Here is a 140,640-nt window from a genome sequence, read left to right as displayed (position 1 = left end):
ACCACAGCTGGCGTAATGAGACGACAATCTGCCGACCGTTTGCTTTTATACCGCACACGCGTTAGGTGGCGCAGAGTTATGCCTGGGTAGGTTGAACCATTTTTCCCAGCCTGCCAAGTTCGATCACACACCCCCTTCCGCGCTGACACCACGTGGTCGCTACACCCCGGATGAGCGCGGGGCATCGCCAAAAACTCGCGCAAGACAATTTGAATTGTTTCAAATCAATTTGAGCTCACGCATGCAGATTGCAGACTATGGTGGTGTATACCCGCTCGCCCCGACCACCCCTTCCCGGGTAGAGGGCACACGCCCGTGTGATCGCAATCTTTCGTGGCGGGAATGGGGTGGTGCTGCGGCATCCAAACCAAGCCCGAGCGTCATCCGTTGTGCTTCATTTGCCACATGATCGGTAAAGTCGGGCGGTAAAGTCGTTGCACATGTCGCGGGAGGTTGATTTGATGGGAGACGAGTGAGGAAACGATAAAATTGTGCTTGAACCCTGTAACTACTCAGGTACGAAGCTGCTACTGCTTCTTAACTCAATACAAATTCTTTTTCTTAAAAAATAGCTTTTCTCAAACATCAGCAATTTCTTGCAGGCAAAGGAACTGGAGAAATTGCGTTTATGGCCCATGGAAAGCTTTCTGAGCAATTTCGATTCTGGCGTTAAGACCTGACCCTTAGATGGTCCTCTGGCCGTTGTCGTTCGTATGATGACGATACACACACTATCCCGTCCTCATCCTGCCCTGTGTTGTCCCCCGACTAACAAGCTCTAGATTTGCCGCCAATAGAATACAGTTGCTAGTAGTGGTGGAAGCACTGAATCGGTCCTACCCGATTCCGATTTCGTGTTCGGAATCAATTCCGGAGCCGATACCGATGATGGAATCGAATCCGACCCTGGAGTCAATTTCGGAGTTGTCTTCGCAGTCAGTTCCAGAGTTGACTTCGGAGGCAGTTCCAGAGTTGACTTCGGAGTCAGTTTCGGAGTCAGTTTCGGAGTTGACTCCGGAACCGATTTCGAAGTTGACTCCGGAGATGATTCCAGAGTTGACCCTGGAATCGATTCCGGGATCGCCGATTCCGGTGCTGGAATCCATTCCGATTCCCGAGTCAATTCCGGAGCCGATTTAGAAGTTGACTCCGGAATTGGTTCGGATCGGATTCGGAATCAGATCCAGAAATAGAATCGGCTCCGAAATCAAAACCGACCTGGGATTCGCAATATGCACTGGTAACAGAATCAGTATTGACTCCAGTAATGGAAATAGCTGCGGAGGGAGAATCAGTTCTTGCATTGAAATAAATTTCAGAAGCGACATTAGTCCGAGAATCTCCATCAGAATGGATCGTTTACAAGTATTTTTTTTATTCTTTACGGCTAACAATACGTAACATCATTGGATCCAAACGCAAATTCTTATGGAGATACCGAAACCGACTTCGATTTCGAAGCCGATTCTGATTTTGGAGCCAATTTCAATTCCGGAGACGATTTCGATTCCGGAACCAATTCCAGAACCGATTCCAATTTCAGAGACGATTCCGATTCCGGAACCGATTCCGTAGCCGTTTTCGATTCTGGAACTAATTCTGGAGCCGATTCAGGAACCGATTACGACTCCGTAGCTGATTCCGATTCCAAAGTCCAATCCAATTCCCCCCGATTCCGGAAATAAATTCCGGATCTACTATCCGGAATCGATTCCGACGAAAACTTCATTTTTCCCATCACTAGAGTAGCTACCGATATTCAATATCGCACACTTTTTACGCCTCATTGGTTCGCAGCTCGCCGACTTCGCATTATGTTTGTGCGCCCTCCCTGCTGCTCTCAACGGATCGGTTCTACGTCACATGAGCCGGGAGTGCGTGGCTCCCCTGCAGCGGCTATTCATTTCCCATTCCGGAGCTCATAAATTCTTTCGAATGGATTTAATCTCCATCTCGTGTGCCAACTGCTCGGCGGGTAGGGGGATAACTTTAGGTAAGGGGTGGTAATCTTGGCTTGTGCTGTGGACCCTTCCAATCCATGGGCGGAGGCGACGCACAACAGTCGAAAACGATTCCGTTTCGCGGCTTTGCTGATCGGCGAGAATTGCCGTTCGATCGCCGATATTCCCTCACACTTTCTCGAGTAGCATTACCAAAGGGGAAAAATAAAACCATTTTTTGATTGCTGTTTCTTGAGTATCTCATTTCAGAGTGCGTATCTCATTTTCCTCACTTTTTCGCTACATGCGCGTATCATAGTGGGTGGGTGATTTTGTTTGATTGTTTGTTTTATTCAAAACGTGTCCTCCTGCACGAGGCGTTTAGTTAGCTTCAGCTCCGGCAGCACCTTCCGGCGGCGCAGCAGCTGCTTCCCGCCCATGTACCGTCGTAGCACCTCCGGCACGGTGATGGTGTAGTCTTCGTTTTGAAAGTTTTCCAGCAGTGCAATCAGCATGCGGGGTATCGCACACGCCGTCCCGTTGACCGTGTGGGCGAACGTTTCCTCCTGTCCGGTCCGAACCCGAATGCCGAGCCGCCGGGCCTGGTAGTCCGTGCAGTCGCTGCAGCTCGATATCTCACCGTACATGGCGCGGCCCGGCATCCACGCCTCGATGTCGTACTTCCGGTAGGCCGGTGCGCCCAGCTCGCACGGTGGCATGTCGAGCAGGAGAAAGTGCAGCCCGAGCTGGTCGAACAGCTGCACCTCGATGGCCCGGAACTCCTCCAGCACGGTCGCCGACTGGCCGGGCTGGCAGACGGCAAACATTTCCACCTTCGTGAACTGATGCACCCGATAGATGCCCTTCTCCTCCTGCAGGGCGGACGTTTCCGCCCGATAGCAGCGGCTGACGGCCATCAGCTTCTGCGGCAGCCGGTCCGCTGGTAGGACGCGACCGGCCAGATACCCCGCCAGCGCCATCTCCGACGTGCCGGACAGGCACAGCGGCTCCCGCCCGTCCCGCCCGTGCAGCTTGTACACCTGGTTCCGCTCGCCGTGCACGCTCATGCCGCAGCTCTCGATGATGCGCCCCGGCAGCACGTCCGGCACGGTGACGAGCTGGAAGTTGCGCTGTCGCAAACTGTCCACCGCGTAGCAGATCAGCGCATGCTCCAGCTCCGCCAGCTCGTCCGTGAGGTAGTACGACCGGTGGCCGGTAAAGTTGCCCAAGTTTTCCATCCGATACAAGTTCATCCGTTTGCAGATGTCGCCAAACTGGAAGTACTTGCGGTCGGTCCGCTTGGCATGCTCGTTGTAGCGCTCGATGATGCGCGGCTCCGTCCTGTACCCGACCACGGCCGGATGGGTGCGGTTGGGCAGTTTGGCCAGTTCTGCATCCAGCTGCGCCTGCAGCGTGCCCCGTTCACTTTCAGACTGTGGGGCGGCGCACAGCTGCTCGTTGATACGCTGGACCAGCTGTATGTCGCCGATGCCCTTTCGGTGCTGTATGTTCGCTTCGATCGCCTGTCGGTTGGCCGGGTTCAGTAGATAGTCCGTGTCGAAGCAGGCCGGCGGCAGGTTGAAGTGTCGCTGGGACATGTGCCGGATGATGCAACTGCCCGGCCGTACCGTGGCCACACACTTTGGTAGAAACATGTTCGGCCCAACCGTAATACTTTTGTCGTAACTTGCTATCGCATTATGCAAGCCGGCCACTCCAACACGGTTTGCACATTAATTATCGCACCAAAACACACGAACAGGCCGCCGCAAGCCGTTTATTGTGACGTTTTTTGTTGACAACGAGAAACGTCATATCAGTGTGGCCAGATTCGTTTGGCGGATTTCGGTAGGAACACCTAAATTGTATCGGTAGTTTTTGATAGTTTTTGAAATTTTTAACTCTGTTAAAATGACGTGTTGATCACGGAGAGGGGGGGAGGGAGGATGCTAATCTGCAAAACGAAAATTCCATATCACGAGAAGATAATTTTTTTTTAATATAGATGGTTTTCCTACCAGCATTAACCATCTTGTGTACGACCAAAAAGCTCTACGTAAGGTAATGGTCAGAACTTCGCCGCATGCGATTTTGCCGCATACGGCAAGAAAAGAGTTTTCTCAATTTTCTAGCTTTTCAAGGTATTATAATGATATTTTGTTGTTTCTTTATAAAGATAATCATTCATTGATATGATTTTAGGCATTTGACATCTGAAATAAAATCGCATGCGGCGATGCGGCAAAATCAAATGATTTTGATTTTGCCGCATCGCCGCATGCGGCAGATTCGCAAGTGCTGTCATTAACGTCAAATCCCATACAAAAGCTTGCGGCAAAATCGCATGCGGCGAAGTTCCCCAAATAGCCAGAATTGCTTAAGCAGCTTTGGCACGCTAAAGATCGCTGCTCTAATTCGCCTTTTGCAGTAGATAAACAGCATCAAAGTTCTATGTGGGTCTTTCAAACAGCGCCTAAGCAGCTTCCTTATGCCACGATGCCAGGGATTATTTTTCTTTGTGTTTTATTTTCAAGCAAGCGTCATCGATGAAATAAACAACAAAATTTGTTTGGTTTAAATACATATGTATATTTTTAAATCTTTTGTATTGATAAATTACACAATTTTTTACACAATTTACTGATAATTCACAATCGCTTCACTCAATATTCATTCTTCAAGTAACGAATCTAACTTGTGCAGCAGCAATGAGATTATTGCCGGCGTCCGTCTTTGACACTTTGACAAGAGCCACCTTGAACCGATGTCATGCATTAAAAAGCTATAAAGTTCCACCAAGTTCAGTACCCTTTCTTAACAAGCCTTCAAGTTCCATTATGAACCCTACACATAGTGCTAATCAGCCGCAAAGTTCCAAAGAGTACCATGTGCCTGTTAAAACCCAAATAGCCAGAATTGCTTAATCAGCTCATTTTGGCACGCTAAAGATCGCTGCTTGAATTCGCCTTTTGCAGTAGATAAACAGCATCAAAGTTCTATGTGGGTCTTTCAAACAGCGCCTAAGCAGCTTCCTTATGCCACGGTGCCAGGGATTATTTTTCTTTGTGTTTTATTTTCAAGCAAGCGTCATCGATGAAATAAACAACCAGATTTTTTTCGTTTAAACACATGTGTATATTTTTAATTTCTTTGTATTGATGAATTACACACAAATTTACACAATTTACTGATAATTCACAATCACTTCACTCAATATTCATTCTTCAATTAACGAATCTAACTTGTGCAGCAGCAATGAGATGATTGCCGGCGTCAGTCTTTGACACTTTGACAAGAGCCACCTAGTACCGATGACATGCATTAAAAAGCTATAAAGTTCCACCAAGTTCAGTACCCTTTCTTAACAAGCCTTCAAGTTCCATCATGAACCCTACACATAGTGCTAATCAGCCGCAAAGTTTCAAAGAGTGCCATGTGCCTGTTAAAAAGCTCCATAGTTCCGCAAAGTACCGTCTATCTCTTAATCAGCCACAAAGTACGACATCGGAACGATTTTTCGTTAAACAGCCCCAAATCAGCTATAAAGTACGAGCTGGCTATTTGGGAAAGCTCCATAGTTCCGCAAAGTACCGTCTATCTCTTAATCAGCCACAAAGTACGACATCGGAACGATTTTTCGTTAAACAGCCCTAAATCAGCTATAAAGTACGAGCTGGCTATTTGGGTCTGACCGCTGCCTAACCGTACAACCGCCTACCCGTGTAGGCCATACATTTTGTATGGAACACAGTAGAACGTCGATTATCCGGAGGCGAATTAACCGGCGGGTGGGTTAACCGTGCGCATAAATGTGACAGCTGTTCAAGCGTACAGCGAACATTTGCAGCGATAGCCAAGTGGGCAACCAGTTTTTTTTTACAGCTCTGTAGTGCCAGTGGTGTTTTCGAAATTCATTTTTGTTCATGAACAGTTGTTAAACCTATAGTTATTGATTCATATAATATTCTACTAACATTTCATCTATTGATTCAAAGTAAATTAATCATAAAACTAGTGATTTTTTTCATTTTTATATGAAATTGACATTTCTTGGACCATTATCGGTGCAAATCGATTAACCGGCAACCGTCCGGTCCCAAGCTACCCGGATAATCGACGTTCTACTGTAATAATTTTTTTCGTGGTTGAAATCGTATATCTTTTAGATTAATTGTTAGATTTGAATGAGCTTTGTCTTATTGGTTCATAATAAAGAATTTTAAAAATCCTACCCAAATAGCCAGCTCGTACTTTATAGCTGATTTGGGGCTGTTTTACGAAAAATCGGGCCGATGTCGTACTTTGTGGCTGATTAAGAGATGGAACAGTACTTGGTGGAACCATAAAGCTTTTTAACTAGCACCCGGTACTCTTTGGAACTTTGCGGCTGATTAGCACTATGTGTAGGGTTCATGATAGAACTTTAAGGCTTGTTAAGAAAGGGTACTGAAGTTGGTGGAACTTTATAGCTTTTTAATGCATGACATCGGTACAAGGTGGGTCTTGTCAAAGTGTCAAAGACAGACGCCGTCAATCATCTCATTGCTGCTGTACAAGTAAGATAAGTTAATTGAAGAAGGAATATTGAGTGAAGTGATTGTGATTTTTTAGTAAACTATGTAAAATTATGTGAAATTAAAGAGCTTTTGGAGTTTTAAAATAAACATGCACATAACAAAACACAAACCGTGTTGTTTATTTCATTGATGACGCCTTGCTTGAAAATAAAACACAAAGAAAAATAATCCCTGGCACCGTAGCATAATGAAGCTGCTTAGGCGCTGTTTGAAAGACCCACATAGAACTTTGATGCTGTTTATCTACTGCAAAAGGCGAATTAGAGCAGCGATCTTTAGCGTGCCAAAATGAGCTGCTTAAGCAATTCTGGCTATTTGGGCTATCAAGATTTTTTTTTCAATCAAAGATGTGTTTTAACTCCAACACCCCAACCGGCCTTGTCGCATATTTTGAGTGGATGCTTATGTATTTTTCTTTTCTTCTAAATGTTGTATTGCAGTTTTATTGCTTGATTTGTCACTATATATGGAAAATAACACTGAAATCATCTTGTTTAAAATGATACCAACCACTACAAGCAAACGAAATAAAATCCGCTGGCTGAAAGTTATCACACATATTCATACTTTTGTTATAGTGCTAATGCCGAATAGTGATAGGCGTTTTCGAGCGCACCAACAGCTCCGGAGCCGGCGGCGAATCAACGGCTCCGAACCAACGGCTCTGGATTAATGTTTCAATAGAGATGGCATTATATAATAGCGTAAAAAAACTAATCTATCTTCTCGCAAGTGTAGAAACTAACACCCGATATGATTGTGTGAATGTTGAACAATGTTCAAAACTTATCGATTTTATCGAAACTTATCGATTTAGTTTTTTTTCGATAAATTCATTTCAACATTATTTACTCAGCTATTTACGGATCTTCCCGATTGTAACTTTATTGAAAAGGATTTTTTGGTGCAATCTGTTAAAACTGGCTCCAGAGCCGTGGGTGCAGAGTTGTTGATGCGGAGCCAGTTTCGGAGCCACTGGAGCGGAGTCAGCTTTGGAGCCGTGGGTGAGGAGCTGGCTTCGAAATTGTTTGATGCCGGTTAGAGCCGGTTAAAAAAACATAATAAGCATATATTATAGATCGTCAACATATATTTTTATCTTCTTCTTTGGCTCAACAACCGTTATCGGTCAAGGCCTGCCTGTACCACTTGTGGGCTTTGGCTTTCAGTGACTAATTGATTTGCCCCCATAGAAGGATAGTCAATCCTACGTATGGCGGCACGGTCTATTTGGGGATCGAACCCATGACGGGCATGTTGTTAAGTCGTACGAGTTGACGATTGTACTACGAGACCATCTATATTTTTATAAAACATGCAAAACAACCAAAAAAATTATGTTACTTTTCAAAGAAACGTAAGTAAAACTTAGAAAAAGTCAAAGGCATCAACTCAAAACTTGCGGCCTCCTTTGGGGTGTTGGAGTTACAACATATTTTTGATTGAAAAAATAGGATAGGATAGGATTTTTAAAACTCTAATTTTACTAAAATATTTAATAAACCATTATTTTGAGCCTATAAGACAGTTTTCATTCAAATTTAAGTAATTAATTCAAGTAAGTACAGTGGGGGGCGTTTTTCAGTATTGTATGACTTTAGACCGTCAGATACATCGAGAGATAGTAAGTATCGCATTATTAAACCGTTTTGCAACAGCTTACAATGTGAATGCTCTTTTTAGGCCGTCCACAAGGACAGAGGAGGCGTGGTAGGCCCAAATTGAGGTGGCAAGATGGCGTGGAGGCGTCCGCCATTAAGGCCGGGATAACGGACTGGCAGACGAAGGCGCGAGACCGTGAGCGGTTTCGGACACTCCTGAGGCAGGCCAAGACCGCAAAGCGGTTGTAGCGCCGGATAAGTAAGTAAGTAAGTACAGTGGAGTACCGTTTATACGGGTACCTTTTATCCGGCCATCTCTTTATCCGTGCTGTGGACATGGACATAAAAAGATAATCAATAATCCATAGCAAATTTCAAATATACTCTTTGAAAAAACCTGTAGTTAATAGGCATTTTTAAAATTTTAAGTTGATACGGCTTCTTAATCCAAAGATATTTTGGAATAAAGATGCAAAACTTACTCGTGTAGGCGGTCGTACACATGACGGTTAAACGGCTTTGAAGGCATTCCGAAGCCATTTACCCAAATAGCCTGATTATTTCCTAATCAGCCACAAAGTATGACATCTGCACGATTTTTCGTTAAACAGCCGCAAATTAGCTATAAGGTATGAGTTGGCTATTTGGGTCAATTTATTATTATTATTATTATTTAGTTATTTATGTTATCGGGCAATAGGCCTAAATAACCGATACAAATTCTTAGTTAGTAAACAACTTAAACATAATTAACACTAGCCCTTTACAACTGACGAAGGTGAGAAACAGGGATATGAAAATCTGCAGATGATTCAAGTCTATTGTAGCTGACACACATTTTAATTAAAAGGTCGTTAGCGCCAAATGAAGAAGATCGAAATGGGATCCTGATTAAAGACCTGCTTCTAAGATCCCTAGTAGGTGCAGAAAAACTGATCAGATTTAAAATTTCAGGTGCTTCAATAAGCCCATTTAATAATGTATGCATGAAAATACATTGAGCATTCTTTCTCCTGTGTTTTAAAGTTTTGAGACCAAATAACCCAAATAGCCAGCTCGTACTTTATAGCTGATTTGAGGCTGTTTAACGAAAAATCGTTCCGATGTCGTAGTTTGTGACTGATTAAGAGATAGACGGTACTTTGCGGAACTATGGAGCTTTTTAACAGGCACATGGTACTCTTTGAAACTTTGCGGCTGATTAGCACTATGTGTAGGGTTCATAATGGAACTTGAAGGCTTGTTAAGAAAGGGTACTGAACTTGGTGGAACTTTATAGCTGTTTAATGCATGTCATCGGTACAAGGTGGCTCTTGTCAAAGTGTCAAAGACTGACGCCGGCAATCATCTCATTGCTGCTGCACAAGCTAGCTATTGGTTAATTGAAGAATGAATATTGAGTGAAGTGATTGTGAATTATCAGTAAATTGTGTAAAATTTTGTGTAATTCATCAATACAAAGGATTTAAAAATATACACAAGTGTTTAAACGAAAAAAATCTTGTTGTTTATTTCATCGATGACGCTTGCTTGAAAATAAAACACAAAGAAAAATAATCCCTGGCACCGTGGAATAAGGAAGCTGCTTAGGCGCTGTTTGAAAGATCCACATAGAACTTTGATGCTGTTTATCTACTGCAAAAGGCGATCAAGCAGCGATCTTTAGCGTGCCAAAATGAGTTGCTTAAGCAATTCTGGCTATTTGGGAACTGACACCTGACATGGTACGGGGGGCGTGGCATTTGGTTTGACCAAGGAAGACGATAAAACATAGCGCGCCTTTTTCTCCTTTTTCTGAACTTTTTCTATTATGTCTATATAGGTTACTTGGTTTGGACACCAAACAACGCAAGCAAATTCTAGTATAGGACGGACTAGGGCACAGTATAACGATTTAAGACAGAAAGGATCTTTAAAGTTGGAAGAAGCACGTAGAATAAAACCTAACATATTTAATGCTTTTGAGACGATTGTGTGGAAATGGCACGATAATATAAGTTTACTGTCCAACATTATTCTTAAATCACGAACTACAGATGTCCGCGGCACACTGTCTTGCCCTATTTTGTAATTAAAAGTTATTGGGATCCTTTTATTAGAGAAAGTAATGCAGTTACATTTTTGTACATTCACAAACATTTCGTTATCATGGCACCACGTCAAAAAACGGTTTATGGAATCTTGAAGTATTTCGCAGTGATTTGAATTTTCAACAGCAAGGAACATCTTAAGATCGTCTGCATATAGTAAAACATGGACGTTGGGAACAGCAAACACAATATCGTTAATAAATATAATAAATAATAATGGCCCTAATATGCTTCCTTGTGGAACACCAGAAAAGTTACAGAAAGGGTCAGAAAAAGTTTTTCCAATTTTTACATTAATGCAACGGTTCATTAGGTAGCTTTCTAACCATGCTAAAAAATTTGAGTGTACATCATATTTTAATAATTTAGCAAGCACCTTTGTCCTTGTCAAATGCAGCGCTGAAGTCGGTATAAATGACATCAACCTGGAGGCTCTTGTCAATATTGGAGTAGCAAAATTGAAGCAAATGAAGCAGGTTAGTTTCAATCGAACGTTTAGGCATGAAGCCGTGTTGCATAACAGATATAACAGGCAGGAAAGCGTAGGACATGTGGCGGAACATAACTTTTTCAAACAGCTTACTACAAGCACATAACATAGAGATTCCGCGATAATTACATATATCAGATTTGTCTCCTTTTTTAAAGACAGGAAACATGTAAGAAGATTTCCATATTTGCGGGAAGCATTTCGACTGTAAGGATTTGTTGAAAAGTTGAGTCAGAATAGGCAAAAGAGCAGCCTTACATTGAATAAGAATTGCACTGGGAATGTTGTCCGGCCCAGAGGCATACGAAAGCTTCAATTGCGATATGGCAGCATCGACTTCATCTTCACTGATAGTAGATGTGGATAAGTCAACTCCGTCGTTGATTGCGGAAAGTGCTGAAGATAGGTTGAGAGGTTTCGAAGAATTGCAGGTGTACACGGAAGCAAAATGTTCTGCAAAACCTTTGCAGAGGTCATCTTCACCCGAAATGATGTTTCCCTTGAAGTTCATTACAGCTGGAAGACGGTCGCAGGATTTCTTATTTCGTATGAATTTCCAGAATGCTAGTGGATCCTTTTTGAATCTGAATTCGATCTTTCTAACGTAGTGAGCATACGCAAAACGGTTTAACTGTTTGTAAATCCGAGCAGCGCGAGCAAAGTTTGCTTGGTTGGTGCTGTTTCGAAGACTGCGCAGTTTTTGTTGGGCATTAGATCTCCGGCGTTTGGCGACGCGTAGTGCATTACTAGCTCACGGTGGTTTCGATGGAGGATTAAAGCAGGGAACAAACTGATCGAATAATCCATTTAGATGATTTGTGAAGCTTAATACGCTATCGTTGATATCGTGGTTAGACTTTAAAAATTCCCAATTGGTTTGAGTTAGCGCTATTGTTAATTCATCAAATTTCGTACGTCTAAAGTTCAAATCTCTCCGTTCTGGGGACTCAGAAGACGACAAATTCTGTTGCGGAACCATGAAGCTGGTAAGTAGAGCAGGGTGATCATCCGCAAAAATTAAATCAAGTATAGTATTGTTACAGTTGGTGATTGAATTAACTTGCTGAAGGCCGGCCAAATTAATTTCATCGAGGAGAATTTGGCAGGTAGGATGTATTCGGGGGTTGCTGAAGTCAAACGAAGGAAAATCGTTCCGAGTAATCCATTTAAGATAGGGTTGATTGAAATCTCCGAGAATAATCAAATGATCGTCTTTATATTTTTCCCTAGTTTCATGTAGCGTAGTACAGAAAGTATTTATAACATCGGGGTTGGCAGCTTGGTCAGGAGGGAGGTAGACTGAGCCGATGACTAGGGAAACATCCAAAACTTTTACACGCACCCAAAGACACTCAATTGATGATGTATTAGTAGTGCACAGCGAAGCCGCATATTTGATATTCGTGGCAATGAGAACTCCTCCACCAATACATTTATCACTATTTATGGCAGAGCGATCCAATCGGAAGGTATTGTAGCGGTGGCTGTCAAACAATAGAGAAGATGGGTAACTATCGATGAGCCAGGTTTCGGTGAGAACGATCACATCCCACTCGGAAATAGCTGTACTGGTAAAGCATTCGGTATTTTTTGTGCGTAAACCTCTAGCATTTTGATAGAAAATATAGAAAGGATCCTTTAGTGATACATCGTGTCGGCGCGGACACGTTATTGTTTGTGTAAAAAAGGTGATCCGGAAGAGTTGCCAGCAATATTTATTTGAGGTTCTGTTGTTGATGCAGCGTTTGTTTGTATAACCGCGGTAGAGATCGAGTAAGAAGTAGACGGCTGTGGTGATGTGATAGTGTTGGTGAGATTCATGTCCTGGTGAGTAGTGTTTGTTTTCGCAGGTTCCCGAACAGCTGATTGAGGATAAAGCGGTGCAGGTAAGGTGAATCCCGAATTTTTTTTTTCTTTTGGCTCAACAACCGATGTCGGTCAAGGCCTGCCTGTACCCACTTGTGGGCTTGGCTTTCAGTGACTAATTAATTCCCCCCATAGCAGGATAGTCAGTCCTACGTATGGCGGCGCGGTCTATTTGGGGATTGAACCCATGACGGGCATGTTGTTAAGTCGTACGAGTTGACGACTGTACTACGAAACCGGCTCATATCCCGAATATGAATCCCGAATATGGTGTGGATATTTTGAGAGCGCGTGGGCGAAAGTTAAACTCTCTGTAAACAAAACCACACGGCCAAGTCGTGGGAGAGAGCGCGATCTCTTTTAGTTCAGAAGGGACACCAACTTTAAATGATATGTATGTGAGAGCGTTTGGATCGCGGCCGTTGGGCAAAATACGTTTCACGGAACAGTTAGTGCAATTCAATCTCCCATGAATAAATGTTTTCAGGTTTTCTTCGGTAACTTTTGGTGCAACTCTCGTAATAAAAATCCATGTTTTTGGTTCTGGTGCTGGTATAAACTGTATAGCGCTGTTCATGGTTAAGTCGTTAGAAGTGCCAATGTGAAGAGCTGGGTGAGAGAATTCAATGATCGACGTTTCGGTACGCTCTGATGGGTGTGTGCGTGAAATAGTGTCTAGTTTAACGGATTCAGGCGTGGATGACTCTATATAGTCAGGATCAGTGTGGTATGCGTTAACGGATAATAAACTTGTAGTGGGGATACCAGTTTGCTTTGGTGCACTTGTAGCTGTATTTGTAGGTTTAGTGGATGGTAATTTGGATGAAGGCAAGTGAGTGAACCTTTTATCTAGCTCATGAAACAGTTCATTTCTCAACTCATTTTTCAGATCGCTCATCAAACCAGAAATAAAAGAAACGAAGTCGGTTCTAGATTCACGACACTTTTCACACATCCAGCAAAGCCCACGATTACGGGCCATCTCTTTGACACAAGCTGCAGCAATTTTAATGCATTCTGGATGAAACGCAGCCTTGCATTTCGAATAAGTCAAATTTCCACAGCAGAGAACCGGATCCTTGGTAATGGTAGAAGAGCAGATGGCACAATCCATTGCGATGAGAGAGAGCGTGTTCTACGCAATGCGTGAGGTGTAGTAGTGAGAGCGGTCTCGGGACAACGACACCATCAAGAGATGGCGAACAGCAACCGAACGCACGAACGCACAGCAAATTAGCAGCTTTTACAGAATTAAATTCACTTGAATGCAGGAACAGCAAGCTCACTAACAGCAGCAACAATCCGTTTCAACGGTGACTCTTCAATTCACGATCCACGCACGCAAAAACAACCAGTCCAAAGTGCAAAGCAAGAGCGGCACAAGAACACGTCTAAACTCCTCGATGAGTGGAGAATCTCTTGCCTTTCATTGGAGCTATTGCAATGAGTTTGATATAATAACACTTTTCAACGCGTTTGTATTTAGGAAATGAATAATAATGTCCATTTTTAACAAAGTGAATAGGAGAATATATCCCATTAATCCTATTAAGATGAAGAAAAAGTATAGTATGTCTAATTTAATCGCATCTGACGAAACATAGACACGGGCCTAAGTTGATAAAGTTAAAATTCTTGTTCTAGTCGCTAGGGATTTGTAATATCTTCATATGAAGTTTAATGCATAAATTGTTTGGGGAAATGGTTTTATGATTTGTCGGTCAGATTATGAAAAAATCTGAGGAAAATCTTTTTGGTAGGTAAAATGAAATATCGGCAGTTTTAGGGTCTGTGAATCATAAGGCGAAAGGCCATGAGAGTAACAAAATGCTGACAAATTTTTCAAAACGAGAGCTTTTGTCACTTTTGTGAGCTTTTGTCAAAATTTTATAACCTGGAGCAGCCAGGAAATAAAGTTGACAAAAATTGACAAAAGTTGACAAAAGTTACAAAATTTGACGTTCGCGAAAAAGCGTAAACAAACACCTATTTAGAGCAGTTGTGACCCATTGCTATGATAATAATGCTAAAATGCATGATTATAATTGATTTATGTACCTATTTCGTGCTTCTTAAACAAAATATCGATCATATTCAGATGTTGGAGCTTTTTGTCGTTCTTGTGTATGTTTTAGGTGCGGCCACGAGAACAGCTCATTTTTGCAGTTGACAAGCAATGTTGACAAAGTTGATAAATTTTTCAACATTTTGTCACGTCCGTGGCCACGCGCTAATAGGCATTTCAAAAATCGGATGTAATACAGATTAATCGATATTTCTGGTCACTCTGCGTCACATCTCGAGCGGCGCTAGTTTCTCATTTGACCAGCAGATGGCGCAAATGTGAAACATTTCACTTCAGAATTCGTAAAATTTCAGCTAATCCCGGTGCAAGATTTCAACTTTGATTGCAAAAATACCATGGCAACCGTTGCACCGGCGAACGTTGATGAATTGTTTTACCCTTTTCCATGGTAACACTTGTTTAGCTCGGTTGTTCGACCCGAAACTGCATTCGTAGTCTGTTTGCATACATATCGTTGTGTTTTCGCAGCAAATAATGCTGCTCATCTTGCATGAGTTGCAAGGAATTTGTTAGCTGCACGCCGGAGACCAACTGCATTCAAACTGGCCGGGAAGGGTGTGGCCCAGCTGAAGTCCTCCTCGTCGAACGAGGCGAAGAGTGACACCTACTCGAAGCACAACTTCGAACCGGACGACGAGGAGGTGTCGATGATATTCGGGTTCGAGGAAAACGATGCCCGCCAGAAGCTGCATAGCTTTCCGAAATGTTCGCGCTTGGTAATCAGGTAGGGGGATGATGGGTTGTGGGGTCGACGTGTCGGGAAGGCATCTTTAAATCGCTCACTCATATTCCTGCTCAGCCCCGATCTGCAGGCCGAGCTGGGGATGGAGATCGGTACCGCCGTCAGCGTGGAGCACCCGTGGAAGGAGATCAAGAAGGAGATGCTGGAGGACCAGCTGCCGGGGAAGACGAAGGTGCAGCGTCAGCTGAAGGACAAGCTGAAGGACATGGAACCGGGCCGGATGATACTGGTGGGCTACCTGCCCGACCAGAGCACCGAGGAGGAGGACCTGTTCGCCGTCTTCACCGACCACAAGGAGACGCGCGAAGCCCGCGAGCTGATCCGCCGGCTGGAGCTGGTGGAGCGGCTCTCGGCGGCGGCCGCCATGCGCAAGAAGGCCCGCCGCTGGCAGACGCGCGGCAGCGAGCAGGACGTGGAAAACTTCATCCCGCTCAAGCGCACGAACGTGGTGAACGTGGAGTCGCAGAGCATCTTTCCGGCGCAGCGCGCCAGCTCGTACCGGTTTCAGCTGCGCCTGGTGGCGGACGCCCGCGACGGCTACGTGGAGCTGGTCCCGAAGACCGCCTTCCACAACATTGTGCGCAAATCGATCGACTTCGGGGTGCAGCTGCGGCCGGAGAAGGTGCACAAGTTCCAGCAGACCGATCCCACCTTTCCGACCAACGCCTGGTCGCAGTATCTGTACGAGATTGGGAGCGAACCGCAGCTGGCGTCGGTGGGCACCGGCGCACCGGCGAGCGCTTCCGCCACCAGCCCGCCGGCCGCCGTGTGCCCCAGCAGCCACGTCGAGCAGCTGCTGCAGACGCTGGAGTTTAACCAGATCGACATGTACCGGAACGACTATCCCATCATCTCGCGCCACCGGTCCATCGCCAAGTACGAGACGCCCGCGGTCGAGGAAACGATGTGCTTCATGGACCGGTCGACCTGCGCCAACCGGCACGTGTCCGCGATCGAGTGGCATCCGCAGCTGGCGGGCACGTTCGTCGCCGCCTACGTCCATCACATCCCGAGCGTGCAGATGGCGGTGCCGGGAGCGGCCAGTTCGCCCGTGCTGGAGGGAGTCGTCGGCAAGCGCACCGTACCGACGGGTGCGACGGTCGGACCGGCGGGCCGCGAGGACGCCGTCAACCGGCTCGTCTTCGAGAAGTGTCCCGTGCTGGGGTGGAGCTTCGAGGAATCGCTCGTGCCGCGGCTGTGGTTCGATTCGCCCCGCGAAGTGACGGCACTGTCTTTCTGTCCGTACGACGGCCGCCTGCTGGTGGGCGGCCTGTCCAGCGGCCAGCTCGCGATCTGGGAGCTGACGGACGCCCAGCTGGAACACATCGGGCCGCGAACGAGTGGCCGCGAGCCCGCGAGACACCACGGACAGCATCCAACGCCGGAGCAGTACCGCAGCGAGATCAAGTCGCTGCTCGGCAACGCCAACAGCACCAGCCGCCTGCTGGCCCGCGGCCCGGCGGCCAGCCCGAGCGGCCCGGCGGGCATCGTGCACGGCGCGGAAGCGCCGGAAACGCCGTGGCACGTGCGCCCGGCCGTCATCAGTGCCCTCGAGCGGTCGGCACGCAAACCGATCACCGTGATCCGCTGGCTGCCACAGAACTACCACTGCGCCCCGACCGGGCAGCTGCGCGCCAACGGTGCCGAGGACGGTGCGGGGCGATTCCTGCTGACGGGCGCCCTGGACGGTACCGTGTCGCTGTGGAATCTGGACCTGCCCGTCCCGGCGGCACTGTCGGCACACGCGCACGACAAGGAGAAGGGCGTCGGCGAGGCGGAGAGTGTTGGCGCTGTGCCCGCCGGCCTCACCGGCACAGCCATCAACAGCACCGCCCCCGCCACCGCCACCATCGCCGGTGAGCCAACGACGCGTGGGCTGGCTCGGCTCAACCACGTGTTCCATCCGACCTATCGGGTGCGGTGCGAGCTGCCACTGGTGGCGCTCGCGCTCGACGAGCAGCCGATATCGCTCCGGGCGGGTGGCGGGGTCGGCGGCTTCCAGCTGCCACCGGTCATCTGCCACCAGGCGTTCATTGCCGGCACCCTGCTCGGTGGGCTGTTCTGGGGCAAGTGGGACGGGTACGAGTTCGATCAGGGTGCGATCGTGAACGAGGAGCCGGTGCGCGACCAGGACACCTTCGCCGCGGTACACGACGGGCCGCTGGTGGCAATCGTGCGCAACCCGTTCGTGCCGGACGTGCTGCTGACCGCGGGCGGTACCGTGCTCGCCCTCTGGACGGCCGATTGCCGCCAGTCGCCCATCTTCTGGCGCCCGAAACCGGCGCCCGTGACTGCCTGCGTCTGGAGTCTCGACCGGCCGTCCGTGTTCTATGTCGGGCTGGCGAACGGCGATCTGGAGATTTGGGATCTGCAAAGTACGACCATTGGCCATTTTTGTTGTTGTTTTTGCTCTTGCTTTATTCGCGCTTTTCGGAGGCTTAACTGACTGGACTGTCTGCAGGTCGCTTGCTCATGAGGTGCTTCAAGATCCGTTGTTATTTGATTCTCCATTTTCCAGCAACCATGCATGATTGCAGGACATTCTCACGATTCTTCAGCCCAGGAATTGATGGCTTGGATGAGGAGGAGTCTTTCGTAAAGATTCATTCCAATCAATCTTGAGTGCTGAGTGATTCAGATCTCGAATCAAATCCCCAATGATTTAAGAATCTCTAAAGAGTGCATCATTTAAAACTAATCATTGAATATCTAAAGCATTATCATAAAGATCTCTGATGAAACGGGAACCAAGAACCACAGCAAAAAACAACATTTATAAGGACTATTTGCTAAACACAAGCAACATTGATAGGGATACGATGGTTGGGACATGTTATGAGGATACTGGACTCATGTCCCACCAAGAACTCATGGGTGCTACAGCGATCTTTAATTAAGCACGAGTTGCAGTGGTAGCAAAGCGAGGTCGATGGCTGGATCAGGCGAAGCCAGACCTGCTAGGGATCGGGTGTCTACATGGATGGGAGGCTACAGCCAGAGACAGAGCATCCATAAGAATTATAGTTTACCAAGCAATGTCACGACGACGTACTCATTTGTGAGCAGACAGGTTTGAAAATCTATTCACATTAGGTGCACATTCATTACTTGAAAGCGAAGAAAGGGTAAATCTTTAGAAACTTACTTACTTACTTATCTGGCGCTACAAATTCGGGAAATCCTTAGAAAGCAATGTTTAAATCATCAGATATTCATGCATCCTTCGAGATCTGTGAATATTTAGAGCTATATGAATCTGAAAGTTTGATATTCTGATTTAAAGATGGATTTTGGACATGCTTTTAGATTAATTTTTAATTCTAGTTAAGACCAAATGGACCCTAATGAGACGTTACTGCATCATGGTGCACGCATTAGCTCGCGACTGTAGACAGATAAGTCTGAATAGCCTGGCTTTAATTTTAGACCTCTAATCTTATTTAAATTGAGTTATTGAAACCCCGTATGCTCAGTCAGCGATGTAGAATAGACAGCTTCAACGCCTTTGTTTTCATACGCTCTACGCAATTGTCAAACCATCTCCCGAATGTTCCAGTTGATGCCATTGCTTCCCACCTCTTTCCTTTAATTTCTTCTCTTCCACTCTCCGCAGTACACACGTCCACCGCCTGCGTCACACTCAACCTCGGCGCGAACGTGCTGTCGATCGTCACGCAGCAGCAGCATCGCCGCATCCCACAGCGCCACCTGGCGGTGGCCGATGGCAGCTGCAATGTGCGGCTGCTCAGCATCCCGGCCGCGTTCGCCGAACCGCGACCGGGCGAGCGGAAGCGCTTCCGGCAGCTGATACGGGCGGAGCTGGCCCGCAAGCACGACCAGGACGCGTGGGTCCAGCGGTACTACGAGCAGAACCGGGAGCAGATCGAGGCGAAGCTGCAGGCCGAACGGGAGGCCCGCGAGCTTGCCGAGCGGCTCGAGGTGGAGAAGCAGGAGCACGACGACTTCCTGCGCCGGCAGGCCATCGAGGAGGCGAAGAAGAAGGCGATACGGGACGCGGAAAAGCGGGTGGACCTGAGCCGCCGGCTGGAGGGCCGCTGGCGGTCGCGCTACTACCGGGCCCTCATCCGCACCATGATGGCCCGGCGGCACCTCAGCCCGGAGCTGCTCGCCAAGCAGATGCACCCGGAGCGGGAGCGCCGCCGGTACGACGTGCGCAAGCGGGCAACGATCGGCGAGAGTGTGGCCGCTGCCCCGGAAGATTATCGGCGCGTGCAGCAGTCGCTCGAGAGGGGCGGTAAAACGCACCCGCCGGGAGCGGCACTGACGCTGGCCGAGGAGGGTGCCCAGTTGCGGGAAACGGTCCGGGCCCGGTTTCGCGAGGAGCTGAGCGACTACCCGCGCGTCAGCTGGGAGGCGCAGGAGGTGCTGCGCAACTTCTGGCTGCCGGCCGAGCTGGACAGCGTGGTGAGCATTGTGGCGAAGGGACGGGCCCGCCGCGAGCTGGTGCTGTCGGACGACCGCGGCAACCTGGAGCATCTGGCGGCGTACCTGGCGAAGCAGACGGCCCGCGGCTCGGCAGCCGGCTGCGGGGACGGGCCGGCCAACGGGGACGAGACGGCGAGCACCGTTACGAATGGCAGCCCGGAGGGCCGTCGGACGGTCGGGTTGCAGCGCGCCCGCTCGGTCACGTTTATGGACGACGTGCCCAAGCCCAGCCCGGACTTGCCGGGCTAGGCACAAGGGTGCTGGCGTGCAACGGTACTCGAACCGGCCAGAGTCCCGTTAAGAGCGATTGCTTTTCGGGGCGGGGAGGCGTCCGTGACATTACAAACCGAAAGGCAGCCGAAGTTCGAACTATTGTTCTGGTTTTTCGGTCTAGCGGTACTTGTCGCGCCATACCAGGTGACGTCAGCGACCAATCTCGAACACAATGTTGAGCAGAAGTTGCAGTCTAAAGGTTTCACGGACCAGGAGGTGATGCAGCGATGCCGAAGAGCTGATGGAATTCCAACGCCGGACGGACTGGGAAATACATTCTAGCCAATTTCTAGTTAATGCAAAACGAATACAAACATAGTTACCAATCCCCGAAGTCCTATGTCTTTCTGATGTTCTTGATGGGTCTAAACAGCATGGTAGAAGATCTTCTGGAAGATTTATCACCCTCCTGCAGCTAATGGCGTGAGGGGGCAATTTGATGATTAAAATGACAAGTATTTATCTACTCCACCCACCAACCGCTAACTCTTGCAAAAAAAAAAAAACAACAACCCCCAAACCACAATGCAAACGATGTGCGATGGTTTGGGATGGTATCCAACGCACACACAACGAAATTCCTCAATAATTTACACAATCTCAATGGACACGATCTTACGCGTACGCTTGTTTGCTTAGACACCGAAGCCTAGGCATGGAAACCACATTGGAGCGGTGTTGACAAATTGTGTGCACTTACAATACAGACGCAGACGCGTGGGGTGCTGTTTGCACTGTCAGTGTCTGTGCAATGTCTCCCTCGTGTGGGGTAGGTGGTTTTTAGGTTTGTTAGTTTTTTTTTGTCGATCGGGAAAGAATCGAATATGCGTTCGAAGATCCATTAGCTTCAATGGAGAAATGTTTGGTTTTTGTTATTGTTTTTCTTGCTGTTATTGCTTAGATGCCGATGGCGTCTTGCCTCATTCCACATGCACATGTCGGTAGCGAAACAAATACATGAAGTAGGCGCACACAGTTACGCCAGCGCAAGGCGCAGGCTTGGCGTCGATCGCAATCGATCAGTTGAAGCATCATGTAGCGTTATGTTACGAAGTGTGATGTTTCTGGGGGGTTTTGAAGCGCGAAAATGTCCACGCGAACGTGTGGCCCATTTTCCCACGAAACCTACGCGGACAAGGACATCACTTTCAATGACCCGGCTGGTACGAGCATTCCGTGGGGTTACGCTTGATCGGGAAGTTTTCCAACGCACGTGACCCCAAAGCAGCATTGACGGGCAAGCCGGAATTGAACGTACTTTCGCAACCGAACAGTTTCGACAGCGATAGGATATCCGTATACTGTTGAACAACGTTATTGCCTTCATTTGGAGCTACCTTGACTCGATGATCACGATAACGGTTTCCTATGCCATTCCATTTCCAACCACCAAGAAGGTCTAGGTCAGCAGACATGCAGTTTCATATTTTCATTAGAAGCATCAAGAGTGCATCTAGATATCCAAACAAGCTCTTCCTCTAATGTTTGAGTTCCTCTATGTCGTCAGGAATGGATATGATGTATCGCTAGTGGCAAGGTTATTAATCACGAATTGGGTACATGCTCGTCTAGTCATCATGGCAGGTATGTCAGTCCAATCACTTCAGTCTCGTCACACGCTCCATCAACAGGATGTGTGGGGTACATTGAGTCGGGTTTGCCACATAGTCCCTTTCGCTCGTTGTATCCGAACGAGCCGAGTGGTGCCCCATTTTCCCATTTACCGTCTCGTTAAGGGTGTGCATGTGTGTGTGTATGACAAGAAGCCGCCCTTCGGGTGGTGGCAGCGATTAGGCACCTCCATAACACGGCGATGCATTTCAATGTTTCTTGGCGGTTGCGTGTAACTTTTTTGCAGACTCCAGCAACACTTCGGTGACGTGTCGTTGCTGTGATGCATTCACATCCGGAAGGTGTGCGCGTCGAATCCAACCAGTGAGGTCTCCCTTTGCTTCCTCCCCACAAGACCCCAAGTCCTTCTCCAGTCTTCAACTACCAAAAAACCGGCTGAACGCGCTTGGAATATGACATGACCGGAGTGCCTACCAGAGCAAGAACAAGTCCGCTGCGGAAAAGAGAAATACAACGAGAAGAAGGGAAAGAGAGAGGGAGAGAGAGCGAGAGAGAGAGAGAGGGAGAGAAAGAGAGAGAGAGAGAGAGAGAGAGCGAAAAGCAGCCACGAAACTACGAGCAAACGAAATGGAAGAACGGCAAACCGCAAACCGAAAAAAAACACCGAACCCAAGTCACGGTGGAGTGAACGGACTGGCCGAATGCCGTTCGCGCAGCCAAGCTCTCCCCGCCATTCGCCGGGCTGTACCGACAGCACGACGGCACAACACAGGCGGTACATCCCCCGCCGGCGTTCGACGTTTGGCGTTCGGAGGGATTCATCAAAAGTAAGAGTATTATCACCTGCGCTGGATAGTCCATTCAAATCTACTGAAGTGCTCGGAAGTGCCTGAACCTTCTGCTAAGCGAGCGCACAGAGTACCGATTTGCTACACGGCTCCCCTCGAAAGTGTGTGTTTGTGTTAGCGCGTGCATTTTGGGCCGTGCGTGAACGAAGTCCCACAGTGTGATACCACGTAGGACACAGACGGACAAGTGTTACCATCAACAATCAAATCGCCGTTCAACCCTAGCCGGAATCGGAGTCAACATGCGCTACATCTTGGTCGTTTTTGCGGCAACCGTCGCGTGCATCTGTAAGTACCTAGGTTCCAGTTTTGAAGATTTCTTCCCTTTCGAAACTTAGTGTCCGTTTTCGGAATGTTCCGGAAAGATTGTAATATTTTTGGTCTCTGAAGCTAAATTAACCTAAGACATGTGGGACAATTCAAAATTTCAGCCCATTTTGTATGTGCGTTATGTTTTATTGATATTAGGTTCCCTGAAGACCTAGAATCCTTGAATCCTCCACGATGCTTTCCAGGGTTCCTTCCTGGTTACATGTCGCTGTAAAATACTCCCTTTTTATATCCGCATCCAATATCTTAAAGTTATGTGTCAACAAATAGGAGACAACCTGCCCTGCAATTATGAAACCAAATCCAGGCTTGTCAAAAATAAATAATTGAGATTGTTCCCGATTCGTTTTATGCTGCCAAATTGTGCAACGTAATTGTGACCCTCCGTTCCAGTAGTTTTCAGCCATCGGTACGTGACGCGATTCTGTTGTTTTTTTTTGTTGCTTCTCTCGCTTATGTCATCAAAGTATCGGCTGTGAGCAGGGAGGAACAGGAAGCTATTATTTGCCACCGTGTGCGACAAATGAGCGAAACGTAACTTTTACTTTCGTAACGCTGTGCTCGCGCCCAACCCGCGAGGTGCAAAACTATTAGCCTTACAACAACAGCATGGTGGAAGCGTGATAAATAAAGACGGTAAAAAGCGGCAATACCGGCAATATTCGACTGCACGGGGAAAAGTTACCCGCATATGTGTTCACTACACGCACACACACACATTGACGAGGCTGGGGAATGTTAAGCAAGACCTGAAAATTGCAGCCAAATGGAAACTTTCGAGATATGTGCACTCCAAAGATCCTACCGCCCGCGGGGTAAACCCGATCGGGCCGTAATTACGTAACGCTCTATTATATTTGCTCTGATTTTGGATGCCGTTGTTGTTGTGGTTGCTACCGTCTTTTTCCCATTTCTTACAGATCCGGTTTGTCTTGCAAGGAAGGAAAGCGCGTGAAAGATCCAAGCCCAACCCGGTTATATCAAGCATCTGGCTGCACTGTACGCCGAGGTTGGAGATAGGAGTTCACGCTAGTCCTCTTTCGTACGAAGTTTTCCGTGAAAGCTTTTCAATGTTACTCCTTTCTTGTTGGAGGAGCTTACGGCCTGGGAAGATCGTTTATGTACGGCGATTATCACAACGATCTAAACTACTTTCGCAACCCTGAAAGACCTTGGTGAAAAGACACTTTTAAGGCTTTTGCCCTGCCATAATGCTTGTTGTCCTTATTCCGTCCTAGCCTCCCTTTACCGGCCCTGTACATTGTCTGCCACTCGCCATTTATCGTTCAATTGTTTGTGCTCAGCCACCACAGCAAAAGGGGTTCCCGTTTCGTTGCAGCGGCAGAATTGCCTGCCGTTTGACCCTGAACGACCGAAGCCAGGCGAAGACACGGACAGGCGGTACTCCATCTCCAGAGGCTTTTCAACCTGATGATAAACGACGATACCCCCTGCTCGCAGTGAGGCAACGGCAATCAAGAAACAGAACACCGAAGAAGACGGGCAAATCAATCGTCTTTGACTTCACAATGGCGCCGCAGTGTGTGCATCGGGTTCTTTGCGTCTCGGTCTCTGCATACAGCGCCGACAATGATATAGCCCATCCACCCAACGCCAATATTGATTGAGTGCGATGCAATTGTGCGCTTGCGAAACGGTCAGCAAACACCTTCTCTTACGAGGTGGCTTATTCCATTGAGCTGGAACGGGGTGCAGTGGTGAAGCCTCCATCCTGAGGTTCAATGCTCCATTACGCAGGTTCGCGAACCTATCGCCGTAATTGACACACCAGGTTGTGCTGCCGGGTAGTATGCGAATAGAAATAATTGCTTTTGCTGTTGTTTTGGGTTGTTGTGACTTTCATCGGCACATTTCAATTACGATTAGACTGTCAATTTTATTGTGATTAGCAAATTCCACCCCTGATCTGCAAATGGTGCAAGATTTGCCTCCCTGGAGATTAGCGTGATAATACCGAAATAATGAATCTTCCATTTCCACAATTTCCAACAGATGCACAAAGCTTCAAGTGTCCACCAAAGGACGGTCAATACGAGGACCCAGTCCAGTGCGACAAGTTCTACGAGTGTGTCGATGGACGTGCCACCGAGCGACTCTGCCCGGATGGGCTCGTCTTCGATCCTACTATTCGTAAGATTAACAAGTGCGATCAGCCCTTCAACGTAGACTGCGGTAACCGTGAAGAGCTGCGTAAGTAAATCCGTTACTTCCAAAATGAAACCTTCAAGAAAAGAGCAAACATCCAATTGTCATCTCCCTATACCCTCCAATAGAACCACCACGCGGCAACAACCTGTGCCCACGACGCAACGGATTCTTCGCTCATCCGGATCCGGCCGTCTGCAACGTGTTCTACAACTGCATTGAGGGTGAAGCTAACGAAATCACCTGCACCGCTGGGCTGCACTTCGACGAGTACACGGGCACGTGCGTCTGGCCGAATGATGCCGGCCGTCAGGGTTGCAATCCCGGAGCAAACAGTAAGATATTCGTCACCGGATTCCACCACAATTGTCTGCCTAACGCGTAACGTTGGTCATTACAGAGAAACTGAAGGATGGATTCACCTGCCCGAAGGATCAGAAGACGGACGAGGCCGGACAGGTTGTGGCGCACCCGAAGTACGCCCACCCGACCGACTGCCAGCGGTTTTACGTCTGCCTGAACGGTGTGGAGCCGCGTGATCTCGGCTGCCAGGTCGGAGAGGTGTACAACGAGGAGACAGAGCGATGTGACGCACCCGAAAACGTTCCCGGCTGGTAAGTTTCTACTGCTGCAGATTCGTCTTTGAAGATTCGTGTTAGGCTTTTTGGTCACTCCAAATCTAACTGCTAACATCTTGGTTTATTTGTTTGTTTGTTGTTTTTTTTTTTTTGCTAGCGAGGACTGGTACAAGGAGAGTGACGAGAAGAAGAACTGAGCTGCCGTCATTAAATCCCTCACCCCGAGTTCCCTCGTTCCAGTTGTCCCTCCTATTCCCCTCGTAATTCCCACTTTGTAGTTTGTCGTCCAGTAAGATGAGGAACGCCAAGAATTTGCAGACTGATGACACCTTCTCGGAAATATCCGACATTCACCATACCAGAATACAGTAAAGAACGATACATAAGTTATCAGGAAAAAAGAAAGAAAAAAGAAGAAGAAGTAAACAACAACAAAATGGCGACGGTCGCAGATCGTGCGCGTTGCGATATGTCGTTTGTTTCTGAACAACAACAACGGAAAAAAGAAAGCAAAAAGAAGTGCTCTTGTACTAGCGCACGCCAATGAAAAGACTCATTACGTTTGTACTTTTGTTTTAAAATATGTTAACGAACCCCTCGAAGCTGTACAACCCTCCCTTGTACGATTTTGTTCTCAATTTGTTTTGAGCAATAATAAATGAAAAAATAAAATAAAAAACAAAAACAAATGACAGAAAACCTTAACAGTGCGCAAATGTGCATACGTTGCCGATTTAACGTGTTTTTCACCTAGATAAGCCGTTTTGATGTATGCCAAAGGTGAGTGATATTTAAGTAAGTAGAACAGGGGAGAGGACGCACTAGACAGCGCCACGACGGTCGAGCCGCCTTCTCTCGGTGCATCCGCGCGGAACGTGCGCATACTAATTGCCCAACGATCGAGGCCTAAGAGTGAAAGGAGGATGTATGTATGTGTGTGAATGTATATGTGTGTGTGTGCAGCAAATAAGGGCAAATCTAGAACGCAGGCCCTTTCTGAATCTACCCTCTCTTGCTATCTCACTATCAGCTCGCTTTTGAAAGAGCTTTTGGAGCGCGGTTCCCTTCCCTTTTTGACATTTCAGACATTTCCACGACGCGTCGGTTTGAGAAAGGGGGAAGGGAGCGCTCCCGCGCGCGTTTGTGTGTGTGTGTGTGTGTGTGTTGGGGCGCGGCTCAAACATCCTTGAACGCGTGGTTCTCGCCATCAAAGCAGGGGGTAGAGAACTGGAATGGTGAAACTGGATCACCACACCAGCGGCCTGTGTGAAAATTGTTCCAAACATTCACCGGTGAGGCTGTGACCAAACCGGTTCCCCGCTCACTCCGGCCGATTGGTCTAGGGGTAGTTGGCAGAGACGGTAGAAGGTGGCAGCAGCAGCCGCAGCTCTATGGAGGGCGTCGCCCATGAAGAACCGGCGGTTGATCCTGCTGCCGCTGATAACTGGAGCAGAGCCGAAAATTAAAAACGCCAACCCGCAGCTTGCCGCACGACTGTTGCTCGCTAAACTCGTTTTGAACTCCATTTCTTCACTTATAGTTGCTGCAGATGAATATCATTATAAATGTTTTCTTCTCCTTGGAGAGTCAACCAACGAATAAAGAAGAAGAAATAATGGCAGATTCAAGGGGAAAACAGAGTTTTTAATTTTTATTTGTATTCCAGCAGTTCTCCTTCTTATTTATTTCGGTAGCGTAACAGCATACGTGGTTTTATGCCAGCCTTAAACAAGATCTACTGCTTATTAACGCCACGTAACCGAATAGTTAAAGTCCTTGCTATGGGGGAGTTGGGAATCAATCTCGTCCGGGCACTTGTAGGAGATCCGGCTTCACCCGGGAGCTCATGTAGGAGATCCGGGAACTCATATCTCTATACCCTGTATATAAATACAGATACAAATTTCATAAGCTAGTTTTTACGAGCACTCCGATAAATTATAACGAGAGCTTTTCGTACGTTTCTCGTTCGTCGAATCAGCACTCAGCTTTTGGAGAAACAGTAAAGTTGCGTTGGCTATCAATCCTCAACCAATTATGCTAGTACTCGATAATGCAGTTACCCTTGAAAGGAAAAGCGACCGAAGCGAAAAACAATGAAACGAGCGAAAACTGATGATGGACCCCCCGGCCAGCAAACCGGTCCAAACGCGTCCAAAGGCGGCTGCTGAAGATGGAATCTTCGCATTGCCGGAGCCTCACGACCCCAGCCCAGCCGCACAAGGCTAACGAAATCGAAAGTGAACCAATGCGCTTTGCTGGTTTGCTACTTCGCTCCCTTCGCTACGGCTTCTTCTGCTGCCCTTCGGGCTCCAAAAACCCGTCCAAAGAGGAGGATGTTGTTTTGTTGACGTTGTGCGCAAAAACGAGAGCAACCGTGCGTGTTGTGGAGATGGCATAGAACTGGATCCCAGGGTGGAATTGGAAGAGCAGGAGGTGGAGCATATTGAATAACGCGCACCCGCGTGTGTGTCTGTGGGTTTGGGGAGATGCGAAAGGGAGCGGAGTAGCGGCAAAGATTTGACCTACAAACCGGAGCTGGGCGGGTGATTATGAAATTATGGGTAACCTGATCCCGGGCCACAAGAAAGCGAGAGTTGGCGTGGCGTTTGGAATTATGTATGCTTCGCTCTGTTCGTGCTGGTTGGCAAGAAGATGTCATTTGATATCCTTGCTTGTGGGTGGTAGGATCTGTTTATGAAGGTGAAGGTGTCCTCGCATATTTGAAGCGCCAATCGAGAAGTAAAAGATGTCTGGTGTACACTGATCACTATTCTTGTACTAACCAAACGCTCCACTCTCGTCGCATACGTCATCCGTGTATGGTCACGCTTTTACTATTACCCACCCAAGCTAACCGTTTGCTAGCTAGGGCAGCAAACATTTTGCGGAAACGTTACCAAGGCTAACCAGCGACCAACCAAGCTCCAGCGACTACACCGTACTGCAAGACCTGCCATTTCCCAGTGTCTGAGGCACGCGGTGCGCACTAATGTCCTAACAACTATCGGCGTCTTCTATTGTCGCTCTCGTTCATTTCGAGAGCCTGGCAGTCGGTAAATAACCAGGAAGCACGGTGGTGCTGGTTTGTGACCCCTGCCCCTGTCGGTTGGCCTTCTGTCTCGGTCTAGTCGTCAAGCGTCAGTGACAGATAGTGAGCGAGGGCCAAACCCAACAACAACATCAACAACGACAAAAAAGAAAGGAGGAAAAGGAAAACACAATAGCGTGACGACGGCAAAAGGTGGCTGCAGCGTCACACGGGCGCTACTTACGACCGGGCTCACGGAATTGCCCTGCTAACGCAGCCCGCGGGGAGGGAGGTCGACGGCGTCACACCGAAGCAGGAAGCATTGCCGTGTTTGACGTGTTTTGCCATCGGGCGACACCCCCATTTCGGTTAGCCAATGACCCGCCGGGCTGCTGGCGTGGCGTACGAAAGCACGGCGAAATTGTCATGCCGTGCACGGCGGGCATTCGCATTGCCCACGCATGTCGGGCGGGGCGTACATTACAATTACCTGCTTCATCTAGGGAGCCCGTTAGTCAGCCTAAATTACACCGCACTCCCAAATACCTCCGAGGCTCTCGTCCCAGGTCTTGGCCTTTGCCTGTTAGCCGGCCTGTTGCAGTTTGGAGTTGGCAACTTCTCCGTTGCCCGGCAGCCGTCCAGTGCGGGTCCTCCGACCGCCTGCTTGCTGCAGATTTTCCCCCAGTTCCATTCTCCCACTGCAGAGCTTGCACACCCCGCAGCCGGGCACGGACCGATAGCTATCCATTTCACATTCTTCTGACGTTCGCGGGTCGCACCCAGATTTCGGCTTCATTCCAACGGGGCGTCGTGCCCGATTGGAAATAGACCTCCCCTCCGGGGCGGGAGGAGGGAAAAGGGATGCAAGCGGAGATGTAGTTGTTTGGCTACTCCTACAGCCTCGCCCTCACAGCCTCCCAAAACCATCCCTCCTGCCAATATGGCAGCCACGATCACGATGGCGACGTGGCACGACGACGCTCGGCAATGCAAAGGAGCCTGAAATTCGAACTGCCGCGCCGGTTTTGCAATAGGGACACCCCCTACCTTTCGCGCAGACACCTCGGGAGGGAATTGGACGGCACTTTGGTTGGCAACAGAGTAGCAGATACACGTATGCGCGGGCTACAGGGGCGGCTTGGGGCGGGATAGGATGTTATACCTTCCCGAACAGCGTGCGAAGGAAAGAGACCGACCGCGACCGAGAGAGAGAAACAGAAAGAGAGAGAAAGAGAGAGAGAGAGAGAGAGAGAGAGAGAGCAGGAAGATATTTGGAGCGTAGAGGAACCGAGCATATTCCTACTGCTCCACCTTCGCACTTCTTGTCCGCATGAGCTAGCTTCCACCCTTGTCCGACACGACGGAGGACCGGATCCGTGCCCCTACTACCCACTCCCCACCATCCCGCTCTTGCCCAACCGAGTCGGTCGGTCCGTTGCGAGTCGGTGGTACGGTGCTAACAAAAGTGAGAGTCGCATCATCGACATCGCGTAGTTTATCGGTAACTACGGGAACGCTTGGTAGCGCAGCCGCAGTCACAGAAGCCGCTACTCGATCATCCACGGTGGTGTACAGGCCTGGTTCCAAACGCGGGAACCATCGTCAGCTTTTCACTTCTTCACGCCAGTCAGTCAGCTCCCCAACAAATACAAAGACCACAGCTTACGATGGCCGCAACGAGAAGCAGTGTGCTGGCAGCGATGCTGCTGCTAATCCCCGCAGCAATCGTAGGTAAGGCGAAGAATCACCGGTGTGGAAAGCTGTGATGCTGCTGGTGTGTGTGTTTACCATTCCGTAGCGAGGTTCTAACTATTTCCCGGCTCTGTTTTTTTGTGTCATCTCCAAGATGCCCAGTTCAAGTGTCCCAAGAACCGGGGACAGTTCGAGGATCCGGTGCAGTGCGACAAGTACTACGTGTGCGACGAGGGCGAAGCGACCGAGAAGCTCTGCCCGGACGGGCTCGTCTTCGATCCGACGATCAAGCTGGTCAACAAGTGCGACCAACCCTTCAACGTCGACTGTGGCGATCGGTTCGAGCTGCGTAAGTGTCGTTGCTGAGTGTGGAACACTTCCTTCTTCCCCTACAAAGGCTAGTTGTGGTAACGATTTGTCTGCTTGTTTTGTGTCTATATCCTCTATAACCAACAACAACCGACAACAGAACCAGCCCAGGGTACTACCGACTACTGTCCGCGCAAGAACGGGTTCTTCAGCCATCCGGACCCGTCGATCTGCAACGTGTTCTACAGCTGCATCAACGGCGAGGAGCTGGAGATGAGCTGTACCGGTGGGCTGCACTTTGACGAAAAGTCCGGCACCTGCGTGTGGCCTGATGTGGCCGCCCGCGAGGGCTGCGGCAGCAACGCCAACAGTGAGTAGTGAGGCGCTCGAAATCCCGAGATCCCTGGATCGACTCTGGAGCACATTTGCTAACGGAGACACACTTTTGTTCTCTCTCTTTCTACCCACAGAAAAACTCAACGACGGCTTCCAGTGTCCGAAGGAGACGCGCTACGACAAAAATGGACAGGTCATCACGCACCCGAACTATCCGCATCCGAGCGACTGCTCCCAGTTCTACTACTGCCTGAACGGTATCGAGCCGCGCCTCGGCAAGTGCGACGCCAAGATGGTGTACAACGAGGATCTGCAGCGCTGCGACGATCCGGAGAACGTGCCGGAATGGTAAGTAGCGGTGCTGGAAATGTTCCCCAAAATCTCGCCACAGCCCACTAATGCGCTACCGTTTTGTGCGGGACACACACACTCTCTCTCTGTCTCTTTATCTTCTCGCCCATGCAGCAAAGACTGGTACAAGGAGGAGGACGCTAACAAGAACTGAATGACCTGTGTGCATTCGGCGTGAGCGCAGTGAGTTGCTGCTGCCGCTGCTGACGACGACGTCCGCTGCCTGCTGCCTGGATCAGCGCACCAGCATTGCTTTGTGATAAATGTCTCCCCTCTCCACAAAAACGCGTTTTTTACTACTGTTCGTTTACCGTTAGCTAAGGTGTCCGCCATCCACACTAAGCCTCCGCAAAAACCACCACCGGTCGGTCGGTCGAAAATTTTTTGGACGGTTACGGCCATGCGCAAAAGGAACCACTCAAACAGTCACGTCCCGTCCGTGTGCCTGCCATCAATCAATCAATCACGAGTCACACGATCAATCCACCACACCCCTGTACCTTCTGACATCAATCGAGCAGTTGAGGATGTACTCAACTGCCCAAAAGTCTATTGACCTGCAACTGTGTCGGTCGATATCTTTCCTCATTTCATGCTCTCTTTCTCTCTCGCTATCTCTCTGTGTATCTTTCGTTCAGTTCTACACTTTTCAACTGCACTGTGCATACTTTCTCATCTTTCACGCCTTCTTCTTCTGGCTAGCTTCCTCTTCTTTCTCGAAACCGATTTACTTTCCAACCTCTGTTTCGTCATATCTCGTCATTATGCCCCTTTTTCTGAACTCTCGCCACTATTATTTCATGCCAAACCAACTTACCAATCCTTACCGCTACATCTCGTGCACTGTCCTTCTCTCGCTGTCTTTCTACATCTGCATCCAATCCAATCCATCTATTTTCATAACGATTTTGTTTTCCGCTCCGGCATACCTCGCACACATCATCTGCACGCATCTTTGGCGGGTGTGACACAATAGCCAACCGCAAAAAAACCACACGCACGGGGTGAGGCTGCCAGATTCCTTCTTGCTTAGTGGATTGCGCAAGCCTTCCTGTCCAGTAGCTCGACCGGCGGCGTAAGCAATTGTAAGCAGAATCAATCCAGTAGTGGGACGAGAAGAAGTCGAAACAAGGGAGAAAACCCCATAACTAGACGGCGCAGTAGGACGAAACGCTTCTGCATAGACCAGCCAAGAAAGCAGTCGACCTTCGGGTCTGCGAGGGAGAGTAGCCTTAGCGTATGAATAAAACATAAAGCCTGATTGTATAAGGAATAAGGAAAAATAAAATGGAGAGAAGAAGCACAAAAAAACAAACACCAACACCTCTGTTCGATCGGTTGACCTTTTCGGGGCGATGAAATGAGAGATGTATGCAAATTAGCGTCGGCAATGCCTACCACACCGGTAGCATGTAGCAGTAGAGATGTGAATTTCTGATGGTGAGATACAGGCCTCGCAGTCCTTTGTTTGCGCCTGTGTGTCGCAAGGAACTTTTAGGAGCTCATCCAATCATCACCAAATGGTCCCCTCGCACACACACACCCTTCTCTTACTCTGTGGCTGGCACTGTGGTCCACACTCTGGTCCATAACAGTGCCGGCGTTTACCTTATGGCGTCATTCCGGCCAGTGGTGATGTGAGTAATGTGTGATTGCATAAACGCTTTTCGCCTGGCCAGGCGAAAGGAGAGAAAGTGCCCAACTATTACCGTTCCATGGACCAGGTTTCGTGGGTGGGACGCATGCAGAGGGCGCGCATCAGCCGTTGGTCAGCCATTATGGCAACATCTGGAGCGAAGGCGCGAGGGCGCGCACAAGAGGAAATAAACCAGTTTGGTGTAAACAACACAATCCGACCGTTTACATAATTGACCTCCCCAATCGACCAGGACGAAATGCTATGGTCACACCGGTACGAGGAGGTAGGCAGCTGCCAATACGAGCGGCGTGGCAATTCCTGACCGCGGACCGCGCGGTGAGAAACGTGCCAGCGCGAGCAGGGAGCAAAAAGGTTGGATGCTGCGGGGGTATAACATTTGCTGTTGAATAAGATATCCAAACCCCTGCGCAAACACACACACACACACATACACATAGTGCCAGCGACCCGCGCACCAACTCGGCTGATGGAACCGTCCAGAGCGTATGGGCGCCAACCTTTTCCCCCGCCGTCAATGGAGGACAGTCGGTAGCTGCCGGCCAGGCCGGCCAAAGCTCATCCGCTTTATTGCGCAGCGTGCCCGCCCGCGGCAGCATATGTATGTCTCGGCCCCGGCGGGACTCGAACCTGCCGTGCCAGCCGCGAAGGGAAGGGAGAACGACGTCGTCGTTGTCGTCGTCGCGCACACACGAGAGCGAATCTCGTCAAAGCACAAAAAGTGCGGGTCTCATCAGCGGCGCTGCCTAGTTATCTGCTTGCGCTGCTAACGTACGGATCGGGACGCCCGGCTGCTCCCTTGGTGCTGGAACTGCTGCATCGCGAGGTCGTGCAATCGGAGGAGTGACCGGTCAGAGGGAGAGAGAGCGATCTTCTTCACCCTGGACTTTGCGCCACCAGCCCAGACAGAGCTGCTGTTTACTTCCGCCCACACGCATCTGCCAATCCCGTCATGCTCAAGTGCGCTCGTCTCAGCCTGCCGGTCCTGCTGGCCGCCGTGCTAACTGTTTGCTGTAAGTTGCATTCCAGTTTCGACCAAACCTAGACTCAGAGACGAGATGCCCCGGCGATGTTTTCCGGTTGGTGTAGGAGGACGTTGCCTGCCCGTATGCCACCGTCGCTAACTTTCTCCCAAACGCTACAACTCCACAGCTGCGGCGGACGAACCGGAAGACTACTTCGAGTTTACCTGCCCGAAACCGGACGGCCAGTTTGAGGACCCGTACCAGTGCGACAAGTACTACGAGTGCAACGATGGGCGCGTGAAGGAGCAGCTCTGCCCGGACGGGCTCGTCTTCAACCCGGCCAGCAAGCTGGTCAACAAGTGCGACCAGGTGTTCAACGTGGACTGCGGCGACCGGAAGGAGCTGCGTAAGTAAAGTGCCTAAAGTGCCTCACGTACGCCTCTTGCAATGAGATCTCACCTTTACGACCTCCTCCGCCACATCTTTAGAGCCGCCGAGACCGATCGGCGTGTGCCCGCGCCAGAACGGCTTCTTCCCGCATCCGGACTCGTCGATCTGCAACATCTTCTACAACTGCATCAATGGCCGCGAGCTCGAGATGACATGTGTGGCCGGGCTGCACTTTTACGAACCGACAGGGACGTGCGTGTGGCCGGACATGGCCAACCGGCAGGGATGTGGCAGTAACGCCAACAGTATGTATTGCGCGGGACGGGCATGGTAGGGACAATGGTTTGTGACAGGTGCGCGTTTTCGCCTCCGCAGAGAAACTCAACGACGGCTTCCAGTGTCCTAAGAATGCGCAAAAGATGGACAAGAACGGGCAGATCATCACGCACCCGAACTATCCGCATCCGGATGACTGTCAGCGGTTCTACATCTGCCTGAACGGCATCGAGCCGCGCCAGGGCACGTGCGATCAGGGCATGGTGTACAACGAGGATCTGCAGCGCTGCGACGATCCGGAGAACGTGCCTGGGTGGTAAGTTAGGCGGCACGAATCAGACTTTTGGAGACAACATGGCATATTCTGAGCTCTCTCTCTCTCTCTCTCTCCGTCTCTCTCTCTCTCTCTCTCTCTCTCTCTCTCTCTCTCTCTCTGTATATCTCTCTATCTCTTTTGTTCATTGTATAGTGAGGATTGGTACAACAGCTCCGAGACGGATCGGGATGCGTGATCGCATCGAAGCTTGAGGAGAAGAGATCTAAGCGTTAGAGCCTAGCACTTAAAACCCGTACAATAAACTGACGCCGTGTTTTTTGTTTTAACTCTATACAAGCGTGTTTTTGTTTTGTTTGTGTGGTTGTTTTATTCTATGAGTACCAAACATGCCTATCAAGATCAACAGCTCGACCGAAGGAGTTCTAGGTTAGGTATGCCTATACAGCTCCACCTCCAGATAATCGTTAGCAGTTGTCCTTGGATTGGTGCCGTACGGGTGTTGCTGGTGTGGTGTTGATAACGAGTTTTGGGTTCTACCTTTCGATTTATCTGTGCGTTCTAATATGGATGCCGTTTTTGGGAATCAAAATGGCGTGTTCTATGTAGTGCATGTTTTTTAATTGTGACAAAAAGAGCCTTACATTGAACGCTACTATGTACGACAAAGCAAGATATACTCCAACTGACGTTTCAAGATTTGCGGATATCTGTACATTTGCTTTATGCAACACACCGCCGACCACACCATTCCTCCTGGCTCTATTCTTCTCTGTCTCTTTTTTTGTATTGTTTATCGACCAGTAAGCCTCTGACGGGCCCCGACATAACCTCTTTTTGACGCACCGTGGCATTACGCGAACAGGGCGTCCATTATTTCGCCCCATCCCCTCCCCATCCATTCCCCGCTTCACATGAGGTACACTAATAGGCACTGGTGTCGAGCGGGGATCGCTTGGGCTTCCAAGTGCCCATCCAAAAGGGCGCAGACACAAACGGGGCGCAGACCTTTCGAAGTTGTCAATACGCAGTGCTGCGCGGTGCGGTGCAACCCGAGCGCATTTGCGTCTCGATCGGCACGCTTGATTAGCTAATGCAAAACGCCCCGTAGTACGAAACAACAAAAAAAAAACAAACTAAAAAAACGCAATGGGAACTCACGCAAGCGCGCACGCAACTTGCCAAACATATGCACAGGCACACACACGCGCGCGCGCTCTAAAGTAGCATAGCGAGAGTGGGGCGTCGAGAACACATTATTTCACTTTCGATTTCCGTTCACCCGTGGCGATTGGGTGAATGTGTTACGTCGTTACCATTAGTGCGGCCTTCGATCGAACATTTCCCAACGGACGGTAGCTGTTTGGGAGGAGGGGAAGGGAGTGGGGGTTGAGAGGTTTGGCAAACGTTTTATCACCTTCCTACAGATCGCAATGAGTCATCTACATGCTGGGAGCTGGACAGGCGTTAGAATCGTTCGTTCAATTAGTTACACCACACTAGAGACGAATGGTGACATGGGAGATGCTTTGGAGTAGTTCGCTTACTTGAGCATACACTTGCCTCGCCACGTATGCCAGGTGGGCTCGTTTAGCTAGGTGGGTTTGCTTAGTGCACAATACCCATAAACAACAACAAATGCAGTCTTTCCGAGCTACGTGGTTCATGCGATCCCGATGCACCCGCGTTAGTCAAATGTCACGTATGTCAGCTTAAATACATTGAGTATTTTTAATTCAATTCAGTACTTCTATATACCATAACATTTGTATTATTAGTTTAGGTACGGGTAGGAATCCTATTTAGGATATTTCTGGCTTTAAAGCGGGCAAAAAAAATTTTGCAAAACGTTATTTCATTATCAAGAACCTCTAACCATTACGAAACTTACGGAATCCGCGTAACTCTGGGAACAGACTGTAAAGTCAGTCAAGCCGTATCCTATGCAACGACTTTTCCAAAATTATACAGTCTGTTCCCGAGTTTCGCGGTTCTCGACTTACGCGGATTCGGAGATACGCGGTCTCAAACCAAATGTCAAATCAGTACAATTTGCTTCAAGAATTGTCCATTGCAGTATAAATTGCATTTTGGTTAGTAAATGTACAGGCGGTCCCCGAGATACACGGTTAATAGGGACCGCAAACGGCCGCATATCTCGAACTTCCGCGTAAGCCGAATCTCATAATTTCCTGCCAAAATATCATTAATTTTCGTGTAGTTTTACAAGTAGGGGTTTTAGCCACTTTATTCATTATTTGATATGATTTTGACTGACTTTAACTGTTTTAAACCCTTTGAAAAGGTTTTTAACATTAGATCAATACGGACAACTGATGTGTCAAATCAGTACAGTTTGCTCAAAGAACTATCAAATTGAGAAAATCGCGTATCTCCGAATCCGTGTAGAAGAGGGTACCGCGTATCTCGTGGACTATCTGTGATCCACTTAAAATCCACAAAAATAACAGAATTTTTCGCACGAGTTGTATAAAATAAAAAATAAAGTGTATAGAAGTACTAAATTGAATCAAAAATATTTTGGCCGAAAACCGCGAAATTCGACTCACGCTGATATTCGACGCGGATTCCAAGGGGAACGCACAAACCGCGTAACTAAGAAACAGACTATACACTAATTTGTTAGTACTTTCTGCCTGCCTGACACTACTACTAATTAATGTTTGGTAGTTCGAATTGGTCAAGGTATATTGAAAACGAATTCTAATGTGTGCCCTTTGGTAGTATAGTTGCACTATTAGACATTTATTATGTTTCCCATACACAAGTTGCGCGTGCGCTTCCTTCCTATATGATTTTATTCCTTGCTCACTGAATTTTATTAAAACCATCCGGCCTACCATTCATAGAAATGTTGTTTGATTTAATATGCCAACAACCAAATATCGACATGGATGCTGGTGAGTTTGTGTACGTATATTTTAGCAATAAAATCTAACCACGGAGAATGTCAAGCTGGCCAGCATTCGAGTGCGGCACCAGGAGACACAGTTTAGTGGCATAAAGGGGGGAAAAGCTCTTAAAATGTTAATGTAAAACTGGACCGTAGCAGTATCTATCTTTGGGGCAACCCTGCAGCCCCTGGTTACGGGCGGAGGCAAAGCAGGCTTCCCTCCGAGAGTGTCGACAGTCAGAAGTGCCTGAATGTCGTATTGTCATCCCCTCCCTTCCACCGCTATTGAGCCTGGGTCATACAGGCGCACAGTATCTCAGTCTATCTCAGTCACCTGCGTGCATGATTGCCATCGGTCGGTTTCACCTTCGCTCCCCGCACGCTCGGGACATTCTCTTGCGGCAGTCTCGGGACAACCCTTCCCCTGCACTGCACCATGCATTTGCGTAGTGCTGCCCGGTGGTGGTGGTGGTGGTGGTGGCGACGACTCGAAAGCTAATGAAACGAAACCGACCGCCACCACCTAGAGTTGGTTTGGAGTGGCGGCTGGTGGCAACTCTACCGATCGTGCGCTCTCGGCCGGGGGCTGCTGGACCTGGCGAACAAAATCCGAGCTCGCTCGGTGTGCGACACACACAAACACACACGCAATCACACACGAGGGACCTCGATTGCGCCTTTGTCGAGGTGTAGAGTTGTTTCATGCATTCGATTTTGTTTCGGGTCTGCCGCTCTCGTGCCGCGCTTGCGAATGTAGCCGCCTAGCCAGAGCAGGAGGGGGATTGCTGCTGCTGCTGCTGCTACTGTTGGTGACGTTGAAAACGGGGGCTCGAACGTCGGACCAGCGTGTTGATCAAGCGTTGGCACTGCGGCTTGATCGCGATACTGCGCACCGACCGTCCACCATTCGTTAAGCGGATTCGAGCCACACCGGTACGATTTTTTCGGCGGCTGCCTCGAAAGTTAAGCCTTCGAGAGCCGTTGCCTTTGCAAGTTTTTTTCCGTTAAAAGTTTAGCTCGATACGCAAGTGTTTGGGCGCGAAGTTTTTGTTTGCTATTCTCACACACCCGTTTCTATCTCTTTTACTTTTTCACACACGCACACACACACGCACACATACTTGTACATACCCCACTCCCGCTACACCCACACAAACACACCTATAGAGCGCGGACCGTGCTTGCGCCGTTTTGTCTGCGTACGAAAAAAAAAAAATAGATCGGACACTTCCTCGATCAAACGGCCGGTTTTGGTTACTGCCGTCTGTCGCTTTCTCCCTCCCGCCCCAGCCATCTAACACCAATCAACTCTCGATCTCTCGAGCGATCGGTACAGCGAGCGAGTTCCAGCCGCAGTGTCAGTGAGTGTACAGCAGCCCAGCCAGCATGAAGCAGTTTGGCGCACTATTCGGACTAATCGGCCTGGCCCTGGTCGCACAGGGTAAGTGTACAGCAGTATAAGTAATAGATTGCTGGATTGCCATTTTGTATGTCTAGACACTAGAACGTTCTGAACAGTGCGCTGTGTGTGAATAGATGCGTTTTGGGTTTTTTTTTTTTTGTAATTTAAAAACAAAGCATTTTAAACTTTCCTCAATGCACACGTGAGGTTCGTCGCTTAGCATCTACAGTGGGAGTCCTTTGTTTTGTGGAGCGCGTGAACGCACGCGCGACAGTTGACGCATAGTGGTGTTGCTGTTTTTGTTGTTGCTGCTGCTGCCACCCAGCTACCAGTGCACTTTCCTTTCCCTTTTCGCCCAACAACCATGGGCCGTTTCCGTTCCGAGCCCTTTTTTAAGCAACCGGACCCTTTGACAGTCCTTGTTTGGCGTAAGGGAATTCCCTGTCACATCTTACATCTTCGTTTTCTTATGGACCTTTTTGTTGTTGTTGCTTCTCTACAAAACAAATGAAAAGGCGAGCACCATACTTCCACTACTACTACTACAACCACGTTCTCTCCCTGCCCAACCCGGGCCACCCGCCGGCTCGCGTGTTACAGCGTGATTGCTTTGCAATTAAAATTGTGCAATCGACCGTCGGCCCCACGTCCCCGGACCGTGGCACCGTGGCAGTTCGCCTCACACTGTTTCCCCCTACCCACCACGCTCCGCGGCCACCGCTTTCGTTTGCCGGGTGCGACACGGGTGCGACGGTCATACAATGTCGCTCGGGCACGATTCGGTGCTGCACTCCAACAGTGGCAGCAGCAGCAATCCAGCCGACCACTCTCGATCGTTGACCGTTGGCCACGACGACCGGTGGTCAAGCACGGTAATAACCTGCCTGCAAACGTCACTCACTAGAGGCCAAAATTGTTACTTCGGGGCAGTGTACGGTGTCCTTTTGTTTGGCGCATTTTTTTTCTCATATTTGCGAAGATTTCTCTCCACCTCCTTGTTCGGGCCACAGCCAAGCTAGGCTGACGTGGATGGAACTTTCGATTTTCGGCTACCAACTTTTTTCAAAAGACCCAATCATCTATCCCCCCCCCCCCCCCTCCAAGCGGAGCCAACCACTTGACGGTTTGGAATGAAGTAGCGAATGCTAGCGAATGCCCGGACCGGCTTTCCGATGGCGTAACTGGTGCGCACTGGTTGTTTCCGTGCCGCCCGAGGCATTACACTTTTCACCCACACGCCCTACCCCAGCATTGGAGCTGGCGGTGAGTTCTGGTTGAAAGTAAAATCGTGTAAAGTAAAAAAGAACGCACCCGCAAATCTCTGGAAACAGGATTGCCGAAATAAGTCACCCTTAGCAACAGGAAGCAACATTAAGGAACACCATTATTTCGCGATCCTTTCACCATGCCATGATTGGGAGCAAAACTAGAAAGTACGCCCAACGGGCGAACCAGAAGAAGCGAAAAAAAAACAAAAGATTAATGTCCTTGGAACCACTTGTGACGACCAGTAAGTGCAACGGCCCCGCTAAAGTAGCAAATTTGGGCAGGTCCGTTGTTTTTGCAAACAAGTTTTTTGTGTGTGTGTGTGTTCGGCAAGCAACAATCATTAATCTGCTGCCGTTCTGCGCGCACTACTTCGTCCAAGCGGTAATGCCTCGCACGTAGGTCGTGAAAGGACAAATCGTTCGAGGTTGCCTAGAGATATCAGAACCCTGTTACCGATAACAGCGGGCAGCACACGTTCGGTTGTCAACCGGCTGGGAATTGCCATTCGCCACGTTGCAGCGGTAACGTACCTGTTACGCAGGAATTATACAGGTCCCGCAGTAGAAAGCTGAGCAGATAGGCAATATGCTGAGATTTATGGGCACATTAAGCTGGCAGCTGGAGGCATTCACCTTTAGTCAAGTGGTGGATCATGTTGGGCAAGCTAGTGCATGCTGCGTGCTTGTACAGTATCTGTTTCTCCAAATTTTCTCGAGGAGCCTAGGTGACGAGTGACAAGGATCTCTTGCCATAGCATTCTTCAAACTACGGAAAAAAATGAAGTTTTCGTCGGAATCGATTCCGGCTGATTCCAAAGTTTTCTGGAATCGATTCTGGATAGTAGGTCCTAGTAGGTCAGTTTCCAGAATTGGGCCTGCAATCGAATCCGGAAACAGAATATATTTCGGAATTGCCTCCGGAATCGGAACCGGTTCCATAATCCGAATCGGTTCCGGAATCGGAATCTGCTCTAGAAACGGAATAGGTTTCAGAATCGCCTCCGGAATCGAAATCGGCTCCGGAATTGACTCCGGAATCCTAACACGGAATCAGAATCGGGTAGGTCGGATTCCGAGCTCCAACCACTACTTGGAACTCCAGATACCCTTATTTGATGCTTAATTACAGAGAGTCCCACGATTTATTGGTCGGTTCCTATAATATTTTGGTTGCTCGGCATATTTTTTGGTATGTTCCCACGATTTTTTGGGCGTTGCCCAAAATTTTTTGGTTCAATTGTATTGATATCGAATAGAACGATACGAGAACCCTGCATATATTTCATTTCATTTCATTTATTTTAATTCAATATCTGTCATCAAGGCTACCCCTCTCGCCAAATAGAAGAAGAAGAAGAATTCATCAAGGCTAAATAGCGAATATTAAAAACTAATTCTTAATATAACCAAAACTAAACTATATTGTGACCTAACATATGAAAAGATAATAGATAGAGCACAAAAAGACTATCGTAAAAAAGAAGAGAGAAAAAGGAATTTAAGAAGAGGAATTAGAGAAATTAGAAGAAGGAAGACGGTGACGGAAAGAGTTAAGAGAGGATTCATAATCAAAGAGAGGGTAAAAATGGTTAAATCACCTGAAGCAGGATAGAAGAGGATCATTGTATGTATATAACGTATGTCGTGTCTCAGTTGACAGAGCATCGGTCGAATACGTTGCAAATATGAACCAAATGAAATGATGATGCGATGACTTACCTGATTGGTTCTCCTTTTCTGTTTCCACTCTGTTTCTAGCATCGGCCGCGGCAGCCCCCAGCTGTCCGGAACCGTACGGCGAGCAGGCGTACCTGCACCCAGACCACTGCGACCAGTTCTTCCTCTGCACCAACGGTACGCTCACGCTCGAGACGTGCGAGAACGGACTGCTGTTCGACGGCAAGGGTGCGGTCCACAACCACTGCAACTACAACTGGGCGGTCGACTGCGGTAGCCGCAAGTTCGCCACGGACCAGACGCCCCTGTCGACGCCTGGCTGCGAGTACCTGTTCGGCGTCTATCCGGACGCGGCCGAATGCTCCACCAGCTACCACAAGTGCGCGTTCGGCGAGGTGCACCAAGAGCTGTGCGAACCGGGCCTGGTGTACGATCACCGCATCCACGGCTGCAACTGGCCCGACCAGCTGCTCGACTCGTGCAACCCGGAGGCGGTGGTCGGCTTCAAGTGCCCGCAGTCCGTGCCGTCCGGCACGGTCGCGGCCCGCTTCTGGCCGTACCCGCGCTACCCAGTGCCCGGTGACTGCCACCGGCTGATCACCTGCGTCGACGGCCATCCGCGCCTGATCACGTGCGGCGAGGGCAAGGTGTTCAACGAAGAGTCGCTCACCTGCGAAAACCCGGAGGATGTGCCGCATGCCTGCCGCCACTAAGGCCCGTGACGTCGCGTCGTAGCCTCCAACGCCTCCCTTCATACTCAACACACACACACACTGAGCCACACACGTTCCCAACTCCCGTTACTGGGCGTAAGGATTAGCGCCAACCATGCAACCTCCTGCTGGAGGAGGCGCCACTGCTTCGCGCCTGTTTGTTATTTCTTTTCGTTATCGTTGTTAAACATTCCTCACCTTCGTACAAGTTTGCCATGTTCTATCCTCTCGTAACGTTTATTAGTCTACAGCATTAATACGGTTGTTTTGTTTCATTACTTTCCTTTTCTTTTGGATGTCGCACTACTTCGCCCTCTCTTCCACCGCGCACCTTGTCTCAGGCGGGTGTGGGTGTGGGTGTGTGTGCAGTTTAAAAATGCCTTTTCTGTCGTGCCTAGCCCTGGGGTTTCCCTTTCTTTTACGCATTTGTTCGTGTGTTTTTTATCAGCGCGCGTAGCGTTGGATTAGCGTATCTTCGTTCAACTAACTCAGTAACCGCAGCACATATACACGGTTCTATTTAGTTACTTCCCCCCATTTATATCACCGTTTTCCATTTCTTCTTTTTGGCAGAGACGTATGTCTTTCCTACGCACACCACTGCACACATACACACACACAGATGGACCGCGGTGCACACCTCATTCGTTATCTAACCGTGTGTTCGTTATCTTTTGTTACTCTTCACGCCGGGCTCTACTACTACTACCGCACCGTGCCAAATCATAGCTTGCCGTTGTTCAAGCGCTTGCACTACTTCATTTTGGTTTCGTTTTGTGTTTAGTTGCCCCCACCATTTGCCTCCATCGTGCGACAGAAGGAAGTGGGGCTGAAAACGGAAATAAAAGAACACCCGGGGACAAAAGAAAGAAAAGGCACTGAAACACTCTCAACAAGAAAGCATAACTCAGAACGCGAAAAAAACATTCAAAATTATACATGCAGAATTTTGAGCGTATAAACAATTGTTTTTGAATAAATAAAAAAAAGAACCCCCTGTATACACATTACACACATTTTAAATGGTCCGCGTAATTAAGAGTGTTCCTTCTTTTTTTTTGCTTTTCTTCATCGGGAAAGAAATAGATGCATAACGAGAGTTTATAAACAGAAATGCGATTAAAACACAATAAATTCATATAATAAGAAAAATGCAGCGCCCTTCATAAACTATACTGACAATACAACTTTAACCCCGTTCGCTTTGCTGTTTAACCTAGCTGGAATTCACGATTGGACACGTGTAGCGTGGATCTACCCGCACCCTGTAAATTCTAATACACAATCGATGCGCGGGGACGGGCCGATGCACGCTACAGGGAAAATTCGAAATGCACATATACACAATACACAACAGAAAAGAAAAAAATACGTTTAAAAAAAAAGGTAAAGCCCTACTAAACTGCTCTGAAGACACTGTCTGTGGCGGCACAATGTTGCCTATACTGCGCGTGCGGCGGCTGGAGGACGGCTCCCGGCAGTACGACAAATTACACTAAATTGGAATTCACAACTCGCGAACCTGTGACTCGCAATACAGGATGCGCGTAATTTCATAACCTATCCCAATCGCGGGAATGCGGAACGTTTTGAGCAGACTGTAGGATTGTGTGTGTGTATGTGTGGGTGTGTACTGAATGGCGCCATCTGCTTTCGAATGCTCGTCGTTCCCGCCGCGATTGTCCCCAACTAGCGTATGTGCGTGCGACTAGCCTGGCGCATCTAGTTGCTGGTTCTAGTGCTAAGCTTCTTCAGCACGTTCAGTCCCTGCTCCTGGTATTCGGCCTTGGACATCCAGAATGCATCACGATCCTTGGTAACCTCCGCAAGCACAGCACCACCTGTTTTTTTTTTTTTAAAGGTCGCAAATGAGAAGAACAACACATTTTTACAGTTGGTTTTTGCTAATAATGAGCCACACACATTGGCCCAATTTTTGGGATACGCACCGATGAAAACCATATCCTTTCGCCGGGGTGGATCCTCGATGCGGATCTTAAACTTGGACAGCTTGTCGATGTCGTTCTTCAGCACGCGCTCTAGGTAGAGCTGCTTGATTTCGCGCTCGAGCCGCGACGGCAGTCCCGGGTACATCGTGGACCCACCCGACAGCACGATGTGCTTGTACAGCTCCGACCGCATGTCGATATCGGCTGCCTGGATGGTGGAGAAGACCAGCTCCGCAATGCCCTGCCCTTCCACGTTGATCAAGTGCGGCTGGAAGAGGGCTTCCGGTGCCTCGAACCGCTCACCGCCGACCTTAATCATACGCCCGTCCGGTAGCTACCGGGGGAGGGGGAAAAAAGACACAATGTCGAAGAGGAAACGTTTTAAGTTGCGCGTACCTCTGGCAGCTTTCTCGCACGAAACATTACGCGCGCAGCCTTACCGTGTACGACTCTACCAGCACGGTCGTTTCCAGCGCTAGCCGCTGCTCCATCTCGATGTCGTACCCGATGTAGCATAGCTTCTCCTTCATCATCCGCACCGTCTCAAAGTCGGCGGAATGGTTGAAGGCATACCCGCGCAGCAGCAGCAGCTTGATCAGGTAGCGCGTAATATCCCGCCCGGCAATGTCCAGCCGGCGGGTCAGGTGCGGCAGCGCGAACTCCTCGTACACCGGGCAGATGTGCGTGACACCGTCGCCCGAATCGATCACCACGCCGCTGATCAGCCCCTGCGCGTAGAGCGTCAGCACCGCCTGGATCGCGATGTACGCCGAATCGAACCCGTACTTCTCGAACATTACCTCGATCATCTTTTCCCGGTTTTTGGTCGGATTCATCGGCGGCTCGGTCAGCAGGATCTTTGTGTTCGACGGCTCGATGTTCATCTTCTTCGGGCCGAACGTGTAGTCCCACACGTGGCACATGTCCTCCCAGTTGCGCACCACACCGTTCTCCATCGGGTAGGACACCTCGAGCAGGGAGCGCAGCTGGGACGCCTCATCGCCCACCATCAGGTCCTGCGGGAGAGTGGTTTGGCGGGGGGTTTGAGGAAGAAGAAGAGTTAGTGAGGCAATGTCTTTCTTTTTTCCGGGTTTGCCAGACAGGCGTGCGTCCTAACGACGGATTCGTCCGAGACGGTTCAAGCACATTCCGGTTAATCAAAACAACAGGTCCGTGTGTTAGGGAAACTCTATTAGCTTGAACAAGAAAATCAAACATAACAAACTGCACAAGCTGTCTGTTAGATGGAACGAAAAACAGCACGACAGCTGGAATCAGCTAACTGGGAAGCGAGCAAAACAACTGACAAATACAAACTGAACGGGGTGATAACCAATAAGCAAATCCGTTTTGGGAGGCATCATGTAGTTGAAATGGAACAGTAAACAAGGTAAGAGACATAAAACATTCACTCATCAAACACACTAAACACATACAAAGGCCGCATATGCCGACACAAACACAGAGAGAGAGAGAGATAGAAAGAGCAAAACATTTGAAGTCGGATTGTGTAGTAAAACAGGGCAAACAATTATAAGGAAGTAACAAGTAACCAAACCATCACCTCGATAGCCAAAAACGGAGAAGCCAAAACACGAACAGTTACTAAATTGAAGTTAAGAAAAACCAAGCACTAAATGAAATGAGCAATAAATGGAGACGATAATGATATTTTTCCTCCTATTTGGTTCCAAAATAGTGAAACGGAAAAAAAGGGAAGGAAATGGGAGGCTAAACGTCACATTAATACTTACTGGTAACGTGCTGGTAGCTTCAACTTCCTTTTTTTTATTTCAGATACGATTAGATTGAATTTTGTGATTTTGCGATAGATGATTGAGAGATGATTTAGGATTTTTTGTTTGTTTGTTTGTTTTTTTTTTTTTTTTTTTTGGTCACGAGTAAACGATTAGTATGCAGTGGTGAGAGAAAAAGATTAGGTTTTTTTTAGTGAATATAAGCTGAAGATAGAATCAAATTAATCGCTAAAATTCAAATGAACATTGCAATTTCCCCGTGATTCAAAAAGGCTTAAGAAAGGCGCGGTACAGTAAGTGTTACGAGTTTTAACGACGGTTGAGGAATATAAAGTGGATTGCTTAATCCGAACTATGAGATGAGTCAAAGCGTGTATTTGTGTATGTATGTGTGCGCGCTAAAGTAATGTGGGTGAATGTGTGAATGTGAGTAATAAACTGTTCAGTTGGGATGAAGAAACGTTGCAATAATCTGCAACACTTGGCTAGCCTTTCCCATAGCATTGGGTGACTCATAGCAGAGATTTCATATGTGTGGACCCTGGGTTGTCCTAACCGAAACAGAACTGTAACATATGCATATAAATCAGCGATGTCAAACTCATTTGACCCCGCGGGTCATAATACTACTGCAAATAGTAGCGCGGATCACAGCCTAGTTTTTATATTATATTATATGATATAAAAATCAGATCGTTTGCATTTCTTTTCAATTTCTTTAGTGATAACAGTTACGTTACAACAGTTAAAACTTTGATGTAAAATGAAGTAAAAAAATGAATTAGATTATTTTCAATTAGCCATAGGCTTCTGTTATTTCAAAAAGATAATGACAAAAACTGGTCATGACTAACTACGTTAGTTAATCCTATACAGAATAGTCGATTTTAGGTTGATTTTGGTGTCATTTTGATTATCAATATTTTCAGTTGGTACAGTAGATGACCGCTAACTGAGGTAGACAAGCTCCAGTTAACGAACAACGTTCGCTAACTAGAGTGACATTTCTATGGATTGATTGTTTTGATTGGCGTTAACTGGAATAAACATACCAAACTTTTTTTCATTTATGTTGATATAAAGTATAGTAATTCGTGTGATGGCATAAATTAATAGCAAACGTAGGCAAAATACCCTAAATTAGTTTGAAAAATGCACATTTGTGACAAATTTCTCTTCCGGATGGATTCCGGATGTTTCATATTTTTTAAGTGTTCGTTAACTGAAAATCAATCCAGTTAACGAACGTCCAACCAAAAATCTCTTCTTCTTCTTCTCTGGCTCAACAACCGATGTCGGTCAAGGCCTGCCTGTACCCACTTGTGGGCTTGGCTTTCAGTGACTAATTGATTTCCCCCCATAGCAGGATAGTCAATCCTACGTATGGCGGCACGGTCTGTTTGGGGATTGAACCCATGACGGGCATGTTGTTAAGTCGTACGAGTTGACGACATAACCAAAAATCACTCCAGTTAAAACACATCCAGTTAACGGTCACCTACAGCACTTAAGTACGTTAGAAACAGTGATTTTTTTTTACTTTTGATGCTGACCAAGCTTAATAAATTCCAGACTTGGACAAATCTTAAAATCTTAGAATTTTAGAAGTAAAATGTTCTAAGCTGCAACAATACCTAAATAGGGCTTCGAAATTTCTGTTAGTTGAATACTTTTGTTAATTTTCCAAATCTTTTTCTTATAAAAATTACTTATTTTTGTCACCAAGTACCTTGAGTTGCTTAAAAAAAATAAAAAAAAAATAATGTTCCAAAACCACATACAGATAGATAAGATACTTCCGGACATTCCTGAGATTACATATTTGTATGAGTTTCAAGCTAAAATGGCAATTGTTCCTTTAAAAAAATAGTTCAAATATCTGCTGCTAACAAATTTATTCATCGAAAAGGCTATGATAGATTTTTCATTCTTTTTTTAAAACCATTTTACTATAAAATTGTCCGGAATTGAATGGTCATTTTTTATGAAAATAAACAGTTTTTGGAAATCATTTTTATGGTCTGTTGTATGGTCTGACATTGCATGGAATTAGTAGCGAAACCAGCGAAGTTGAACATGTCTTCATATTTCAGGTGCTCGGAATTGACTGACAAGTACTGTAGAAGCAGAAATGCTTCTACAAATAAATTTTGGTTCAAGCGGTCGCGGGCCACACCGAAAAAACTCGTGGGCCACATTTGGCCAGCAGGCCACCAGTTTGACATCTCTGATCTAAATAAATTGACTGAATAACGATGGTGCATGCCTAAGCTCATCTAGGCTGTTAGGCTGCTCTATTGCATTTCTACTACTCAGGTCCTAGGTAGTTAAGCAACAAAGCCGTTCAGGATATGTTGACACAATTTGCTCAGCTCCATCTCGGTTCAACTGGGCAAGAAAATCTACCCGATAGCTGCATAACAGGACATCGTTAATTATTCCAATTTTCAATGTGTACATTATGGTTTGTGCTCTGACCTAAAGCCTAACTTGCCTGGTCTGCATCGTGGTTTAGTCTGTTACCTCAATTTGTCTTAAAATTGAAGCATCACAGCAACGATCAAAACGAGAGAGAGAGTGTGTGTGTGTATGTGTTCAATGCAACAAATAAAGTGAATGATTACAAACAAAACAAACAGCAACAAACAAACATACTAAAACTGTCCTAATAACTTGACGAAATCCTGGACTTGAAACAGAGCAAAAGAGCAGGTTAATGGTGCGAGTAGTGTTGTGATGGTTAATAAAAAGAGTAGTCCAACAAACGGTACGAGCTTTTACAGAAGTAAAGAGAACAAAAACGAATGTAAAAAGGTAACAGCAAGGTAAAGGTGGTAGTTTGCAAACAGGAAAACACGTAAATATACACATCCACCAGAGCTCGGAGCAAATGACACGTTGGTCACACCTCGGCCACTGGCCAACATATCGGCCGGTACGGTGTGGTGCGGTCGTTTTTTTTTTTTTTGTGGCGAGTTTGGGGTGACCAACTTAATACGCTACCATCAACACACTCACACACGACTTACATCAACGTGTAAATCCTGCAAAAAGTGGGAGCGGAAGGATAGAATAGAGAAAAAAAAACACAATTTAATCAAACAGTATTGTCCCTCGGTGGGCTCAGCGCCCTTCGTTGGATGATTGGTGGATATGTGGGTATGGGTGTGTGTGAGTGTGAGACAGTGTTTTTTTACCGCTACGTATCCCTGGTGCACCCCGGTACACTATTATGCTGTATCCGGGATTTTTGCCGTTTATGAAATCGCTTTCAGCGCGAAGGATGTTGCGCGACAGCCCGAGTAAGCCCATTCCGGAAGTCCCAGCCCTCTCCCACCCTTCGTTACCCCTCTTTCGGAGCGGTTCAATTTACCTTCACCTCGATGTCGCCGATTTTGTTCACCGCCCGGATGATTGGCCTGCCGACCATCGACGGGAAGATGTGGGCTGGGAAGTTGCTGCCGGCGTAGCCACATTTCACGAACTACAACAACAAAAATACAAATTAACACAGGAATTGAGTGCAAGGGGAGGGGGAGCCGAATGGGACCGAAAGCGGCCCCACCCAACAGTGCCACCGACAGAAACGGTCCTTACCCCTGTGCCGTTGTCACAAACAATAACGTGCCGTCCCTTGCTGTCCATCGTTGTATTTTTTTGTTTTCACTCGCGCTGCGTGTGGTGCGTTGGGGATTCTCTGCGCCCGCTGGGGATGCTGCGATTGCGAATATTGCTGGCCGCACGAAGCTACTACTGCACCGCACAATTTACGCACGCAAACATTTACTGGCCACACTGCCACTTGCCTTTTGTTCCTGCTTTATCTTGCCTGCTCGCTGTTTCGGGGTGGTTGATTGCTGAGTGAGTAATAGCGTTGATAAATATCGTTTCCCCTACTTTTTTTTCTTTCCCTTCTAGTCTTCTGGCTATGCTGTCACTCTGCGGGGAATCCAGCCAAGCGAAACTTGCAGCGGATCGACCCACGCACTCGGGAGGTGCATTCGTTCGCGGCCATCTTTGCTGCCCACTTTGACAGCTTGCGTGCGTGTTGTTGTTTTTGAATTTTTCAAAATAACGCTCTTTCTGACAACATTGTACCATTTTCAGTGTTTGAATTTTTGTAAGGAAAAATATTACATAAACTATGCTAGCAGTATATTTTGTAAACAATAATCCAGTTCTACGACTGTTTTTCCTTTGCACTAATAAAAAGATTTTGGATTTGACAGTTGCCTCGTTCATTTCTACACCCACGCACAGAAGCTCGAAATGAACGGAGTGTTAATTTGGAGACTATTTTTACTTATTTCGGTACTTCATTCGGTTTTTCTTTATTTAATTGAATTAAGAATATGTTGAAATGTGTTCTCCCAGCGATATTTCGCATCAGAGCGTTTCTACATACACCGAGACTGCAGCTGAGAGATGGCTGTGAGAGAATTGACAACTGGTTTCTCACGCCGGTGTGTGTAGAAGCTCCGGAAAGCGCCGAGATGAGACTTTTAAAATTATGTTGAAAAAATCCATTTGAATCGCTAAAATGAAGTAAAAAAAATTCTTTTACTTTTTAGTAATATTTCTACGATCATTAGGCCGAAAATACACGGACCGGAATTTCGCGGCCGCGGAATTCCGCCTGCTGTCAAACCCATATACAAAGTGTCAACGGCAACTTTCCCGAACTGTCATATCCATACATTTTTCAGCAAGCGGAATTCCGCGGCCGCGGAATTCCGGTCCGTGTATTTTCGGCCTTAGATACACGGACCGGAATTTCGCGGCCGCGGAATTCCGCTTGCTGAAAAATGTATGGATATGACAGTTCGGGAAAGTTGCCGTTGACACTTTGTATATGGGTTTGACAGCAGGCGGAATTCCGCGGCCGCGAAATTCCGGTCCGTGTATTTTCGGCCTTAGACTGCAAAAATGCAAACTATAATTGATCGTTCCCCATTGTAGGGATTATAAGGTATGGGAGGAAGAGAGTGAGAGAGAAAAAGAGAAAAAAGGAGATAGATGGATAATTGTATCAACAGCGAGAGAAGGACAAGGAATGGAATTGAAGAAAATAAATCGTCAGTTGAGTTAGAACATTCAGCTGGAACACATATACTGTGAGTGCGTGGCGTATTAATGAGATCCGAAAAGCGTATTTCTTCCTCCGGTCACTACACCCATAAACTGCCAATTTAATTTTTTCTCAGCTCTATCATTCTTTGCATGCTGAGGAGATTTCTCTAACCGAAAATGCTGTCAGTCGCTATCAAAGCATGCTGTCAGCTTTTTTCTCAGCTGCAGTCTCGGTGTATGTAGAAACGCTCTCAAGCTCAAGGGGTTCACTAAAAATTAACTGTTTTCGGTGCGCCCATTTCTTCACAATATCACAGAAATGTGGTAGTTTTTGGGTGTGTGGCACTCATAAATAATTATTGCACTAGAAATATCATCGAAAAATATCGTTTTCCATAACAATTTTGAGAAAAAAAATCCAAAATTCATGAAACGGATGCAGCATCCGATACAAAATGTAAACAAATGAACTGAACGAGGCAACTTTCCAACCGAGACTTCTTCTACTTACTTTCATTTGTCAATTCCCTAGGCATGCATTGATCTGTATCCTGCATTGAATTTGGTTCGTTGGAGCCAAAGTCTCTATAAACAGTTCAAACAAACAATAAACATTGACTTTGGTTTCGAGTGCCAAATGAACGTTTGTGAGTTTGTTCGTCAAAATTTCCTCGATGTACGTACCTTGCGTCGCACCACATTTGCCGACCATCTGGGCGTGAAACGTCAAACTTTGACAGTGATGGCAGGCTGTCAAGCGCCGTTTTAGGACAATCTGGTCTAATGGCATGCTGGATCACTGTATAACAGTTTTATAAGGCATTTCAACGATACATACATAGTTCTGCTCGGTACCAATCTAATGTTTGGTTTCAGCAAACGTTTAAAATCATCAATTACATTCATGCACTGTTTTTTTCCTCTCGAATTTGCTGTTGAAGCTGTGCATGCAGTGCAACGAGAAGATGCATTGGAATGTAAAGAGAGCAGCTGTTCTACTGTCAATGTGGGGAAATTTTAAAACAGTTCAAAGTACGGAATGGCGGTTGGAAGCTACAAAAATTTAATACAGGCGGTCCCCGAGATACACGGTATTTTGCGGCCGTTTTCGGTCCCCAATAACCGTGTATCTCGGGGACCCGTTGTATTAAAAAAAAACTGTTTCAAATGGCAATTCAAACAAAGGGATTACGAAATGTTCTGTTGCAACCCACTCCATACAGCTAAAACTGACTTGTTGGCTACGTGTGCTCCTATCATAGATGTCAGGTACTCTTCTATTAGGGATGGGCATGTCAGAGATATCAATTTTGATTAAAATAAAGATTATGCGATCGTTACACTTTTATACCACTTATGTTATTAAATGATTTCAAAAGTTATTTTTTTAAAGTAACAGTAAACCAACACGAGAACATGCTCATCTCAATTTTATAGATTACTTTTATTGATTCTGTTTTCTTTTTTTATCATAAATAGCGTCATGAATATGATTAGTATTGTGGTATGCACGTAAGTGTCTCGTTGTGTGTTCTGGCAACACATTCCTTTCCACCCCCGAATTGGCGATTTCTTTACTTCCAACTACACTACGGCAAACTACGTTACAGTGGGCGTCCCTCTCCAGTTTCTAACCTCAATTCCACTACATCTCTTATTTTCATGTATGTGAGAAAATTACATTTTAATTATAATCGGCTCTTGCCCTGACCCTTTCTTCACTAACGGGTTTATTTTTCTTTTAGTGACTCTGAACACAATATGTTTAAGGCATAAATAAGAGTGAAGCATATGTCTGCACACACACACACACACACACTTACACACGCATAATGTGTGTTAAAACGACCAGACCTTAAGTGAAAAACGTTACAAGCTAAGTTGTGTCTGCAAACTGCATGCTGCATACAGCACACGGAGATGCAGGTGGTCTATTTGAGAGAAGGAGAAATACCAAACCGTGTCCCAAACAGTATGAGCAAAGGTAGGACACGCACACACATACGCACATGTATGCTTTTTGTGAGTAATGCGTTGCAGGAGGGTATAACAAATCCATTCATTTTGTGTTGCCTTTCATTAGATTTTTGATTCATTGTATATAATTTACAGATCATTGCGCTCTCTTGCCACATTACATGTTTGTGACCCTTTAAAAAAATCTTGACTCATCTTCGTTTTTTCATGTTTTGTCGTTGTAAGTTTAATGGCACTTGCAGTGAATTCTTATCGTCCCACGTGCAGTCAAACCTCTTTCTCTGACACTCTTACTAAAGCAAACACGTGGCTCATCCCCCACCCAACGAGCGCTCTCCTTCATCTTTGGGCTGTTTGTCTATACTGAATAGTTTGTTTAATTGTGTGCGAGAAAGAGAGACAGACAAATAATCGCTTTTTAAAACATCCTTAATGACACGGCGCACCGTCGCACTGCAAAGTAAACAAAAGGCGACCTACGATACACTAGCTTGGCCACGTGTTCCTCCTATCAAAACGGTGTGGTTCTCGCATTAGGTTTGGCGTACTAAGACTTTAGTTTCTAAATAGTAAACACATCAAATTAAATATATTCGGGGGTTATAAGAAGTATTGCATTTTTTTTTGTTTCGCTTACTAATGATCATGCCGCTAATCGGGATCGATCAGCACGATTCCGTTTGCCATATCGCACCCACACTACTACCTTGCAGTTACTCCTTTGGTCGTATTGCTGTATTTTTCCACACCTCGCATCCCGCTCGCACGCGCGCCACATACCACATCCTTTCTTGCTACTATTTCTTATTCGTACTCTTATTGGCTCGTATTGGCATTATATGAAGAAGTTCCAGTTTTTTTTTTCACTCGAACGATACTTCCTCTTCCGAAGCGTGGGGTAGGGGATTCCCAACAATCTGCTAGAGAGCCTAGTTATGCAGGACATCAGCACTACTCAAGTTTTGTTGTGGCATTGTAAACAGGATATGTTTGTTCCCTTTTATTAAACCCCGGGCTGGCTGGCTTGGTGCACAATAAGAGTGAGAGTTCGGTTGTGTTTTGATAAGTTAATTCGATACGGTTACGAAAAACGCTGTTCTCGACTTGGATGAGGATCGTTAATTTCCGTGTTTTCTTATTCCCTTCGCTTTTATACACTAACACGTTGATGGGGGGTGGAGGGTAGGATAGTAAATCTACATTATATGTGGTTATTAGCTGTCGCACCTACTCTATATTCGTATCAGGCCTACCCACACACACACACACATTCGCTACATAATATTATATTGCGCTTGCTACAACCTGAAATCTAGGCAAAGCACAACAAGCAGTTCCTTGTTGGCTCTCTTAGCACATGCTTCGCAGATATTCTTTGCTCTTGTCAAATCGATTGTTAGATATTACATTTGTTTTCGTTTAAACTTCTTTATGATGGCAGAGGAGGATAACGGGGTGGCAGAAATTAATGAAAAATGTATCAGTACACGGAAATCCCCTTATTACCGGCTCGCTTTACACGTTATAGGCACTTCGATAGCATTTGCAGTAAAAAACAAAATCCCGATTGTTCCGGAGCTTATTTTAAGTGCGTTTGTATGTTATTTATATGTACGTCGCTAAAACATTTCATTGACACGTTGGTTGTTCTTTTTTTTTTTAACTTAAAACGTCTTTATAGCTGCATTGTTGTCAGTTATGTATTTTACGACTATGTTTCCGTTTTGTTTTTCCTTAAGTACGTTTATATTCCTTATTAGCATAATCAGTTAGGTAGTATTTATATATTAAAAAAAACAACAGTTAAAAAAACTCTTGTTGACGATCTTCCTTATAAAACGGAACGCAAATAAATATTTAACAGCAGAAATAAGATATTAAAAAAACTCTTTAAAAAGGACACTTTGATCATCTACTCACTCTCACGCACGCAACCACACCCGCAACTAGGCAGTAGCAGTACTGCTCTCCCTACATTTTGTTTTATGGCCTAGCCTGTGTGCTTGTGCAACATGTTCTGTTGGTGTCCACAATTCGATACGTTCCGAAATAAGTTACATTTTCGCCCTAAGCTGCTAATGTACTACCAAAAGATAAAATAAGGATACGCAACGTTTGAAGCTTACGCACTCACACACTATTGCGCGGTCACTATCTTACTAGGGTAATTAAAATCAAGCAACAAAAAGTTATAATTACTTTGGGCAGGGAAATAGCACGCTTGCTCACACACTGCCGCACGCGCTATCAAAATTAAACCGTTTCAAGCAACGCATGTTGCTATCAGTGTGCCTTTTCTCGCTTTTGGGTTATTTGATCTTTCATGCACTCCGCCTAATACGAGAAACGTGCTCTAATGGAACCCAAGGCGTAATCATATTTAGCTGTGCAATATATTGTAAGTTAGAATATAGGAGTATAAATATATTAAGTAATATTTTAGTTTTGATTATGCTTTTGGGGAGGGGAATGCCGCATGCTACGCGCGTGCATTTTCCGATTATCTAACCACAATTAATTTTAATAATAATAAAACAAAAAAAATCTATTCCATCTAATAACTAGTACACTTCAACTAATGTGCTCGCTATCTGTGGCCCCGTGGGATGCCATGGTTAAAAAGAAACATATTTATACAATACTTTGCGCACTTCTAGGCACCGCTACAACGTTTTTTTTCTCTCTCTCTTCAAAGTTGGCGCACGCTACGCTTGAGTCATTTTCGATGTATCGAGTGTTTTGCGTTTGTGTTAAAAAGTAGTAGCTAAAACTGTGCCCTCTTCTTTCGCCGTGTGTGTCTTACATGCTAAGCTTAACGATAAGGAATGTAATGTACACAAAGAAAGCAAAAACAAACAAACAAACAAGCAAGCCGCGTCTCACTTGTCCACACCGAGCAGCTTGGCAGCTTCGGACGCGGACGATAGCAGCACCCGGCTCAGGATGCCCTGGTCGCTGATGCCGAGCAGGTTGCCGATCAGCTCCGAGTGCTGCTGCGGCTGCTGGAAGTGAGAATGGTAGCGCTTGCCTCCAATAATGGGGGCCGATGCTGCTGCTGCTGCTGCTGCTGCTGACGCCGTGTGGATCTCCGCAGCGGTATCGTGGAGATGGTGGTTATAGTCGTACTGCTGCTGCTGCTGCTGCTGCTGCTGCTGCTGCTGCTGCTGCTGCTGGTGGCTGTGGTTAGACATTGGTGGACTGGAGCACTCCGCGTCTTCATACTCGTCGTCGTCGGTAAGATCGGTGCCGCTGTTGTTCGGATCGTCGTGCCCGTTCGACTGCCCTCTGCGGACGTCCGGCTGCTGGTGGTTGTTGGTGCGACGGCCAGCCGCACTAGGGCGCCGCCCGGACGAACACGAGGAGGAGGAGGCGGGGGAGGCATTTCCATTACTGCCGCCGCCGCCGCTTCCGGTCGAGTGCTTCTTCCGGTGGCGCAGCATGCTGTGCTTGAGGGTGAAGCGCCGGTCGCAGACGTCGCACTGGAACGGGCGCTCGCCGGAGTGCGTCCGCATATGCCGTCTCAGGTCTTCCGCCGACCAGAAGCGACGCACACAGAATGCGCAGATAACCTGCCGAGATGTGCCATGTGAAACAGTTGGTTGGAAGAGAGAGAGAGAGAGAGAAAAAAAAAAACAAAACACAAGCATACGTTAGCATGGCTTAGGCTTTCCCCCCAATGTCCCAACATCGTTGGGTGACGATCGCGCGCCAGTGACTCCCCCGGCCGACCCTGTATGGCCTGGCGCCCGGTAGCCTGACCGCACGAAGTAGAAGTAAGGACTGACCTTAGACCTACCTTCCGATTGGCATAGTCGAGATACTTGCCACCGTTGTTGTTGTTGTTATTATTGTTATTGTTGTTATTGTTGTTGTTGGTGCCACTCTCGTCGTCGTCCGGGGAGCCGGTGTGCGCCTCGCTCTCGGTCGCCGACGCTGACGCAGTCTCCAGCGACACCTTCGCCATCAGCGTGGTGAACTCCTGCGGGTGCGCCTGCTTGATGTGCTCCAGGCAGGACACACGCTCGGCGGTGGACACATCGCACAGGTGGCACTTGTACGGCAGATCGGAGAAGCCTCCCGCCGCCGATAACCGGCCATCCTCCTTGCCCTCGTCTTCCTCCTCCATCGCCGTATCCCGGGCGGCACCGTCGGACTCGTCTTCCTGGTCCGGCTGGTGGTGGTGCCGGGCAGGTTCCGCTTCGCCGTCGCCATTTTCCTTCAGCTGCTCAGATTCCCGGTGCGCTGCCACCTGCTGCCGCCCTCCCACACTGCCATTCTTTTTGTCGCCCGCAAACTTTGGCGGTAGCTCAGCATCGCCCGACACCACGCTGCTTCCCCGCCTTCCACTGCCTTCGTTTTTTGGCTCGTTTTTTGCCTCCTCGTTGGAAGCGTCAGCCTGCGGTTCGTCGTCTTCGTCTGCGGAGCCCACCGGAAGTGCCTGATGTTGCTGCTGCTGCTGCTGTGACTCTGTCCTGGCCGACGAAGAAGAAGCACCGGACCGGCTGCCCTTACCGGTTATCATCTTGCACATCGCTTCGGCCACCGCCACCGGGATCGGTTCCGGTTTCGGATCGAGCAGATCGTCGATCGGCACCGGTATGGAGACGGCCGACTCGACGTCACCGTGCTTGCGCAGCAGATGCCGGTCGCAGTTCGACTTTGTCGTGAAGAGCAGCGTGCACTGGGAGCACTTGAACGGCTTCTGGCCGGTGTGCGTGAGGATGTGCCGTCGCAGCGAGCTCGACCACGGGAACATGCGCTGGCAGTACGGGCAGCTGACCCGGTTCGGCGCCAGGCTGTAGGCCGACTTCTTCTTCTGCTCCTGGTGCGCGAGGGCCACCGCCGACGGGTTCGGGTCGTCCGTGCCGGAGTTGTTGCTCTCGGACGCGGAACCGGACGCCACCAGGCCCTCCTCATCGCTGTGATCCTGCGACAGTGGCACCTGCACCTCGGGTCGGCTGTAAAACACACACACGCACACAAAAAGCGGAAATCAAAATCAAGGGTTAGAGTTAGTAAAGCGATGTTTGCTGCAGTAGCTTTTTTCCATTTGCTTACCTGAAGTAGCTTTCCAGCGCGGGGTTCGTTGCGTTGTCGAGCAGCTTCGACACGGGCACCAGGTCGCTGCTCGCGCTGCCAGCTTCGTCGGCATTGGTCACGCTGCCGGTACTGCCACACGATGCCTTGCGGGATCCGGTGGCCGAACCGGTAGCCGCCAACGATTGATGCTGCTGCTTCGACGGCTTGCCTGCGAGCTGCTGCGGAACTGTCGGCTTCTGTTCCTGCCCCTTATTAGTATCCCCAGCGTCCCCGATTGAGCGATGCTCTTCCAGCTTCTGCTTCAGGATGCGGTTCAAGGTGCTGCCGTGCTGCTGCTGCTCGTGACCAACGCTACCGCCGGTCGGTCCGAGCTCTTGCTCCGAGGTGGCTGGCGTGGGCGGCACATCCTGCATCTGCAACTTCGCCATCTTCTTCTCCCCACACTCGTCCCGCTCTTCCTCGTCAATCACGAGCTGCGCATCTTCCTCCTCGTCCTCCTCGTCGCCTTCTTCCAGCGCACCTGGTGCTGCACCCTCCTCCTCCTCCTCTTCCTCTTCATCGTGCTCTTGGTCGTAGTGCTGCTGCTGCTGCTCCTCCAGCAGTGTCTCCCGCTGTTCTTGCCTTACTGTCTGCTCCTCATCGTCCTCCTCCTCCTCCTTTTCCTCCTTCAGTGCCATTCGATAGGCGTTCGTCTCGTCGTAGCTGCGGCGCAGAAACTCGCTGTCCTGTTCGAGATGCGACTGCAGCCGGCGGCGACGGCGACGGTACCGTTGACCCACGATCGGTGTGACCCCCTCGTACGGTCGCTCCTGGCCCCGATCGTCTTCCTCCTCGTCGTCCTCTTCGGTTTCGCCGCGCGCTCCACCAGCCAGGCGTCGTCCGGCCAGGGCAGCCGACATGACGGGCGTCTGGTGCTGACTGTAATGGTGGTTCAGACGCTGTTGCTGCTGCTGCTGCTGCTGCTGCTGATTCCACTGTCCTGCCGCACCCTGCACGATCATGTTGTGCAGCAGTGGGTTCAGATGGCTCGCATCCTGCCCACTGCCGCTGCCACCGCTACCGCGCATAGCACCCGACCCCTTGCCCGACTGCTGGGCCAGGATGGCGTACTTCACCTGGTCTGAGATGGCGCCCGCGCCGCCTCCGGCGTTGCCACCGTGCATGCCTGCCCCACCGAAAGCGCCCTGGAGGGCGGACACCAGCGAACCGACGGAGCTGTTGGCAGCCGCCACCATGCTCGCACTACTGTTGCTACCGGATCCTGCTCCTCCTCCTCCTCCTCCTGCTCCTCCTCCTCCTCCACCGCCGCCGGCACTGCGACGAATCAGATGGCCGCCGCGCTGCCGCTGGGACCAAAACTGCGGGTGCTGCTGCTTGATGTGCCGCTCCATGTTCGAGCGCAGCGTGAACCGCGCGGAACAGTGCTCGCACGCAAACGGCCGCTCGGTGCGGTAGCGGCGCTGCTTCTGCTTCGGTATCAGGACGCCATTTTTGATCACCATCTTCACTGGACCGACGCCGGCCGAACCGGGACCGCTAGCGCCACCGGCCGAGACGCCAAAGCTGGCAGCAGCGGCCGCAGCGGCCGCCGCCGCCAGTGCTGCAGAGGAGGAGACGGGCGACCCGCTGGCCCCGCGAGACTGCTGCTGCTGCAGCGAGGAGAACTGCTTGTTGGTCAGGCCGGTGGTGCCACCGCACGACCCACTACCGCCGTCGATCGGTGTCGCCAGCGGCGAGGGCGAAGAAGGCGTTAGCAGCTGCTTCGGCGTGGGCACGGTGGCGGCCGTCCCCAGCTCGACACAGTCGCCCGACTTGGTAACGCTGTTCGGGGGCGTATCAGTCAGCGGCGGTGGGTAGAACGGGTTCCCCAGCAGCGGATGGTGGGGATTGCGACCGACGCCGCCGCCGCCGCCATTGCCGCCCGTCGAAGCGGCAGCTGCCGAGACAGCCGCCGCTGCGGCAAGGTTCGGCAGTGCGCCGAGCCCAAAGTCCTTGCTCAACAGCTCACCAAGCGCGGCCGCCGACCCCGCCAGCATGTGGTTCTGCAGGAAGGGGGACGCGTGCAGCGGGAAGGAGGGCAGCTGCAGCGAGTTGTACAGCTGGTAGAACTGGAAGAAGTTCATCGGATCGAGCTTCGCGAACGTGTCGTTGAACAGCTGGAACTGTTGCTGCTGCTGGGCGAGATTGACCTTGGAAAGCTTAGGCAGCTCCGCCCTGCCCTCGTCCAGCTCGGTCGGCTCCTTCGGCAGCGGCTGCTGAGCTTTGGTGCCGCCGCTGGCCGCATGCTTGCGCGCCTCGCCCTCCACCCCGTTGTGGCTGCGCTGCTGGTGGCGCAGCTGGTGCAGCTGGGATGCCATCGTGTCATCGTCCTCCTCCTCACCGTCGGTCGAGAGTGTCGGGGCGGTGGCGGCGGCCTTGCGGTTGCCAGCGACGGTCGATTTCTTGCTCAGATCGAGCGCATCCATACTCAGATCGATTGGCCGCGGGTGCACGGTCGCGGCCTCCACTGCCGACTGCTTTCCGGCACGGTGCGACGGCACGGCTGCGTCCTCTGCCGACGCCTTCTGGCCCAACAGTGTCGGCTTTTGCTCCAACGGCTCGCCGCCGCCGTCGTGCTGCTCCTCCTCCTGCTCCTCCTCCTCCTCTTCCTCTTGCCCCTCGTCGTCGTCCTCGTCGAGCGCATCGTCCTCGTCCTGCGGGGGCGTTAGCTGGTTCAGCTTTTCCAAGCTTTTCACCTGTATTTTGGCGGCCACGCTTGAGCCGAACGCACCGCCGGCACCGTTGCTGCCGCCCCCGCTCGGGGGCGTCTGCAGCAGCAGGCTGGTGTCGAGCAGGGGATGATGATGATGATGCACAAAGCTAAGCGGCAGCGGCGGCATCAGCATGTCCTTGAGCTGTTGCGACGGCAGCGGCGTGCTGCTGCGCGCCTCGGCCAGCTCGTCCTGATAGGTGGCACCGCCACTACCGCCACTGCCCGCAAGCATCGTCCCCGGCGTGTAGGTACCGTCGAGCGGCGGCGTGTTGAACAGCTGCAGCTTCTTGAGCGGATCGTCACAGGACGAATCCTCGGACGGGTGGTAGATGATGGCGCGCTTCACGTCCTCGCGCGTCGTCTGGCCGTGCCGATTGCGCAGGTGCCGCTCGCAGTTCGCCTTGGTCGTGAACGCGTAGTTGCAGATCGCACACTCGTACGGCCGGTCACCGTTGTGTGTGCGCATGTGGCGCACGAGCGTCGCCTTGTCGCTCACGACGTACCGGCACATGTTGCACTGGTACGGGCCCGGGCCGGCCGCCGACACGTGCGTCCGGTTGTGGCCCTTGAGGGCGCGCAGGTTCGGGAAGACGGCGGTGCAGATGCGGCACGGGAACTGGCCGCGCAGCTTCATGCGGCGAAACTCGGCCGTGAACGCGTCCTGCGCCTCCTCCGGCTCGTCGCGCGACCCGGTCGAGTGGGCGTACATGCCACTGTCGCTGCCGGCACCGTCCTTGAGCAGGGCCGCGTCCAGCAGGCCGGACAGGGGCGTCTGGCTGCCCCCGTCCAGCTGGCGGCCAATGACGCCTCCGCCCAGCTTGGTCACGTTCAGGATGGACTGAATGTCGGCCAGATCTTTGCCGCTGTCGACCATCTGCTGGTGCTGCTGCTGCTGCTGCTGGTGCGCGTGGTAGAGCGCCATGTTGGAGGAGTAGTAGGAGGGCAGGGCGGTGGAGGTCGCGCCGGCACCGGTCGGCGAAGCGAGCGGTTCCTGCTTCAGGGCCGGCACTGGCGACGAGAACGACTTGTCCAGGGAGGAGGGCGTCGTCGGGGCTTCCGACACCGTGCTGGAGCGGTTCTGCAGATCCAGATTGGCGAAGAAGTCCTCCCGGCGTAGGTCTACGGGATGTTGCTGCTGTTGCTGTTGTTGCTGCTGTCCTTGTTGACCGGCTCGGTGCCCCTCGAGGTGTTGTTGATGCCTCTGTTGCTGCTGCTGCTGCTCCTCGTCCAGGGCTCGATGATTGCCGCGCCCGTCGTAGCCCGAGCCCACATCCGAGCCGGACACATCGGACGAGTCTGACTCGCTCGGTGCTCGCTTGCGCCGGCGCCCTCCGGCGTGGGCGGCACCGCGCTCTCCACTGCCCGCTCCGCAGCAGTCGGCCGAGTGCATCGAGAGCGTCTTGGAGCACGGGAAGGCCCGGTAGCAGCGGCCGCACTCGTACTTCTGGCTCGTCACCGGCGTCCGGATGCTCTGCTCGCACAGGTTCTTCGCGATCAGCGGGAACTTCTCGCTGGAAAAGTCGACGAACGTGAGATCCTTGAAGCCTGGCGTAATGTTCTGGTAGTTGTTGTTGCTGCACCGGTGCGCATTCAGCGCCTTGTGGCTGCGGAACACGATCTCGCAGTGCCGGCACTTGGCCGGGATGGTCGGATGCTCCCGGTCGAGGTGCTGCTCCAGGCTGAGCATGCTCGCGAAATCGTTCCGCACGCATACCGGACAGCAGTAGCGCTGGCCGCTCTCCACCACCGAGCCCTCGAGCAGGTTGTTGTTGATGGTGCGCACCTTGCGGTACTGCTGCGCGGTCCGCTCGCCTCCCAGCGTCGCCTTCCGCTTGCCGCCACCGACCAGCTCCTCGTCACCTTCCTCGAACTCGCCCTCGTCCTCGTCCTGCTGCTGCTGCTGCTGCTGCTGCTCGCCGGCATCAAACAGGGCGCGCTTCCTCTTCTTTGGCTGCCGATAGTCCTCCTCCTCGTCGGCCTCCTCGTCCTCGTCCACCTCCTCCTCCTCCTTCTTCTTGCGATAGTGACGACCTGCCGGCGGACCACCGCGTCCACGCCCAGCTTTGTGTCCACCGCCGCCGCTTCCATCGGACGAGGACCCGCCGCCACCAGTACCGACGGTGCCGACGCCGCCCGCATCGCTCTCGAAGCTGTCCCGCCCGGACGGGTACTTGTGGGTGCGCATGTGCCGGTGCATGTTCCCGTTGGTGGTGAACGTGAGGCTGCAGTACTTGCAGTTGAACGGCCGCTCGCCCGTGTGCACCAGCAAGTGCCGGTCGAGCGAGGACGCCGACGACAGCACCTTCGAGCAGATCTTGCAGCAGAAGATGGCGGACGCGACGGCCGTCGCCGCCGACTCGGACTCGGCATTGTGCAGCCGGAGGTGATCGGTGAAGGCGCGCTGCGTGTGCGACACCGCGTTACAGATCGGGCAGGTGTACTCGGGCGTCTTTGCCGGCGTCGTCCGCTCGGCGTCTTCCTCGTCCTCGTCGTCGGCGCGCCGCTGCTGCTGCTGCTGCTGCTTGCCAACCGTGGAGGAGCCGCCAGCCGCGGCCTGGCGCCGCTGCTGCTGCAGCAGCATCTCCGCCGTCGATTCGAGCGACCGCTTGCCGACACCTCCGCGGTTGCTGCTGCTGCTGCTGTTGTTGTTCGGCACGGTGCTGCTGTTGTTGTTCATCGTCTTCCGCCGCAGCATGTCGTCGGTGAGCTGGTGCAGATGCTCGCCCCGCTGCCGATTGCTGCTGCTTCCGCTGCCGCCGCCGCCGCTGCTGCTGCTACTGTGGCGCTGCTGTCGGGCCTGATGAAAGCGGCTGTGTCCTTCGGCCAGCAGTGCCGCCGCCGTGCTGTTGTTGCTGTTGCCGACGACTTCCTCATCGCCACTGTCCGCGGAATGTTTGGCGACCTCGAGCGCGTCGGCCGGAGACGATGATGACGATACTGCTTCCGCCGACGCTAACGCCATCCCATCGGCTGCGCAGTGCTCTGTGGCGCTTAGCGGTGACTCTGTGCCCTCCGGCCGCTCGGCTTTGACCACCGCACACAGATACCCACCGTCAGTGGTGCCAAGTCCGATGGGAGTTGTCGTGGGGGCAGCACTCACCACGCTACTACTTTCAACGTCCATGATTATTGTGAGCTTCCCAAAACGGGACTACTACTCTTCAGAGTTTTTTTTTTTGCAATGTTTTCAATTTGATTGTTAGAAATGTTGAAGATGTCTTCCTGAAAATAAGCAAAATGAAAAAAAAGAAAGAAAAGCAACCAATTGATAAGTCAGCCTCATTCATCTTTATCCATACTATTGACGAACACACGCGCAGAGAACACGAGTCCTCGTTCAATAACAGAAATCAAAAACATCAAGTAGTACAGTGAATTGCATCGAATTGCGCCATTTTGCTCTGTGGTGTGTGAATGTGTGTCCTCGAACTGTATGGACACTTCGGTCGACATCTTTCCCAATTCCAATTCCTCCACTTCCTCCAACGCTTATCCACCCCCTCCCCCAAACCTCACAGTGGGAGGTCACGCCGCGTTTGTGCACATCCGTCTTATCGCATGCTGCGGTGTGTAAAAGGTGTGATGTGTGTCTCTCGACCTCTCGAATTCTTCTGTGTATGTGTGTGTGTGTATGTGTTTGAATGTCCAGTAATCAATTCGTACAGCGCCTCATCATCTCTGCCCCTCCATTTTCTGCCGTTCAATGTTAAATTGCGATTGAAGACAAACAGCCACGAGGAGAGAAAAATCATTGAAGATTAACGGCGAGCATTAAGCGCCGTAACGCCCGACTGACGACCGTCGAATGATGATGAAGTTGTCGGCGAAGGGTAACACTGGAAAAATAAAATAATAAACCATAAGAGCGCGCGCGCACACACACACGCTTACACATGCAGACGTATAAAATAAGCACAGCAAGTCCATCATCGCCGATGTCCGCCATCTTCGCGCACGAGAGAGTGCGCCCCACCGGCCAGAAGAAGGGATGGATCCACAATCACAGCCAGCGGCAGTGCTGCCAGCCACTCGTGTGGAGCCACAGCCCAGCACAGTGACAATCGTTCGGGGCTTTTACCTTTCGCCCTCTGGCTCTGGCTTCTGGGCTTTAGCACTCAAGCATTTTTCGCTTTGCAATGGTACGAACCGGCATTCGTGCTGGCTGAGTTCCTCTCCTCGCTTATCAAAAACGCAACCCTGCGCCCAGTAGCGTACGAAGCGTGTCTGGGATCGCAGGAAACAGAGAAGCGGGGTACACGTACTGCGCGAGATGAGGCGAAAAAAACCCTTCCCCTGAGCACAAACACACATTCAGCGGCAGTAGATCGCACACGGGTACGCCGCGATAACGATAAGCAGCTACAAATTTGAAGTTCATTTAGATGGTAATCACTCATCGAGTGCGCTGGGGCACGATATGGGTGGGAGGGGTGGATGGTAAATTGATGAGAAACCGCACCAAAATTGATGTTGATGACAGCAGTGAGTCCCCACGTTCGGCTCACCTTGCTCCCTCTTTCTCTCTCTTTCCCTCTCTATATCTCCGCACAGTGGGGGCTCTAACGAACGTTCGTTGTCACTTACTCGAAAGGCAGTAGAGGGGTGACTCAATATTGGAACAGACTTGCAATACACGTCCAATGTTCAAGATGTCACCCTAATGCGCGGTGACGACTCTACTGCTGCGCGAAGTGTAGAAGATGCACCGGAAAGTAAGAACGCACACGACACGACTCAGATTCGTGAGTTGCTTCTCCATCTCCAGAAGCCATATAACATCGTCAGGATGTTTCAGGGAAGGGATGGGAGCGGAGGAGGGTAGAATGTGTTGAGAAAACAAATTTAATTCCATTAAAGGCCTCACCCCGCCCTCAATCCAGACCTCTTTGCCCTCCAAACAAAGGACGCATGCAACGGAGCAACCAAAATCCCAAACGAGCCGCCAAGAAAGGGAGGACCTAACATTGGAAAATCAATGTAAAGGTTGGTCGATTCGGCAGCCACCAAGCCTGCCGTGGACACAAAACACCCCGCGGTTTCCTAAGGCCGTGCTAAGTGAGATACACCTTGGTGCCATCTCCTCCCTAGGTTGTGAAAAAGGAAGAAAACCGCCGCCCTTTCTTCCCTGAAAAGCTTGTGCGAGACACGCGAGGAAGATGGACGGGTGATTTCAGGTCGCTGGAGGAGGACAACACCGCGCTCTCGCTCGGTTCGCTAGATAACGTAGCCACAGAAAAAAAGACGAAAAAAAAAACATAAACGAGCAGGAAACCTTTTCAAGATAGAAAAATTCTCCGAACGGTAATGTGGTGGGGTGGAAAAAGAAAACCGCGATGCGATAGAGAGTGAAAATGAATCATCGTCACGCAATGATTCCTCCCTCCCCATCTCACTGTGGCCGTCCTACACACATACGACGCTCTTCTGGTTTGCGTGTGTGTGTTGCACCACTTCCAGACGCGCTCCAGTCTCTCCTCAGGAGCTTTTGGAGCGCTTGGAATCAGAACAAGCACACATATGTGTGGATGTGTTGAGTAAGAAGGATTTCAGGGCATATTGGGGTTGCTCTCCAGGGAAATTGGCTTCTCTCCTGGCGCACACACAGACGCACATATACAAGCACAAAGACCTTAAAATGGCTGCGGGGAGCGCGGGGAGTAGTAGTAGTGGAGTGCTACTCCCGCCAGTAGGTGCGCGGCGGGCGATGACGGATTTCCCGGGGCCTCACTTTTACACACAATGTCCCGGGGATATCTCCGTAAAAGGGGGGGGGGGGGGGGGGGGGGGTCGAAGTGGGGGGAAGCCTTGCAGAGGACGACCGTCCCGAGCACTGCGCGCACATACGTACGTTACACTGAATTCGTTACAGATGGAACAGGGTGGGGGTTTCTCCCATGTAGTTGATTGTAGTCATTCACCATCCTCCACAACGGGGAATAGTAATACTACGTACGTAGTGTATGCGTGTAGATGCGTATTGATTGAAGAGCCATCACACCCGGGGGATGACGAACATACAGCAAGGATTTTAGTTAAGTTTCTTTCAAACCCTAAACGGTCATTGGGATATTGGTACCATTCTACACCTTGGTCCCTTCACACAAAGATACACATAAAATTGAATCCCACCTCTTGTGACAAACACTAACGAGTAATGTGCAGAAGGAAATATTCTATATTGGATATTACTAGAGTTGAAAAAAATTATCAAATAAATCAATAAATAAATACTCCTGCATCTCTACACAGCTTGACACATGGCACATATTTGTAAGGCTTCACACACAGCGCGAGTGAGAATAGTGATTCCTTCAACACTAAACACTATATGACTGAAACTAACGAATACACTCATCAAGGCATACGAAGAATGAGAACATGAATATATCTAAAATGATCTTTAGGACTACGTACTTCAGGCTGAGTAGTCTCCTCAAACAGGAGTCACAGGGTTTGACAAATATCACGCTCCAGGTATACTTCAATGAACAGAATCACACCTTTCCCACACTATTCACATCAAATTATGACACTATTCACAGCAAACAACTCACTAGTAGCAAGGAGTTTCAGTACACAGAGGAGTTGCAATCAACGGGAAGCTTCACCAAGTACCCCATACGCGATAGTTCTGTCCCAGGTGCCAGGATCGTGCCACTCTCTGTCCCGTCACTGTGAGCGGGTAGGTGAGCCCCTCCTGTTTGCTCTAGAGCTGCTGCGCGGAACGTTCCGGCCGTACACACACACACCGTGCGCACACACACACACGCGCGTACGTTCTTTTCACCTGAAGCTCGCATCCCAGACTGAACCGAGGTCGAAAGCAGCCGAAGCTGCTAAGACCCGGACGATAAATAGGAGCTGAGCGCACCGGAGAGCGCACGTGAGAGCGCAGAGCAACTACAAGAGGAGCGTGATCTTGTATCCTAGAGCACGGCAGCAGCAACAGTAGCCTTTCTCGCATGGAGGAAAGAGAGATAAATACAGAGAGAGAGAGAGAGAGAGAGAGAGAGAGAGAGAGAGAGAGAGAGAGAGTTCAACTGCGCTCGCCATCCATTTTCACATCTCACACCCCCTTCGCATTTTGCGGGGTAGATTCGATACGTAACAAGCAGCGATGGCTCTCTCCCAGGGTTTGGTTTGTTGAAGCCCGAGCAAGCTGCTCATGCACGCCCTAGCCTTTATAGGCTATCTCCTTTTGAAGACTGTGAGTATTCTCGCTTCGGGATCTATCTGAAAAAAAATCACCCCCGCAAGCACAATCTCTCCCTTTGTACGGTTAGCTGCAGCAGCGGCAGCTGGCGCACACCAAAGAGATGTCCTCACAGCGTCGCTCCCCATCATACACGCTCAACCAATAAGGCTCTTTTGCGCTGCCTCCTGCTAGCTCTGTTCCATAGCTTGTGTCTGCGTCCCTGCTGTCTGGTTGATCTCTGTTCTCTCTTTCTCTTTCGTAGGCTCGGTCACACATGATTGGCTGCTGTCGGAGCTTCTGCCGCTGCTGGTCGCTGCGTGGTGTCTGCGCGCATCGCAAGACAATCCCATCCAATCCCAAAACGAAGAGCTGGATTCGCTCGTTCGAGATGACATGATTGTACGCACCGTCAGATCCCTTTCCCTTTGTGATATATTCTCCCGCTTTATTTGTACATTCTTTTCCACCCAGCACAGTGTGCCACCGTACGCCTCCTCAAGCCCATTTATCCATACATCATCCCCTACAGCAAAGGAATAGTAGCATAGCACGCTGCTACGGAAACGAACACCCTCCCACCCCATAAACACATACACAGACATATATATATATATATATACACGTACGCCATAATCAATCATCAAAAGCCCACAATACAACAATATGGCGCGGAAAGTGACTCAGGTAACGAAAAGGAGTTGCTGTCAGGGAGTTGTGCGAGAGATTATTTACACAGAGTGGATGGCAGGGTGGATTAGAGGGTGGATGGAGTGCGGACTACGACACAAGCATCCCTTTTCCCTGGTCTTGCGCAAACGTATCATGCTGGAGATTGGAGAATGAAAAACAGAGCAAGACGCAGCTTGGTATCCGTTCTGCTACTCCTTCGTTTGCCACCATGCCCCACGCTTTGTTATCTGCCATCGGGTTTAGCCTGGTACACCCTGAAGTCGTAAGAACACACACATACACACATACCCCCACACACAAACATGGCTAATGGGGAGAGACAGAGATGGAGAGATCCTCCATGGTCTCAACGGTTTTTTTAGATATCCCGTGTGAGAGTTGATCTAACACAGATGAGGATATAGAGCGAAAACCTGAAAGGTGAGGCAGGGCAAACAGAAACTGCGACAGAAAGAGAAAGAAAGAGATAGAGAGAGAGAGAGAGAGAGAGAAAGAAAGAGAGAGAGAAGCATAGAAAGAGACAGCGTGACAAGCCTGAGTCGAGTGTGAGTGGCTGGTGGGGAGAGTGTGGTGGAGCTGCTGCTGCTGCTGCTGCTGCTGCTATCCAAGGAAGAGGAATAAAATTACCCAACCGTAACGAACACGACACATCACGAACACGAAAGAAGGACGCGCTGCTGCTGCTGGTGCCGTCAAATGGAGGGGTTGCGGGGAAGGGGCATTGAGGGGGGAGCGCAGCGACGAATTCGGTCGGTTATTTTCCATTTTTAAACAATCGCTTGGAAAGGGTTGGGAAGGCAATAAACCGGGCAGAGGCAACGAGCACAGAGACAAGAGGAAGGCAACACAGCGACGCCAGCAGCAGAATGACAACAGATTGAAAGGAAGCAGGATTCGATTGGAACAACTACAGGAGAGGGCAACCGTCGGGGGTGGTTTCTGCCTGCCTGCTTCGCTTCTTTTAGATCCCTTTCTGCTTCTCCTGTATCGTTCCGTTTCGCTTGATGGTCCGTTCCTTCTACTGTTAGCTGTTGTCGTGCCTCACCTTTTCTCCTGCACGCTACATGTATGCGCGCCTTAGCCGAGAGAGAGCAGTTGGAGCTTTTGCTTCTTGTTTTGCCAGAGGGTACACACCACGACGAGGCAAAATCTTATTGATTGGTTGCCACGGAAACAGGCCAGGTCCACCACAGAAAACCGAAAATCCCTTGATGTGCTAAGGGCGTGTAGTCTTCTCCAACGGCCAGGTGAAGGCAGAAGGGTACGCGCCACAGATATAGTTTACCTTTATTGGGGGCTGTGTTTCTTCTCTTTTTAGTTGCAGGCGGTTTATCGGTATATTTGGCCGTGTTTGATTGACTCTGATTGTCTTCATCAGCAGGAGAAGTCGTCCAAGGCGAATGTGTCCTAAAAGACAACGCGGCTCCAATACACTACAACCACACACGCGTTGTAGTGATAGCTGATGAGATCAGAATTGGCATTCTGATCAAACCCCCCAGAAGAAAAATAAACCCATTCTAGAGAAGCCTACATTCAATAACTAAAGTCAGCTCTATCTATACAATGAGTCATCATAACGCAGTCGAGAGATCGACTCGAGAGGAGGCCTTGAAGAATACTGATAGTGAAAAAAAACATACACACACACGTCCATCGTTATTTCCTTCATTGATCGCCCCCAAGAAGTTTGTCCGTCACACATCGACGAGAGATAAAGAGAGGAAGACAGAGATAGAGAGAGAGAGAGATAGAGAGAAAGAGAGAGAGAGAGAGAGAGAGAGAGAGAGAGAGAAGCCCCTCTTGTTTTGCTGTTATATGCCTTTCGTACTTCCTTCCTTTCGCGATTACTGCCCCACGATTGCTTCCTTCGAAAGGCGGAACATATACGCCATTACATACGTACACAGGCCGATGTCTAAGGTCATTGGAGAAGCAGGAGGTTGGAGTGGCCACGATAAAGCAATGAGAAGTCGTTAATGATGATCACGAGAGGATGGGAAAGGCACGTATATAAAGGTGTACACATATCAAGGTAGGCCTCTATATTATCATTCTCGCTTTTTGCTTGATCTTCATCACGGCGTAGCAAGCGTTAATATATTTTTGATCGAGGACATGGTGATGATCTTCTTTATCGGAGTATAACAGTTAACTTTACAAACAGTTTTGCTTGTTTGAAGGCTTCAGATAATTGGTTATATTGCATGGGCACTCCCTCCGCTTGCTCTAATTCTACAGACAAAGTGTGGAAAAAATGAAGTAGGAGCTCGTCCACACTCTTTTTTATAAATTTCGAACGCTCCTGGCAGCGTCAGAGCAGCAGCAAAGTCCCTTCCATTTTTAGAACGGCAATCGAAGACAAATCTCCTCCCGTACCAATACCACCTGGCGCACAAAAAAATAACATCAACCGACCCAAATGAACATTAACATTTCCCCCCTCGTGTTTTTTTTCTCGTTTGATTTGCCCGAGTGGGGTATGGAGCGCCACCGCTCCTACAATCCGCAACTCTCCACTCGCTTTGGTATGATGGTGGTTGCCATTTCGCAACGGTTCAAAAGTCCTGCGCAAAACAGAACGCATATCTCTCCGCTCTTGGCAAATGGCGGATTTTTGCTCCCCCTGTATCCTCTCGGTCACCTGGGTTTCCTCGCGTTTCTTCACTAGCCCATTTCCTCTTCGCGCATTTGGCTGTCCCTTTTCTCGCCCTTGGGAAAGTATCGTTTCTAGCTTGTTTGCTAGTGTATTTACCGTTTGACATGACAATTTTAGTTCGTATATTTCTTGTTCAAGATTTCATCATGTATCAATAGCGAAAGACGAGGTAGAATTTGAGAGGTGTTCATATTTTATTATCGACTGACCCTCGTAACATCCACCTTTTTTGCTCCACTCCATTCTCATAGCAAAAAAAAACATAGACTCTGAAGGTGATTGAGCATCTGAAATCATTTACAACCTTGACCGCACCTTGCGTCGCACACAGCGCAGACCAACGCCTTTTACCTAACCGATCGAATAAGCGTGACTTCTGTTTTACATTAATATATATTATTCTCGCTTTTAGAGCTCTCCATTCCTGTGAGTTACATTGCAAACATTGTGTAGCGACAGTGACCTCGAGAGCTTAAACACCGATACCATCACATACCATTAATTGACTGTATCGATCCACTTCAACAGAAGATGGTGATTGTCTTCTAAAAACTGTCAAAAAGAGAAAGGTAGAGAGAGGGTCGATGAAACATCCAATACTAAAGCTCGTGCAGTCGCCATCTTCTTCAATATCCTGCGTTTGAAGCTAAGCATGACAGCAAAACACAATTATAGGCACCTAGACTATATGCAGTCACCCACGCCCGAGAGAAGACACCATAACCGTCCTGCTTCTCCGCTGGGCGATTGGTGCAGAGCGCCCTAATCAAATTATGCGATTAGTTCGTCCACCACTTCCTGCTGCCTCTTCACAAAAGTGTCTTCTCATGGACAGACAAGATGAACGTATACCGCAAAGACTCATACAAGAGGCACTACTGTGACACTGATAATATTGATTTTAGATGCCTCGGTATATTGTCACCGCTGCAGAGTAAGTAAAAGCTAATGCCTCCGGCGAGAAAATATAGAGAAGCTTAAGACAAAAAAACCACTCACATACAATATATCATGGAGCTCTTCGCACACGGCACAGTCAGATATCTTAGACTGCACTATCTCAATTTGGGCGTTGAATAGCATGGAGATCGTTTGAAAAAAAGTACTCAAAGTACTGGTGCCTTTTTATGCTCCAAATATTGTAGAAACTGATATACTTCAAGAGGTGCAGAAGCTCAAGCTCATTTTTTTCAAAATCTCCAATATTGCAGACGTTATTTGAGGGAATCAAGAGCTTAGGACAGGTCTTTCGGGACTGCTTGTCGTAACAATTCTTCAACATCTCCTATTCGCCGTAATTCACTTCTCTTTCCCTCTGCTACCTTATACATCTGTCGCCTGGCTTTTCGCATTATTTACTCGGTCCCATAAGGAAGACATATTACGTCATTTGCTTCCTAAAATTATATACCAAAACCTTTCCTCTCCTAGTCCAGGGACCAGATGAGCAACGACCGAGATCCACTACGAACCAAGAGAACATTACGAAATCTTGTTGTATAAGGGAAACGAACAGCACTCCTCGTCTGGCAGGATTTCTGCGCCCACTACCTGGTTCCCCCTTTATTTTCCAAGAGTCCGATCGATATGTGTGTGTAAATGGGCATGGGGAGGGGGATGTCAGGAATGCATGCTAGCATTTTTGTGTTTCTGGTGTGTGTTTGTTTTGTCGTCGTGCAGCAGTAAATCCCTATGGGTGAGATTTCCCGAGAAATTACTTCCATGGGGAGCGGAGGACAAAAGAATAAAGCGACGCAAACTACACAAGGGTGTGGGGTCTTCATCCCCTCTGCACTGTGCTCCGCGGCAACACTGCTTGACAAATTACACATTAGTGTGAGCGGGAAAGCATTCATTTCCGGTCGTGTGTCCTTCGTCCACCCCATTACTGCTCGGTCGGGGTTCGTTATCTCCGTAGTTCTGGAGATGCGAAGGAGCGCTCACTGCTCAGGGTGGAATAGGTGCCAGGCAGGTGTACTTGACTGGAGGAAGTCCACAAAAACAAGATGGCGCCACACGCAACGCCAACACATAATGCACGACACGAGGGGGAGGAATATTCAACGATTCTCTGTTTGGCGATGCCACCATCTTCTATTGCGACCCTCTGTTTCAGCCACTACTATCTTTAGAGTTCTCCCTTCTGAAACCCTCGCGCGGAGGGTTGCATCTCGGTACTGTTCTTTCGCTATCACGGGGATACGATATTGTGTTAGCGCAGATGAGACCACACGACACTTGTATAGAGCCAAAACTCCCTTTTTAGCAATAACAGCTCGAAAAGATGGTGTTCAAAGCCAGCCAACCCCATTTCGTAGGGTCGCTGTGTATCCTGTATATTGCTCTGCTGCTCTTCCACTTCCGTTTTCCATCTAAAATTCATCCAATCCACCACTCCAGTTACTCACACAAATAAACCATACCGTTTGCAATCCTGTTGGTGTGTGTGTGTGCTGTATGTGGGGGTGAGTCATGGGTTATATTCCCCTGTACAATCTTCTTCCCATCGAATCTCGTACGCCTCCGAGAATGTACCCTTCGCAATACGCTAAACATGCTGTCTCTGTGCACAATGGGATTTTCCCTCAAACGTGAGTTGCGCGTGTGAGTGTGTATTTCTGCTTAAAAAACGACCCACACCACCGGAAATCCACCAACACGTTTCGCTCCCACTCCCCTTCCCCGGATCAACATAAACTGCTTCCTTTCGTGTTACACACATAAAAGCTGCACCATAATCTTCCTCCCCACATTCAGGATCACCATTCCCATTCCAAAACAGCCCCGCAAGACACATAAAGCTGTTCATATACATCTATGGTATGCGTAGAAGGGTGAGGGGAGGGAAACACGTCCCGAGCTCAATGGGTATGGAAAGTTCAGATGAAAAAGCCAAAGCCCGAAGAGAGCTCAATCGATTCCAACGAACGAACTTGACCTAACGCGTGGGTTGGTAGCGTTTATTTTAGGGTAAAAAGGTAATACGAGAGAAAGAGAGAGATAAAAATTTAGAGAGAGAGGAGAGATAGAGAGAGAGAGGAGAGAGAGAGAGAGAGAGAGAAATAGTTATGGGAGACACCTATACTCAACTTCCGAGCCGTTACCGTGGCAGCGAACATCAGGCGTTCACAAATAATGGCTGCGGCAGGATGAAGGAACCTCAACACATCGGAAAACTAAACAGGCAAAAGGATGAAGGAGCACTGGAATTGTACAGGGAAGAAGAACGTGAAAGTGCTCTGGTTCTCTCTCACTCTCTTTCTCTCTCTTGTACGCGTTTATGTGTCGCTAGTACGCGCTTCTTTCCCTCTCGTTAGCTCATAGCTTTTCTTATGGCCGCAATGTCAGTCCCTTCCACGAAAAACAAAAAGGCATATGCTGTGGGAGGAAAGGGGGGCAAGAAATATTGCCTAAGAAATGTGAAGAATTTCCTCCATCGACGCGTAAAATTTATATCCGTATACCATACATATACATAAACACACAGGCGTCCTGTCTCAGTCGCTCGTACGAACGATTCGTATACTTCCTCCTTCTTTTTACTCCATTCGCATCCAATAATGGGGTAAGTGTCTCTGCCACCCTCTTGGCCACTGAATCTTCTAAAACCTCCGCCCGAAACATTTCCGATGCCTTCTAACCGTCCGTAGACGGTCCGGAATCCTTGGAGATGCGCACCATTGTGTTGATGTTGGAGCGAGGTGATGGGTAGTGGTCCCAACTACTACAGGAGAAGGTTGGGAGTTTGTTTTGCGAACATAGCATTATTAGCAGCAGGTTATAGCATCCAACTCCACATCGGTAGGGTTTTCCAGATTTCAGGGATAATTGTATCACATTAAAGTCAACGTTTGGTGCGATATAGCAAACTTGTATATGCCTTAAAGAAATACATTATTGCCTAGATAAGAGCATTAGGAAAGTTGATTGAAATGGTTTGAGCATAGAAATTAACGACTGGGAAATTAAATTCTTTTAACTAAAAACTGCTAAAGAAACATAATTTCATACCATCTTCCTCTGTTCATCAATTGTGCGCCTGCCTTTTATGCCTCTGTTTGAAAGAGCTGGAGGAGCATATCGGTTGCCTGTCGCCCGATAAGCGGCTTTTAAGCTAATGAAATCACGAAATTGAGTTGAAATGCGTGCCATCTTCTCGAAGCACGGCCCCTATAGTACAAACACACACACACACACACACACACACACACACACACACACACACACACACACACACACACACACACACACACACACACACACACACACACACACACACACACACACACACACACACACACACACACACACACACACACACACACACACACACACACACACACACACACACACACACACACACACACACACACACACACACACACACACACACACACACACACACACACACACACACACACACACACACACACACACACACACACACACTGTTACAGCAAGCAGCCAATACACGGATCAGGAGAACCGAGTGGCCACCGAGGAGTGCGCACCACATAGATTAAGGTATAATGCCTCTTCCATTTACCCTCCAGACAGCGGGCGCTGCTTCTGCTCCTGCAGTTATATCTTCCCATCCCGCCATCGCACGAGCAGCGCGGTGGTGATAGGTGCTGCTGCTGAAAAAAGGCTCCGAAATAGGCTCCGTGTGCGCAGGTCAATGTGAAGAGGGACCAGCAGCAACAGCAAAAGAGCGCATCATCATTCCGCCGTTTCTCGCTAGGCTCCAGCAGCAGCAGAGCAGCACAACAACAAAAAAAAAATAGAGGGGGGGGGGCTGTTTTTTTCGCAACGGCCTTCCACCGGGTGTGCAGCTCGCTGTGTATGTGTTTGCGAGGGGAGTGAGAGGGTGCTAGAAGCAACTCTGAAAAGAACAGGCCTTGCACACAAAGCATCACCATCAAGCACAGAAGTTTGGATCGATAACACAGTCACCATCCACAGCCATCCCTTGGCAGTAGCCGAAGAGAATAGAGAAGGAGCGAGGTAGAGAAAGAGAGAGACAGAGCGATAGAAAAATCGCTAGAAAGAGCGCGCCCAAGCAGAGCTCCGCCAAAACGAAGATGCAAAGGAAACAACAAAGGGAATGGCAAACGAAAAGGAACGCAAAAAAACACACAAATTTGATCATTCTTTTTCCCAAAGAGCATACACACACGTACACACAAACATTTAAAAAAAACACAGGAAATGAAACACATTAAATCATTGGAATGGATTGCGCAGGGTTTTCCAATAAGCATAACGCAAGGAGGGAGATGCTCTTTGCGCATCGTCCGCCATCATCATCTCTGGGCCTGGCGGCCATCTTTTTTGTTGTCTCATCTCGCTTCGGCACCCCTCGCCGAAACTAGAGACGATCCTGACGATTGGCTGAGATTGGTGCGCTCGAAGAAAGCCAATCACAGTCGCTCATTGCTGCTGGTGCTGCTGTTGCTGCTGGTGTCATCACACATGCTTTACACTTTATCGATTGTGAATAACAGGGTGGTCGGGACAGCAGGATTGGGGTGTAATGCAAGGCGCACAACCCATCCCACACCCGGGAGGAAAAGAGAATATGTAGCTTCATCTTTTCAACTCTCACCGGATCGTTCTCGTGTGTACAAAAAGCTGGTGGGTGTACACACACACACACACACACACACACACACACACACACACGTGTTACGTCCTCGGGTTGTGTGCGGGATAGAAGCAACTAAAATCGATCGGCAACTCCTAGGTGGCCTGTCGGATGATATTCTCTTGCACCTCTCTCTTTCTCTCTCTCTCTCTCTCTCTCTCTCTCTCTCTCTCTTTCTCTATATATTTCTCTTTCTCTGTCACAATCTCTCTCTTTCTCTCTCTCTCTTCTAGAGCATATACAACATGCAAGGGGAGCGCACATTTCAGCCTCTTTTGTATGGCTTTCAGTTCCCATCTGGGAGACACACACACACAAAGACACACACACACACAGAGGGATGCACAGAGACCGCAGAGCAAATTGGAAGAGGGAAGCCGTACCAACTGCGTCCTGATTTGCCCTGGCTGGGTTGAAATAAAAACCACCCACGTGCGGAGGGAAGTTGAAACCAAAATGGCGAATGAGTAGTTTGTTTCTGTTCTGTCCTAAAATAGTCTGCCCAGCTTGGCATGGTTTATGAGTGAACTATTCCTCCAATACCTGACTACCGAAGATGACACAGGCGTCCTCCAGGAGGGGAAGGGGGGGGGGACTGATGGGTTTCGTCGCGCATTAGCACATATCCAGCAGCCGTTAAATGACACCCGCTGCCTCCTCCCTACTTCTGTCTGCAACACCTTCCCTTGATATGGAAATCACCCACCTAACACACAAAATGCGTCAAAAGCATTATCACATCAACATCGTCGCCTCCACGGCCCAGCCCACACCAGCCGGAGAAGAGCTGGAGGTGCTGGCAGGGTAACGATGCGCGAAATGATGAACCCCCTTCCCCGTAAAAGAAAAGAAATAAGGGAGGCAATGTGGAAAGTAAGAGGATTTGTGCGGATGTGTTATCCCCGTGCGGTGGAAAACGGGAGGGGGCGCGAGGTGGAAGTCGCTCCTCCATTGTCATCAGCACGAACAAACCGCGGGAGTGAGTACTCGCAGGCCAAGCAACACACACATGATGATGACAGCACGTTTCGGTACTAACGTTACCGTCATTTGATTCTGCTGTTACTTTTTTGTTCGTTGTGTGTCTTTGCTTTGTCATCAGTACGTCCCCCCACACACATACCGACCACTTATACAGAACAAAAGTTATATGGACACATGTGGAAACATTGTGGATGATACATTAGGTCATCATGAAAATCTCCTTTCAAGCAATCTTAGCAATATGGAGTTATTGGAGCAGTCCATTGTCTAGAACCTGCTGCTAATCTTGCTTACACGAGTTTCTCAAATGTCTGCTGTCGTGGGACATCTGTCCCGAAAATATCTACACTCTCCCAAGGTTCACACTCATTGATTCCATCCCGACATTTTTATTATCTTAAGTGAAGATACTCCATTTTGGAACATTTCATCATTCACTATTGTCCGACTTTGTGTGTCCGATATTGGCGAATTGACTAACAGAAAAAAGGAATATATAAAATGTTGCACCTGTCCCATTTGTTGTGTGTGACGATGCTTAACGCCCGTACGGCGTCGTCTTCCAGCGTGCCACTATTGTTCATCGCTTACGGCCACCATCATAAACCGGGGTTGCAAAGCAGCCCGGAGGACGGATGACAGGTGTGTGAGTCTGTGCGCGTGTACACACACTCACGTCCCTGAGTTTTGATGCACTCTTGAGCTCCCCAAAAATGCGCCAGAACAAGAATTCTTCATATCGAAACGTGAATTAATTCGTTCAATAGGTTCCTCACGAAAGTGATGAAGTTACTCTTGCTGCACAACAGACTCACACACGCGCACACATACTGAAGAGGCGGGAAAACCTTCATCTTCTGGTGGAACCAGTACAACAAATTGGAGGGAACAATCATCTTCCCTTGCTGAAGAAACAGCAGCAGCTGAACCTGAACGGAGCCCTCAAAAGAGCTAGAATGACGCCACACACACCGTAAGGAGAGAAGCATAAAATTTTAACGAACAAAGAAGATGGGCAGAGCGAAATTGATGTAGCTTCAGCGAACCCAGCCTACCTAGCAGCAGATCAATTCGCTTTACCCGTTGCCTCCCCATGCCTGCGCAACACGCACCTGTAACCTTCCATCTCCACTGAAGAGCTGCCGAGGTGAACTCCTTGAGGCCTGGAAGATTCCCCAACCTCTTGCATTGCGTTAATTTCCCGAACCAAAGTCAGCAGCCAACCGTGTCGCCTCTTCTTTTCTTCTACACTGTTTTTTCTTAACATTTTCGTCTCCTCCTTTCCTGGGCACAGCGGAATGAAAGATCAGAAGAATCGCTCCAAACGATCTTCCCGGTGTGTCTCAGCGTGTTGTTTTTGCGCGCGTCCCTCCTCCCCTCTAAGCGCAACGGAGCAATCAGCAACGAGATTATTGTCTGATCTCCAGAAAGCAATGATTACACACCGATGCGTCTCTCAGTGCTGCGTCTCCTCTATTCAGCGCAGCCATCTTGAAACTGGCTACAATCACATTCACATCCCGTCTACATCTGCAAGAATACTGGTGTCTTCATGCCATGTCTTGCCAATTGCTTCTTCCTCGCTGTTCTTCTCAATCAACAAAGAAAACATCTATATCATGATCCAAGAAAGGGTGGAAGAACGAAGCAACCTTCATCTCTTGTACACTTTGTACACCAGCAACGGATACTATCCTGATCATTGTTTGGGACGCGCATCAACATCATCATCGTCGTCTCTGTGTGTATGATTCTCGAAAGCTTGCCCGAGATGAACACAACAGAGGGAAAGAGAGAAACCATGTATGTGTGTAAGTTTGTGTGATGTGATCAAAAACTTCTTCTCGCGATTCCCATCCCAAACCCTCTTCCAAGGGTAGAGAGCGCGTGCGCACGCGCAAAGGCACCTACCGAGACCGAGAGCCCCACCACGTGAAGAATACGCAAACGGGAAACTCAGTCAACCGAAGAGGCTGCTGCTGCTGCTGTCTCTTATGGACGCCATCTTCCTGTGAAAGGAGAAGAAAAGCCTAACCGAAAACCACGGGACACATCAAGTTACTAGCAGTAGAGTCCGTAAGTGCTACACGGAGGGAAGAGAAAGGGAAAAGGGAGCTCTCGACAAGACCGCCGACGAACGCGCAGTGAGCCTAACAAGCATGTGCCCGAACGGCAAATCGATCCAAAATTTACCAACCTTTGTGAGCAAGACGAGAATCGGAAAACGAGATCCGTAGTAAAACTAATGGTAGGTGTGTACGTGATGAGAATCCCGGAAAGGAAGGAAAAAAATAAATAAAAGCAGACCACTATTGTTAAGAGAATCAGATCATCGACCTCTTGAAATGGTAAGTGTATTTGTCAAAACATGTAATGTTTTCTTTTTTACAACAAAACATGTCAAATTTTATTAAAATGTTGCATTTTTTCGTATTTCAAGGCCATTTCCATGCCCTGCCCTTAACGCAAAATCTTACGTTGCTTCTTTCTTTTCGCTTTTCATCCCATTCTCCTTTTTCTTTTTCTCACAAAAATTTCATTTTCATTCGCACAATTATTTTCATTTTCATCTAGTCTTTTCCCCCGCTCCCTCCAGGACAGCACTTGCAGTTTCAGTTTCATTCTCGCTTTTCCACACCAATTTCCTCTGTGGAATGTGGAAAATGTGCATCAGCATTTCCCTTGGCGTATACGCGGCTGAGACAGTGCGCGCTGCTGGTTTGTTTTCCACCTGAATGCCCATTTACAGCGCATTTTACAGCAAAACAAAGCGAAAGGGTGGCTCGATAGAGCTCCATGGCCCCACAAAGGAACGATGGAGAGAGAGAGAGAGAGAAAGAGAGAGAGAGAGAGAGAGAGAGAGAGAGAAAGAGTGGGAGAGGGATAAGGCTTTGGCAGTAATGCAAAAGCCATAATACGCCAACATCATCCCCACCGCGGCGGACAGCAACACTGAGCACCCTCAATTTCACTCGTACGTTCGTCGCTTGCTTACCATCATCATTCACTTAACCGTTCAGTACGCGCAAGCTTCTTTTGAAAACTACCACATGAAAGCATCCTTGCCTCCCACAGCCCCGCCTCGTCCAATCCTCTCCTAGCGAACAAGATTCCCGACACAAACAGGCTTCCCAAGAGAGCGCGCAGCCCTTTTTTCGCTCGGGGAAGAAGTTGATGGCACTGCGCGAAACCACTGAACCATGGCCCCCCTTTTCTTTGGGGTACGGGATGAAGAAGAGATGTTCTGTTCTGTCTCTCCGTATCTTGCCGAACAGGCAAGAGGAAATGGGATGCAGGTGATCGAGCAGACACGATAAACTGGAGACCCAATGAGCAGATGGCCACAGAGAACGCGGCTACCATCATCAAAACCATTGTGTGTGCGTGTTTTTTTTTTATTGCAACCGTTTTTAAGTTTCTTTTTTGTATTCTCTGGTAGAATTTCGAAGCCACAAAATTCAACGTAAGATGGTGAGAGATCAGAGCGTCATTTAGCAAGCGTGTAGAGGAGCACTGTAGATTTTGTAGCTTGGAGCACGTTATTCGAATTGACCGAACTGCCTAACCTTTATTTTCCATTTTCAGACAGGCTTTTTCTGAATCGATCTAGTACCTGCAGGCACATATCTTTGCTCCGTTTTTGCACATGGAACATATGGAAAAGGGCACAGGAAAAACGCAATGTTCGAAACGACACATTCAGCGAGGGTCGCGCCCAGCGTCTTCTCGTTCAGAGGACGTCCCATCTCCACGCTGGGGAGAACAGCAAAATAAAATAAATTTCCTTCATTATTATTAATCACCCGCTTTACGCATCGCGGGAGCAGCCGTTGTGCCGAACGGAGCACAACACTTACAGACACACTCACATACAAAGGGGGTTCGGGCTTGCTTTGTCAGTTAGGCTTTTCTCGCTGGTTCGTTAACGGCAGCTACCCTCAACGATACGAGAAGATACATCTCAAGGTGAGCCGAACAGGAAACACATCTCTTGGGTAGATGCCCGGGCATGAAGCTAGAGATACAGCGAAGAGCCGAGAAGGCCCCAGATGTATTCGCCGACTGGTATGCCGTACATGCACACGCATACCAATGAATAACAAGAAGGTAATGTTCGGATAGCTCCCCCCACCCATCAAGCTTTGCCAGTTGTTTGGCAAAAAAATAACTAAGCGCAGTTTTTCTGGAGACGCTTTTAAGAAACAATTCAATTTTGCATAACGGGCGAATTGTTAATTTCTAAGGTTCGTTTCTCCTAAAGGATGGCGACCATCAGTTAAGTAGTTGAGGAAAAAGTCCACTCTCGCAAAATTAAGAAAAAAATAAACAAGATATCCACCAAAATTAACCCATTTGCTTCCGATTCAATGTTCCTTACATCCTCGGAGCAAAAATAACTGTGAGTAAGTCGAACGTAGTACAAGCACTTTGAAATACATATTTTAAGCTCGTGAGCTTAATGTGAATGAAGAAACGTGACCGAATGTGATGTGTATTTGTACTGTACCCTACCATCGTCTTTCCGCAATCCGAAAGCATAATGGAGAATAGGGCTACTTGGACACAACATAACCCCGCGGTTCGTATGTTAAATTATTTGCAGAGTGATTCTGGAAACACAGGCAATGAGGCAAACTCGTCAAGAGCACGATGGATGAGTTTATCCATTAAATTCATTTTGCCACACAGCGAGAGCACCTCCCTATACCTCCTCCCTACCCAACAAGACGAGCAGGAGAATAGGGCCGTCGCGGATGTAACGCGAGATCCGCGCGCGCAATACGGATTGTCTTCCCTTACTCCGGGAATATGGCCAAACTCCCGGAAATCAATTGGTAAGCTTTCAACACGCCCCAACGCCCCGCACACACTATGTGCATGTGTGTGAAGAGGAGAAAATGGATCTTAGTATGCAGAGACACATAAAACGACTAGACTTCAGACATTACCGAGGCCTTGCTGTATTGGGCAGTGCAATGGAGCAGCCACGAGTGCCTGTGTCGCGGGGCACTTTTCGATTTGTTTTATCGTTTTCGCGCCTTTCGGAGGTAGGGTAGGATGGAACCTGGCTTAAAAGATCTTCCACCCTTTCCCCATCCTGCAAATACTGTCTGTTACGGCGGTGGGAATGACATGACGAGCGACACACTAACGCGCTGTATCGCAGAGGTGTGCAAATCGAGACAAATCAACGATCGCGCCGTTTTGTTCACAGCGGCCATTGCCGTACCTGTTTGGGTCGTGTATTGGAGGTGAGATGGAACTGAGAAAAAAGGATGAACTAAAGCGAGAAGACCATCCATCAAGGCATGCATACAAAAAGGAAAACGTAAGACGGACAAAAAGACAACGTGCGAGCCGTGGTCCGAGGGGTTGACGTACGCGCGAAATCAGAAGCCACAGAATGCTTCTATTCTGGCCCCGACATACATATCTCCAATGTGGTCGATCCACATCACCATCATTCCGAGGATCTCAGAACAGACTCTTGAGGGTGTGTCACGAATCGGCTGGAGAATAATTATCAATCTTTGGTGAGTTCCAGCGTGATTAAGGGAGGAAAAACATTCAACGCGCAATAAAAATGCAAGAGCGTGTCCAATACAAATTGAAGAGGGCAAAAACGAGAAAAATCAAGGGATGAGCCACGGAGCCAAAGGTACATAGGGGAGCAAATATTAGCCTCTGCAGTGATGATTCAAAACTTATGAACACATTTAGCATTCATTAGTATACGTATAGCTTTTACAGTTGAACTATCTACAAAATATAAATATAGAAAAACAATATACATGCTAGCAAGCTACTAGAGAGTAAAAAAAATTTTGACAGCTGTCAGCAGACAGCCCAACCACATAGCGTACCGGGAGAAAGCATGTAATTGTTACCATTGTCTGTAATGCCAACTGCCCTGGATGTGCTGACAGCTGTCAAAACGATTCCCCAAGCAATCAGTATAACTTTTCCCCCGGAGTACACCATACGCATTTTCAAAGAGGACGCCCGTAGAAGTGTACTGGAAATTCATTGCCGGTTTGCTTTTGCCTTTACCTGAGGATCGATGAACGATCGATTTGGACAACCCCTCCGTCCATTTCTGCCACCATCATCATCTTCATCATCATCATCATCTTCATCGCCATCTTCCTCCAGTCATTGATTACGTACGAAACACCGGTCAGTAATTGCGGTCGCATCTCCCATTTCGCATTCGAGAGAAGTGGGCATACCGCCCAATCCCTTCCACCTTTCATCCCCACTTCTGTCCGACAGCAAGATGTCGAAGGAGAAACCAGCGTTCGGTAACACCAGACGGTGAGCTGTAAGCGGTAGGGTGATAGGGAGAGGGGCGAATGGAACAGTGGAAAATAAATGTCACGCAAAGTTGTCAATCGTGAAGAACGTGACCGTCCGGTACATGAATTGCTGGCTTCCCTCGCGTACACACAGATGCTTCGATTTCCAATACACGAACGGCAGCTTCGTTCGCTTTGCTTGGAAAGAGGGGGGACTGGATCGCTTTAAACTGTATACCCCACTGACTTCCTCTACTGAGCAATGCTTCCCTTTCACTGCGCGCAACAGCAGCAGCAGCAGCAGTGGCCATTTCTATCCCGCTGCACAGGCCGCTGATTAAGCGCTATTTAGCGGTTCCTGGCGAGATCATGCCGCTCCATCTCGCTCGCGCATGCGCACCATAATTGCATGCGTGGAACGTACACTATTGAAAACCACTACCGGTAATCCTTCGCTTGGGTTTAATTCGCCCACCTTCGCTGCAAAACGCAATGGAGAAGCTATTACGCTGGCACAATCATTGAAGATAGAGAGAGATATATAAGTAGAAAGAGATAGTGAGAGAGAGAGAGAGAGAGAGAGAGAGAGAGAGAGAGAGAGAGAGAGAGCGATACGAGTAGTGGGGATAGAGATGACACCTTGATTATGCCATTTGCTGCTGCGGTTTTGTTCGATTCGCCTGCCGTGTGTCGTGACGCACTGGCAATGAATGATCAATGAAATTGGTGGTCGCTGCTAGAGAAATCTAGACAGTGCGTCCACACTCCCAACCCTTCCCGCAGTGAGCCTCGTTCGATCGAGCTACGCTTCAATCATTAAACGACTTCAAATGTTCCAAGAAAACAAAAACAGAAACACACTGAAGCCAAAAACCAAGGCTACATCGCATCCAGCTGCAATCGTATCCCCCACGGCATCGGTGACGTTATTTTCCAGGAAGCAAGGCGAGATTTGCGTCGTCATCGAAATATCGATCTACGTGCTCGCCCAGATACCAAGAGAAGGAAAACTCCGCCGAGAGGACGTGTTACAATTTTAGCATCGCCTTATCTTGGAGGATTTTCTCTTAGAAAACCTGCACTTACATGTTTAACAATCCTTTTAACATAACTTTACTGCGATAAACAATGTATAGTGAGTAGAGTAGCATGCCTCACAGGTATAACTAATCCCTGATGTACTTCTCAAACACATGCCGTAGTAATTTAACAATAAAACCAACCTTATTGTTTGCATGATCGAACGGAAGGTTTCTAAGCGCCACTGTAAGGCGTAACTAGTTATAACGTTGCTGAACCAGTCAAATGGAGAGCCAATTGCGTAGATTGTGAAGCAAACCAGAAGCTCAATCACATTGCTTTCATGATCCCTGATATCCTGACGCGAGTAAAAGGGACCGACAGAGATACAATTCACACCACATCCAATGCTGGGAGAGATGAAAAGGGAATTCGAAGAGCGAAAGACAATAGCCCCCCCAGGAGATTGGACAATGAAAAGGTACGCTATGCGGTAAGATGAGAAGGAAGATTTCGACTCCTCCATAGGTCGAAGCTCTACGATGACAAAGCTCTTCTCTCGCCACACTAACACAGACGACGGCAGGCTACAGAAGGAGGACGACATCGGGGACATTCTGCGCATATTCCGCAAAACAAAGAGCACATCCCCACACACACCGGGATCATTCGAGGCTAGGCACGAGATCCAAGGGAAGAAGCAAGGCAGTAAGCGAAAGCAGATAGGCCAATGTCCATACAAGGCAAAACAAAGTCTAACAACTCTCACGGGTCGCTCTCACCCAGGAGCGCAAAGTCGAGCTCCAAGTAGCAAAACAGTGTTGACAAATCAAACCAACACAAGAAAAAAAAACATATCAAACCGCGTTCAAAATCCACGCATTTATCTCAGCCCGGCTTATCAATTGCCTGCAATCTCTTCAGCCTCGAAAATTCTTTAAACCAACCTCCATACACTGCCCCCTCCCCATCCCAGTTGATGAGGAATGTGATGCACACGGATGAGGCAAGGGAAGGTGGAAGCCCTTGTTGATAACATCTTGATAGCAGCCCGCAGCAAGAGTGCGCCCGTAATCGACAAGATGGAGAACTATTCTCCAGCACGGGAGAGAGCTTATCGATCGCTGAAACCGCGACATCCCCACTAAGCTTTGCCTGACCGCTCACGATTCCCAGTGTAGCCTAACCCTAGCTTCCTGTTTTCCTTTAAAAAAATGGGACGGAATTATCATACCACATCCAAATGCAAATTCCGATGGAATATTCTGCAACATCGACTTTTTTCTTACAATACATAATTCTGCACCTACCTCTTATCTAAGCAACGCCGCACACATCAGCCACTTTCTTCCAGAACTCAATCTCACACCACACACTCATAAACAAGCACGCACACATTTACACTTTCAGCAGGACCTCAGGAAAGAACCGCTGCTAGTCTCTTGATCTGTACGCCTTTACGGGGGCGTTTGTTTTTCGTGTTCAGTTTGATTGAAGGTTGCCCTTTCCAACGATCGCAATACTTTGCACCCCACTGCCTGCGGTAGACACTCGTAAAGTTGAATTCCGCCGCCGCACACCGGACGACTCCGGCTTCGCCAGGCGCAGAGCGGTGCCGTGCTTTCCGTACCGGCCACCAGGTGACGCTGTCTCGGGCGGAGTAGCTTCAACGTTTGGTTGCCCGAATAACGGGCAAAAAGGGGGTTTTAAAACCCTCCTAATAATCACAAGCACTTCGGGCACTCACAGATGTGCACTAAATTAGGTCGAGTTTTTTTTTCCTCTGTACCCTTTCCTCTGTACACAACACACTGTACACAATATTTTGCTATTTCCGTTGGAGGATTTTTTTTTAACCAGTCTAAATTACTGTACACACAAGTAGTTGATTTTGATCACCGTATATCCTAGAAATTTGAGAAAAAATAAAAATAAATACACTTATTGCAAACTGTTCGGTGCTGTGTTCCACCAAAAACTGTTTGGCTAAATCTTAATTGTCCTCGCGCGTGTGCGGTACTGCGGCCGTGAATGTTCGGAAACTGTCCCCGCTCGCTGGGAACTTCCAGATTTTGCTTAAGATGTTCTTCTATTCTTTGTCACTACGATGACGTGCGCTAAACCGACCTCACTGGAAGTTCACTGCAGCACTAATGGTCGAGCGCACTCGAGACGACACGCCGGGGCCCAGTCGTCTTGTTATGATCAACGCTTTTCACTTGTGATGACCGGCTGTGCGATCTGTACACGATTGCGCTTCGACAGCGCTACTTGCGATGCACTCTCATGTATACTCACACACGTGTACCTGGGAGGCTAAATCATGTTGAGTCTAGTTTGCATGTTTCTTTGTTTTTGTCGCCGCGTGCCACAATTTTCACCACCGCAATAATAGTGTCCATTCGCTGCGATTCACATCGACTAACACTTGCGCTGTACCGGGAGTAGCATGATGACTCAATAAATCGCTTCTGCACACAATCTAATAAATTCGAAGACCAGCTCCATCAGCGATGTTCTTTGCAATTGAAAACAATTCCACACGAAGATGTCCCAAAGCACGGTTGATTGCAGATAAGACACACACACATTGGATGGAGATTTTTTTTTGCAAAAGATCGATTCTAGCAAACCGGGTTGACAAAATGCAGCGATCACATCACGCAAGATCCCCCCACCCCTCCCCCCCCACGCCACCCACGCACTCTATAATCTTTTGGTGAATTTTCCTGGAAATATCGGTCTAGATGTTTTGGGGTCGCCCCTTCGCTCGATTCCATCCATCCTACTTGTTTGCAGTGGATGGTGAGTAGAGCACACCCAGGTTGATTGGCAGTTGTTTGTTGAGTGTGCGGAAATTGAGCAGCGTGATCCTTTGTGGATGGTCGCAAACAGGTGTAAATATATTCGTGGAAAAATTAGCTACCACTGAGGCACCACACGCAGCCACAGGTTCTGGACCGGCTGGGCGAAACACTACGAAGAAACACTACGGTTCAAAACGAATCTGTGAATCGAACGAACTTGTCAACATAGCGTGCAAAAATCACACTACGTATTTTGAAGATATAAGTGTACTTTTATTGTTTTTTTTTTTTTAATAATTTATTTGCAACACCCACCCACAAAAACACATATAGACACACACACACACACTTTGGCTTCTTTTCTTACATTGCGAGATACACTTTCGCCAAGGACATCACACAACACACACACACGGTACACGATCGCAATGTTGCACGGAGTTAGTGTTTATGCACCAGATCGTTGCCGCATGCTGCCTCGACGACTGACTTCGCAGTTATGATGAACCCGCGGTACAGCCGCATCGTCTGAAGCCGCACACCGATTCTTTCTCTCGCCGTGCGCGCCCGGAGAGAATGAATCTTCCAGTGCTCGCTCACTCCCATTGACGCTCTTTCGAGCTGGGGCGATGCGTGCCTGCGCACACTCGCAGGACCCAGCAGCTGTGCCATCTCGCTTCGACAGAAATAATACGCTGCGCGTAGCAGATCGCACGGGGGTAGCATGCAAGAGCGAAAGAGACTGCGGGCTCTCGGCCGCTCGCTCTCGCAAACGCAAACTTGGGCCTACGGGACGGGTGATTCACCCGTGCGCTTGCAGCTCTCGTTCATTTCACTCGCACACAAATGAACGCACACAGAGGGGCAGCACAAGGATGCAAAAGGGCCGTAAAAGGGCGCAAAGTTTTGGGCCCGCAGAAACCACACACACACACCTCGGGGATGGTTCTCGCTAGCGCCTTTAGCGCCATTTAAATGGTCACACCGAAACCGGTGGGTAATCGATCGAGAGGAAGGAAAAGGGCACAGCCAACGTAAGATGTGCAAGGCGACAGGCAGCGTATCCTTCAGGCCTTGCGGGCGATGGCGGGAGTGCGTACCTGGGTCAAGGTGACGGACAAAAATGTGTCCGAAGATGCTGACTGCCGTCTCGACACGACCGAATCTAATACGTCTGAGGGCAATCGAAGCGCGCCACAATTGACACGATTGGCTGCCGTCTTTGGCTTGCAGGGAAATGAGCATTTACCGCACTTCCAGACACATTAGCCTGCCTGCTAAGACACCTCTGGAACGGCTGTGTTTGCTTTGGGATGATGCAAGCTCAACTGTATTCGGCGAACTTGCTGTGCCCAGGCAATGGAGGTAGCGGAATTTGGGGCAAGTGTGCCATACGGGGCAAGAGTGCCACCTAGCATTTTTCCTTAAAAACTTTAGTTTAATGATCAATTGTGTATACAGTTGGTTCTTTTCCAATGACTAGGTATACTGAGCCGAATTTCATATAGACTAATCGAAAGTTCCCATTGTTTTGAACTGATTTATGTTGAGTTTCAAAATTGAGCAGAATATTATAATTTTTTAATCCAACCAAATAAGCTCTCAAAAATCATGCGAACAATCAACCGAGAAAATATTTACACCACCGTATAGCTGAGAAAACGTGAAATTTTTTGTGGGGTTAGTTGAAAAAAACTTTCTTTTTGTCACTGAAAAATTCAATTTCAAAAAAGTTACAACTTTTGGGGCAAGTGTGCCATCTCTGTTTGGGGCAAGTGTGCCACCATCTTTCATAGGCGAGAGCTGTCAAAAATGTAAACATTGTTGTAGCGTGCTGCGGAATGGTGCGCTATTGTGAGCGGATTCCACGCCAGAAAAACAGAACAGTAAAAATACCATATTGTGGTACAGTTGGTGGTCAAAAAGGGTTCATTGTTGACTAAATACATGTAGGAATACTTACACTTGTGGTACAAACGTAATAATTTCCAATTATCTAAGAAATACGGTTATTTTAACCAGGTCGGCCGTCTTGCCCCATACGAGTGGCACTCTTGCCCCATAGCCCAAAAAACAACGTCTTTTTGGACCCTTTTTAAAACGCTTCAAAAACAATTTTGTTTGCACGTTTTTCAAGCGAAACTCATTTATAAGTGAGGAAATAGATGTAAAATGGTTATGAGATTGAAATCGGCTTTCGAAAAACACGTTTTAGTGAGTTATAACTTGAAATGCTTAAGGTGGCACACTTGCCCCAAGTTCCGCTACGCATCCAAATACAAGATTGGCAATAATCAACCTTGGCTCTTTACGTTTAACCGGCGGCCCTTTCGAACTAAGGAAAAGGGGTTTTGTAAGTAACGGCTGGACAAAAGCTGACCGGTCAATACTTTAGCATAACAAACAAAACCCGCACGCCATTGTACGTCGGATCTCGGAAATGTACCTAAGCCTCACGGCAAACAACGGAAGGAATAAACAATCGAGCACCAGTACCCCCGTGAACCGTTCGATTGCTCTGTGAGTAAGTTTATCCTGAACTTTTTGTTTTATTTTGTTTTTATCCCTTTTCGTGTGTGGTACAGCAGCATCACATCATCACCGTATCGTAAAGCTTTCCTATGCTAATGTCCATCCCGTCCCCCGACGCTAAGATGCCATGCGAGCAGACACCAAATCGGGAAGCCAAATGTTCCTTCAGTTTTCCACAAGTCTCTCTCTCTCTCTCTCTCTCTCTCTCTCTCTCTCTCTCTCTCTCTCTTGCTTTTTCTTTTCCCCAAACCCCATCCAAAAGATCAGTCTCGGGGTGGCTTCTGTCTTTCTCCGTTCTCCAGACCGTCGGGACGGATATTAATTACATCATCGGCCGTCGACCCGGCGACCGGGAGGGCCAGCAGGACACACACAAACACACACACACACACACACACACACACGGGTCCCTTTGTACGGCGAGAAAAGGCAATAGCATTGAGTGTGCTTTACCTGTGCGCTTTACCTGTCGTAGGCGAATGGTGTGGGCCAGAAGAGAGCGAACAACAGAACGGGGCAAGTTTCATAAATTCTAGCCGCATCCGAAAGCGTGTCGCACCCGCTCCGCACCGAGTTTCCGTTCACTGCAAGCAGATCACCGGTACGTGATGACATAACCCTCACTTCCGGCAGGATTCCGGGCACGCATCGCTGAGTGGTCGCGTTGTACAGCGGCACTCGTTATCTCGCCCGGGATGAATATTCAATTTCAACTTCGGCTCCGGAATCCTTCCAAGTAGCCGTACACGACGCCGTTACCCAAGGACCCTGTCGAGAGGCTAACGGCTGCAACGCGTGATTAAGCAAGATAAGTCTCCGAAGATCCTCCATACAGAGAACTTGTGGCAATACGAAAAAGGAGTACAGGAAACAAAAATGTTGGGAAAGAAATTCTAATCGAAATCTTACGTTTCTCAGTCTCGGTTGTGATCTCTTTTTCTTTTACACATCTTATATTTTTTATCCCCAATGATCTGCTACTTCATTAACCACTACGCTTCTGTATGCACGACTGACCAGATGAGACACCGCGCAGGTGTCGAAAATCCGCGATTGGATCGTATCACACTCCCACAGACACTGAGCCAGCAGGTTTCGTTTGCTCTGCGGATGGCTCTTGCCCGGCTTATCCAGGGTCTTTTTTTAGGGTGCATCCGACCCAGCTGCATTCCACATCCCAGGCGATTGCAGCGTCGAGGGACCACAGAGGTGAACGGGTATTATGCGTGCAGATACCGGACGACCCCGGTTTCCCGGTGCGCTACGTTTATGGGAAAATGTAACCCGACACTAAACAACACACGCTAACTAACTACCGTTCTGGCCTGGTCCACACGTATAGGTATAGCTGCGAGGGGGAGGCAGGGTAGCGAAACGGTCGGCATAGATGCTTGCGAAAGTGTCTCGGGGCCACTGCTGCTGCGGTCATCTCCTCTTGCACGGGTCTCGGCTATCATGGAGGTGTGTTGTTGTTGTTGTTGTTTTTTATGTGTTTATTAATGTTGTCAAGATAGGTGTATGCATGTGAGAGATGTTGTAGTTGTTTCTTTTTGCTTTTTCGTGCATATGTTCCTTACGGGTCGCATCCGTAGATCTGCTGATCTGCCTCCGAAAGTCATCCGAGAGTTTTGTTTGGTTGCCTTTTTTATGACTACCTCTTCCGCCTCGCCTCTGGAATCTGGGATGCCCGCTCCCATCACCTTTGCATATCGCGTTGACACTCGAACGTGCGCGCTCTCTCGGCATCGTTCGGGGTCCTCGGTCGTGTAAATGAACTGCCCCCAGCGACGGCGAATCGTTTCCGTTTTCGGCTGACGCTTCCAGTAATGCTGCTCGACCGTTGCGCGGCCACGGCTACATGAACGGCCAGCCTCACGACCTCCAGGAGATGTGCTGAAGATGTTTCCATGGGTCTCAGAATTTGCCTCATCCCGTACTCCACTGCTATCTTCGCGCCCCGCAGGGGGCTTTCACCTTTCGCGGTGGCAGTGCCAGTGTCTTAACGGGGCCTCACTCGTTTTTCGGAAGATTTATTTTTATTATCCCCCCGTGCCCCAGTCCCCCCCCCCCATTTCCACGGACTCTAGGATCAGCTACACAAGCTGCCGTGTGCTGTGCCGTTCATCCGACTGCCCGTACCATCCAGTCCCATTCACCAAGTGCCGGAGAAGGAGGCAGTGGTAGAGAAGAAATAAGTACATGTACTACTTCCAGGAACGTTGCGTACCGGCTGCCGTTTGCACATCCAACGTATTTGTGGCAAGCCGCTTGCGTAACAACAGATATGGGGCAGACTGGTCCGTCGCTTTCCTCCGCATTGGGGGAAGTGCTCGTGAGAACAACAACGACGCCTCGTGACCGAACCGCCGTTGCATGCGACCTGCCGCGGGTCAGTAGACGCGGTGGTTCGGTCTACGCCCCAGGCACAAGGAGGATGCGGGCCCCGAGCTACCCCGACAGTCGGCAAACTCTCGAGAGTCCCAGGTATCGGTTGCATCTGGCCGTCGCTCCCTGGACCTGTTACTTGGGCGCCCTGGCGCGACACCGTTCCAGCCGACTAATTGACCCGTTCGCCGGTACCGTTTTTGCCAAACGGCGGAGACTTGCTGCAACCGGTGAGCTCATTAGTGAGCGCCGATGAGGAGCCTGCACTGGACACTGGGCTATCCGCCATCTAATGGGAGATTATTGCACCGGCAATTGAGCCTGCAGGAGAAGCTCGGGCTGCTCAATGTTTCACCGGGCGGCGGACATCCTGGGCACTTCTTTACGCCGGGACCGGACGGGGTGTTGTGTCTTTCGCTTCCGACTGCAGGCCAAACCGCACTGCTCGGATTGTGAAACTGACACCGAAACTGATATCCTTGATATCCGTTTCCCTACGAAAGGGTTTTCAGGGACTCTTAAAATTCCCCATTGCCCCAAAAAACAGAACACAAAAAAGCAGATCAAACCCGGGAAACAAGGTCGGCTCGAGGTTGAGCGACAGGGCATCGGTAGTTCATCGAACGAAGTTCAATCGAGCGGAAATCGATCGGACGACCTGTGCGAAGGTAAGTGATGCGTCCGTCGCCCTGCAAGGAAGCGAACGGTGCAATCCGGCTGGATGTTAGACCATAGGCAGCGTGATCGGGGAGGAAGGCAAGCGGATGCAATCGAAAAGGAAGACCTTTTAACCTGCCTGCCGGTCTGTCTGTCTGTCCGTCTGTCCGTCTGGCAGCACACACATATGCAGCAGATCGTCTGGCGCGGCGTCATATGCGTATCTTCTGGTGCGCGCGCTCTCTCTCTCTCTCTTTCTTTCTCTCTCTCTCTCTCTCACTCTCTCTCTGCACCTTCTCAAGCATTTCTATCCACCTTCGCACGTCTCCGGAGTATGGCAGGGAAAAAAGGAAGCCTTTGCCATGTCAGGAAATCCCCTTTTTGGGTTTAAGTTGTTTTTCTTTTTGATTGTTCATGAGATCATACAGCCAGTGCAGTGGGTAAAGCATGTATATCAAATTTTTTTTCATGACTTCGAGCCTATTGCCCTCGTTCGACTCTTAGGGAACAGGGAAGGCAACAGCAGTCGCCTGTTACATCTTCCTGCTGGGGCAACAAGTGCAGCATCCTTACGAAGGAACGTTTCTTTGTCCACCCCATAAGCGATGTCGCCGTCAGGTGAAGTTGTACCCATCCGCAACAGCTGTCCGAAGCGTTAGGCACCAATGCCCCGAAAAGTTACTGGCTAGACTTCGAGCCCCCAAGGTTTGACGGATGTCCAGCTCAGAAAACGTCCCACCCCTAGAGCCCACAAAGCCATCTCGATCGCTCACCCGTCCAAACCATCGTTAGCGTGTCATCAGTGTCACGGCACACACACACACACACACATCGTTATCGAGGTGCCTTATCGCACAGATTTCGTGCCGCCCGCCGTTCGCACCTTTCTGGCGACGCAACCGGAAGTGTTGGATCTAAGCGAGCAGGCGCGCAAAGGCTCCCCCTCTCGCGCCCTGCAGCTCGCTTGTAATGACATCAAACCGTACGATGGAACCGGTCTGGGATGCCTTTTTTTTGGTCCGGTCTGGGATGCGGGCAAGGGGGAAGGACGAGTGTCTCAAAAAACGTTAACAAAAAGCGCAAGAGCGATCCGTACTGTGGACGCACGCTGATGGACATCCCATCGATCTCGGGGCGATATCGGGCCCTGGCTTGTTTGTAGCTTCATTTCGCCGGTATGCACACACACACACACACACACATTCACATACACACATAGCTTCAGAGCTTCTTATCTGGCGAAACCAATCGAAACGCGTGATGGTAAAAGATGGATAACGCGGGATGGGTGTCGAACTGGGTGGGGGGACCGTTCGTTCCTGTCAGGCAATGAGGGGGCAGCGGATAGGGAGAGTGAAGAGAAGGGCACGGGGCTGTCCCCACGTACAGCGTCTGCACGGCTGTCTGATAACGCCCTGGCCAGGCCACCCGAAGATGCTCGCTACACGCAAACGCACGCACGCGAGGAGGATCAAGGTAGCGTTATGGAGGGGGAGGGGGACGGTGGGGGAAGAGATGTCCACGGGAAGGGTGTTGCTCCCAATCGATGCCATTATCTTCTAATCACTGAGCTCGCTAGATGTTACAAGAGTGGAGTATGTCACGCCCTGTACCAATCTGTCACCAGTCCCCCCCCCCCCCCCCTCTCTCTCTCTCTCTCTCTCTCTCTCTCTCTTTCTCCCTTCCACCCCGTTTTTCTCCACCATGTGCATGTGTGGGGAGGAGGGGAGATCAAGGAGGTAGCCCGGTTTCGCTGCAAACGTTGAAACATGATGAAATCATTTGATAAAAACGAACCGCACAAACCGCCATCCCCCACACCCACTTCGGAGCGTGCAACCTCAACATCACATAAACTCATCACCTGCCGTATCGATCCCGGGGACGAGCGATAACGAGCTGCCACCGTGCCGTGCTGCGTGTGCCGCTCAGCGTTCGCTCTCCATCTCCCGAGCACTCAATCTGTCGCAAACCGTCCACTGACATTCGGGATCATTTTATCACTCGTAATGAGGGAGCTGGACAAGGGCAAGGGTAGGTAGGTTTGTTTTGTGACAGCCGCGGGACAGTTGCGCGACACTTTGAAGCTGCCAATCGCTCTCGTTGAAGGGTCGGCTGTCCTGATTCCTGTGTGTGTTAGGTGGCCGGTAGCCAAAGCTCTTCATTCTGTTACCTCTTCTTTTCGGGTTCGATGGGAAAAAAACGGCTACAACAGAAGAAGAGGAAGAAAAAAAACGAATTTACCTTCATGTCCAGCGCCCAGGCAGCCTGGAGTGCCAGAGGCTGCCGACACGCGGGGAGGAGGACCAGCCCTTCCCTGTGGCCGCTGCCCGGTTGGAGTTGTTTGTGCTGCACACGCTCTCGATTTCGTTTCGCATCGCGCTGACTGCGGCATTTCCTGGCGGTCAGTCACTGTGTGCCACCGCTCCTACCACCCTTCACCCCCACACACACCCCCCCCCCATCTCCCCCCTTCTCCTTTTAGCCCCCTTGATATCTGGGCGTCGCGTCTCGTTGTTTGGTTTCGCCACTGCCACCGACAATATCTTCGCGCCTCCCTCTATGATGGGCTACGATCGGTGCTTCAATTTTTGCGTTGATTTGCGCGATTTTCCTACCCTTTCCTTCCATCCTCTCCTTCCTTTATGGAGTTAAAGCAATTTTCTTACTCGCCGATTTGTATTTGCGCACACCTTTTGCAAGGCACCTGATGTTCCCCCCCTTTACGCTCGATACATTCACTTGCGGGCGCGATTCGTATTTCTCAATCTGCCCGTTCGCGCTCCTGCCCTCTCCTGCCGAGCTGGCCCTTATTTGTTTAACTCCCCATCTTCTTCTTCGTGTTCTTCTTCTTTCCGTGTTGGTACAGCAGCGTTCGTGGTAAATCGTTCGCCTGCAGTGACTGGCCGCCATCTATCACAATCGCCAGCCGTGACTGTGGCGGCCGCCAGCGGGGCCAGCGGCGGTGGCTCGAAAGCTGATCGCAGGCAGGGGATGGGGGTGGACCGAGCGCGCTACTGGTGGCATCCTTCCTCTGGCGGTCTTGGTATGTGTCTGTGTGCGATGGCATGTCCAGTTCCTGCACGGTTAGATGACCCACCCCGAGCGCAAGGGTGTAGTAGTGTGCAGCTGCTAGTAGCGAGCAATAGCGGGCTGCTGGAGTCAGTGTCGGATCCTCTTCGTCGAGTGCGGCCATCTTGACTTCCATTTGGCGCACCGACCATATCCCACCCCACACCCCATTTGCACCCGAGTGAGTTTTGCTGTATTTTGATGAGTGTTGGTGAGCGCTATGGCCTGCCGCAGGGTTAATAAAACTAATTACCATGCGCAAACAATCAAAAGGGGTAGGCGAGCTAACGGTCCTATTGGTTTGTTATGATTGAGCATGCGCGGAATGATGTGCGAGCGAATGGACGGGGCGGAAAGGGCAGGGGATGGAAAGGGTTCGCGTTGAATGTTGTGTGTAGAAAACGAAAGTAAGCTCCCTTCCACAGCTGAAGTAGCCTGAAACAGAAATCAGACTTAAGCGCAAAAAAAAAAACAAGACGCTCTCTTTGAGCAAAGTTGGAAACTTATGGATGATATGTGGCAGGCAAATCTTAGCACGCCGTTTGCCGACACCAGTGGAAAGGGAAGGGGGTGAGTGAGTGAGCAAGCCGCAGCCTGCCAACTGGTCAATGGTCCGCGGTGTCGAAATCGAAAACCGACCCGGTACGGGCGCGCTGGTGTAGCTGGAGTCGCTGCAAACGCGCAATCAACGTGCATTACATTATAGGAAGGTTGTACGCAGATGTACAGAAGCACCGAGTGAGGGCACCGACCCCCATTGAATGGTCATCGGGGTCGATCGAACCGTGTTTAAATTGGAGCGTCAGCAAAAAACAACACACGCAAAACGGCCAGTACAAAGTTGGTTTACTTTGGGAGATGATTTCCATTCGCCTTGCGCAGAGAATGTCTTCGATGGAACCGTTTGCGTTCGCGTTTGTGCGATAGGATGTGTCACCTGCACCCAGTCTGTAACCTGTTTGCGATAATATACACTGCTACCAAGCATTTTCCCATAGCCCCGTTTGCGCGAGAAGTCCTGCGCGAGCTCTCTGCGCAAGATACCGCACGCTGGGCTGTGCCGTACTTTCCTCTGCACCGAAACCTTCCTTCCGTTTGCAAGCAACGCCGATAAAGCATTGCACCTTGCGGGGCAGCGCGCATTCCGCGATGCAACCGTGCAGAACCCCATTCTGGCGTGCTGCTGCTGGTCGCCCTTAATTAGATGCATTTTAATGTTCTGATTGGTGGCAACCACCCCCCCCCCCTCCCCCCATGCCTGCCCCCTCGTAAAAGTGGGCATTACCTTGGCGGGATGTCCTCGGGTGCGGAACAACGCGCAACACCGTTAGCGGGAGAATTAGAATTGATAACAGTGTGCGTTATTCGCGCACGGCGGCTTCTTGAGGTTGCGCACCGTGAAGTGACCCAATATGTCACCGCAACCCCTACCCCTGAGAGCGGGCGAGCGAGTGAGCGTCGGTGTGTACACAAGAGAAGACGTCCCCGAACACGCTCAGCACAACAGCGCAACGTAGATAAGTCGCACCCTGCTTGCTGTTCGCTTCCTCTACCTCCCAGTGCACACTTATAATAAGGTGAAGGTGTATGTCTTATTATATGCAAACATTTGCTTTGATAAACCTACTAACCCTTCGTTTCGGTGCTTTCTGCCGTCCCCCGTCCCCCATCGCCTGCCTCGCACTGCTGCTGGCTGACTGATTTCTCGACCCCAGGCCCCAGGAAACTGTCTTTTTAGGCCACCGGCGCGCGCTGGAGCAAGATACGATGTGGAGGTGTTTCTTTTCTTTCCTTTTTTTTCGTTCAGTCTACCTAGTTTTTCCCCATTCGCACCTGCCTATCGATACATTCTTCTTCCCCCTCGGGTCCTACCACCCGCAACGTGTAAGGTTTTCGTGGGTGGGTGCGGGCCCAATGCTCTCTTCCCGTGGGAGAATCGCTGATAAGGCCGCGTTCTCTTGCCGGTTCTACTCCGCGTGCTCCGAGCTGTTCCGTATCTGTTCCGGTGTTCCGGTGGCTGCCCTGGTACCTGGCAAGCCGCCTTTTTACCGAACTACTCTTCCCGCTTCCCCCTTCAACCCCCCCCCCCCCTTTGTTCAACAGATGTGCAAAGGGAAAGAAGCGGGCTGGTAAGATCCCGCCAGGCTGAAACACTGCTGCCGCTCCCTACGCTCCCACTGACAGCTGGATGAGGGAGTGTTTCTTTGTTTCTTGTCTTCACGGCTCGCAGAAGATGACGACAAAGTTGTGAGTGATTACACCGACACAGGCCGACACACGTGAACTCTCCGCTTACCGCGGAGTATCAATTATCCACTGGCGTACCTCGCCGCATTGGCGAAATTGTGATCTACATTAGGTGCCCGAACCCCGTTGCGCGGTTTCCGTTCTAGATTGTCGCCCGGGGGGGTAGGTTAATGCGTCGTTTTGCTTGAGTGCGATATGATTCACTCTAAAAGTAGGTCCCAGTTTTCGGCGAAGTAATGGCAGACACGAAGCGTATGGAAGGGCAACACACACAAAAAAAACGCTGACATTCATCATTTTCTTTGCATCGGCGAAACGGCAAAACTTGACAAATAAATCAATCTCACTCAAGGTTCATTTGATTGTGCGAAGAACAACAGCGCGAACTCGAGAAATTCCGCCAGTTTTCATGTAACATTGTCTAGGTTGTGTACTAATTACAATAAGGTTATTGCAAAGATCTCACTGATCTTCAGAAATATAAGCCTCAATCCGGCTTAGAATAAAAAATCTTAAAATTCGTTGAATGTTTCTTCTTCGACCATCTCACAACCAACCCAACCAATGGTAGCTGTCATCGGGGTGCTTTACAAATCAACTCCAAGGGTCATCCTACTAGCCATCTGGAAGATGTTTCGTGAAACCCAACGGAACCATCTCGTTCTAGTTTATGTGGATATTAGGCAAAACTGTTGGTGGGCATTGCGCGCGAAACGGCTTCTTTTCCACCGGACCAAAGCCAGCTGTTTCTTAGACCACCCAGTACCTTTAACTCTACACCCTGCCACTCGCTGCTCCTTGGCTGATTGATTCGCACCACTACCAGCTCCTTAGGGTCATAATGAAGCCCCGACGTCAACGCGTTTAGAAAAAAACGGATCCTAACCGAAGGCCGCGATCAGGCTGCTCCTGTTCTAGATTAAATGTACACCTTTGTAAACTGTAACGGCCAAAAAGTGTAACGGCTAAACGCTTCCTTACCACTTTGTCGCCCTCTCCAAGCCTCCCTGCCTTGACCGTTTGTGTGTCCAATCACTGGTCATCGCACCAACCGCCGTGGTCCAGTTTCTTTTAATTTCGCCTTACATTCTTTTGTGACCATCTCCTCTCTTTCTCTCTCCTCGTGTGTTTGTGTTTGTCTACAAGCCTTCCCAACGGTTCTGGCCGCTCACGGACACCAACCCAGTAAATCAGCTGATTTCCTCGAGAAAACATACCGTTTCCCAGGCTTTCCGCCAGGGTCTGTCGTGTCCAAGGTGTCTTTTGTTTCCCAAAATTGCCCAACACTGGCCGGTTGAGCCTTTTTTCCACGCGCACTGCTTTTTATTTTGGGTTGTTGTTGCTGGAAAAATCGCGCAATGATCGGCCCGGAATCCGGCAGCGCAGGTAGCAGAATCCCAAAAAATGACGGGCGCTAATGTAAACGGTTTTGGGCGCACCCGTCTTGTTTGCGCCTGTGGTCCCAATCGGTCAGCGGCAGAACTGACCAGCAGAGCTGTGACTACCTTTTTTTTATGGCAGTTGCTTTTGTCCCAGTAATGGACCGAACCAGCTTCGCCGCGACGTTTCCTAATGCCGTGTCGTATATCCTGAGGGATCGAAGCCATGCTAAGATGTGCTTGTTGGACGGAGAAATGCATATTTGCATACGCGTCCCATGGTTCAGGTAGAGTGCGGACGATGAGCGCAGGTAGGTAAAAAGGGCAACCCTTTCTGGCATGGATTCCTGGATCTTGATTATTCCAACTGGGAAGACGTCGCGTAATAATAAAAGGCGTCATTGATGCAACTGGGTAGATCAATCTTGATGCAGTGCGGCCTAATCATAACAAAGAATAAATAGCCAAACCATATAAAATTATTCTCAAAAATGCCATGAAAAATACAGTTTTTACTATACTTGAATGCTCCAAAACATAATCTTCACGAAAGAAAACTAACTCATAACTGCGAATGCTAATACGAAATCTGTTCCATATCGCATGAGGCGCGTACCGATGAGTTCGTCCGCCGACCAAAACATTCCACTGCTCAGTATGCAGTGCGTCATGCCCATTCCCCGCCATCCAACATCCAGGACGGGAAGGGAACGTGCGGGAACGGGGTTCGGTAAAAGGGGACGAACAAGCAACAGATCATTCAATCAAAATTTAAATTAATTTGAACTTCCCGAGCCATCCGTAACAAAATACTTTCACATACCTTTTAGTCGACAGCCAACCAACAAAAAAGGGGTCGGCATTTCGGACCTCGTGGACCTTTTTAATTTTGGGCGTCGAAAAAAACCTACGAGCCGGACACTGCCCACTGTCCACGGTTGCTCCAGTTTTCCCAGCTTTTCCAACGCGGGTCGAGACTGCTACGCACGTACTTAAACTTGGTCGTTTACAGCACTCAATCACCCTTCGCCGACTACGGGGTCAGGCGTGACCTCCGGCTGACCCCGAGGGACTAGGGATCCCGAGAGATGCTCTCGTTGCTGGTCTAATCCCGTGTACCTTTTTTGTGTGCACTTTTTCCCTCTTCCCGATCAACCGCGCGGCAAACTTCCGTGCAGATCAGCGAAAGACAGAGTGAGTGAGAGAGAAAGAGTGCATGTAAAGAAACAGCGGATTAAGCGGATGGAAGCCGAAAGGGGTCGCGGCCCCGAATTGCCTGACCAGTCGGGGTCAGTCGGAAACGGCCGAGCGGCCCGGGCCAACAGTTCCCCGCGAGGATGCGGCAATTATTTATATCGCAATTAGAATTAGACGCTTGAGGACACGGCAAAGGTTGCGCCATGCACCCTGTTGTCCTACAGGACTACCTGAGCGGCGGGATCTTTGGCCGCATTTTTTTTTTGGTCCGCTTTGGTCTCACTATGTTTTCCGGTTCGGAAGTAAGGTTAGGTGTACAAATCACCGGAAAGCGAGAGCGGGACCTTTTCTGGCCTGGTATACGGGACCCCTTTTTTAAAAAGAAGATGTACTGTTTTACTCACTCTTACAGGATGTTTCTTCGGGAAGTTGTTGTGCAAGATGATGCCTTGGGTCGGGATGGTTCGGTCGTCTTCGTTTGCCCTATTTTATGTGATTATGCCGATGCCTTCCGCCTGCCGCACGCTGCTGATGCAAAACTCGCCCGTTGGACACTGGTCAGCGGCCGTACGCAACGGACACAAAATGGCAGATGCAGGACCGTTGGCGGGATGTGTGCATTGCGCGGGAACGCGGGCACGTTGGATTTCAGATTGCTCCTGGCGGAGCTGTTCCTAGGAATTGGAGTTTCTTTTTTGTTTTTTTTTTCAATAAAACATTCCGCTCCGGATGCGATCGGACTTGCATTACGAAAAAGCCTTCACGATGTCCGCGTTAGCCGATCGGATGGTCTTCCCACGACTTCGAGCGCATACTGGACCCGGGCCGGATCGTTTATGCTTACCATGTGATGCGCGATCGTGATCTTCCAACGGGCGCAAACGCCCGGGAGTACGTTCGATGCTTTCTTTGAGTTGCCTTATTTTATGAGCTTCGCACGCATACACACACACACACACACACACACACACACACACACATCCCCTGCTAAGATTCCCGTTGAGTGGTTCGTTCGCATTTGCGGTTAGCCGTTCATGCCAGGCCGTTTTCTGGCAGTGTGTACTTTCTCGGCTACCCACCATATGGATGGAACGAAAAGCCAGGTAGCTTCCAGGCCGTGACCGGCATACGCAATCACGTGCACGTATCGTAAGAGACAGTTTTTGGATGGAAGCCGCCCGTCGCGCCCGGTCTCCCGCTCGGAGAGACGGATTCACATCTCGCGACGGTTTTGGTCTAATCGGTTGGCCTCCCATTCTCCATAGCATTAAAACCATCATCTCTGGCCCCCTTCTTCCGCATTTCTTTACCTTTTCTACACCTTTGCTGTCCCCCGGGCATCGGCGTAAGAGTTTGGATGGTGACGCACTGTGGGTCAGGAGTATGGCGGTACAGCACGGACACTACTCGCTCGTGGTGAATGGAATTTAAGAATTCATTTCGGCATGATTTGCGCGGCAAGCATCACCCGGATCGGTATCACGTACACAACGTCGGTCAGTTTATCGCCCGCAGTCCATTTGCTGCACCAGGCCGACGGCTCCTGGTGTTGAGCCGATCTGATGCTACTACTGGTCTTTTGTTGCGCGGCGCAATGCACTGGAAGCGTGCCTTTTCGTGACGCTTGAAGCTGTGGAGCTTCAACAGTAATTGAAGATGCGAGATATATCTACCAACGGTTCTTCTCGCAGTAAGAGATGAAAGGATATCCGATAAAGAACTTATAAATCACCACCGTCATAGATCAATTCAATGGGAGGCCCAAGAAGTCAGCGGTTACCAACGCAACGGTTGCAAGGCCTCGACGGAAAAACCGTCCCCGAAGCCGAATCGGATTTTAATAAGCATGCTCAATATACAGTCAACTCGCTCAAACGAACCGAATTTGAAAATTAATTACTTTAGCCACGGGTACTAGTAACGCGCTACATGTAAGAACTAGTGATGGGTAAAGTTGGCAAAAATCCGGAGTCGACTCCGATCCGACTCCGATAAATTCGGAACCGACTCCGGAGGGTAGGTCCGCGCTGCAATATCCGGAGTCGTTTGGAATCGTGCGGAGTCGCCCGGAGTCGCCCGGAGTCGCCCGGAGTCGTCCGGAGTCGGAGTCATCCGGAGTCGTTCGGAGTCGTTCGGAGTCGTCCGGAGTCGTTCGGAGTCGTCCGGAGTCGTCCGGAGTCGCCCGGAGTCGGAGTCGTCCGGAGTCGTTCGGAGTCGTTCGGAGTCGTTCGGAGTCGCCCGGAGTCGTTCGGAGTCGTCCGGAGTCGTCCGGAGTCGCCCGAAGTCGGAGTCGTCCGGAGTCATTCGGAGTCGTTCGGAGTCGTTTGGAGTCGTCCGGAGTCGTTCGGTGTCGTTCGGAGTCGGAGTCGACGACTCCGAACGACTCCGAACGACTCTGAACGACTCCGACTCCGGGCGGATCTAGTGGTTCCATTTTGCCGGAGTCGGAATCGAACTAACAATAGTCGGAGTCGGATCGGAGTCGTGGGTGCGCTCCATACAGCACATCACTAGTAAGAACGAACAACAGCCTGAAGTTTAACGATTGCGGCTGTTTTGAGTACTGGAGGTCGTGTGGTGTCTTTGTTGTGCTAGAATACACCTCAGCAAATTAAAAAAACAAAGACTGTACTGTAACACCTTTCACCTGCATTCTTTAAACGCTCCAAGTCCATGAGCTGGGATTTTGGATCTGATCTGATTACAACCTGCGCGAAATCGGGCAAGCATTGCGCATCCGTTGGCGGGTCTGCCTGACCGAAAACAGCCCTGGGCAGAGAGCGGCGTTAAGTTACAGCCGCTGGTTTCGGTAATGGTGACACGGGCAACTGTCCGGTTAATCATGGACCGATACTATCGTACGCAAACGTCAGCAGTTTGGCTTAAAGGTTGAAGTGAAGCATGTGGATAAAATAGTGGGTAAGACTGTTTGAATCAGAGTTGCCTCTGAGAGTGTCTTAAATTGATGGTTTAACGTTTCATTGGTTTGATTGAGCTAACTGCCCAAGGAAAGAGCCATCCCGAAAAATGTCATAGTAGCAAAGCTCGTACCAGCGCACCAGAAACATCAAATCCTTCTACTGAACGGACGTAAGAGAGCAAATGCTTCCAGCAATTGGCATAAAGTTTAGTATGCACTAAGAGACGTGCCCGCGCGGCACAGTGCACATAGAAATGGGAGCAGCGGCAGCAAGAGCTGTGTTACATATTGGACCTTTTGACCGTGCGTCCTCCGAAGGTGCTCGTCAGCAAGATTTGCCGCCGCTAGAGGACGTCTCCAGGAGTCGCGTTTCGCATAGACACGGGGGGCTGTGCACATCCTCCAATTTCTTGCTCGGGAGCGAGCTTCGATAGGCATCTTGGGACGGTCATGATATCATGAGGCCATTTTTTTAGTGCCTTATAGTTGTGTGTGGTTTCATTCGCATCGCGTTGTGTGTGCATCGCAGCGCTACACTACTGTGCCTCAGCTAGGCGCAGTTCGATGTTCGATGCGCGCCCGTAGTTCGTGTTGTTGCGCGTTCGCTTTTCCTTTTACTTGTGGCGATTTCGCAAACACACTCACACACATGCATGCTCATTCCCCTCAGTGCGCGGGTGATCGATCCGTTCGATCGGTGAATCGGATCGGATGATGCACTTTTGCAATTTACCGCAGATTCGTGCGAGGGCAACCATACCGGTAGGCCTCAGAGGGTGTGAGCGGCGGATGGCCGCTCCTCCCGCCGACTTGTTCGAAGTGAAAGTGAATTCGAATTTCGCTTTCGGGCGCATATCGCACGCTCGAGTTGTTCGAACAGGCGGCCAACTTCTTGCTGCTCTTTGGTGCCAGCTACCTCCCTCCACCCTTCGCGAGTTGTTCGCAGATCTGCTGCAACATGGTGTGGCCTTCGCCTGCCCCCGTACGCTCGCCTCGATTAATCTAGCGGTCTCACTCGGACCCGCTGCCTCGCTCAGCTTCATGTCGCTGCTGCGAGGCTTTGCTGCTCACCCTTCGCCGCTCATCACGCAAAAGCCGGCCACGCGCATCGAGCGAAAGGGAAGAGGACGCCAATGCTCACGCTGCCAGGCACGCTGGCAGGGTAACTGGGAAGCTGATGGGCTCGTGCAACGATGCACGAACGTACGGCTGTACCGTTGCCTAGCCCCTCCTCAACTTCGGCTGGTAAGCCTTCTAAGTGCATCCAACTCCAACTCTGCGGTGCAATCGCCTAACTACCGCGTGAGCATAACTCCCTACTCCGAGCTGCAAGTATGCGCTTGGTGTTTGCTGCTGCTGCAGAGCTCTCGTACACATGCGACCTGCACAAAAGCCAATCTCAAACCATTTTCCTAGTTTGCACCAACAACCTCTCCTTCCCCTTGGTGTAGGCGTGTGGTGGAGGACCTGCCGGACTGCTCTCGATTTTTAGGTCCACCAGACAATTGGTTAACTCCTACAGCCCACGTCCATTTCACACATCCTTCCAAGGTATGCATGCATGCATAACTCACCTTCTTTCGCAAATCCCTCCCCCGGTCTCCTCCCGACAAACATCTTCACTCACGCAACCTGCCAAACATCAATAGCACACAGCACTACATACGGCGTTGGCGTGATCGTCACGTGTGCGCTCTCGGCGAGTAAGGAGAGACGTTGAGCGAGGGCGATTACCTGCGGCGACGGACGATGAACCTTCCTTGTTTTTTTTCATTTAGTTACTTGTGTATTGCACATTTGGGCGCGTTAAAAGTGCATTTAACTCGCTAATCGTCAAATCGCAGCCTAGAGCTGCCGAGCATAACTCTTGCATGGTAGGATCCGATAGAGCCGATGTAGGAGAGTGAGCTGGGTGAGGTGCCGAGGAAGATATGAACGGATAGAGAAAGGGATCAACGTTGTGCATGCGTCACGAAAGAAACAAAACACAAAAAAAGGTACAAGGTACTCCAATGGTACGGTTTCAATCGTTGGGAGTTTGCAGGAGCCTTCAGGCATCAACCAAATCAATCGGCCCATGAAGAAAGTCAATAAACTTCTCCTTTCGTTTCGAGCGTCTCGTTGATAATTCCGTACAAAGCCAACGGAGTTGAGTGAGCATTTCGTGCGCGTCTGAGCTCCTAACGTAATGGCCCAATACGTTCGGTATGCAAATCTTGCCGACCGTGCACCGGGCACAGCTGCTTGTAGCGATGGGAGCTATACATGGGACACTGGATCTGCCTCTCGCTTCCTCTTCCTGTAAGTGACACACCTACATGGGTACTCGTACGTAATCCGAATGGTAAGGTATGTCACAAACACAAAAAAAAATCTAACCTCCACGGTAGAAGCGAAACCGTACAACGTGTAGAATTTATTACGGCACACACCTTACCTTCGCATGGCTGTCTTCGCTGCGTTTCGACCGGAAGCTCGGAGACATCGTCTCAGGGTAGACCGTGGACCCATCGCCGTTCTCCATCTCTCTACCATCATCACAGTTCCTGCATTTTCATCGTGTCCCGGGGAAACCACGCGGGGACATTCCTCTCCCAGTCGCTAGTCAAACTTTCTCTACCATCGCTTCTTCCCCTGTTTATCGCCCATTGCGCTGTCCATGTGGTCAGAGTAAAGGGGGAGAGAACCCGGACCAACAGGAAGCCACTTGAGCTGGAACTGGCAGACACGAGAAGACCGTCAAGGTACACCACCGCACCGCACAGAGCGGAAGGATATGGCATTAAATGAGAATGGTCCTGTCGTCACTTGCCCTTCTCCTGGTGCTTCGGGTGCTGTGTATTTTATTCCCTGCACGGAACGTACGGCCCCAGCTCCCGGCCTCGGCACAGCCTAAAGTGTCTGTCTAAGCTGCCTGAGGTAATCTTCTCCTTTCGATCAGGTCATTGACAGGTACAGTACTACGCTCGTTTCGTTACTTCTCCGCTTGATCATGTCAACGATGAATATTTCACCCCCGCCGTGGAGTTCGTTTTCATTGTTTTGTGTTTTATGGAGCTACTTGCGGGAAAGCCGACAGTTGCGTGATGCTTTTACTCAAACGTACTGATGCAGGTACGCATCGATTTGCTCCGAAGCCGAATGGGTGAGTCCCTAAAATCGTGGAGCTCCTCTACCTTTACTGGAAATTGGATAATAGTGGAAACTTTAACATTGAAGCTCTTCCAAATACTTGTTCAATTAGTCGGTAAAATTTCAAGATTAGCTTAATTTGTTAATGTGTAGCTTTATGTGATATCTGAAGATGATCGATAAGCTCACAATTGTCAACCTCTGCCAAAGTAAGGGCCGTACATTAATAGGACAGATATTTAGGCTACAGAAGTAATTGAAATATGAAACAAATCCCAGACACGCGGAGACGTTTGAAGACCATCTACAGCCGCACGCAACAACCCCACCCTCACCGACGCGAATATTTGCTGGAAGGGAAATCGGCTGCAACACTAAAGACATAAAACCGCGGGTGAACCCACCCTCGCTCACCTTGCCTGTAGGAGCCGGTGATGATGGTGATGATGGCGGCCCAGAAGCCCAGAAAAGGCTGGGGACACGTGAGCCGCCTACACAATGAGTCTCCCTCGGGAGAGTGTTGGCTTCTTTCAATCTTTCTTCCCTTTCTCCACTCGCACTCTCTCTCTCTCTCTCTCTCTTTCTCTCTCTCTCGCTTGTTCTCATCGGTTCCTCGTTACCACTTGCTTGCTTTGGTCACCTAAATTCCTCCCCCCTCGAAATTCCCCGTTCGGTTGGTGTAATCTGCGGCGGATAAGGATGATCCGCCGATGGCGACGGCGTCAGATTCCACGCCTCGCACCGGCCTCGACCGGATCAGGTGCGTAGCGCAGGTGCTGCACGGTATACGCTGTATATGTCTTCGAACAGCTTTCCTCAGCTTCTTTCTCCGCCAGGTCGTGGACACCGTGCGCGCGCAAACATACACCCCCCCCCCCCCCTCCGCGATGAAAAACCGTAAGCAGTCTCCGAAAATGGACGGCTTCGAACGGCAGGCCATGGACCACGTCTAACGCGGCTCAGACAGCGGGTGGTGGATGCGAGCTTTTACGATATGGCACGATCGAAAACGACCGTTTCATGTGATGCTCGCTGCATAAATGAATCCCCCCACCCCTCGCGATTTGCCACACTTGGGTTTGGAGAAATCCATAGGGCGAGGATCGAAACGCCCGATTGAAAGGGCGGATGTCATCATCATCATCACCATTTCTCCCCCAGGAACGGCAGCGTCACACCCACGGGCTGATGTAACGAGCCGATGCGTGCCGAAGTGATTTTTGTCGAGTGATTAATGCCTGCTTGGTAGCGCGAGGTAAAACATTATTGGGCGACAGAGAAACAACTACATCCAACGCCATGCCTCGAGACCTTCTGATGATTTTCTCGGGTGCGCACAGGCACGTTATGCAAAATAAGCAACATCTTCCGGCGGGAAAAAGGGTAGCCGTGCTGCTTTTTGTCCGCTGTTGCCAAAACAACGACCCTATGTTATTGCAGTGGGCTGAGCGGTGCAAATGGACGACGCACTAGCATGGGGAATGCAAGCGCTGAGAACGGTCGCCGTGGCGAGGTTGAAGGAAACGCACATCGCACGCGTAGGCGCTGCTGGTAAGCGTCCAGCCACAAACCGGGCCATGGCTTTAGGCACGTTCTATGTCCCAGACCGGAAAGTACTCCCATCCGGAGGAAAAGGTGCTGTATCTTTTTGCATGGATGTGTGTGCGAACCATCTCGCTGGATGCTACCTCTCTTTTGCTTTTCATTGCATTGCACACACAAAACGCTCCTGTAAAGGTCACAGGTAGCATGTTTTCGAAGTCTGTTCTACTTTGCTATATTATCACAACAAACCCACCAGCGTACTGCAACGATAGCACGGACTCTGCAGAATGAGCTTGTGTGGTTGAACGGACGCGTCCCTGAACCTTGCGTCTTGTCTTTTGCGAGCTGTAGACAATGTCTTCACTTGTAAGCTGCTCAATATTTTGTCTATTAAAGTTAGCAACATTTTTTAACAGAGCCATGTGTTTGGTCGGGCATCTTTGACAGCCCGCAGAGCACGAACGCCGTCGGCAATGTCACCCGTTTCTGGAGCGGAAATGGTCCAAGGTACATCTTCGCCGCATTCTTGTAATGCTTGCTTATCGAGTCATCTACTTTTCCTCAAAGTCTCTATAAAAATATATGTGTAAAAAAACTGACTACGGTCTAATAAAGGGGTCGGAAAACTTTACAAGTAAAGAGCTGGATTGAGGAAATTTATAAATCCTGGCCAGATTTTGTACAGAAAATTTTCTCTTTTTGTGATTGTTATGTAAAGCTTAGACATGTGATGCTTTAATACGGTAATGGTGCTTCCAACGAATAAAATACAAAATATCTCTATGTTGATGCATATAGCAGTATGTATTCTCATTATTCACTTTTAATCTATTTACCACAGAAGAGGAGCTGAAAGTATATTTGTGGATAAACTCGCGAATTCAGTTATGTTCTCGAAAACCAGCCATTGCAAAAATATTCAAAAATAATTTAAACGTTTACCTTAATTAGTTTACAAGAAGTAAAACAAGTGTGTTCGAGTTTCCTATGTGGAATAAAAATTTGGGATAAAATGTGTAATACTAGGGTTGTTTTTGGATGCCATGTCAACCAAAACATGACATGAAAATAAACTCTGGGCAATTCAAAATTCTCCCAATAAGTTGATGAAACCTTTCTTTGAGCATTTTGCTGAAATGAAACTACTCCCGAAAAAGCCAGTAAAACTAGAAAATGATAAATTTGTAAATATATAGTTAATATATGTCGAAAACAGCTTTATTCAGCCAAAAGTAAAAAAATTGCGGTCGACATTTACCACATGAAGTAATATATGTTTCACGCAAAAATATTTTTTTATGACGGTGTGAAGTTAAATCAAATAATTTATAAACTGTATTCGCCATTTTGGAGAAACAACCCAGGCTTTAATATACTTTCTGAATTTAACTAATGCCAGAAAATCATGAAACTTAAATGAATATTATTGTTCTGTACATCAAGACAGAGGTTTGTTAAGCATTTAAACTAAATAATAAAAAATAAAATAATATTACTTTCCTAGATTTTGTCCAAACTAATCTATTGCATTAAATTAGTAAGCTTTACGCTTTGTCCTTATTTAGAAGTTATGAGTATTTGTAATGCAGTCGTCATTTGTGCAAATAAAAATAAAATTGAAAGCCATTCTATAAGATTGATCAAATTTGGATGGTTTCCGATGATAGAGTTATTGGATGTTCGGATGTTTGCTTTGTGTGGTATTTCAAGCGCATTTTTTCATAGAGTGGCATAATGTAAAAAGAAATATTTTTCTATGTGAGCAATTTATTTCACTGCTATATTGCAGTTTTAATCCCGATCATTAGCAAGAGACAGCATTCACAGAACAGGTGTTCGCCTATCGTATCATCCAACCGCAGTGTCGGGTAAAGACAGAGTTATGGCGTAAACATAAGTCTGTATAAACCTAAGTCTGTAGTTTAATATTATTTCTACTTCAGTAACAATTCTCAAGCGTATACAATATGTTTAAGAAATATTGTGTCCGTTGAGCTTATGCCCTCTTTGTGATAACCCAAGCGGCCGCTTAGTCCGAACTAAGTCCAAACTTCTGAGGCTTTTGGTGGGCTAAACAGATTCTCTCGTGGGCCACATTTGGCCGAATTTTACCAACCCCTGATCTGAAACTGCAGGTATGTTGGTGTAGTCATCAGCTTACACGACTTAACAACATGCCCGTCATAGTTCAAGCCCCGAATAGACCGTGTCCCCATCTGTAGGATTGACTATGACTATAATAAATAAGTCACTGAAAGCCAAGCCCTCTAGTGGTACGGACAGGCCTTGACCGACGGTTGTTATGCCAAAGAAGAAGAAAATCTAAGCTGCAACTCCCCGACATAACTTGCACAAAGGATCCGGTCACCGCGCGAAGGTCATATCTTTCACATTCCACCAAACGGCAACAAGCCGAGCAACAAATTGGCGGCACTGCAGCGGACGGGATGGTCGCCGTCTGCAAACACAGCGTCCGTTCCGGCTCGAGCCTCGATAACGAACCATGGGTCTGATGCGACCGGAAAAGGCTCGGCCGTACCCGATGGATATGGACGAGGCTGTCTAGAGTGTTTACTCTAGATTGCTCCGAGATCGTTTCTCGACCGACCCGATCATTCCGAAAGGTTACGGAGCGCAATCGATATCCGCTCCGTCCAACACCTACGGCTGGCTGCTTCTTCCGATCCGGTTGGAATTCCGGATAGGGCGGAAGATGCGCAAAAGTAATGGACAATGTGCGCGTTCGGCTCTCTGTGGCACTCTTCTTTCTCATACAAGTGTCTCTCTGTTTGCATTGACGTAAGAAACAACATAAGCCACTCAAGCGATTAGTCACACGGGCAATAAAAACGGAAGATGAAAAATCGACGTGTGGACGGCAAAATGTTTCCCAACCCTCCAACCGCTTACATCAGTGCTTATCAGGAGTTTGAGTTTTAACATTCTTCTTTCTTTCTTATTTTCCTTCTCCATGGGTGTCATGGCCAGATATAACCTATACATATTTTCAGACGCATGATATCTCATTCTTCCAGTAATGTTGAATTTAAGTTTTTTTTTTTTTGGGAATCACTCCGCAACACTGTTGGATGTTTGATGCAGTGTGTTGTTTCGTTGTTTGCATAAGATCGGAATCTTCCATCATCTCCAGTGGGAAGCCGCTCTCTCTCTCTCTCTCTCTCTCTCTCTCTCTCTCTCTCTCTCTCAGTGTTATCATCATTTTTTGCCCAGATCGGAGTCAATATTTGCCTGGCTGGTGGCTGATTGGAATGGTTGGTACACTAGAGCCGGAGATATATGTTACCTGAGAACTCGGCACGGAAAACTTCTGGACGTTGTTTGCCTGTAAGCAAGCATCCTATGTTTGTACGGGCACAACTCTTCGAGCAACTCGCTACTCAGTACCGGTACAGTCTTAGAAAGCATCTGGTACTATACTCTCGCATACTGTAAATTGAACAATAAATCGCTAACGTAGTTCACCAGTAAGCAGCGAAGCTACGGCCCCAAAGCAAACAGATGGACTTCTGCCCATGTTGGGTTTGCAACCCAGACTGTCGTCGCGGTCCACGCGTCGCGAGGTGTAACACATACGCACAGGAGGAGACGCGGACGCTGTAACTACCGCGGGCAGCTGTTAGTTGTCGGAGACGAGCTGTTGTTGAGATGAGGATCGAAATCACTCGAACGGATCCGGGGATCAGCCGGACCTTTCACGTCGTTTTTCGTTTTTATCGCGCTCTCTCTCTCTCTCTCTCTCTCTCTCTCTCTCTCTCTCTCTCTCTCTCTCTCTCTCTCTCTCTCTTTCATTCTTGTTCTCTCTCTTTCAACACACGTCCTGACTGACCCCTCCGCGCACTACGATTAACAATCGGTCTAGTATCAATCGGTAGGAAATTGGTTAGTGCGGAGATGTATCGCGTGTTTCGGTGTGCTTGTTCCTGTATTTTTTCTTGTCTCGCTCGCTTCCCTATTGCACCATCAGTGCCCACAGAAAGTCAGCCTCTGCTAGAGCCATATGTTCTACCCCTTAACGCACAACATACACGCATGTGTGAGTGTGAGCAACCCCTTTCTACGCGCACTTCACCTTCACCTTTCGCCAGACCCGAAAGGACCCGGTGTGTTTGCCCGTTTGCTTAACGACGCGCATCGTCCACCAGTTCTGGAAGGAAGCGATCCCAAGATAGGGCAATAAAGGAAGAGAAACAAAAAAAAACACACACACAGCCCGTGTCTCTAAATGTAAAGAGATAGATGGTGATCACCAACAACAGCAAAAAGCAGAGGGAAAATAAAAACAAATGGATCGCAAGAAAGGTGAAACCTTAAGGATATACAGACGGCGGAATATAGCAAGCGTAGGGCGAAACAGGGTAGTGAGGGGATAAAAAAGCAACGACGAAGTTACAATTAGCGTGGTTACGATAGAGGAATAAAGAAGGTTAGGGTCGATGTTTCTTTATGGTGCGTTCCTTTATCTTACTTCCACCTTTTTTGGCTTTTTTCGCGCCCGTTTTTTTTTTTTTTTGCTTTTCCCTCTCGAGATGAGAGTGTCTGTAAGCGGGCGCTTGGGCGCGCGCGCGCGCCCTTTCGTCCTTAGCAAAACGCTCGCTCGTAGGTGGAAGTGCGTCAACGGACGTCGGTGTGGAATCCGTTGCCCTCGCTAGACACTGCAATGCACCGGCTGTACCGGCTGCAAATGAGGGTCGGTAAAGTCAACGCCGTTGCGTAGCTGCGGGCGAACGCACAGACGCTGCCGCCTTTCTCGACACGTACCTTCATCCCATCGTCCGTGGGCATTTGGATCTTCGCGATCTTCCGATCGTCAAGACGCGAGAGAGGACGCGTGCCCACACCGAGACACTTCCGTTTCTGTGCTGAGCACAGATGGTGCCCGAAACCGTCCGTCGCGCCTGACGTGTCCTGCTGGACATGCGTTACTGCCCATGTCCGTTAAATTATCTGCAACGTTTGACAGGCACTTGCGCAGCGGCCAAATGCTGCGGGTCAGCAGGATCGACACCGGAAAAGGGATGCTGCTACAACGCACACACCGTTCAACAGCCAACAGATGGCGTGGAAATTAGCGCAGCCGTCCGTGGTTGGTTGCGCAATCTATTGACGCAGTATGATTGGGTCGATCTCGCCCCGGTTCTCGTCGCCACTTTCTTGTCAACTCATTGCGCCGCACAATGTCATAAGCTAATGAACTCTCGCCTGGCCACCGCATACGTGTGTGCTAAGAACAGCGCCGCGATACCGTGTTCGCGTATCTTCGGAATTAAACTCACAAAGCAGCGCTGCTCATATGGGTTGTGCCGAAGTGCTTTATCACGTTATTGCGTGTAGTTGGTGGCCGTTCCGTGCCCATTCCTCCCGTAGTTTTGTTTGTGTGCCCATCCCCTCCCTCCCCTTTCCGTTCCATCTGATCTCATTTCTCATTTAAATGAATGCAGCACGTCTTGTGGCGATCGAACGGGGTGAACTTTGACTCTGCCGGCTGCCGCCAGGCACCGGGCGACAGTGTGCTGGATCGAGCAACCACTCGCGCGCAATCGTGTAGCGCAACCAAGTGTACAATCCAAGGCAAGGCATACTAGTCAGATGGGTCTACGTCCGGACGTGTGGTGCCACCTATATCTACCGATCGACCTGATAGCCCATTGGAACCGGCGACAGATCCCGCGGCGCGGCAGCGTTTTAATTCCGATGAGGTCCTAGTTTAACTGCCTGCAGACCTCTGCCAGGGCACTGGCAATGCATCGGATAGATAAACACACATCAACTTTATAATCCTCTCTCTCTCTTTCTGGTTTGGAGACCTTGTATCTATCGCCGCCTGCTTTGCCGTTACCGTTCAGCGTTTGGTCTTTAATTTCCCATCCGGTTGCATATTTGCATATGCATGAAGGATGTTGCAAATGTGACGCGCGTTGCCAAGACACACAGGTCGGCTCATCGTACGGAGGAGAAGCTTCACAGAAGAACCGAGTCTTGGTTGGGTGTTGCTTTGAAGTTGTCGCATTTGACATTTGACCATCGCACCACAAACAAATGCGTGCTCTCACCTTTCGTGATTCTTCGCTAAGCCCTCTTTTAATGACAACCGGGAAAGCAGGAGTTTGCCTCATGAGGCCCTCCGCCATTGGGCGGATGAACTGGATCGATCTTCAGTTTCGAACTACTGCTTACCAAGGTCAACCACGTACCCAATCTTTTCAATGAGATCGAACTTAGGTTAAAAGTGACTGGAAATTCTTATTTTGAGCGACACATACCGACGCTGGCTTGACAACATTAGCCATCCAAATCAAATCATTCTTTCTCACTCGTGCGGTCGCGTCACTGTGAAAGGTTACATGCACCACAGTCATCACCTTATCGTCCATTCACTGTTTGCTAACCTTTTCGATTCCCACGGGAGCCCGACTCGTTGCTGCGAGTTGACTTTTAAAAAGGGTGTAACTAATAAAATCCTCCCTCATCTCGTACCCATCTTTGTAACGAGGCGGGAAATAAATACGACTCAGCACCCCTGCCCCTTAATCTCGCTCTAACCGCTTCCCAGTTAGGGGCCGTTTATTAGGGGCCGGATAGTCACTTTAGCACCAGACAAGGGTAAAAGAGGCACTCCCGGATAATCACAAAGTGTTGGTTCCGGTAATTTGTCTGAATCTCTCCCAGAGCGAAGCGATCATACATTTTTCCCAATTTCAATGTGGTGCTGACATTACTGCAAGATGAAAGGAAATGATGCATATTGATTCTAACCTTTTAACGTCATCCCTCCCTCCTTAGTATCATTTCCAGCGGGTTTTCTCGTTACAATCACGCAGACAAAAAACTATCTTTTTGTTTCCATCTACAGCCAGGTGCAAACAAGGGGACGCGAAAACGAAAGTCACCAGTCCGCGCGTCAGGAGGATGCGCACTGAAGCGGGAGTGCTGTGTATGTGTGTGTGAGTGGTTTTTCAGCCGCCGATGTCTTTTGGATGCGGGTGTGTCCTTGCAGTCGTGCAAAGCAAGAGTAAAATCCTAAATGTTATCGGAGAGCACTGCATGGGGAAGTTTTCACCATAGAGCATTTTCCTCGCCAGTCGACCGCACCCAGCTTCGTGACGTTATGTTCTGCTTTGTTCTCTTTTCCCCATTTACAAGTGCACTTTTCCGGATGGGATGGCGTTTGGTGGTTGATTCACTGATCAACTTTAGAAGGTTCGCCTGCTGTTGGGTGTTTCGTATGCTGTTTATAATCTCTCGGCGGTGGGTGACGGATGAGCAACGAAAAACAACATACACGCGTCAAACTACCCAGAAAAGGTGTGCCCGATGGGTGCTCCGGAGATAGATAGACCAAATATTGAATGCAAACAGTACTTTAGCAGGAAAGAAGATGTAAAAGGAAGTTGGGTTTGTGGTGCCTTTTTGGGTGGTGGGTAAGCGCGATTAGTCATCCCATCGTTTGCTGCCAGTCATCTGCCGAGTTTTGTGCAATGTCCACAATGACTAGTTGACATTTGAAAGTTCGGTTTGCTCCAGTTTGACGTGCAAAGAGGTTTTGAATTTTGGAAACTGTTCCTTCACAAGTTTCAGACGAGTGATAGCCTGATCGAGTACATTCTGCTCTACGTCAAAAGGAGAGTTGCAAAACCAGTGTCCATCGATGGTTCCGTTCCGATCTGTATGTTCCGAATGGCGGAAGTGAATCATCACCGGCGGTTGAAGCTGTGACGCCATCCCAAGAAGTGAAGGAGGACGGCAGCAAACACTGGTGACTCTAATTCCCCAACCGTTCAGCGGGCTGGCGGGATTGATGACTTAACCCGCAGGTGAGCAGAAGAGTGTTATCGGTTTCGATTTCGAGAGCGGGCAGATAACGAATGGGATGGGATTTTGTTTGGGCTGCTTTGGAGCGTGTAGCTTCATACATGCTGCAGTAGCTTAACCGAGTGTTACAACAAAGTGCGCGCGAAGAAGCGAGAGAGAGAGAGATAGTGAAGAGAGAAAGAGAGACAGAGAGAGAGCGAATATAGGCCCCTCAACAGAGCAAGAGCGTGATTGATGTCGTGTTCTCGGTGTCGTTGAGGTGTCTCGTAGTGATGAGCGGATCGATTCCGACCCGTGGGTGCAGCGAGTTAGGTTTATAAAAGTTCGGTAGGTTCATATGAGTTCAGAAAGTTGGATTGTTTAACCCTTTGACAGTCCTAGGATTAGTAGAAAATGCTCAAACCCATAGTGAAATAATGGCAAAAAGTTACGAAAAGAAATTAATTTTGGCCCAGAACGTTGCTTTACAAAAGATGATGAGCAAAATGTGTAATTATCCTTGTTCTATCTCCCTCCCCTTCCCCCCACGCGACGATTGAATCGAAACGTTGAAAAAAATTACTGCTCGAGTCTCTCTCGGGCAAACCAGTGAATGGATTAACGAACAGCGAATGTGATGAGAATAAAAAAGAAAAAAAATCTGTTTCAATTCTTCACATTTCGTCGTCTATCAAACAGCCCAACTATCGCGGATGAACTCACTACTCGTATGACCCTTTCGGCGTCGTATGCAACTCGTTGCAACCACGGGTCGGAATCGCATATGCGGTGCAGAAACTACTGAACCTACTGAATTCGTATGAACCTATGGAACTGGTTGCACGGGTCGGAATCGCATACGGTTTGCTGAACGGACCCGGCCTATGGAACTCGTTGCACTCACGGGTCGGAATCGATTTCGACCTAGCCGCACCCGACTCCGGATCGATCCGTTAGTGGAGTCACTAGTGTCTAATGACCCATCACTAGTATCTCGCCCTAAAGATGCTTCACAGCCGCACCAGAGTACAATGTGTTGACGCAGTGGATCGATTTTATCTGTACACACACTCGTACCTAGCGACAGAGCGTGAGTGATAGTGCGGTTGGCGAGATGTTTGCTTTACCAGAAAGGAATGTGGAGACTGATTTCCTTTTTTCATATTTTTTATCATCACTGTCGTCATAAATCCTAACGCCTAGCCTGGGAGCGAATGCTACATCAGTGAACTGTGATCTCAAGCATCACACCAGGGGCATTGGAAGATAAGACGTTTGGGACCACACATCACACAGCCACTCACGGTTGTATCAATAGCGTCCGCTCGTGATGCTCAAAGGCGAAGGGTGCCAACGCATGGGCTTCAAAGCGTTTTCGCTATCAGACTATCAGGTAATATTGAGAGAAAGACTGTGTGTGTGTGTGTGTGTGTGAGAGAGAGAGAGAGAGAGAGAGAGAGAGAGAGAGAGAGAGAGAGAGAGAGAGATTCTGAGCTAAGAGATGACAAGGAGACGAGCTACAGAACGCTTTACGTAGCGGGGCTTTATCGGTCGATCAAACAAAATTAAACAAATAGGCTAACTTAGCTCAGATAGTAAAAGAGATGACGAGTTAAACTTGAACGGTACACCGTTCAAAAGGGCAGCGAAAAGAGATAAGCACTCTGAGAGGAGTGCGGAGCGAGTGAGTGAGCAAGCATTATAAAGAAGCAAAAAAAAAACAGATTGTGCAAAGAGAATCGGACGCACGACAGAGCTCGATCGATCTGTCAGAGCGCTCCCATTTTGCGACCAATTTCTTATCTAAAACCCCCACAGCTGCCACACGGCTATTCCGCTTTTAGCCGCACCTTTCTGCCAGCGTGCCGTGTGTCAGCTCGTCTCCCTTTCTGTCTCCGCTCTCCTTCCCCCGCACCCTGAGCAAGACAAATAAAGAACGTTCGGGCGGATGTGCACGTTCAATCCCTCACCTTTCCATTACTTTTCTTTATTTCTCAAATTGAAGCGCTGCGACACGATGGAAAGGCAGACCGGTGAGCAAGCGATTCTATTTACGAAACCCACTCCGGTGTACGTGCGTATCTTCGCTTCCTGGTGCTGGGAGTAGCATCTAGCACGTATCGATCTGGTCCGACGGTGTACGCCGCATGGCTCCCAACTAGCAGGGAAGCCCCACGTGAAAGCGATTTTAGTGCAGGGGTGCTCGCATGGCACGGACTGTTTTGTCCTGACGCCTATAATAGGACGAGAATGCCACTCTCTCCAGAGAGAAGAGCGAGCGAGAACATCGTTAGCGTACCCTTTCGCCGCACACAGAGAGCATTTTGGGCGCTAGCGTACCACGAAGCAGGACCGCCACACCTTGCCCGACTGGCCGACACGGCAAAGATACGGAAGACGTAACGTGAGACGACACTAGGCAAGGGGCTCGATCGGGATGCGCGTGGCAGAGGAGTTCCGAGGATATACCGGCGTGGCGCGGGTTTTTGCGGCCGAACTGGAGGGCGTTTTCTGTTTGTCATCTAGATCAAACACACGCAAACGTTATCTGGTGGGACAGTGGCGCTCTTGTCTGCGTGTGTTGGCCTCTGTAGGAATCGAAACCAATAAAAAAAAAATCTTCAAACCGCACCCTTCGCTTGCAGATGACTTGAGAGAACATTCAAGACTGCCAGCGAGCTTGAGAAGAAACTACTGGAAATGCGATGTTTTAGGAATGACTGAAATGTTAATTATGATAGACATACATTTTTGTAGAGTTTTTACATTTTCTAAACAAATATTTAATGCTCTACCAACTAGACAAACTACATGAACTATCTTCCGGACGTCCTTTGCTCTAGCACGCTTGCGTACAGCTTTTGAACTCCACTTCAGTTCGTAATGTATTTTTCATTCGCTGCCATAGTAACATGTCTCAACAAAAAAGGAAAAAAAACATTCCTATTTCTGATTGTTAATCATTAGGGGTACAAAAAGCAGTAGTCTCGAGAGCATACCCTCCAAACCACCCCTCTACAGACCTTCTAACTGTACGCAATTAATTATCAACAACATAGGGCGAAAGATATCGCAGGATAGTAGCGGTGCCTGATCCCTGATGTCGGTGTCGGGGCCACCCCAGACGCCCAGAGGTCCTTCCGTACCTTCGTGCACCAGCACTCCGCACTCTGTTGACGTTGCCTGACAGCCGTCACCAAGGGTAACCGTTCCAGTCCAGAGCTGAGGGTTGATTCATTCTTCCGAGTTTGCCCCCAAAATGCATGCGTGGCCGTGCGGTCTTTCGCACACACGGTTTCCCTATTCCCAGGTACGGTTTCCGGGTTTGGGGGTGTGCTTGCGTGTTGCTTTTTTTCTTCTCTCCTTGTTGTTTTCCTTCCCGTTTGCGCGTTGCTAGGTGTCTTCCGAGCCCTCGCAGTTAGCCCACTCCGGCGCCCTCCTGGGGAAAAAGGACGTTGAACTCACGGGCCTCCAGGACCTCCGGGTTTGATGCAATTTGATCGAGCTCGATCGGGGACGCCAATTTTTCTACCAGCTATTCGCTTTTTCCGAACCGGTGCAAAAGGGTCATCAGGACTTCCTGTCCTGTGCAAGGTGTGGAGGGACATTACACGCATGTTCGAATGAAACTGTACACTGTTATGAGTGTTCATTATGGAAATAAAGCCTAAAAGGTGACGTACTGTAAGATATACTCTCTCGTGGAGTGTTTGCTTGGGTTTCGATTGGAGACTTTAAGTAAAAAATAAGCTTATTTAAGTTTGATTCCCAACCTCAAGACATCTATCTGGATATCAGACATGCACCAGACAACACAGGAAGGATTGAGTGTGGGGTGTGATGTCTTGGTTTGGGCTCAAAGGCCTGTTATGCAAAGCCTCCGTTTCAAGCCACTAGTCTGCCTTTACTACCAGATTGCTTGTCATTCGTTGCACGCACTCGCGTCTTTACGGCCCACTTCATCCACCTCCTTCTCTTCCAAAGACTACCCCCATTATGGCGGGTCTGGGTCATCGCGACTTCTGCGGAGCTGGCACACGGGCCGATCAAAAAAGAAGCAAAACACAATAAACCCACAAGCACAATGTACGACGCGAGATGATGCGGACAATCGTGTAATTTCTATGATCGACGACGCATCGCACCGTTGCATCACACCGGCTCGCTACCGGCTCGGCCTCCGACTCTGAGGTTTTTTTTCTCGTATCACTCCGAATGCAAATGCCCACTGCTGTACAGCAACCAGCGTGCTAAGATTACGGGTCAATGGAGATGATACCGCCACGCTTCCTAATTGCATCTGTCATCTACCATTTCCGCGGCATCACGTGTGCCATACGCGCGTATTAATCGCGAAATTACCGATCAGCGCGACAACACACACTCCTGAGTGCCACAACCATCTCTCACGGCCAAGGATGACAGATGCGCTCAAAACGTTAAGCCGTTTGCACGGTTTTCGGCCGGGCGGATGAGGGGCGCATTGCAAAGAGAAAAGGTAGTGTAGAGGGAGGCGAGGAGCGGGAGAGTGGTCTCTTTATGGTAAAACAAAACCACGCACTGTCCGTTGCACGAAGCTGGATGGCCAAGCGCCGGTGCCAAAATCAGCAGGACCATTCCGCGCGATGGCGAAAGGAATTTGCGCAACCGAATGCGTGTATGTGTGCTACCGGTGAGCGTGTGCTCGCCGGTCAGCATGCCAAACACGTTCCCATATTTTATGAATGCGATTAGCGCAAATGCGTTTTCCTTCTCCTGTACCGTTTCCATTCATGCGCGCGGATACGGATCGCGACTTACGCGTCGACCGACGATGTCAATATTATCCACGGGCACGAGCTGTGTCGAATTGGGCTGGATGGAAAGAACGGGGAAGCGCAGCACCATATAGGATAGTTTTGGATGTTCTATAGTGCCTGCAACATCCTGCAGCTTCCCCGCGCAGGTTGGCCGGCACGTTGCCGTTGTTTCCTCTACAGTCGTTTCATCAATGAACTTCGCCATAATTAACGCTCGTGCAGTTTTCAACCCTGCTTTCTCCGTCAGCCGTCTCCGTTCTCTCTCGTGCAAATCCCGCTACTTCCACCTATTCATACACACACATACTCACATACAAGCTCAATGGGTAGGCTTGCTCGCATGCAAATCATCGTGATCACTTCCGCTTCTGGTGTGTCGAACGGAATGAACAATTTATTTTCAGCAGACGACAATGTGTCCGGTGTTATGCTGGTAATTTGAGCCACGCCTGAGAAGAATAAGTTAGTGAGAAGGAAAGGGGAGGAATAGAATGAGATAGGAAGCAACATTTTGTCATAACGGGTTAGCTTGATGAAGCTGACACGCAAGAAGATATGCTTCAGGATGTACCATAAAGGTACTGGAGTATTTTTTTTCATGAAGATTTCTCATATGATGTTATTTGCTGTTCGTATGAACTGCTAGTTTTATTTCGGCAAATGGAATCTACTCCACCATCGACAATAGCCGGTTAGCAGGCTACCAGATCATACCGGTTTGTTTAGGCTAAAGGTCTACGCAGAGATAAACCCAACATGATCTTCACTGATATTATAAGTTTCAGTCAGGCACTTGAATCTGGAACCACCCGTGGCCCGAACATTTATCAGCTCAGCAATATACCGAGTTAACGCTAAATCACCTTCTGCTTGTATGCTGGTCATACAGGTATTCAAGGAACCGAAATAACAAACCCGCTAGCAAATCAGCGCAGGAAGTAATAACCCAACCTGCTGCCATAACACCCTTCCACGCCGTGACTTCAATCGCCTTAGCAAAACCATCATCGCCAATAGTTGGAGCGGTTATTGGGTAAGCAGCGGCCGCTCTTTCCTAAGAACCATTAAGGCACAACACCACCGTGGAGAGACGATCCATCTCACCAAGATCAGAAAATGTTATCACGACTTCGGATTGGACTCACACGGCTCACCCACACCTTTATATTGCAAAAATCTTTGCAGTTTCTGTGGCGATGATATCTCCGTCTGTCACATCTTACATGTAACTGGCTGCCATGGATATATTGCGGAACGCATCACCTGCCTACTGGACACCAGCACCGGCACTCACCTCCCACCAGACAGCGATTCCCAACAAATACTTTTAAAATTTCTCCGTATAGCTGTAACCTTCATGAATAAATCTAATCACTTTCAATTACATCAACTAATAGCAATAAGTTTGCCAAGACTACCCAACATGCCTTGCAAAGAAGAATGTTGGATTTTAAGATTTTAAGAAAAGATTATTTAGATTTAGATTTAGATTATTTTTTTGAAATAAAGAGGCGAATAAGGCCTACTGGCTCCAAGTCTTTACATACAAAAACGAAAACAATATTTTAAAACATTGGCAAAAAATATATCATTAGATGTTTGTCTACATTTCGCTGTACCGGTTGGCCCAATCTAATGATCTTTTATTTTCAAAATAATTTTTATTTCAAAATTGTTTTCATGCAATTTATCGAGAAGATATTCTTCCCAACTTCCAAACAACGGGGGATCCTGAAATGATCTCACTGTGTAGTATCTTCTAAGGCATGAGGACAAGTCTGGATTCCCTAGGACATTCAGGTCCACAATATGAATCATGTTTGGCTTCAGAAAGAAAACTGCCTGGAATACACAGGCAAGCGCAAAACATTGAGCAGAGTTCAATCATCCGAAACTGTCCCGGCACTCCCGGAATGGGAACAACCGCAAGGATGTAAAACAGTGAGGGTAACTTCTCCACCAGCTGATCGATGGATGTAAAAGTCTACACGCTTAACAAGCCTGCCTGTGGACGTGTGTTGCGATCGCATCTCTTATACTCTGTCCGATTCGAGCATCCGGAGCATGGAGTAAGAGGGGCTGGTGATTGACTTTACGGAAGACAACGCATTGAAAGCGTCTGGGATGTTCAAAGAGTGTGTGTGTGTGAGAGAGAGAAAGAGAGAGATAGAGATAGAGAAAGAGAGAGAAAAGAAGAGAGAGAGATATAGGAGAGAAAGAGAGAGGGAGATCCAAACTTCCTTTTTTCCGCAGCGTATGTGTCTGTTTTTTTTCTCCAGCCCATATTCCTAACACCTGCTGCAGTTTGTGGCGTTGCAGCAAACTCTGGAAAAAAAAATGAATAAAACGAGGAAGTCCACATTGAAACTGGGGGATAAAGCAAACTTGCACAATAATGCTCTTACCGCTCCTGCGGCTGGTCGGGAAACGGTTCACGTCACCTGCTCGCCGAGGCTATCAAAACCGCGCACGCGCTACACAACACAAACCTGACCGTTTTCCCTTTCGGGGCATACACATACAAAGCTACACACAGAGAATCGAAGATCAATGAGCGAGATGTTTTGATGGTGGAACCTTTTTTTGTTGTTGTTAGGCCTTGTTTCCAGGCTACATTTTACGCACAGCTTCTAACCCTGCAGCATTTGTACGTAGTACGAGGGATTTTAACGACCTCACGAGAGTGGTTGGTTGGACAAAGGGAAAGACAGGGTCAGGGGTGAGCGGTGGAGTTGATATGATCGCGCACGTGCCCTTTCCGAGAGCGATCTGCTGTAATGGATTGCGCCCATACAACACTCTCATCTTCGTTGGGACACGTTGGGCACGAGCTCTTTCGATGATTTCATTTTTATTTTAGCTCCAACATCCAGATCGCTTGTGTTGTATATGGGCTTTGAAAGACCAATTATGAATGTAGAGCTGGTAATGAGATCAGAAGTTATGGCATGAAAAAATGATTGTTAGGAGAGATGATTTTGAAGTCTTGTATTTTGTTTGGATGTTTGTAACTTTTAAAATGAGTTTGCACCTGTGAGTCAGTCCGATCCATGTTTCGATAAAAATGGCTAGAACATAGTGCTGAATAGTCAACGTCCTTTTTATTTTAATTTTTATACAGACGTTGGGAGTAAGCATCGAGCATCTGGGATTATCAAAGAGCTCTGAAACCGACATTAACTAAAACAACCCAACTCAACGCAGGCTCCTCCAAAATCTGACCACTGCGTATCTAGGTGTCTCTCCAGCCGCACATACACACACTCATCTCTCAACCGTCATCCGTTCTACCCTCGGCAGCCAAGCAGCGGAGGAGATCATCACCAATTCATTTATAATTCAATAAACACCTGTACCCGCGCCACCAGCTGATCATCATTAAGCGGCGCGCTACACTATTAAGCGGCGGAAGTCACAAACCGTCTGTGGGCCGATGTACGGAGCGCAGCGGTGTCGGCGGGACCGGGTAATGACCGTCGGAGAAGAACAAAAAAAAAAAATAAAAAAAGAACGAAGAACGCCAGTGCGAAAGAGAAGAGAGAATATGCAGGTAGAGTGTGTCTGGTAGAAGCCGCTTCAGCGCTTCAGGGATGTTCATCAGCACACCATTCCCGCTCTTCTAGGGGATCTTGAGCTAATGAATTCTCGATCGTCTGGCTCATCTATGCGAGCCACCGCAGGCTCCCTCATGCAGGGTATGAGGGCAAGGGATAATGATTTCTCTCTCTCTCTCTCTCTCTCTCTCTCTCTCTTTCTCTCTCTCTTTATCTCTCTCTATCTCTCTCTCTCTCTCTTACCCTCTCCGTCGCCATGGGATGGAACATTAGCTGCTGTGTCATCTCGCTGCTTCAGCCTCGCTTCAGCACGAGAGCAAATTGGACTGTCCTCCCCAAAAATCAGCTGAGCGTGAACGTGTCCAGCATCGAACCGGACCGCACCGGAGATCAGTGGGGCCTGGCGGGGATTAGTTCGGCGCGTGCTCAGCTGCACAGCCTGGACGCAGACAGGGCAAAGGCCTACAACAACAACAGCAGCAAGCAGCAGGTGCAAACTGGCACTAGGAAGATGAAGCAGCGAGATACACGCTCGAGCGAGGGGCACATGAACGAGCACGTGCGCAACACGTCAGTGGGTTCATCTGCCATAGTACGCTCTCCTTTCTCTTGCGACTGTGGGGCAGCCCGCCGGAGCAACGGCAGCATCGTATCAGCCGATCGTTCCCGAGGCAGGCAACGGCAACAGTTTTATTGTTAATTTTATTTTGTCTTTCTCTCCGGCGCGGCACAACAGCTTGTAGCCGCCACAGCCCTTCCGCAACCTCGATACAGACTCCGGCCGGTGCGTGGTTCGGGTCGTCGACACTCGAATCGACGAACCTGACGAAGTCCTTGCCAGGGGAAGCCAGCGGCAAATGGGTAATGGGGTAAGGTTAAGGATAACGGTTTTGAATTGGGTTGGTTTTTGCTTGTCTGTTTGGTTTTTATGCGGGTCGCACAAACGACACATAAACGTTTCCCTTTTGTAACAGCGTCAAGTAGAGGAGGTTTTGCTGGATAAAAAAAAGTAAAGGGTATCTTGAGTCGGTATCAGGTGTGTTAGGGTGAATTGAAGGCATCGGTACCCGATATGCAGATGGTAAGGTATCGTATAATAAAGGTTTGACTTTTAATTGTACTTTGAACGGAGGCAACGGGTTCGGTCCAATGGCAGGATTGACTATCCCACTATGAGTAATAAATAAGTCACTGATAACCAAGCCCATCAGAGATATAGGCAGGACTTGATCGACAACGGCTGATACGCCAAATAAAAACAATAGTGCATCTCTCTGCATTAGTTTGACAACACATCTTAATAAAATACCCGTGTTCGTGTTACGCTCATATTTCGTATAGATCAATCTCATCCACAGAAAAAAATCAAAGAGAGAAATCAAAAAGCTTGCTCAGAGACAACCCAAAGGTATCTTGACATAGGATTATCTGTTTGGAGATTCCATCGAATGAAAACAGATAAAAAATATAAAACATATTTAAAAATAAAATATCAAGGATTGAGCCATACAACTCTGAGTGAAACAGCCTTTTTCTGTGTTACCTAGGGCCTAGTCAGATAAAGTTGAGTTCCATAACGCATAATGCGCTCTGTTAAGAATTACATACGATGTGTTTAATTCTAAACGAAACAGTTGAAGATCATAATAGCTTGATGTTCATTCATTTCCGAAAAGCATGAGCATGGAACAAGAAATATCTACAATGTGTCTTAAAAACGCCGGTACAAAAACCATTTGAAAGTGTCTGGTCGATATGGCTTGAGGCACTCACAGCTTCGTGGTATGATTGTGGAAAGGTTTCCGAGTACCAATATCGCTTCCTAATTACCGTTAGTTTGTGTTCATCACGTTGCATGCCCCAACACTGTATCCAAACCGCTGAAACAAAACTCCAAAAAATATATGCTTCCTCCACCCTCCAGCTACTGAACCCTAGCTCAGCTCATTATGGATTCCGGTTCGGATCAATCAAACTTTTCCTGAGGGTACGTGCGTGAGACAATGAGGTGCGAACGGCAGAGAGAGAGAGAGAGAGAGAGAGAGAGAGAGAGAGAGAGAGATAGCGTAAGATGTCACATTCGATCATCGATCACGCCGGCTGGACTCCATCCCGAATGACAAAGGGTTTGGAGGAGGTTCACTCATAAACGGGGACCAACTTTCCCCATCCATTCCTCTCCTACACAGCTTGTTGGGGTGGGTGGTTGTTGACGGATCCGATACTCCCAAAGCCGTGTCCTCATTTCCCCAGGAAAGGAAATCTTTCGGCGGGCGCTCTGTAGGATGGCTGGAAGCAGCAGCAGCAGCAGAGAAAACCAACCAAAATCGAATAGACGTGCGTGTCTGCATGTGGACCCACAGCTAAATATGGAATGAGGCGGATTGCGGAGGGGGGGGGGGGGGGAGGTGCAGTTTCGGTAACGGGGGGATAGTGGGACACACACAGAGAACCATCGGTACAGGGAAATAATGAATAAACCTATTAAACCGTCCGGGCTCTGGTCAGGCCGGGATTGTGTTGCTGGTGTGGTACGTGAAGCACAATACTAATGAGCTGCTGGGTCGTGCACTTGGATTCCTCCGCTGGCCAACCGATCATCCAACTGATTTGAACAGCCAGAGAAAATCACAACAAACTAATTCATGGGTGCTGCTTCATCAAATCACTTCTGTGGTTTAATAAAATATTATCTTTAATAATGTAAAATTGTAGCTTAATTGTAAATTCAAGCGTTTCCTTTCACCAGATCCCTACAGGCCCAATGCCAGAGCAACATACCAAAGCTGACCCGTTAAGCCACGCCCCTAAATCTCACATCTTGTATTTGGAGTGCGAGTGAGTGCTCCGGCAGAATTGCTCGGGATGCTGCACGTACAAGATGCGGATGCTGTGATTGGCTAGCCTGAACGAACTTTCGGCTAGTGCTAGCGGCGAGAGTGAACCTTTTTGATTTGGGGGAATTGAATGAAAGCAAAGCAACAAACGGCCGATTTTAACATGCATATTTAATGATTTAAAAAAACTCTACAATTCAAAATTACGGACTTAGCAATTGATATAAGAAAGGCGTATTTTTATTTTTTTTTAATATTTAAAAAATAGTTGCGATTTGAACAATATTTTTATTTCGAAAATTATTTATAATAGTAGTGACTTTCATATAAAATAACCAGTTCTCTATCCTGGGTGACTATGACAATCATACATAATAGCCAGGGACTCGTCTTCTATTTGGCATAACGTCCTTCACGAAATTATTCCAGATAGTCAGTTCTTGCTACGGGGGAACGGTATATTCTACACTTGAACCCACGATGGGCATGTTGTTAAGTCGTGCGAGTTGATGACTGTACCACTGAATGAGGGGCTACTAATTTCCATTTTTCCGAAAAGAAATTGCATGTTTTTGTTTGCTATATTTTACAATTAATGTTTTTAAAGATCATAAGTGAATGTAATGTGTGTGCTATTACAGTGCAAATCAGTGGTGGGAGCTCGTAATCAACCTACCCGATTCCGAATCCGTGCTCGGAATCAATTCCGAAGCCGATTCCAGTGCTGGAATCGATTCCGGAGTCGGCTCCGGAATCAATTTTGATGGAACGGAATCAGGATTGACTCCAGCAATGAAATTAGCTCCGGAATGAGAATCAGTTCTTGAATTTAAATAAGGAGTTTCAGAAGCAAAATTAGTCCATGACGATGGATCGTTTACAAGTAAATTCTGATTCTTTGCGGCTTTCAATACCTATTATCATTTGACTCAAACGCCTATTCTTATCAAGATGCCGAAACAGATTCCGTTTCGAAACTGATTCTGATTTCGGATCCATTTACGATTCCGGAGCCGATTCCGGAGCCGATCCCGGAATCGATTCAGGAAACTAATTTCGGACCTACAAATACAGAGGAACCTCTCATAACGAGTACCCTTTATAACAGGTTTTTTCGTTAAGATCTCTTTCGCCTCAGCCTACCGTTAAATCCTCCGCTGATCATACGTGTTCTAGATATTCGTAATTATTTTTTTTATTCAGAAGTAAATATTCGTAAATATTCTTACCACAACAATTATTTATTTGTTTAATACGAGTGAGTCACTGGAGTTCAGTACACTCATTACGCGGGGCTCCACTGTCATTTTTTCCAATTTTTTTTAATAGATCGATGCACAAAAAAGATCATCAACCGAAAACCGGTAGTTTTAAAGCAATTTTTTAGATGCATATACTTGAGTAACTGAAATTCGGAGATTTCCATCCAAGGTTTAATAAATATTGCTAAAATTATCCTCTGTATTTTAACATCTAAGCCGGTCTCGTAGTACAGTCGTCAACTCGTACGACTGAACAACATGCCCGTCATGGGTTCAATCCCCAAATAGACCGTGCCGCCATACGTAGGATTGGCTATCCTGCTATGGGGGGAAATCAATTAGTCACTGAAAGCCAAAGCCCACTAGTGGTACAGGCAGGCCTTTTGACCGACAACGGTTGTTGAGCCAAAGAAGAAGAAGAATTTTAACATACCTTCCTTACATGATATCCGCAGCGCAGATCAACCACTATACAAACTAAGCAGCCGCTTATGGGCCCGAGGTTGCGGAAGGCCCAGAAAAAAGTCTCACTGCTCTGCTGGCTTCCTAGCTCATTATTATCGTGCTATTTTTCTGGCTGAGAATACCGCAATAAACCTTCCCGACGGACACTTCTGCAGGACCCATATAATTTTGAAATAAGTGTCAAAGTGTTACATAGTTGAACACATATAAACATCAAGGCCGTTCAGGAATAATACACAAATTATGTTCCTGCAAATCTGATTCAATCTGTTTAACACCTATAATCTTAAAGTTTTTAATTTATCTAAACCCAGCTATCAAAGTTAAAATGTGGTATTTATTCTTTAATCTTTTTTCTATTACTCCAACAACAGAAGTAACACACAACAACATAAATCGGACGAAGTTGATACATTTCATGTGTTTTACCATGTTAGATATACATACTCCTAAAAAAATCCTGGATTTCCGTGAAGTTCCAATTTTTACCGGTTAGCTAACTGCGCCATCTGGTGTGTATTTATTTGTGGAAAAATGTCCATACCACCTACCCGAATGTATGACCAAATTTTGTATGGGAGTTTGCTCACCCTCAGAATAAAAAGTGTTTATCTTTGGCTGTAACTGCCATATTGATTTAAAACATTCAATAAATATGCCGTATTATATCTACTTAGTAGTATTGAAAAGCTATTGAGTATAACAAAAATATTTTTTTTACATTTACCATCCCTTTCTTCTATAACCACGTACGGATATATCACACATTTTGCCACAACCATATAGACTTCAAATTTGTAGTGATAGAAACATGTATTACATATATAGAAAATAGAATTTATTTTTAAGTTGAGTGTTATGTATTTTTTTTTCACGTAAACGTGTTCTTTAATTGTATAAACGTGTTCCGATATATATAGTTAATTCAGTTTGAATATGAGTTGAGGAACGATAATAGGATAAACGAATAATTTAACAATATTTAGAATATATTTGACATTTTGGAAAAAACAGGCATGGAAAATGGAATGGATAGAATTACAGAAGAAAACAATACATACATAGAAACAGGTTTACCACTAGGTTTACGGAACCCGTCATTTTGACAGAATTAAAACTTGCAGTGAAATACTAAAAATACCTATCGTTTAATCTTGATTTTTACTTTTCGTAAATTTATCATGATTTCACTTCATCATTTTCATAACTTTCATAGATTTTCAGATACATAGGTACATAGGTATACCTATCTGTACGGAACTCGTCAAATTGAATGGGTGAATTGAGTACATTTAGTGTATTTAGTTAAGTTGTTACATTTTTCAACAAAAGTAAATGTAGGAATGAAAGAGAACTATAAACCACTTATTATCATAAAAATTCTTGATAAATTATTTCAATAAAGCGGTCTCAAACGGAATTACAGATCAACCTATTCCTCGCGTTTTTCGAAACTCCCACAGGCATCGGTCAAAATGTGGCATCACAAAGATATCGGTTCATGTGTTCGGTGCAACAATAGCGACTATTATTATTTTTTTTTTTATTCAGTAGGGACGGCTTTGCCGTATTGCTTAAATAGCGACTATTATAATAAATTAGTATTGTGTAGACAATTTTTTATGGAAACCAAAACATGTTAAACGATTCATAATTTTAATAAAATAATTTTTCATGATTTTAACCAATCTTATACACACGTATTTACGTATTTAAAATACGTATTTTTATCCATCCGTCAAATTGACGGTTGTCCGTAGAGATAGGTATATAAGAGACGCCCATAAAGAGAGTTTGAAGTCAACACGATAATCACAGCCAAAGACGTACGCGTTTTATTTCATGGATGTTTGAACTTTCATACCAAATGTATAACCAGTCCGCGTAGGTGGTTATAGAACCAAGGGATATTTAAAAAAATGGTAGCCCAAATTTTAAAAATATGCGAACTTCTGATTTTTTTAATCTGAAAGGAAACAAGGCATGCCTTAAATTCCAAGCACAGTGGAGCGTCGATTATCCGGGCTCATCGGGACTCACCCTCACCCGGATATGCGATTAACACGGATAATGAGTCAAATGATATATTTTATCACCAATTCCTGATTAATTTTTGAAAAATTATTTTATTTTTTAGTAAAAATAACCCAGTTTTTATCAACTTCATGTTTTTCCAATGAGAATATTTGAAATTTGCCATGATTTATAATGTTTTTTGTTATGACAATGTTATAAGAATAACCGCTGTTTCAAATATCCTCCTCATAAATATCCTGGCAATGTCACCTTTGTATTGAACTGTCATTTTTCAACAGCACGGATTAACGGACTGCCGGATAAAAGGTACCCGGATAAACGGCGCTCCACTGTAAATATCTGAATATTATCAAAATAAAGTAATAACATAAAGTGCAAAACAAACTCATACATACATACTAAAACATAATTGGGTAGATGGTTATAGAGATGAAGGTTACATTATTTTGCCGCTAACAAACACAACATTTCGTGATTTGTTACCAATCTGCCAAAGACCAAAAGATTATAATTAAAAAAGATAATACGAAATGCATGCATGCAATTGTAACAATAGATAAATGTATTGAATAGATAGATGAACAGTTTAATACCATTTGCATTACAGCATTCCTTTCGAAGGATCGTACTTCTTCTTCTTCTTTGGCTCAACAACCGATGTCGGTCAAACGGCCTGCCTGTGCCCACTTGTAGGCTTGGCTTTCAGTGACAAATTGATTTCCCCCATAGCAGGATAGTCAGTCCTACGTATGGCGGCGCGGTCTATTTGGGGATTGAACCCATGACGGGCATGTTGTTCAGTCGTACGAGTTGATGACTGTACTACGAGACCGGCTCAACCGGAAGGATCGTACAATAATACAAAAATCATTACCGGCAGCACGCCTCTTTTGCTCGCATGCCTAGCGCTTTGAGTTTGATCGAGTGATACATTTTTCTTCACAATAAACCGAACCGAACTTTGAACTTTAATTAAATTTGCTATACACATCAAAAAAGTGAAAAGATAATGTAAATAATCGAAATAAACTATTTCAGAAATCTAAATGCTCCTTATGAGCGGTATAAAGCGTACACTGTCCCTATACATATTGCAGAATGGAATGGCGCGTGGTCCGAACAGCATAGAAACTTAGGCATCGCAGCAAAGTCAAAGTCAACGCCTGCAGCGTAGGGCAAGCCACCTAGTCCCATTCGCTATCGGCCTGCTGCCAGTTTTCGACGAACGGTTTGTCGAGCGCATTGATCATTAGATTGCCACAGTACAAACATTCGGACGAGATGATGGCCTCGATTTCGCTCTTGAGCTTTTCCTTGTGTGAGATGGGCGCTACGGGGGCGGCCTCCAGTGCGTTAGCCGATCCTACTCCAGCCGATGCAGCACTCTCGACCGCGTGCTGGGCCGTAGCGAGCGATTGTTTCAGCATCGTCAATCGATCCGACATTTCAGGACCTAAAATCAAAACCAAATCGTAAGCATTTATTTTATCGTGCTTTTCACAGTAAAACAATAAAAAAGCGGAAGCTTTGCAATCACACCGCCGTACTCACTCAGGTACGGCAGCACCTGGCGCTCGAGACAGTCTGCATGGAACTTGTGGCCGCAGTGGAAGACGAAGAACGGTTTCAGCATCAGATAGATGCCGCAGACGGTGCACTGCTCCTGTGCGCTGACCGTCACTGATCGGCTGCGGAAGGTTTGCAGCTCCTGCCGGACCCGGTTGGCGGACTTGGCAGACTCTTCCATGTCGCGTCGCTGCTCCTGTATCTTCACGTTGTACTCCTTCAGCGAGCGGCAGATCGCCTCCTTGAAATGGTCGATGCGCTGAAAGTCGGAAAAGTAGGGCAGCAGGTCCTCGATCCGGAGCTGGTCACACTCCTGCAGTATGCCGAGCGCTCGCTGGACTTCCTCGTCCCGCGTGCCTTTGATTTCGTGCTCGGCGATCAGTAGCCAGAGCCGCTTGCGCAGCACCCGATCGCTTGGCTGTGCGGCCGTTTGGCGGGCGAGCTGTCGGGCGGCCTCGGCATCCTCCAGGGTCAGCGCTAGCCGCACCGCCGGCACCCACATCTCGAGCAAGCATTGCAGGAACACGCTCGCCGGCCGGATATCGTGCCGGAGCGTGATCCGCAGCGCGTAATGCGGATCGTAATGCACCATCGTCGTATCGCGGCCCTGCGACTCGAGAAACGTGAGCAGCTGCTCGGGAAAGTGCACACCGTACAGCTGGATGAGATAGTTGTGCAGGGCCGGCTCGACGCAGCCCCGCGAATGGATGCAGTACTCGAGGTAGCGCACCGTTTCGTGCGCGTGCTGCGGCGTATCGAGACAGAGCATCGCCGGCATCAGCCGAACCGGATCGAGCCGGTGCCCCTGCCCAATCAGCATGCTGACCGTGGCTGCCGGCAGCACCTCCATCGCGATCGGCGCATACTGGTAGACGAGCTCGGGCCGGTTCTGGGCACTGAGCACCCCGAGCGCATCCTCGTACCGGCCCTGGTTAATGTACTGCTGGAGTACCGACTCGTAGTCCTGGTTGATCGTGGTCAACGCGGTCAGATTGTGTGTGTCGCCGTACGACGCCATCAGGTCGTAGATGGCGGTCCGGTTCCGGCGCACGCACGCCATCACCGGCCGGCTAGCCATGAACGCTTCGAACTGCTTCTGCAGGTCGCGCGTCGCCTTTTCGCCCCCGCCCGACCCGCGCTGGTGGGACAGCTCCACCAGAAAGAGCTGCACGATCCATACGATCAGCATGGTGATTTGCGTTTTCTCGTGCGGCTTCAGCTGCCCGAGCCGGTTGCGCAGGTAGAGCAGCAGCGCTTGGTTGCTGTTTTTCTGCAGAAACTTCAGGCACACCTCCTCGAAGCTGAGCTGCGTTTCGGAGAAGATGGCCGCCGCTTGCAGGTAGTCGCCGGCGTAGAAGTACGACTGCGCCTGCTTCACCAGCACAATGTCCCGGTGGGCCGGATTTTTGTTGCAGTACTGCAGGGCGAGCTCGAATTTTTGCCGGTCGGCGTATAGCCGCCAGGCGTTACGCTGCTCGTTCACGATCTGCAAATGGGGAGGGCGACAGCGTTAGCATGCGGCCGTAAGCTCCACAAACGAACTGCACCCCTTACATTACCTTGTAGCGAAAGATCAGCTTGTTGCTGTACACGAACGTAACGTTCGAACGGACGTCCTTCACGATGTTGATGAGCCGCCCGTACTGCTCGACGAAGTACTCCTCGTACACAACTTGATAGTCCAGCAGCGAGATCGCACTGACGTGGTCCGCGTACAGCAGCAGCGCGTGAAAGTCGGTCAGTATGAACGAGAGCGGACAGTTGGTGCGCGGCGCCACCTTGTGCGAGTTGGTGGCGGGCGGCACGTACCGCGGCTCCGGGTACGTGATCAGCTCCTTCTGCACCACAAACTGGGCCTGGTTGATGGCAGGATCGATCTCCTGATAGTTGATGCCGTGCTCCGTCAGGCAGCCGAAGCTTTTCGGGAAGTCCTCCTCGTAGTTGAACACCAGCTTCGGCCAGCTGCCGGCACTGGCTGAGCCGCTGCCAGTGCCCTTGCTGCCGCCCACCGACAGCTCCTCGAAGTCGCGCAACTGGTCGTCCACGTTCTGGTACGGGCCGAACACCTTCTGCAGGTAGCCGCCGAGCTTCAGCTCCTGCGCTGCGGTGGCTGTCGAACCGGCAAGCGAACCGCCACCCGACCGGATCGTGTTGTGGAACTTGTACAGCCGGTCCACCGTCAGCACCAGCACGATGCAGTGCAGGCTTTTCTGCTCCGTCTTGAGATAAAACTCCAGCCCGGTGATCGGGCGCGGCTCGCCCTTGCCCACGTCGAACGCGTGCCGCACGTTCTGCTGCACCAGCTTGTCGCCACTTTCCAGCCCGACCTCCGCCTCCCAGATCACACCGTGGGCCGTCCCGAGCAGTATCGGCCCGGTGCTCGTCTCGGACGTGTTTACGTGGTTGAACCCGACCGCGGTAATTTCCTGGTCCTTCAGCTTCGTCACAAACTTGGGCTTGAAGCTGTTGCGCTGCAGGTAGAGCAGCTCGGGCGTGAAGCCGGGCGATTTGGGCAGAAAGGTGAGGAACAGGTGCGCCCCGAGCGGATCGACGTAGATGCTCGACGGACGCAGCCCACCGATCGTCTTGTCGATCGGCACCTCGGTGAACTTGTCCGGCTGCTTCAGGTTCATGCGCAGCACGGTCAGGTTGGTCATCAGCATCATCAGCCAGTCGTTCTGCACAGAGAGGAAGAGGATGCCGGACGGCAGGTTCAGGTTCATCTTCTGCTTGGTGAAGATGGGCACCTCCTTCCGCGTCCGCACGCTCACGTACCCGGACGTTTTCGGCTCGGCGCTAGCATCCGGATCGGTGGAGCTTTCCCGTATCAGGTCGCTCGAGTACTGGTCGAACATGGACGCCATCGCGACACCGTCACTCCGGGGCGCTGTCTAGCCAAAGCGGAAGCGCGATTCGGCACAAGCTAGCTGCTTTCGGTTTTTCGAAGGAACAACGATTGCTTACACTTTGCAGTGGGTGGAAAGTGAATCACTGCCGCGATATGGAAAACGGTCGATAAAACTGCGACAGCTCACAGCTAAAACCCAAAATACCCAAATAATCCTGTCAACAGCCCAACAGATGATAAAGAAAGAGTTTGCTTGAAAACTATGTCAATGTATTTCATTTTCTTGCAGCAACGAATTCAAATTCACATTGAAAAATACGTTAACCGTAGTCCCAATGACCTAATTTACACCTTCATCTCTACGACCCGAGTGCCTCATGCATGTTGTATGGGAAGTTATTCTTTTTCAAACTAAAAATTCAATAACTTTCGTTGTATCGAGAATAATAAGTTGTACAAAGGTACGGACATTAGTCTTATTTACTTGAATGAAGAAATGGGAGTTTTTAAATCTTGTTGCCTTTTTTAAATACTGTTTTAAAGTTTGGCAATTCGCCTTTTAAATGGAAGATTTTTCTGTTGTTCTATGTGAAATACTTTGAATGTACCTTTTTCCAATCAATTTTGAGATGATTTTCAATTAATAATTCATTTTTTTTATTGCTTTTGTATATTATTTTATATTATTATAAAAGAAATAAATAAATCATTATACAAATTCTACTAAATTTCCTACGCTATTTCCTACGATAGTATCTACGTTATTCCTACGCTGCATATTTAATACCTGATATGGTTTGTCAACTGGAACTGGAATTATATCGGTTCAGACCCGGATCAAGTATCGTTCCGAATCCCAATCCGCAACAGTTCCAGGTATTCCAGGTTCAGTGAAATAAATGAAATCGGGAGCTGTTTCTAGATGGGTATGGGTTCAAGATCGGTTCCAGGACCAGTATGGGTTCAGGATCAGTTCTTGGGCCGGTATAAACAGTATTGGTTCCAGGACCGTTTTGGGTTTAGTATTGGTTGCTGGACCGGCATTAGGTCATGTGCAGTTCATGAACCACAAAAGGTGATGTTTTGCTGTAAGGACCAGTATGGGCCTGGTTTTGGTTTTAGGTCTCTTAAGGGGTCGTCTTAAGTACCTAATTTTAATTTAGTTTCGAGATCATTGTTTTCGGATTACTTTTTACAGTAAAGGAGAACTTGGAAATTAAATTGCGTAAGCCATGTAACCAGGCCAAATGAACTAGCATATTACAAAATATTTAAAAAATAAATAAATGAAGCTCTAAAATTCCCATTTCTTCAAAAAACTAAATAGGACTAGTGCCTTTGTCTTTAAACCAAATTAGAAATTTTAATATTCATTACATAAAAAGTTATTAAAATTTCAAATTTAAAAGCTATCATTTGCCATACAAAATGTGTGGGATTTCCGAGTATGCCGGTCGTTGAGATAAGGGGTATAAAAACATAATAAAAATTTATAGGAATTTTTGGAAAATAAGTTCATCATGCGCCCTTAATATAAAATTAAATTATTAAATTTAAATAAAATTTCCGAAAGATACGTGGAAAAATTGAGTGGCTACCATTTTTCAATAAAAATATCAGTGATATCAGTTTGAACATTAAAATCATGCCCGGGTATCCGGTCTTAGAGTTAAAGATTAAATGTGCAAATCATTCTTGTCTTAACCGAAAACGTGCGAAAAAAACAAGCTCGTGAAAAATACGGGTTGTCGAATAAAAATGATAAATGTGATTAAATGTATGCTCAACAAATATAGACGAAAGAACTCCGTTGGAGCCAAAGCCTCTATAAACTATTCAAACAAATATGCTCAACAAACACTAATTACTAATGTGTAAATATCCAAATGTACAACATAAATGACACGGACGGACGGCAACGACAGTGCGTCAACAGTGTGTGTGTTCTTTTCTGTTCTTTCTAAAATTTTATTTCCATAAAACTGTATCGCATCAGCTGAGGGTTGAAAGTAGAGGTAAACAATAAAAGGTGTAAAAGAACTGCTTCACCACTGTTCTGCCCCTTTTACCCGCGGGAAGTGTGGGACAGCGACCATTTGCTTCCCGATTGCAACTCTTCTCTACATAGTAACTCCTACTAGATATGGCTTTGGCATTCACATTGTGTAGTATATCTGGTGTGTGTGTGTGTGTGTGTGTGTGTGTGTGTGTGTGTGTGTGTGTGTGTGTGTGTGTGTGTGTGTATCTCTGTCCCTCTTTATCTGTCTGCTTGTATCTGCTTCTATTCTCCACCTAGGCGCGCATGATTATTTCCAGTTATTTCACTAATCGTAACTCCATTTCTACTTTTATCGCCCATGTTCGATTCTCACTCTTGCGTGTTAACGTTCCTTCTTCTCCTGTACAGCTTGGTTTGGCCATGGCGAGAGGGTAAAAAACCTACAAATCTGGCGCACGTCTATCTGACCCATCCACACATGTGCAAAGAGCATGTTTAAGTGTGTATGTAGTTTTTTTGTTCATGTGGACACATCGCTATATTAGCCAGGAAACCATCTACCATTCATTCTGTACACAGTCGCAATTAGAAAAATATCACAATAGAGATAGCTTTAACCCTTGTTTTTGTTTGTTTAAAGAAAAAACGATACATTTCCTTAAAGCTGTCGGGTATGTCTCCGGCGATGCTCAACAATAATTCGGTTGGTTTCGTTGTCTGCTGACGAAGTAAGTTCAGTAGAGACACCTCGACCAGGTGGAATAGAGGAGGACAAGGGAAGGGATACTGGATGGTTAAAGACAAACAAAAGTTTTCTACAAATTGATGGACCGTCATGGCGCGGCTCCTCTAAAACCTTTTACATTCTTAGACCCTAATATAATATGTATCTCATCCCCTTCCCTCCTCCCCTCGCACGCGCCTATTTCACCTTATTGAAAAGTATTTCACTACTGTCTGCTTTCCCAATGTCTTTTCAAGTATTACTAATCTCTTATCACACCAGCAAATTTTGTTCTCGATTGGCGTTTGCAGCTGTGCGGCACAGCATAGGGTCCACCCTCCTCTTTAAGTAGTATTAAAATTCATAAATTAAAACCGCACATGTACACCTTCTACTTCCTGTAGTTTCGCACAGAATATTTTGACTAACTGCCGACGACTGCTGTGACCTATGGCGTGTGTATGGCCACTCGGAGTAATTCAAATCGACTGACTTGTTGCGCCCCTTTATGTAGTAGTGTTCTTTGTTGTCCCAAATAGTTTCAAAGTCCTGATCTAGCAACGTTCAAAAAACGGTTCCACAGAGACCGGCGTTGAAGTATCAAAAGATCACTTCTGGTGAATCCGACTCTGCCACCCCCAATTGTATATAGATATAGACTGTATGTTTATGTACAATATGCTGTTAGGTGTGTAGGTGTGTTCAAACTTCAAATCCCAATCCGGACACCCTTTCTACGAATGTGTTCAATTCACTGCAAATTCAACTGTAATGCTTAATTACATTGTTCTTCATACTGGACTCCCCGCTGCAGCACGACGCTCCAGAGGAAGTTGATTCGTACGCCGGAACCATGTTGTACTCCACCGTGGGAGAACAAAGGCAACATTCCTCCCTCTCTTTCTTATCAATTTTCTCCTCCGCCCAGTTTCGACTTGATTTGTTCGCTGGCTCCGCTCTGCTAATACCTTCTT

General features: G+C 48.5%; 11 protein-coding genes and 1 long non-coding RNA gene across 21 annotated transcripts in view; 6 read left to right on the top strand and 6 right to left on the bottom strand.

Annotated features, from left to right (window-relative positions):
- LOC5666838 (uncharacterized) overlaps positions 1-810 on the bottom strand; it is a 3,323-nt gene extending 2,513 nt beyond the window's left edge. Inside the window, exon 1 of the mRNA XM_061644024.1 lies at positions 1-810. This exon is cut by the window's left edge and continues 911 nt beyond it. The gene's annotated coding sequence lies outside the window, so the exon portion shown is untranslated.
- Positions 811-1,331: 521 nt separating this feature from the next.
- LOC5666837 (serine--tRNA ligase, mitochondrial) lies at positions 1,332-3,748 on the bottom strand. Its single transcript, XM_001688117.3, has one exon. It carries the CDS (start codon positions 3,593-3,595, stop codon positions 2,294-2,296), a length of 1,302 nt encoding a protein of 433 aa, XP_001688169.2. The 5' UTR covers positions 3,596-3,748; the 3' UTR covers positions 1,332-2,293.
- Positions 3,749-13,465: 9,717 nt separating this feature from the next.
- LOC1270485 (dynein axonemal intermediate chain 3) lies at positions 13,466-20,445 on the top strand. Its single transcript, XM_061643743.1, has 3 exons — positions 13,466-15,374; positions 15,450-17,767; positions 19,006-20,445. The coding sequence occupies exons 1-3, from the start codon at positions 15,298-15,300 to the stop codon at positions 20,085-20,087; spliced, it is 3,477 nt and encodes a 1,158-aa protein (XP_061499727.1). The 5' UTR covers positions 13,466-15,297; the 3' UTR covers positions 20,088-20,445.
- A 2,032-nt stretch (positions 20,446-22,477) lies between these two features.
- Positions 22,478-26,310, top strand: LOC1270484 (protein obstructor-E). Its single transcript, XM_061643819.1, has 5 exons — positions 22,478-22,819; positions 24,875-25,072; positions 25,156-25,362; positions 25,428-25,641; positions 25,763-26,310. The coding sequence occupies exons 1-5, from the start codon at positions 22,774-22,776 to the stop codon at positions 25,800-25,802; spliced, it is 705 nt and encodes a 234-aa protein (XP_061499803.1). The 5' UTR covers positions 22,478-22,773; the 3' UTR covers positions 25,803-26,310.
- Positions 26,311-30,129: 3,819 nt separating this feature from the next.
- Positions 30,130-32,639, top strand: LOC3289801 (protein obstructor-E). The gene is made up of 5 exons (XM_309182.6): positions 30,130-30,367; positions 30,483-30,677; positions 30,798-31,007; positions 31,108-31,321; positions 31,439-32,639. The coding sequence occupies exons 1-5, from the start codon at positions 30,304-30,306 to the stop codon at positions 31,476-31,478; spliced, it is 723 nt and encodes a 240-aa protein (XP_309182.5). The 5' UTR covers positions 30,130-30,303; the 3' UTR covers positions 31,479-32,639.
- Positions 32,640-33,681: 1,042 nt separating this feature from the next.
- Positions 33,682-35,220, top strand: LOC1270483 (protein obstructor-E). The gene is made up of 5 exons (XM_309183.4): positions 33,682-33,994; positions 34,134-34,352; positions 34,435-34,641; positions 34,712-34,928; positions 35,082-35,220. Exons 1-5 carry the CDS (start codon positions 33,934-33,936, stop codon positions 35,122-35,124), a joined length of 747 nt encoding a protein of 248 aa, XP_309183.3. The 5' UTR covers positions 33,682-33,933; the 3' UTR covers positions 35,125-35,220.
- Positions 35,221-38,628: 3,408 nt separating this feature from the next.
- LOC3289800 (protein obstructor-E) lies at positions 38,629-43,895 on the top strand. The gene is made up of 3 exons (XM_560209.4): positions 38,629-38,733; positions 38,968-39,241; positions 42,229-43,895. Exons 2-3 carry the CDS (start codon positions 39,187-39,189, stop codon positions 42,858-42,860), a joined length of 687 nt encoding a protein of 228 aa, XP_560209.2. The 5' UTR covers positions 38,629-38,733; positions 38,968-39,186; the 3' UTR covers positions 42,861-43,895.
- On the bottom strand, positions 43,070-50,595 carry LOC1270482 (actin-related protein 2). 4 transcript variants are annotated; one of them, XM_061643757.1, is made up of 7 exons: positions 50,164-50,521; positions 49,940-50,050; positions 49,596-49,610; positions 46,564-46,590; positions 45,250-45,825; positions 44,810-45,143; positions 43,070-44,701 (listed from the first exon to the last, which is right to left on the bottom strand). In XM_061643757.1, exons 1-7 carry the CDS (start codon positions 50,209-50,211, stop codon positions 44,583-44,585), a joined length of 1,230 nt encoding a protein of 409 aa, XP_061499741.1. In that variant the 5' UTR covers positions 50,212-50,521; the 3' UTR covers positions 43,070-44,582. The 4 variants fall into 4 exon arrangements, with proteins under 4 accessions (XP_061499741.1, XP_061499757.1, XP_061499747.1 ...); XM_061643773.1 differs by lacking the exon at positions 46,564-46,590 and having other exon boundaries at positions 50,164-50,520; XM_061643763.1 differs by lacking the exon at positions 49,596-49,610 and having other exon boundaries at positions 50,164-50,520.
- A 2,466-nt stretch (positions 50,596-53,061) lies between these two features.
- On the bottom strand, positions 53,062-89,249 carry LOC1270481 (uncharacterized). Of its 7 annotated transcripts, none has more exons than XM_061643694.1 (5): positions 89,016-89,249; positions 87,204-87,800; positions 58,672-64,627; positions 57,410-58,571; positions 53,062-57,182 (listed from the first exon to the last, which is right to left on the bottom strand). In XM_061643694.1, the coding sequence occupies exons 3-5, from the start codon at positions 64,527-64,529 to the stop codon at positions 56,493-56,495; spliced, it is 7,710 nt and encodes a 2,569-aa protein (XP_061499678.1). In that variant the 5' UTR covers positions 64,530-64,627; positions 87,204-87,800; positions 89,016-89,249; the 3' UTR covers positions 53,062-56,492. The 7 variants fall into 7 exon arrangements, with proteins under 7 accessions (XP_061499678.1, XP_061499686.1, XP_061499714.1 ...); XM_061643702.1 differs by having other exon boundaries at positions 89,050-89,249; XM_061643730.1 differs by having other exon boundaries at positions 57,399-58,571; positions 89,068-89,249.
- A 27,477-nt stretch (positions 89,250-116,726) lies between these two features.
- On the top strand, positions 116,727-120,206 carry LOC133393206 (uncharacterized). The gene is made up of 3 exons (XR_009766015.1): positions 116,727-118,665; positions 118,779-118,968; positions 119,581-120,206. It is a non-coding gene; the product is annotated as an uncharacterized LOC133393206 (long non-coding RNA).
- A 12,392-nt stretch (positions 120,207-132,598) lies between these two features.
- Positions 132,599-137,176, bottom strand: LOC1270480 (vacuolar protein sorting-associated protein 18 homolog). The gene is made up of 3 exons (XM_560205.5): positions 135,655-137,176; positions 134,081-135,581; positions 132,599-133,982 (listed from the first exon to the last, which is right to left on the bottom strand). The coding sequence occupies exons 1-3, from the start codon at positions 136,957-136,959 to the stop codon at positions 133,714-133,716; spliced, it is 3,075 nt and encodes a 1,024-aa protein (XP_560205.5). The 5' UTR covers positions 136,960-137,176; the 3' UTR covers positions 132,599-133,713.
- A 1,711-nt stretch (positions 137,177-138,887) lies between these two features.
- The window catches only part of LOC5666830 (bis(5'-adenosyl)-triphosphatase ENPP4), a 7,746-nt gene continuing 5,993 nt past the window's right edge, over positions 138,888-140,640 (bottom strand). Inside the window, exon 6 of the mRNA XM_061643473.1 lies at positions 138,888-140,640. This exon is cut by the window's right edge and continues 312 nt beyond it. The gene's annotated coding sequence lies outside the window, so the exon portion shown is untranslated.

The sequence above is a fragment of the Anopheles gambiae genome, chromosome X, assembly GCF_943734735.2.
Source record: "Anopheles gambiae chromosome X, idAnoGambNW_F1_1, whole genome shotgun sequence".
NCBI classification, from domain to species: domain Eukaryota; kingdom Metazoa; phylum Arthropoda; class Insecta; order Diptera; family Culicidae; genus Anopheles; species Anopheles gambiae.
Note: the sequence above shows the minus strand (reverse complement) of the source record. Positions and strands in the feature narration are given on the sequence as shown.

Coding starts and splice junctions, on each gene's coding strand:
- LOC5666837 (XM_001688117.3), bottom strand. CDS start 3,595: ATGTTTCTACCAAAGTGTGTGGCCACGGTACGGCCGGGCAGTTGCATC.
- LOC1270485 (XM_061643743.1), top strand. CDS start 15,298: ATGATATTCGGGTTCGAGGAAAACGATGCCCGCCAGAAGCTGCATAGC. Junction 15,375..15,449: donor TGTTCGCGCTTGGTAATCAG/GTAGGGGGATGA, acceptor ATTCCTGCTCAG/CCCCGATCTGCAGGCCGAGC. Junction 17,768..19,005: donor GGAGATTTGGGATCTGCAAA/GTACGACCATTG, acceptor CACTCTCCGCAG/TACACACGTCCACCGCCTGC.
- LOC1270484 (XM_061643819.1), top strand. CDS start 22,774: ATGCGCTACATCTTGGTCGTTTTTGCGGCAACCGTCGCGTGCATCT. Junction 25,363..25,427: donor TTGCAATCCCGGAGCAAACA/GTAAGATATTCG, acceptor TGGTCATTACAG/AGAAACTGAAGGATGGATTC. Junction 25,642..25,762: donor CCCGAAAACGTTCCCGGCTG/GTAAGTTTCTAC, acceptor TTTTTTTGCTAG/CGAGGACTGGTACAAGGAGA.
- LOC3289801 (XM_309182.6), top strand. CDS start 30,304: ATGGCCGCAACGAGAAGCAGTGTGCTGGCAGCGATGCTGCTGCTAATC. Junction 30,368..30,482: donor AATCCCCGCAGCAATCGTAG/GTAAGGCGAAGA, acceptor GTCATCTCCAAG/ATGCCCAGTTCAAGTGTCCC. Junction 31,322..31,438: donor CCGGAGAACGTGCCGGAATG/GTAAGTAGCGGT, acceptor TCGCCCATGCAG/CAAAGACTGGTACAAGGAGG.
- LOC1270483 (XM_309183.4), top strand. CDS start 33,934: ATGCTCAAGTGCGCTCGTCTCAGCCTGCCGGTCCTGCTGGCCGCCGTG. Junction 33,995..34,133: donor CGCCGTGCTAACTGTTTGCT/GTAAGTTGCATT, acceptor ACAACTCCACAG/CTGCGGCGGACGAACCGGAA. Junction 34,353..34,434: donor CGGCGACCGGAAGGAGCTGC/GTAAGTAAAGTG, acceptor CCACATCTTTAG/AGCCGCCGAGACCGATCGGC.
- LOC3289800 (XM_560209.4), top strand. CDS start 39,187: ATGAAGCAGTTTGGCGCACTATTCGGACTAATCGGCCTGGCCCTGGTC. Junction 39,242..42,228: donor CCTGGCCCTGGTCGCACAGG/GTAAGTGTACAG, acceptor CTCTGTTTCTAG/CATCGGCCGCGGCAGCCCCC.
- LOC1270482 (XM_061643757.1), bottom strand. CDS start 50,211: ATGGACAGCAAGGGACGGCACGTTATTGTTTGTGACAACGGCACAGGG. Junction 50,051..50,163: donor TTTGTGACAACGGCACAGGG/GTAAGGACCGTT, acceptor TTGTTGTTGTAG/TTCGTGAAATGTGGCTACGC. Junction 44,702..44,809: donor AAAGGATATGGTTTTCATCG/GTGCGTATCCCA, acceptor AAAAAAAAACAG/GTGGTGCTGTGCTTGCGGAG.
- LOC1270481 (XM_061643694.1), bottom strand. CDS start 64,529: ATGGACGTTGAAAGTAGTAGCGTGGTGAGTGCTGCCCCCACGACAACT. Junction 58,572..58,671: donor GCGCTGGAAAGCTACTTCAG/GTAAGCAAATGG, acceptor TGTGTTTTACAG/CCGACCCGAGGTGCAGGTGC. Junction 57,183..57,409: donor TCGACTATGCCAATCGGAAG/GTAGGTCTAAGG, acceptor ACATCTCGGCAG/GTTATCTGCGCATTCTGTGT.
- LOC1270480 (XM_560205.5), bottom strand. CDS start 136,959: ATGGCGTCCATGTTCGACCAGTACTCGAGCGACCTGATACGGGAAAGC. Junction 135,582..135,654: donor AGCTGATCTTTCGCTACAAG/GTAATGTAAGGG, acceptor CCCCATTTGCAG/ATCGTGAACGAGCAGCGTAA. Junction 133,983..134,080: donor CCAGGTGCTGCCGTACCTGA/GTGAGTACGGCG, acceptor TTTTGATTTTAG/GTCCTGAAATGTCGGATCGA.